Raw genomic sequence first — 144179 nt, forward strand, 5'->3', positions numbered from 1 at the left:
TCCATACTCCTAAAGGGGTAGAAATGGTAAGGGACAATGACCAGAGGGCTCTGAACTCCATCAGGACTCAGAAAGAGGGAAAAAGGACATTTAGAAGTAATAACAAGTGTAGGTTTAACTTAGAAAGGAAGGGAAAATAGGACCATAAAAATGGGCAAATATAGTTATGGAATAACAGTCAACCCATAGTGGCAACTTTGGGATAACTACTGTAGCTTCCAATGGAGGGAATGGGTATACAGAACTCTTGGTGGTATAACAGTGAAGAATTAAACCTGTTATAATTCTGTAAATCAATATTGTCACTAATGAAATTAAAAAAATGGATCTCCCTGTTTTATATCTAGAATCTTGTTTCAATATTAGAAATCCTGGAGCTTCCCCCCCCCCTTACTCATTTCCTAATCACTGCCTGTTGATTATTTCTGAGGTTAAGTTTAACAGAAGGTTCACTGACTTCACCATTCTGACATGTGTTGAAAGGAGTCCTGACAACAAATGCAGCTTTGCCTTGGACAGGTTTTGTAGAGAAACTGACAGTGGCTCATCATGGAAAAATACAGAATACTGTTAAAACCCTCATCTGAGAGCACTGTTTTCTGTCTAAAGAGGAAGCATCACACTGCTTTAGTGAAAAATAATCCTTCGCAGGCTAAATCTCTAGGGAAATGCCACGATAATTAAGGAAAATAAATATCACACACAAGAATGTGTATATCTTTAGTACTTCCCACTGGATCAGAACACAATTGAAATCTTTATTTACTGAATAAACAGAAATCTAGAGGGTAGGGGGAGACAGAGAAGAAGAGAGACAGAGAGACACATGCAGCCCTGCTTCACCACTCATGAAGCTTTCCCCCTACAGGTGAGAACCAGGGACTTGAACCCGGGTTCTTGCAGGCTGTAACATGTGTGTTCAACTAGGTGCGCCACCACTGGGCCCCTACTATTGAAATCTGGATAAATCGTCACAATTTTATTGTTAAGGATTCTTACATAGTTTAGCACAACCTAGTTAAGGTGAATGGGGTTGGAGAACAGATAGGAAAAAGGAATTAAGAAAAATGTTCCCAAACACAACCCAGCTTAAATAAAATTTCATCTTAACAAACTTACTTGTTCCATGAAGTTATTACACATCTGGTAACAAATGGCAATGCTGCATTATGACAAACATAAGCCTTGGTTTACCATAGAATTTGGTTTACTTCTTGGTGTATTTTATGTGGTCTTGGGAACAACTGTAAACCTTCTGAATCCTATCTCATTTAGTAAAATGAGAATATTACAGGATAATTTGAGTATTAAGTGATCATTTAAAAAACATTACACAGCTCTCTGGAAGGTGGTGCAGTGGATAAAGAGGTGGATTTTAAAGCATGAGGTCCTGAGTCTGATGCCTGGCACTGCATGACAGAGTAATTCTCTTTGATTAAATACTTTTTAATCAAAATGCACTACATAAGCACTGCAAGACAAAAGAAAATACTGCTGCAACAATTGTTAGACTATGTTTTTGGAACATTATTTAAAGAATATTTCTCTTTTTATCTTTGCTTGATAGAAACAGCCAGAAATCTAGATGAAGGCAGAGACACCTGCAATACTATTTCACCACTAGAAAAGCTTTTCCCCTGCAGGTGGGGACCAGGGACTTGAACCTGGGTCCTTGTGCACTGTAATGCGTGCACTCAACTAGGTGCCCCACCACCTGCCTCCGAAAGGATATTTCTAAAACTACAGGTAATAAAGCAGCTACTTTAAAAGAAACCCCTAGCCTTGTCACTAATCCTTTTTTCCATTAAGGGTCACTATGTGTATGACTTAATGGCAGTCAAGTAGAAAACTTAAATTTCTCTGATGTAAAAACCAACTATTCTGCTTGCTTATGGGTTTTGTCTTGATGTGAGGAACATAAAAGCAAATGTCTGAATACTTGAAAATAAGCAGACTACATTTCATAATTCATGCAAGGTATATAGCCAATTTTTATTTTTTCAAATACACTGACTTTCGAATATTATCCTAGTAGTTTTTCACTACTTTTGTTTACATTGCAAATGAAACTTTGAAACTGATTTGAACACTGCAAAATTCAGTTGTAGTTTTTTTCTTTTATTTCTGACACCAGGAATCAAACTATGAGTCTCACAAATGTGAAGCATGTGGTCAATCACTGAGCTACATCCCCAGACTGTTAATAAAAAAATCTCACATATCATTCAAGGTAGTTAATCCAGACTTAGCTGTAATTTATTAATCCTGAAGCAGTAAACATAACATATTAGGTAACAGACTATAAAAATTTCAGATACAAATATGAACAATTCAGTATAATTTATACATGACCTTCCAGTTAAAAATGTACCTTAAAATTATGATCAAAGACTTTTTCCCCCTACTGCTGTCTCCTCTAGTAATTATGTGATGTCTGTTGTAGTCTAGAAGAGTAAGGAAAAAATTCATCTCATATTTCATGGTAGGTTTAATCAGTAATTAAAAACAAAACCTTATGTCATCATCTGATATATCCAATTACATGGGAATGATGTAACAAATTTATAAATTTATATATGCATCTGTACAATAAATACCCCAAATTACCAAGCTATTAAACTAATAACTACGGAGATACATTATGACATGAGTTAAACAACTTCCCATTACTTATTAGAATGCAGTCAAGCTTCTAATGGAAATCACATACAAGTGAGGCACTTTTGAGGGTCAAGAAGAGGAAATGACACTACACACTGGCAATGTTCACACACAAAAGAAATCTATGTATATCTTTAATACAAAGGTTTTACAACTAGATTCTTTAAAATTTTTCAAAGCTAGCAATTTAAGGAGCTTTTAAGAGAAAATGGCTAACATTTATCAATGTAACAAAACATGAAAATTTTATAACCACCCGGCTGCTAGGCAAAATAATGCCTTAATAACTTAAAGCCCTTCTTAAATTTTGGCTTACATAAACCAAGTTGTGATTTCCTTTTTTTGACAGTTTGACTCACTGCAAAACACCTTATGGTGCTGTAATTTTAATTATTAGATCAACTTATTTTTTGTGCTACAAAAATGAAAGTTTCTCACGCTTCTCCTTACACATATATATGTGATGCTGGAGGTCAAATTATGCAGAAAAGTGTCATACTTGCTTAATGTATCTTTGGGTTTAATTTAACCCAATCTAAAATAAAACCCAATCTAAAAATACATATTCAAAGTCAAACTACAAGACGCAAAATAAATTCCAACAGAAGAAAACAACTTTAAGTTCTTTTAAATGGGCATTAAAAAACATCTCTGTGGTGTCTAATTTGGGGATGGGAAGTGTAAAGAAAGACCTAAGAAGTAAGATGGCACAATGCACATGAATTTTAAGTATATTTGTATTACCTCAAAGGTTCCTTTTAGGCACTGCTGAATAACCAATGAAAATAGGAGATTTTCAAATTCTTCCATTTAAATTTTGCCCTTGTCCCAGCCATCATTCCAAAAACATACACACACTCTCAACCATTCTCTCTCTCCTGAAGCTGGTATGATAAATACAAGTGATGCTTATTTTTTAAAATTCCCGACTGGTAGTGGGATGAAAAGCAAGAATACCATTTTGGTAATGGCTTTTAAATGTTACAAATAATTGGTTTTATAAAGGACTTAGCACATTAACTTAAATTGTCACTTTCAAAGACCAGTAAATACTTAAAAACAGGATTATATATGAAAAAAGTGCTTTCAATCTCACCAACTAATAAGACACATTGGACAAGAGATAAATTTTACAGCCCCTTTGAGATATTCCTTATCCCTCCCTACCTTCCTTATTTGGATGTTACTGTAACTTAGATAGCCTTTAACTGGTAGCAGTGATGAACCCTTTGCAGGCTTCACTGTCATCTCATGGCTCTGGCCTGTAAACCATCCACTAGGTGGCATTAAAGTTCCATACCTCGTTCCCCTGATCCCCCCGCCCCCTTTCAGAAATCAAGTAATTCCTCTTTTAAGGAAGGGAGAAAAGATCAATTCTGAATACAAGTCATCAGCTTAGGTCAGTGTCATTCTGCTCATCTAGATGACTGCATTTTTAACATTTATTATTATTCGAGCAGTTTTGTTCAGTCATTTTATACTGCCAGATTAAAAACATAAAAGGTTTCCGATTGGCAGTGCCTAGTTGGTATACAGAACAAGAACATTTCTGAACATCTTTACATTTTAAGGGGAAAAAAACAACTTCTCATTTAGTTTCACACAAGGATTCTCGTTTACTTAAGAGAAATTTTCCTACATAGGGGCTTAAGATAACATTAGACTATCAGTTAAGTCTTGTCTTCTAATTTGGAAACTGGGTGTGTCAACCATAAAAAGTAAAATAAAAACCATTTACCACCATAGTTTTTAATGAAGAAATTTGTTTAAAATTATAAAGGAAAAATGGGGATGGGATGGCAAAAATCTTAGCAGCAAAGTGGTTAAACAAACAGAAAATATTAATGCACAGACATTAAAATATTAAAGCATACATGTTGCATATAAAATACAGTACACAGAATCAGGAATTGCACTATACTGACTAGTGCTTAACAGAAGAAATGATTAAATTTGTCCTTTTCAAAAGTATATATACACAGTTCATTTCCACAGCATTTTCCTATAGAACCAGCAAGTTATTTTCTTCAGTTATTCACACTTTGCTAAAACCTGGATTATAAACTCAGCACTTACAAATATGAAAAGTCATTCACAAGGAAAGTCTTGATTTCTATTTCACCAATAAAAAGTAATTTTGAAAGTTAACAGTCTACTCTAGGAAACCAAGTTTAGCTGAAAACTTCAGGGATAAAGATCATCTGTATAGCAGCATCCAAATATATAAACAGTAAAAATAAGACTTAAAATTGCTGCTATAGTGTCATGTTTTGGATTTAGTTCATCCAATTAATTTTTAGTACAAAACTAGAAATAACCTCTTCTTCATAACATCTATAGTTATCAATATATTTTTCTTCTTTTCAATGTGAAATAATAATTCAAGATGATCTATATACATAATGTTGTCAGTTCAAGCTGTCATATAAATATAAATGCTTTTTAAAAAAAAGTATTTTACAGATAGATAGTGTTATATACATGTTCAGTTGATCTGGGGCAAAAGAAAAACTTGAACACAAACTAAAGTGTGATACATAAAGATGAATGGTTACATAAATGATATTTTAAAACCTGTATAGAAAATGAGCTTCAAATGGTAGTGTGATTTTAATTTTTATCTCCTCTAAAACTTCAAGCCATTAAAAACAAAACAAAACAGAACAAAAGGCACACTGCTCAACAATATCCCTCTAAGGGATTGTTCTTAAAGAACCCTTTACTTAGCTTTAATGTAACATTAAAATTAGAAAAAGGGAAGACAATTTGACCCCTAAGTACTTTAAACAATCCACTGGAACATCTGTTCAAGTACTTTGCAAATAAGACATCCACTAACATCATGTTCTGCAAAAGAAATAAATTTAAATGTACAAGGTATTTCACTCTCAATGTTGGATTAACTGTTTTCCTTGGGTCATTTAACACATCACTTTAGCATAAAATAATTTTTGCTTTTGGCAAAATATTTTGCAAATTTTTTAATTTGCAAATTGCAAAATTGCAATGCAACTGAGAAAAGCTATCACTGTTATATGAATAGTAAGCACTGAGGATTAAGGTAGAAAATTAACACAGCTGAACAAATTCTGATTTAGAGCAATGACAAATAGAGATCTCAGGAGGAAACTGTTTTACCCACTATCCAGTTACACAGTTTGCCTTGTAAAATGTTTGTAAATGCAGTATGATTTTTTTTTTTGGAAGGAGGAAACTGAAAGAAAACAGCTTGCTGGTTGAAAACCACAAAAAACAAAACACCCAAACCCCACTTTTTTTATTTACTCAATCATTTTTTATATAAAAATAAGTGTTACGTTCCCATCAGAACATTAGACAATGACATCTGTAGTTAAAAAAACAAATTGGTCACTCAAGGCTATTAGAATATTTTAAAGAATTTTAGATTACCAGAATGAACAGACATAACTCAAGATAAACTGTAGTTAATGGGAAATGATGAAAAGATCAAATCATCATTCACATGAAATGTTAATGATATTAACAAGATGAGTAAAATATTCAAAATATAATGGAATGTGACAGCAGACATGTGTGCATCTACTTCAGAACTAGGAAGGGAAAGAAAGTTTTTAATATGTCGTAATTCGTACCTTACATTTAGTTAAATATAAACATTTGTTATTTATACATAAAACTGCTTTCCGAAAACAACTAATAAATGATTTAGTTGCACTTGTTTTACTTCTGATAATTTCCAAGTGTTAACTTTTCTTAGATTGAAGTCAACTGCCACTAGTGTATTTTAGTTGATGTCCTAATGAATCCGAACTTTAAAAATACCCCACCACCTAATGCATAAATGTACAAAATGCTGAAAACTAATCCCTTTTAGTTGGAATTTTATGCTCACTTTTTATAGCCAATAATCGGAAGTAGTTTCCTTTTTCAAATACTCTTCACAACCTGTAACAAAACATGCCATGCACGCACAAGTGGAAAGGTTAGGCATGGCTAGCATCTATGAAATGCCAAGGACTGACAAGTTCTGCTTCCTCCTCTTGTGGCCCCAATGATACCAGGCAAGATTTTCTAGTGCTTGCCAAAAGCTTCCACAAATCTGAGTTAGCTAATTCCTGGAAACAGAGATTTTAAGCTCATTTTAGTACTGGATCCCTTCATCCAGCAGCTTTATGTTTCCCACCACAGCACCCACATGCCTCACCACACCGATGGCACGTTCTCAATGGGACATAGCAGCACATACATGGAACAATGAAAGACAAAGCTACCAGAGCTAACCATCGTAAGCAAAACTTGTCTTCACTAGTGTCACATGAACAGGGATCAGAAAAATCTCCCTCTGAGTCTGACATACAATGATACAACATGCTCTCTGCACAGAGCATGCAACTAACTTGATATATGCATCGTTTAATAGGGTCTGGAGCGTCTTGACATTTTCCTCTGCCATTTTCTTCATGATTAAACCTTTCTTGGCAGTATACACAGCGAGAACGTTCACCATCTTCTTTTCTTCGTTTTGACTTTTTAAATTTTAATGAGGATGACTGTGTTTTAAATACCACAGAGTCTTTGAGTGAATTTAGCTTAGTCTCATCCCCACAAGAGTACAGATAATCTGTTTTTTTACTGTCTGGCTTAGAAAACTGAGTATTGGAGTCAGTATCATCTCTCTCCAAGTCATTTTTCCACATGTCAGGATGTCTGTAATCTGCATAGCGACGGATTAAAATATCTCGAGGGTTTATTCTGACAATCTCATCCTCATCTTGAAAGCTGACATGTCGGGTTGATTTCAAAGGGACCTAAAAAGGAAAGAAATAAACATTTCAATAAGGGACATCTAAGTTAATTTTATATTATCAACTTGACTGAACAACCGTGCCCAGATATTTGGCTTGATGTTTTGGATTTTAAAGTGAAGCTATCACTTCGTTTAGATTAAGACTTAAATACTCCATGATGTAGATGGATCTCATTTAATTAGTTAAAGAAAAACTAACTACACTCAGAACAAGAAAGAATTCTGCTAACTGGCTGGCTCTGGATTCAGACTACAATTCTTCTCTGGGTTTTAAGCCTCTCAGTCTTACCTGTAGGTTTTGGACATATATTACTACGAAATGAGCCAAATCCTTAAAACAAAGTGTATACAGACACTTGTTCTGTTTCTCTGAAGAAACCCCAATCTGCACAGACTTTGGTGCCAAGTGTTGTTATAACAAATATCCAAAAATGTGAAAATTACTTTGGAACTGAGTAATTAGAAGCTAGAAAGCCTCGAAGAGGCTGCTGACAGAAATATGAACATGTTCTATAAGCCCTCAGATGAAAATTGTGGGGTACCTGGTTAAGCACACACATTACAGTGTTCAAGGACCTAGGTTCAAACCGTTGGTCCCCACCTGCAGGGGGAAAGCTACATGAGTGGTGAAGTAGGGCTGCAGGTGTCTCTCTCTCTCTCTCTACTCTCAATTTCTAGTTGTCTCTATCTAATAAATAAAGATAATTAAAGCCAGATGAAAATTGTAACATCAAGGGCAGGTGGTGGCACACTTGGTTTAGTGCACATGTTAAAATGCACAAGGACCCAGGTTCAAGCTTCCGGTCCCCACCTACAGGGGTAAAGCTTTGCGACTGGTAAGGCAGGGCTGCAGGTATTTCTCTGTCTCTCTTACTCCCTATCACCCCTTTCCCTCTCAATTTCTGCCAACAAATAAAGGTAATGAAACAAAAAAATTTTTTTTTATTGTAACATTATTGGTCACTAAAGAGTTATTGTTATAGGTGTCTTTTTCTAGAGTGGTAAAGAATGTAGGAGAATTGTATTCTAGTGTTCTATGGAACTTGTGAGTGATAGACTTGGATATATAGTGAGGAGACTTCTAAGCTAAGTGCTATAGGTACAGTCAACCTGGTTTCACCTGCTGCTTAAAGATATGAGATTAAAAAAAAAAAAAGGGTTGGGAGATGGCTCAGCCAGTAGAACTACCATGCACTTGGACTGGAGTTAAGAGTCCAAGTGGGGAGAGGAAAAAAAAAATAGCTGGAAATGGTGGAATTGGAATTGCACGCATAAGGTCCAATGAAAACCCTCATGGATTAAAAAATAAAGGAAAGTGTTCATTTTTATGTAAAAAGAAAGGAGAACCTGAAGTGGAAAATTCTCAACTTATTTATATTCCAAAAAGTGAGAAAGTATATTATTAAGAAAATATGAAAGGTGGACAGACAGCACAGAAACTCATGGAAATAATCAACTATTTCAACTAAAATACTGTCAGAGGTTGGACTAAAGGTCTCAAAGCAGGGATAAAAATTAAGAAAATCTGCTGATCTGGTTTATAGGATTTCTAGAACTAGAAAACAGAGCTAAATAGTTAAAAAAGTTGTTTTCCCTTAAGAAAAGGGAACAATGACTTGAAAAGTGAGGCTAATTCCTCAGTGTTGGGCCAGATAGCCCAGTATCTCAGAGATGATGCCATCACCTACAAAGATATTCAGCCACTAACCTCAGAGAGGTCCTGAGAGAGAACATCAAGTCTAAGAGGAAAATTCTTTCTTTCAAACTAAAGGGATTTGTCTTGTTAGGTTTTAGAATTGCTTGGGACTCCCAACTCATTTCTTCTTTCTTTTAGAATGGGGATATCTATTCTATGACTTTCTAAACACTGCACTTCAGAAGCAGATAACCTCTCTTGAGCCACAAGTTTCCCAGTTGGAGAAGCATTAACTTTAGCATTAATTATACCTTCTTTTCCCTATTGTATGTTTAAGATCTACTTATTAATTTATTATGAAAAAGAGAAGAGGAAGAACACTGCTTAGCCCTAGTATTTGTGGTATCAAGGACTGAACCTGGCTGGAACCTTTATGTTGAAAGTTCTATGTTCTACTGCTAAGCAGTCATCCCAGCCCAGAATCTAACTATAAATGCATGTAAGTTCAAAGTGTGACTCAGTCAAATACAGTACTTAAGGCTGGTCCTAACTTAGTTTGACTGGTATCTTGACTAAACAAGGAAATCTAGACACAGAGATAGTAGAGACATGCCTACACAGAGGACTAACCAGGTGAGATATAGGTGGTAACCATTTTTAAAGTCAAGGATAGTCCTCAGAAGAAACCAAATGTACTAATGTATACCTGCCTGCCACCATGATCTTGGATTGCCAATTTCTAAAACTGAGACAAAATAAAATTTTGATACTCAAACCACCCAGCCTGTGGTATTTTATTATTTTAGGAAACCTAATACAGAGAGAGGGAGAGGAAGAGGAAGAGAAAGAAAGAGAACTGTTGATAGTCTGGTTTATAAAAGGGTCTCTGAGCGGCCTAAAAGGTACTACAAAAGATAAAACAGTAGATTCTCAAACATGAAAGCCTGAGTTAGATCTCTGGCACTGCATGTACCATAGCGATGCTCTGGTTCTTGCTTCTCTCTCACAAATCAATAAATCTTTTTTTTTTTTTAAGCCTCTGAAAATGACCTGAAATACCCTCCCACTAGCTATTTTGAGTAGATTATGAAAAGGGAGTTGGGTGGTGGCGCAGTGGGTTAAGCGCACAAGGTGGAAAAGGAAACATTCCAGGCCTGGGCTGAAAGTGAAAGGATAGGTTTTAGTCCTTTACATTAATGATACTTAAGGAAGAGGGGACAAAAATAAGTGATACACAAATCCTCTTGGTTTTATACACTAATAAATATATTGTGACAGTCGCCTAGACTCAAGAAATTAGGACTAGAAACTTTACTTATATATTAGTTATATCCCATATCAGTAGATAAACTAAGACAACTTACCCTATTCTGGGACTTCAGGCTTCCACATTCTTTAGGTAGTTGCCGCTGTGCATATTCTATATTTCTGCCTTGAATGTCCAGGCTTGGATGGCTAAACATTATCTAAAACAGAAAGCAGTTTTTGCTTAAGTGACAAATAGAGCATTTCTCATTTTAAATATGACTATATACATTGTATTCCCAAAACTTTTAAACATACAGGTAGTGAAGTTTTTTCAAAATGGTTTTTAATAAAAAAAAAGTATTGTTATTTAAACTGACACACCCTTCCTTACTATTTAAATTTTAAGAAAGCAGACTTCTGATTTCTAGTTCTACTGTAGGGAGCTTGGAAGCTACCACTTATTCTGCCCTAACAAAAACCAAAAAGATGAAAAGAAAAATAAATCAGAAACTTTTCTTAAAGCCAAAAAAGGGGGGATTCAAGGGGAACCACTGCTACTGTGATTGGGAATACAGAACGAAAGTCATTGTGACTTGTGAGAGCAGAAATTGCAACAGTAGCCAGTGCTGGGGTGGGAAAACCTGGACTATAGTTGATGAATTACTGAATTCTCAGCGTGGACTATGTGCTAAGACATTCCTAAGATTAAGTCATATTCGAACCCCTAAGTTTTCATGAGTTTATATTCAGAAGCTCAGTATCAAAAATCCTTGAATGCAAAGGCCAGGCAGTAGCACACCTGATTTGAGCACACATTATGATGCTGAAGGATTCAGGTTCAAGCCCCTGGTCCCCACCTGCAAGGGGAAGACTTTGCAAGTAGTGAAACAGTACTGCAGGTGTCTTTCTCCCTTGTTTCCCACTTCCTCTCGACTTTTATCTCTACTCAATACATAAATAAAATATTTCTTTAAAAATCTTAGAATGCCTTACATGGAGGAGGGCAAAAGAAAGCATATTAAAATATGTCAGAGCACAAGGTCTAAGCTTAGAATAAACTACTTAACCAGAGGCTGACTCTTTTTTCACTCTCCTAACATAGGAGAAAAACTGAGGCACACTACTGAAGAACATAGCAGAGGGGGTTCAATGGATACTCTATGCCTTGCACTGTTGCTCAAGCCTGCACAGCCCTGATGCCATTGCTGCTGGTGGTTACTTGTGGGCATTAGGGATGGTCCTACCTAGGTCTGCTTGGTTTGCGTACACTGGGCAAATGGAAGAGCAAAACTTGAACTGTCACCAAGTCTGTGAAGCTTTGGCACCATAACTACAACAGGCTGTAGATACTTGATCTGGCTTAGGTCCACTCACTTAAACTTTTATACATGGGGACCTGGTCTAACCAATATTCACTACTAAGACAAGCCAGCACCAATGCTATAGCTATCGCTGGTCACTAAGGACCACAAATCCCTGATATTTCCCGGAGCTGTTCAAATGTGGCATAGAGATGCCACTAGATATCCAGAGCACTCCCAAAGTGCCACCTATGCTCATTTGACATAGCAATGTCAGGCACAGTATGCATGACTAAAAACCTAGTTTTGCTCAGATGCACCTGAGACTGGCACAAAGAGGTTACTAAACAATCACTCCACTGAACTGATGACTGTTTAGGTCTCCTCAGCATACTCGTGCCCTGAGGCACTTGTAATAGAATTCCTTTGTCCTGTCCATGACATTTGAGATTTTGAACTCTTTTGGGCACAATGTGGACCCTTTCTCTTCCTTAGACCTACTTGAACAGAACACACAGATGCTGCTGAGCACTGGCAACTGTGAATCCCTGTCACTATCCACCCTATTCATGTAGACACTTGGTTCAGGCCCTCACATGTAACCATGTATGTCCAAACATATTACAGATCTAAGGAATATGTGGGCTTCACTATTCAAAAGACACAAGGTTCAAATCCCAAGCCCCAACCTGCTGGAAGGCTTCATGAGTGGATAAATAGTGCTGTAGGTATCTTTTTCCCTTAAAAAAAAAAATTAATATTTACTTTCCCTTTTGTGGCCCTTGTTTTTTTAGTTTAAATTTTTAAATATTTATTTATTTTCCCTTTTGTTGCCCTCTTTTTTATTGTTGTTGTAGTTATTACTGTTGTTATTACTGATGTCATCATTGTTAGATAGGACAGACAGAAATGGAGAGAGGAAGGGAAAACTGAAGGGGGAGAGAAAGACAGATACCTGCAGACCTGCTTCACTGCCTGTGAAGCGACTTCCCTGTAGGAAGGGAGCCAGGGACTCGAACCAGAATCCTTAGGCCAGTACTTGCGCTTCGTACCACATGTGCTTAACCTGCTATGCTACCGCCCAACTCCCTCTTTCTTCCTTTCTATCTACCCATTCCTTCTTGATATGTCTCTACCCAAAAACAAATAAATATATAAAAATGGGAAAATCATTGAGTGAAGACTAGCCATGCTCTATTACAGCAAAGTCAAGGACTCTACAGAATAACTATTTAAAAATATTTTTTAAAATTTATTTTGCATAGAGACAGGGAGATACTGAGAAGGAAAGGGGAGAGATACCACCACACTGTTTGACTGCTTGTGAAGCTTCCTCTTGCAGGTGGGGACAGAGGGTTTGAACCTGAATCCTTGCACACTGCAATGTGTGAGCTCAACCAGGTATGCCTTTACCAACCCCCCAATGAAAATAGACTATTCATGGAACTAAAAGCTGATCTTTGAAAAGATCACAATGCATAAGTCTCTAGTCAGGTTGAGACAATATAGAGAACTTTAATTACTAATGCCAGAAATGAAAATAGAGATATCCTATAGGCACTAGAAAGAATACTATGCGATGATTAAGTAAAACTGTGAACAACTCTACACCACAAATTTGATAATCTAGACGAAGGCAACAGATGTCTTAAACAGCATGATTCACATAAGAAATAGTCTGACTAGATCTACAACTATCAGATAAGTTGAATCAATCACTAGTAACTTTGCAAACACAGATAACAGCTCCAGAGCTTCTACTACTAACTTACCAAATATTTAGGGAACAAATTATGCCAATTCTCCCTCCACAAACTAAGACACAAACAATGGAAAATATCTACCTTAATATTAAAACCTGATAAACATTATGAGCCTCCTCCCCCAAATACCCAAAACAGCAACAGCAACAAAACTGCACACAGACTTATATTTCAAATATAACACTGATGCTGAAACTATCCACAAAACAGTAGCAAGCCTGAATCTGACAAGGTACATGTGTACACACACAACATACAACACACACACACACACACACACACCACTACCAGGTGAGATTTATATCCTGGCCTTGCAAGCCTGGTAAAACATTAATGATTAAATGTGTACTGGGAGTCGGGCGGCAGCAAAGCGGGTTAAGCGCACATGGCACAAAGCGCAAGGACCAGAGTATAAGGATGCTGGTTCGCTGGTTCAAGCCTCTGCTCTCCACCTGCAGAGGAGTTGCTTCACAAGCAGTGAAGCAGGTCTGCAGGTGTCTTTCTCTCCTCCTCTCTGTCTTCTGCTCCTCTCTTCATTTTTCTCTGTCCTATCCAACAACGATATCAATAACAACAACAACTACTACAACAATAAAAAGAAAAGTGTACTGCAACAGATGTACCACTATCCAGTCCTTTATTCAACAATAAAAAAAAATTAACTAAGGGTCAGGGAGATATTACAGTGGTATTACAGGTATTACAGATATTACAGGTCTATCAGACCTTCATGCCAAGACTGCAAAGCTTCCAGGTTTAATCGTTCACATCATTGTAAATTAGAGCTAGGCAGGGCTATGGTCTCTTTTTTCCCACCATTAAAAAAATAATAAATCTAGGGCTGGGGAGATAGAATGTTTATGAAAAAGATTCCCATGCCTGAGGTTCTGAAGTCCCTGGCTTAGTCCTCAGTAGCACCATAAACCAGAGTTGACCAATGCTCTGGTTTCGATCTCTTCCTCTATCTATGTATCTATCTATCTTTCACTCTGTGTCTCAATCAGGCCACATCAACAGAATAAAGAAAAAAATAATCACACAATAACTAACACTCATCCATGGTAAAACTCTTTATAAACGAGAAGTAACAGAGAACTTCTCAACTTACAATACATTAATTCAGAACAAAATAATAAACCTGACAACTACCATCATAATTAGTATTAAGAAATTAAAAGCTTGAATGGGGGAGATAGCATAATGGTTATGCAAACATATTTTCATGCCCATGGCTCCAGGTTCAGTCCTTCACACCACCACAAGCCACAGCTGAGCAGTGCTCTGGTAAAAAAATAACACCTTAAAGCTTTGCATCTAAAATCAGTTATAAAGCAAGTCTGTTCTCACAACTGCTTTTCAACACTGTACTAGCATCTGTGACTAGTACAATAAGACAGTAAATGGCATAAAGGATAAAAAGAAATGAAATCATCTTTGGTGACAGATGACACTACCATTACTTTTCTTCAGAAAAATCTAGAAAAAAAATCGACACAATAACTCTTAGAACAAGTTAATTATAGCAACATCTTATCATACAAAGTTAATATACAAAATCCAATAAAGCAAAAGTTGAACTGGAAATTAAAAATATGATTTACATTAGTATGTCCCCAAAATGAAATGCTAAATCTATAAGCCTAACAAAATATGTCTAAGATCTACATGAGCAAAACTACAAAGAACTGCTAACACTATAGTTAAGCCAGTTTCTTCCCAAACTGGCATATAGATTTAGTGAAATCCCAACAAGTTATTTTGCAGATATTGGCAAACTGATTTCAAAGATAACAGAGGCAAAAGCCCAAGAACAGTTTGCAAAATATTAATGAAGAACAAAGTTGAAGTACTGACATTTCCTATTTTGAGACTTGCTATAAAGACTTATCAATCAAGACAGTGCGGTTTTCTAGTTTTTTGTTGTTGCTGCAATAGACAATACTGCCACAAATACCACATACACATATACACACACAAATTCCTGAAAGTAACATTGTTTGATTAGAAATTTGATTCTTTGGTGGTCCAGGAGGTGGCGCAGTGGATAAAGCATTGGAGCAGGAGGTCCCAAATTCAATCCCTGACAGCACATGTACCAGAGTCATATCTGGTTCTTTCCATCTCTCCTGCTATCTTTCTTGTTAATAGATAAATAAAAGTCTTTAAAAAAATTTACACTTCAAAAAGTAATGTTAGAAAATATAGCTAACTCATAGTCTGGGAGGTGGCGCAGTGGATAAAGCATCAGACTCTCAAAGCATGAGGTCCTGAGTTCAATCCCCAGCAGCACATGTACCAGAGTGATGTCTGGTTCTTTTTCTATCTTTTTCATTAATTAATAAATAAAACATTTTTAAAAATTATATATATATCCAACTCAAAGAATCTAATTAGTGGTTTTAGGAACACTTTCCATTCACTTTTTTTCTTAGTTCCAATAATCAGTTATATTTAATTTCCTATTAAATACACAATGAAGCAGAAAAACAACTTTTAGTCTTATTGTAATAGGATAATAATGCATAAATTTGCAAGTTATATAACTATAAGTGTGGATTATGCAAGAACTCAGAAATTAACGAAGAAATTGTAGGAAGGCTTTATGAAAGAAATGGAAGACCAAACCTGGGCATGGGAACACTGTGTGGCTAGGAAGACTCATAACCTGAATTCTCAACACCTTAATTTATTGACTGTTATGTCTGAAAGAAGATTCTAGCCTTTAACAATGTGACAAAATAAAGTTTCTGATTTATAAGCTGGTAGCCAGATTTTATAGAATGGTAAAAGCATCTTATGAGGCCTTATAAGTAACACCTAAATTGACAACTTGTATACAACCCTAGAGTGTTGAACTGAATAAATGATTACATTGTTTTTTTTGATAAGAAAAATGAACAACACTTTTAGTTTTTTCTTGTCACCAAAGTTATCACTGGGGCTCTGTGCCACAATGGATTAATAGTGTATTAATGAGAGAGAGGAAGAAATAGAGAGAAAGAAAGAAAGAAAGAAAGAAAGAAAGAAAGAAAGAAAGAAAGAAAGAAAGACAGAAAGAAGAAACACCACAGTATTGTTCCACTACTTGTGAATCTCCTATGGTGTTTGAACTAGGCATGGTAAATTGTGCATGTGCGCCACAGAATAATTTATACCCTGGTCTTCCAATACATGTTTATTAAATGCACAACTATGGCTATTGCTGCTTGGGGGGGGGGGCTGTAAAATTGTAACTTCTACGAAGCTGGTAGATTCACTTCTTTTAACATAAGCAAATATTTATTATCTATTATTTAACATAAGCAAATACTTATTATCTAGCCATGCAAACACATGCAACACTGTTGCTTCTGTTAAAACAAACTCAGAGGTAGGTAAAATTATCTATTATGAAGAAGTTAGAATTCAGTGTTTAAAATTCCCATTGCCAAATGCTACTATTTCCCCAAGCTTCTTAGCACTGTTCCTACTTTTCTACATAGTGACTGCATCAGCAGACTACCACCAATGTCATTCTGGAGAACAGCTTAATTCTTTTCCCTCCAGTCAATTAATAGAACAATTTAATAGTTTTGCATTACAGTTACCAGGTTCTGCCCCTCCCTTCTCAAACACAGCTACACAGACCTAGTACAGGATATGGATACCTCCACATGAATGAGTTTTTTTCCCCCAATACTCAACAGGGTAGGACATATTTGTATTTGAAAGTACTATGGTCTGGGAGTAGAAAAAGTACTAGACTGTAACAGTGTAACAGTATCTAGACAAGGTATCCTTAGACCTAACTGCTTTATTTTTAGGCTGTCTAGAAATTTATGAGCAAATAGAAAAAATAACCACTGGGAGCAGTGGATTTGTGTGGGTACCAATCCCCAGAGATGACCTTGTTGGCAATGAAAAATTAAAAAAACAAACAAACATGTAAGTAAAAGACAGGGCATTAAAATCTGTGTAGGGGATCGGGCAGCAGCACACCAGATTAAGCACATGTAATACGAAGCTAAAGGATCCCAGTTTGAGGCCCCCTCTCCTCACCTGCGGGAGGCTCACTTTACAAGCAGTGAAGCAGGTCTGCAGGTGTCTATCTCTCTCTCTCCCTCTTTATCTTCCCCTCCTCACTCTATTTCATTTCACTGCCCCAAAAAACATTGAAAAAAATGGCTGCCAGGAACGGTGGATTCACAGTGCAAGCACCAAGGCCCAGTGATAACTTTGGAGGCAAAATAATAAAAAATAAATAATAAATATAAAATAAAATATGATGTGTATAGGAAATTAAATTTCAGGTAAGTAAATACTTAGAAACAGATAAGATGGGGAGTCAGGCGGTAATGCAGTGGGTTAAGCGCAGGTAGCGCAAAGAGCAAGGACTGGCATAAGGATCCCGGTTAGAGCCCCCGGCTCCCCACCTGCAGGAGAGTTGCTTCACAAGCGGTAAAACAGGTCTGCAGTTGTCTATCTTTCTCTCCCCTCTCTGTCTTCCCCTCCTCTCTACATTTCTCTCTGTCCTATCCAACAATAACGACATCAATCATAACTGCAAAAATAAAACAAGAGAATAATAAATAAATATTTTTAAAAATTAAAAAAAATAGATCACATCAAATGTTGATAATCACTAAAGATTAGATGTTGATATTCATGAAGTTGACTATCATAGTTAGTTAAATACATAGGTGGCATAAATAAAATAATGCTTAGGAGCTAAAATAAGCACATTTCTCTTAACTACACTGTTTTAGTTTGTAATGAGGCTTTCTTTGTTCACCAGAGTGCCTACAGGGCTTAAATATGATCTGGCTACTGCACTGTGAATTTAAGTGCCAATGACAAGCTTAAGAGTATGATACAGTTTTTAGGGGAATTATACAATTCTGTTCTCTCCAAAGGCCTGGTCAGGATCTTACTCCACACAAAGGATCCTTGCTGTTATTGTGACTCTTGCTGAGACCAATTTTCTCTGAGTGAACCATGCTTCCTGGAGTGTTAAGAAATTATAATCTTTAATTATTTTTATGAGGAAACTTTCTCTTTCTTCCCCACTGAGACCACACACACAAACACAAAATATAAACAAAAAAAAAATCTAGCTTATTTTACCTAGTATCTTACTGAGTGCACAATCAGTAAAACCATAAATTAGGTAAATTTTTGTAGGTTACTTAAAACTCACTCAAAAGAAAACTAGTGGGCTTAGAATGCTATCTGAAATTAATTTATTTTCTCTAAGATTTAAAGGTTTAATCTCAAGTCAGATCAAACATCGATTCATCAGTATTGCCATAAAAATAAATTAATAAATAAAATGTCTAAGTTGGTGTGTGTATGCAGTCACTTGCTATGCCCATTAACCCTCTAAAACCTGGCCAACTACTGGTCCTAATCTGAGGTAAAAGATGAAGTAATAGACATGCTGATCTGATCTGCTGTGTTCCTTTACCTGTCCACTTACCTAGCTAGCTATCTCTTTCAAGGGCCCCTACAAGACAGCCATGGCATAGACAGAACTGAGCATGCTCTAGTTCTCACCCCCATACGCATACATTAAAAGTACCTAAATTTGTGAATGAAATTTGAACTAGAAATTCAGAAGCTGAGAAAAAGTGATGATAAATACTTTTTAGCCAAAGGTAGAGGTTAAAAAGACAAAATTCCTAAACTTGTGTGGATTAGGAAATCTAAATTATAAGCATCTAAGGAAAAAGAGCATAGAGGACCAGGTGGTGGTGCACCTGATTGAGCACATGTTTTAGAGTGCACAAGGACCCAGGTTTAAGACCCCAGTCCCCACCCGCAGGGGGAAAGCTTTACAAGTGATGAAGCAGTGCTAGAGGTGTCTCTCTTTCTCTCTCTCTCTCTTTAATGTCCCTTACCCTCTTGATTTTTGGTAGTCTCTACCCAATAAATAAAGAGTAAAAAATAGCATGGAAAACAACAAAGCATCCCTTAACAGAACAAAAGTAGTGAGATCAGAGGACAGGTGGTAAAATAAGGTAAGAACAACAACAATTTTCTTTTTCTACACATGGTTATTTGAAACAGTTTGAAAATAAAAATATATATATAAATATATACATCCTGTGAAACTATTCCAGTTTTGTTGTCATTATTCCTGCAACTTTTTATGTAAAATAAGTAATTTATGAAAATAGTTGACAAATAAACCCAAACTGATAGGGAATTTGTGCTCTGGCACAACTACTCTATGCATGACTGATATTAATGCTTAAGTAACTGTGAGAGCAAGCATCTTTAAATTATTGTTATTTACATATGGGAAAGTAGGAAGAAAGCACTAGTTTTTATATATAATTTAAGTGGTATCAGAAAATAGGATCTAGAATTATGTCTTTATATCTAAAAGTTTAAGATACTGTTTCTACCTAAAGAACAGCTTTTCCCAAATGCTTAGTCTGAGTCTAATGAGCAAAGACTTTCAAGATAAAAGGCAGAAAAATGAATTTATATGAAAATGTAAAACTCAAAAAGCTACAACCTATACAAAGTGATAGAAAGCATCTTCTTAAAGATTGCTATGTACGATTGACCATGCAATTCTTCCCATGGTCATGAGCATGACTAAACATATAACCGGAATTTGATACAAAGACAGGTTCTAAGTTTCTAGACAGATTGGAATACAAGCCCTGTCTGAAATAGGCAATGCTGGGCGGAGTGTACAATACTTTATTGGCTCTCTGTTTAATCTGTGCATTTTATAATGTTGGAATGGACAGCTGTATGTATTATATAAACCTTTCCTAAGCTGAGCTAATTAATTAGTCACTTGTAAGAATGTGGAACAGATTCAGATACTAGAGATCTAGAATGGAATGCTACATAGGCTAAAGGTCTAAATCTGGTATCTTGAGAGTACGATACCATATAAATTAATGTCATCATAAAACCTAGACCACAGGGAGTTGGGTGTTGGCACAGCAGGTTAAGCACACACAGCACAAAGCACAAGGACCCGTGTAAAGATCCCAGTTTGAGCCCCCAGCTCCCCACCTGCAAGGGGAGTCGCTTCACAAGGGGTGAAGCAGGTCTGCAGGTATCTCTCTTTCTCTCCCTGTCTCTGTCTTCCCCTCCCCTCTCCATTTCTCTCTGTCCTATCCAACAATGATGACAACAATAACTACAACAATAAGACAAGGGCAACAAAAGGGAATAAATAAATAATCATAAAAAAAAAACCTAGACCACAAAGAAAAAGCAACCACTTATATCTAAAAATAAAGAGGTAAATGGTCATAGAGGGTATGATAATTTATTCTATATACAGAAAAAGTACAGAAAACAATTACATTTTCTTACCTGATTGGCTTGGCTTTGCAAATAGACTTTTCTGGCATTCAAGTCTTCGAAAGGAGATGGTCTTGAGCTTCTATATGGCTCACTGGTAACAACTGTGTCTTGTTGGAAAAGATGACCTTTCACAAGTGAACTGGAAGTATCCTCTTCAGTTGTCTAAGAACAATTTACAACTCATTAGTTGCCAGAATACAAAAAACCAAAATATAGTATTTTAAAATAAAATAAACAAGGCTACATAATGATTTGATGAGAAATATTGACAGCTAGGTAAAATGCTGACATATTTTTTCTGGCTCCTGTGATAATACAGAATGATTCTTAGGTGAATAAGTATTTTTTTTAAAAAATTTTATTTATAAAAAGGAAACATTGACAAAACCATAGGATAAGAGGGGTACAACTTCACACAATTCCCACCACCAGAACTCCGTATCCCATCCCCTTCCCTGATAGCTTTCCTATTCTTTATCCCTCTGGGAGTATGAACCCAAAGTCATTGTGGGATGCAGAAGGTGGAAGGTCTGGCTTCTGTAATTGCTTCCCCACTTAACATGGGCATTGTCTGGTTGACCCATACTCCCAGCCTGTCTCTCTCTTTCCCTAGTAGGATGGGGTTCTGGGGAAGTGGAGCTCCAGGACACATTGGTGGGATTGTCTGTCCAGGGAAGTCTGGTTGGCATCATGGAAGCTGGTGGCTGGAAAGAGAGTTAACATATATAGCCAAACAAATTGTTGACTAATCATGAACCTAAAGGCTAGAATAGTGCAGATGAAAAGTTGGGGGGGGGTGTCTCTGTTTTTGTATAAAGCCAGTAGGCATATTTCAGTTATATTCCAAAGGGCCTGTGACTATACTAGTTTGGCCCCCGCCCCCTGAGCATGAAATCTGAAATGCAGGTGGATCTAGGTTATTGTCTGGGAGATGATATCATGGCTGCATAAAGGACCAGAAAGCTGGATCAGGGAAGAGAGTAGCTCCCAAATATGGGAAAGGTATATAGATATTGTTGATTGTAAACCCTGTGGATTTGATGTAACCTGTGTGGTGAATAAGCATTTTAAAGGTTCAAGCCGGGGCCAAGCAGTGGCACACCGGATTAAGCACACATAGTACAAAGTGTAAGGACTCTGGTTCAAGCCCCCTGACTCCCCACCTACAGGGGAGCCCTCGTTTCACACACAGAGAAGCAGGTATGCAGGTGTCTATTTTTCTCTCTCCCTTTCTATTTTCTCCTCCTCTCTTAATCCAAAAAAAAGGAAAAAAGAAAAATGGCCACAGGAACAGTGGGATCAAAGTGAAGTACAGGCACCAAGCCCCAACAATAACCTAGGAGGTAAAAAAAAAAAAAAAAAAAAAAAGGTTCAAGCCTACATAAACATTCTTTTTCTTAGTAAACCAAAGTTCTTTCTTGTCATTGCCAAGCCTTCACAGTAATGGGCTGTCTTTTTCAGACTGAAAGAGAGGGAAAGGGTTGCTGACCTAGTAGATCACACATATGCACAGACCTGGATTCAAGCTCTTGGTCCCCACTTGCAGAGGGTAAACTTCAAGCACAGTGAAGCAATAAGTTCCTACTCATGACCACAGAATGTGAGCTCAGATATATAGGGATGCAGATGTAACATAGGCTCCTAAGCTGAATATAGGCCCCAGATCAGATCAAATTGATGGGGTTTACAGTCAACAATACTTATATAACTTTCTCTGGGAGCTACTCTCTTCCCTGATCCAGCTTTCTGTTCCTTTTTCTAGCCATGACATCATCTCCCCAGATCCCCAGACAATAACTTGGATCCACCTGCATATCATATGTCAGGCTCAGGAAAAAAAAAAAAAGTATAGTCATGGGCCCTTTGGAATATAACTAAAATAGGCCTACTATCTACAAAACAGAGGAACCCCTCCCCAATTCTTCATCTGCACTATTCCACCCTTTAAATTCATGATTAGTCAATAATTTGTTTGGCTTTTATGTTAACTCTTTTTTCAGCCATCAGGTTCCAGATGCCAGCATGATGCCAACCAGACTTATAAAAATGAGTGAAAAATGAAGCAGTGCCTTAGGTTTCACTTATTCACTCTATCCTCCTCTCCTCTCAATTATCTATTTCTATTTAATAAAGAAAATACTTTTAAAAGACAGAGAGGAAGGAAGGAAGGAAGGAAGGAAGGAAGGAAGGAAGGAAGGAAGGAAGGAAGGAAGGAAGGAAACGGCAACACATTAAAGCTTACTCTAATGCAGTGGGGATTGGAATTTTGATCCCAGGCTGAGGATGGCAAAGCAGCCACACTATCTGCAAGAACTACTATACAGACCCTATTTTCTTCTTTGATTTTTGTTTAGTGTTTCTTCTCAAATAAAGTAGTAAAAGTCACAGAAGGAAACAATATTTTAAACATATGAGGAAGTTTTAGTTCTTGGACAAAATTAATATTAGGACATTAATTTCACTGGAATTTTTTTTCCAATCAGTTACAACAAATAATTACAACAACTAGACTGGCACTGGATTGCCATAGGACTCAGTAAAGTAATATATTATAAAACATCTTGAAAATGAAAATCTTTTAGTTTTTACTCCTTTTTTTCTACCAGACCTTCCCTGAGGCTTTTGTATCTGCATGATTTTATCATTCCCTGCAGACTTTCCTTCCTTGCTAATCCTTTCTTCTGGATAAATGGAGAGGAGAAACAGAAAGAGATGGAGAGACATCAAAGCACTGTTCATGAAGCTTCTCTTTTGCATAGTGTTCTCACCACAGCCAAGGGTCTGAACCTAGGCCTTTGTGCATTCTACCAGGTGAGGTTTCTATCTCCCAGTCCCTGGGACTTAGTCATTTTTATGAGACTGAGACCAGAGCATACCTCTCATGTATTATGGTGGTTAAACCTTAGGGCCACATGCAGGCCTGTTCTCTGGTCTACCACTGAGTCAGCTTTTGGTACATACTGCTTCTCTCAAATTTAAATAAGATTCCAGGGTTATAGTATCAAAAACACATGTGTTTCAACTCACTGCACCCACCACCAAGGCTCCCATCTTTCCTACCCCATCTCAGTTTTAATTCCACCAGTTTTCACTGAATCTAAGACAAAAGTTTGATTTACTTTTGTTGTGCATTTTTTGAGGGAGTGGGTGGGGGAACTGGTTTATTATCTATCATCTATTTCACTTTGCTTAAGTAGCTCCAGTTGCATTCTCTTTATCCTGAACAGTATCACTTTTAACTGCAGAAATGTATCCCATAACTTCTTTACCTAATTATCTGTGAATGGGCACAAGTTAACTCCTTTTTTTTTTATTTTGGCTGTTGTGAATAATGCAGCTATGACAGCAAATATACTCTTCAATTAGTGTTTTTATGTCCTTCAGTCATATGTCTATAAGTGCGTTGTATTTTAAGGTGTTTCCATCTAATACTTAAAAGATTCTCCATAATATTCTCTATGGGAGTTGTTATGTTTATATTTCTTTTTTAAAAAATTTATCTTATTTATTCCATTTTGTTTCTCTTGATTTTTTATTGTTGTAGTTATTACTGATGTCATTGTTGTTGAATAGGTCAGAGAGAAATGGAGAGAGATGGGAAAGACAGAGGCGGGAGAGAAAGACAGACACCTGCAGACCTGCTTCACAGCTTGTGAAGCAACTCCCTTGCAGGTGGGGAGCTGGGGGCTTGAACCAGGATCCTTCCACCGGTCCTTACGCTTTACCAGTTGTGCTAACTCTCGACTCCCTATGTTTACATTTCTATCCACAATGTACCAGAGTTCCTTTTCCTTCACATCCTTGTCAACCTGACAGTTTATTTCCTATCCTTTGACATACTAATTCTCACAGCTGTGAGGCAGTATTTCATTGTGGTTTTAATTTGCATCTCTCTAATAAGTGAAATACATGTGTTCATGTCTAAGGATCACTGGCATGTCTCCACTGCAGAATTATCCAGATCTATTTTATAGGGTTTTGTTGTTGTTGTTCAGGTATATGATTTTTCTCATATATTTTCAATAGCAGTTTTTTGTCAGATGTGTGATGTGCAAATATCTCAATTGCTAGATTTCCATTTTTCCCTTGTAGAAGTTTCTTTTGATGTATGAAAACATGTAAATCTGACATAATCCAGGTTACTTAGTTTGTTTCCCTTTCCAATAGTGTCCAAATATATTATCACTAATGTTAAGATCTTTAAGTGTTTTACCTTTTGTTTCTATATATTAATAATTTATAGTTTCAGATTTATAATCCAAGACATTATTCCATTTTTTAATTATTTTTGGTGTATGGTTAAGTGATGGTTTACTTTCATTTTTCTACACGTGGTTGTTTAATTTTCCTATCACCATTTATTGAAGAGGCTTTTACATTCCTACAGGGCATGGTTTTGGTTCCTTTGTCATAGTTTAGATGTTGTTATAAATGTGGATTTATTCAGAATTATTTTTAATAGTAAAAAATGAAGTAATAACCATAATTTCTGATGAATAAGGAAAGAGCCAACTAAGATGATATCCCTACTCAAAAGTAACTGCTAAACAAATCATTTCAAATTAGCTATATTAATAATATCCATGGTAAAAGTGCTTTGTTTACAAAGTTAATATAAAAAGATGTAGGAGCTAGGTGGTAGCGTACCTTGTTGAAAGCACGTTACAATGTGAAGGACCCAGGTTCCAGCCTCTGATCCCCACCTGTTGAGGGAAAACTTTGCAAGTGGTGAAGCAGTGCTGCAAGTTTATCTCTTTCTCCCTACCCTCTCAATTTCTGGCTGTCTCTATCCAATAAAGTTAATAAATTTTAAATAAAAATGTTCCAAAAGGAAAAAAATGAATGTTTGTCTTTGATGTAATGAGTTACTTTCTGAACTTGTTAATTTTTAGATGGGTGGTATGTTTTTAAATGTAGATATATTCTTTTCCCTAGTCTGGACAAAGGATCAAATCATAATATTTGGGAATGTAATAAAGATAAATGCTATAAAAATAGTTGATTCAACTAATGAATCAATCAGTCATCTATTTTTTTAAAGATCTAAATAAAGTTATTAGTGAGAAAAGAGGATAAATAATAAGAGCATCACTGGCACATTCTGTACTGGCAATCTTAAGCTTAGGAGTTCAATATTTTAACTACTGTTCTATCAGCCAGGTCTCACTCAAATGCTATCAACTTAAATACACATTCCTTTACCCTGTATCTGAAACAATGGACTGAAATAGTCCATTACAGACTTTTGTACCAAGTCCTTCTGGTTTAAAACAAAGTCTCTATGCCAGTAAAATAATTTCCTAAAGAGGCTAAGCATCTGAGTATTTTTTCAAATTCATTTTCTTTTCACCATTCCTATTATCCATGTCTTAATGTAAGCCCTCATTATGTGCTTTATTGTCTTCTTTCAGCATGTTTCTAACTGATTTCCTTATTCCCTGCCTGTGTTGCTATTGTTTTTGCAAACCTGATGGTTAATCTATTCAGAATGTTAAGGATTCTAGTCACCAAAGTTTTGAATAAGGTACATACATATTTTATATGTACCATGTACATATAAAAGGAAACAGAGGAGACTAAGAATTGTCACATGCATCTTTTCTTATTTTTAGAAATATTTTTAATTTATTTTATTTATTACTAGATAGAGACAGTGAGAAATTGAGAGGAAGGAGAAAGTAGAGAGGGAGAGAGACAGAGAGACACTTGCAGCCCTGCTTCACCACTCGTGAAGCTTTCCCCTGCAGTTGGGGACCAGGGCTTGAACCTGGGACCTTGTGCACTGTGTCATGTGTGCGCTTAACCAATTGTGACACCGCCTGGCTCCCAGAAGAACCCTTTCATTTAGGTACATTATTTATGCAAACCACAGGAATGGGATGCCTACCAAGAAGCAGTTATGCACAAGATAAAAGTTCAATTTTACTTCAGGAAAAAGAAAAAGGCATAAGTTGATCTGCATGCAAAAGATACTGTAAAATGTAATAAAAAGATACAAGTGTTGTGATTCTATTTCCTGAATTGATAGGTGGACAGATATATATTCATAGTTTATAAATCCCAGGAAAGAGACACACCAAAGTATGAATAGCACCATATATATACATGGTCTATCTATAACTCTGATCTTGGAATAACTATGGTGGTATACAGAATTTTATTGGTAGGAGTGGTGTGGAATTATATCCCTATTATTGTATAATGTTATAAATCACTATTAAAGCATTAATTAAAAATAGAATAAATGTAGTGCTATATGCCTTTGTTGGGGTCAATGTTTATATTATGAAAAAGTAATTCATCCTGTAATCTTGCTGCCATGAAATAGCACCTACTGGGAGACGGGTGGTAGCGCAGTGGGTTAAGCGCACGGACCGGTTTAAGGATCCTGGCTCCCCACCTGCAGGGGAGTCGTTTCACAAGCATTGAAGCAGGTCTGCAGGTATATACCTTTCTCTCCTCCTCTCTGTCTTCCCCCGCTCTCTCCATTTCTGTCCTATCCAATAACGATGACAACAAAAATAACCACAATAAAATAAGGGCAACAAAAGGGAAAAATAAAATAAATATAATAAATAAAATTAATAAAAAAAGAAGTAACACCTATTATTATTTGCTGTATCTTTCTAGTCTTAATGCATGTTTAAATACTTATACACTATACACAATTTGATTCTATTTTATTCTTGATAAACTACCTATGCAAAGATTTTTTTTATACTTCATAATAAATCATTATTCTCACTATGTCAGTATGTCAAAGTATGCCTTGAGTTTTGAGATGGTTGCAAAGATGAGTGCTTGTGTATGTCCTATTATGTAGGCAGTATTCTTAATTATGGGCATTAAGAATGCTTATAATTTTTTATTAGATATTTTGCAATAAATGTTCTCACAAATCTTGGTGTACTTGTAATGATAAAATATTTCCCATAAAAAGAACTATTGGAATATGTACATATTCATTTATATTACCAAGTTAACGTCTAGCTTATATATCCTCTGAAAACTTCTCAATATTGGGTATATGATAGGGACTATTTCTCATTTGTCTACACCGAACTTTTTCATTTACCAAGCTTAGCTAGTCCAAGAAGAATATTTTTGTTGTTTTCTTTTTTAATAGAACAGTGCTCAGCTCTGGTTTATGGTGGTGTGGTGGATTGAACCTGGGACATTGGAGCCTCAGGCATGAAGGTCTTTTTACATAACTATTATGCTATCTTCCCAGCCCCTATTTTTGTCACTTTCTAAAAAAGATTATCTGCATTACTTTCATGATACAGTAATAAAAATAACTTGATTATGGAAAAATTAATAATAAAAATAACTTATTTGGACATGATTTAAAAGTATTCACCCTTAGTAAAAAAATATACATATATATGTATATATATACTGGATTTATAAATCCTTAAAAAATAATAATTCCTGTGTAATAATAGACACAATTTAGAGTTGGATAGTATATTGCTTTGCCCATATGTGTGCCCTAGATTCAAACCCAGCTTTCACTTCACTGGAGGAAGCTTTGGTAATGAATTCTCTTTTAACATTGTCTCTGAAAAAGTTATGTGTAGCTCAGTAATGAGCTATGCTCTTCCCCCCACCCCCTCCCAAAACCAAAATATGTGCAACGACTATACATGTTTGCATGACTTCTAGCTTTTAAACAATAACCTATGGTAGATTACTAATATTTAATACTTTTACTATTATAGGGTCATCTGTCAACTATTTTACAATAGTAAAGCAGCATAGCATACATACACTATATCTCACCTAATTCTCAGTTTCTGTACTGACACCCAATACAGCCTTCTACCTATCATTCCCAGCACAAAACCACCTGCAGTTCCATCAGTTTTATCCTGAACACAAAAGCATCTTTTTCAGTATTTAATGTACAGTGAAAAAAAGTTTTACTATGAGGCTGGTATAACTAACTATACTCTATGGTTGCTAACAGATTATTTAGCTTTTTTGGTTTTCCCAGTATAATTATAGCAATTTGGGGTGCTAATGTAAAAGGCTGCTAGGAAAAACAAAATAATCCCAGCTAGAGTTCTTCATCAAAGCATAAGGCTAGAAAACAGGAAAAAAGAAGAAGAAAAAAAAACTCTTTTCCCTTTGTCCTTTCTATCTATACTAACTCTGAGGTAGAGAAAAACTCAGTGTTACTTTCTCTGTAATCCTTTTTAATATATGAATCTCAATATATAATCTAGTTGAAAACAAAAAATCACCATTTCCATACTGCTTAAGAGTTTCATTCTTAGAGCTGTATATCAGAAGTCATAGTTAAAAACATGTAACATCAACGCAACGATTGCCACCTCAACATGCTTCAGCTCAGACTGTGTCCAGAGACTTCAGGTGTGGAATGACAACCCTTCAGCTTCATTACTCTGGTGTGACCTTTCCTTTCATAGCATTCTCTAATTCCATCCCAGGTGGATCACTTTCTAACAAAGTCCCAAAATCTAGATATACACCACATTCTATGAGAGAGAGCATATGTTCACACGTATCTATAAACAAGTACAAATATATACCTGAAAGCAGAAGTACACTAGAGTTTGCAGTGAGTACGCCCCCCAACACTTTCTCTCCACTATTCCAACCTTTGGGTCCATGATTGCTCAACAATTTGTTTGGCTTTGTATGTTAAATCTCTTTTCAGCCACCAGGTTCCAGATGCCATCAGGATGCCGGCCAGGTTTCCCTGGACTGAAGACCCCACCAATGTTTTCTGGAGCTCTGCTTCCCCAGAGACCCACCCTACTAGGGAAAGAGAGAGGCAGACTGGGAGTATGGACCAACCAGTCAACGTCCATGTTCAGCGGGGAAGCAATTACAGAAGCCAGATCTTCCACCTTCTGCAACCCACAACGACCCTGGGTCCATACTCCCAGAGGGATAGAGAATGGGAAAGCTATCAGGGGAGGGGAAGGGGATATGGACGTTGGGTGGTGGGAACTGTGTGGAGTTAATTTATCCTTTCTTAAATAAAAAATAAATTAAAAAAAATGTAACGGTTGCATCCTGCAAGAGAATTTTTCATTACAATATTAATATAGTTTAACATAATGGGAAAAGTTTTATATGTTTTGATACATAAATTTTGCATTTTAGCATTAAGTAAGTTTAAAATGCTACTAAAACAATTTATCTTTTACTATTCAAACTCATATACTAACATTATGCAAATTAAAATATGTGAAAGAAAAAAATAGGGGGCCCCGGGGGTGGCACACTCAGTTAAACACACATAGAACTAAGTGCAAGGGCCCATACAAGGACAAAGCAAGGACCCGGGTTCAGGCCCCCAGCTCGCTACCTGCAACGAGAACAGTTCACAAGCAGTGAGCAGGTCTGCAGGTGTCTACCTATCTCTCTCCTTCTCTAATTCCCCCTCCTCTCTCAATTTCTCTGTCCTATCCAATAAAATGGAAAAAAAAAAATGTTGCCAGAAGCCATGGATTATTAGTGAGGCTGAGCCCCAGCAATAACCCTGGAGGTAAAGACAAACAAACAATTCTACAAGTCCAAGAAATTTACTGTTAACATTTTGGTATAACTTATATTAGTAATTCATTTTAGATTTGACCAAGACTATATGCTATTCATTTAGTTACTTTTAACTACTTTAAAGATAATGATAAGCCTATCTTTTAGCTTTAAAATTAGCATTTGTCTATGGGCTTTGTCTAAAAATACCAATAGCATAGAGTATTTTGTAAAACAACTTGAACATTATATGATACACAGTATGGACGGATAAGAAATGCATCGCAATATAAAATGACAAGAACAGCAAAGGGTAACACATTTCTCAAAGTGGATTAGTTGACAGAAAAACTAAGCTACCTTTCTTGTAAAAAAATTTACTTAAATGCATATTAAGTTTTCAGGATTGCTTACTGTATAAAATTAGTTAGTTTTTAGTTCATATTAGTAGCAACACTAACTTTCCAAGTCTTTACACAATCCTTTAACTAGTAAGCTTATTCTAGGATTATATTGTAATTTCACTCTAATAATAATGAATTATGTAAATAAAGTAAATGTTCTATAAAATGCAAATGGTTATTCATAGTTACATGACATTATAAGCAAAAATTTATAACTCATGTAAACTTTAGCCATCATTATCATAACCAAAACTTAAATCATATTAAATTAAAATCAGACCAAAGAGGAGAGGATACATCCTGGTGGCATTAAGTATTTATATACAAAAGGCAAGAATAAAGAAAAACGCAGGTAGAAGTAGCCAAAACATTAACAGCGGTCATCTCTGTTACAGGTATGCATTCCCTGGTCTCTTTGTAATCTTATAACTACCTATATATAAAAATGTATTACTCTCAGTATCAAGAAAGTTTAAATAGGGGGCCAGGTGGAGGCACACCTGGCTTCCTGCACATAGCACTATGCGCCAGGATCTGCACAAGGACTCCTGTTTCAAGCCCCTACTCCCCACCTGAAGCAGGGATGTTTCACAAGCAGTGAAGCAGGTCTTCAGGTTATCATTCATTCTCTATTTGTTCTACTAAATATAAAAAACTAAATAAAATAAAATGGCCCCTGGGAGGAGTAGATTGCTAGTACTGGCAACAGCCCCATTGATAGCCCTAAAGGCAAGGGGAAAAAAAAAAGTTTAAATGATATATGAGATGCTATACAAAAAAGATCATAGGGAATTGTTTCTGTAACCTTGTTAAATGAAACAATCTAGAATACACTAGGATTTTTAGAACTATAGGACAGCATCTAAATAGTGACCATAGCAGTATAAAATACATTTTGCTAAACAAAGCTATCCATTAGTTTTCAGAAAGGTTGTTACTAAATTACTACTTTCTTTAAAAATTAACACACAATTCAGCAGGATTATTACATATGTACATAAAGCAAAATTACTTTCAATAACAGATTCCAACCCTTTTAGTCACTATGGTTCTGAAATGACAGTATCTAATTCTTTAAAAAAAAAGAAAGAAAAGGTCAGTAGGCAAAAGAGGAAATGACAACTTATGACTTCAGATCAACTAGGCCTGTCCTCTGTCCATGAGCATAAACTCTAAGATCTTTCTTTCCCTTTTATAATCTCAAGCCTTTCAAGAGGTTTTGTGGGGTTTGTGAACAACTTATCATACCTAAACAGTAAGAGCTATAAATGTTATAGCTGAGAACTGATTTTTAAAAAGCAGAGTGAAAATTATAAAACAAAAGCTGAAACAAAAACAACCTTAAGTCTTTAAAATAGCCAAAGGAAGAAAATGATTATTTATACCTTACTAATCTCTAGGTTTAACAAAACCTTAATATTGAAGATTTCTCTTTAAAAAATAATCTCGGGCCCAACTATGAATTCAGCACTGTATATCTCCATCTATAGAGGAAGCAATGATGCAGGTGTCTCTCTGTCTCCCCCTTCCCTCTCAATTCATCTCTAGCAAAAATAAAAACTGGGTTATCAGGAAAATCATGACATATTTTTCTATGTAAAAATAAGTCATGACTTTTTAAATTAAAAAAAATCAAAACAAACTACAACAATAAAACAACAAGGGCAACAAAAAGGGAATAAATTAAATAAATATTTTTTTAAAAAATCAAAACAAAGACAATGGTAGGTCCAAGAGGCAACCTATGCAATCTGAATCAAAATTAAAAAACAAGTAAAATAAACATCACGATAAAACAAAGTAAAATTAAAGCCCACTTATAGACTCAAAATTTCCATTTCATTTATATTCAAAGCACTGATTTTCAAAATCATAGTACTTGTGATCTAAATATAATAAAATCACTTCTATTTCTGGGTTACAAAGTAAGAATGACACATGAAAACATCTGCATACTATGAAATGAATGGTACTAAGGCAGATGAATTTCCTTGGCAGTTTTAATCCTGTATACTGTTTTATATTTTTTTCAAATAACACTTTCTAGAAAAATGTGTCTCATACATCTCCTGTTAATATTTCCTTTTTTCTTATGTAGAAAAGCAAGTTAGAACATATAATCAAGCTAAGAATATCTTTAAATAAGGATTCCCTATTTGAATATATTTATAAAATAATAATAAAGTCAAGGAAGATATAATGCCACCTTCTACTGAAAGATGAAATTTAGCTTAAGTTAGATATCATCTAAGAAAATTAGGGTAACCCAGGAGGCAACCCAGTGAATAAAGTAGTGGAAACTCAAGCATGAGATCTTTAGTTTGATCCCAGGCATTGCATATGCTAGAGTGATACTCTGGTTCTCTTTCTCTCCTACCCTCATAATCAAACAAATCTGGTGCAGGTGGGGTTGGGGGGAGAGCACTCAGGACTAGAGATAGCTCAGCAGGTCATTAGCATGCCTTATGCATGCAGTTCAAGTCCTGGCAAATGCCATGACATCAGGGGGCAGCCCTGGAGCTGTGGTGTCTCTGCCTCTTTGTGTCTCTCTGTATACACATATAGGTATGTATACAAAAATAGATATAAATGAAAAAATTACCTGGAGTGATGAAACCATATATGTGTGAGGTTCCAATTCAGGTTAGGGGAAGATTTGGTGGAGGACACGATTAAAGGAGCGCTTCAAATGTTAGATTTTCTTCTATTTATCTTACAGAAAAAAGTAAAACTTCCCTTTCCCCCAATGAATTATTAATTACTACTGTACAAGAAATGGTAACAAAATAGCAGCATTCAGCACCAAACTGTTACTATTTCAGTTTCTGTGAGCAATTTAAGAGCAAAACCTAGATGAATGTTTCTGGTTCATAATTCCTCAAGGAGGCTGCAATGAAGTATTAGTCTTAGCCGCAGTTATCTTAGTATGGGATGGAGGCGTTTCTTCCAAGATAGCTCACCCACATGGGTGTTAGAAAGCTACGTTTCCCTGCAGACTGCTGGCAGAAGATCTTGGTTCCCCAGCACATAAATTTCTTCAAAAAACTATTCATATATTCTTACAGATAGTAGCAGGCTCCTTCCAGAATGAGTGATCCAAGAGAAAGAAAATTTTGAGGTTGGATGATGGCGCATCTGGCTGAGCACACATGTTACAATGCACAAGGACTTCAGTTCAAGCCCCTAGTCCATACCTGCAGAGGGAAAGCTTTGCAAATGGTGAAGCAGGGCTGCAGATGTCTCTCTGTCTCTCTCTCCCTCCCCTGTCCCCTCTTGATTTCTGGCTGTCTCTATCCAATAAAGATTAAAAAAAAAAAAGAAGCAAGATGGGCAACACACATTTCCTTTTGACTTTTTCTTATATTTGACAGAACAGAGAGAAATTAAGAAAAAATGGAAAATTTGGGGGGAAGAGATAAGAGAGAGAGAGAGAGACCTACAGCACTGCCTCACTACGTGTCAAGCCAGGGCTTGAACCCAGGTCCTTAAGCATAGTAAGTGTGCCACCACCTGGTCCCAACAACAAATTTTCTTACAATTTGCTCTCTTTTCCATTGCATCCTACTTGTTAGATGTGTTACTATGAGCAACCCATACTCAAGGATATTATTGAGAAAATTTGACTAGACTAAGTATGAAAAAATGTGAAAGCATTAAATACTAAATACCACTGATTGTCACTCCTGGACAAATTATTTACATTTTTCTCATATGGAAAATACATTCGCCATCCCTAGATTCCCTAGTATTTTTATTCCTTTATATTAACAACTTAAAATCCAGGATGTTCTTAATGAGCCTACACAGACACAAAACTTCTTGCGCAATTCCACGAGCAGTTTCTCTCAGTCTGGAAAATATAAACTAACCCCACACATGCACAATATAATGACAAGACACACAGACTCTTCCCTTGTCTTCTCCTGTTTTAAATGAGAAACAAGAGGGAAGATTCACTAATTGGCACAAAGAAATGATTAAGTCAGGATGAAAAGATGTTAGAAGTTACTTTTGTACCATTTAGGACCTGGGAATAATTATCTATAGCTCTTGGTTCTGTCCTAAGAGATTTGATTCTGTTTTCTGAATCACCTTTCCATTTTATGAAAAGTAGTATATGTTCACATCCATATAACGGCTTTCAGCCTTCTTCACAAATGCAGAATTTTGGTGATTCAAAGGATCACTTTCAGTTCAAGTATGATATCTTGCTAATATAATTTGTTTGAAAAGTTTATGGATCTTCTGTGAATCTTAAGATTCATCTGGTTAGGTAAAAAGTAAAGTCACACATCTAAAATAATGAACTCATCTTTAAATTTCCACTAAAAGGTAACTGTAAACTGCTTATAAGCTCTATATCTTCTGCTTGGTTTTTCTTTTCTTTTTTTTTTTTTTTTGGTTTTCATCAAAACTTCATGCTCCGAGGCTCATTTTTGGTCATGCAAGTGTGTGTGTGCGTGTGCGTGTGCGTGTGCGCGCGCGCATGTATGGGGGAGGGCAAGATAAAGATACCACAGCACTGCAGTTTTCTCCAATGCAGTGGGGGGCTGGGATCATGCCTAGGTTTCATGCAGACAAAGCAAGTATATAATCTGGGTGAGCTATTTTGCTGACTCAAAGTCCAGTGAAAGATTTTCCTGACTGAGGCAAGTTTTAGTTCTTTCTGAGGCTTTTACAGTTAAATCCTTTGTTTTATCTTTAGACAAAACTATTTCTTTTTTAAAATATTTTATTTAAGTATTCCCTTTTATTGCCCTTGTTGTTTTATTGTTGTAGTTATTATTGTCGTTGTTGTTAGATAGGACATAGAGAAATGGAGAGAGGAGGGGACAACAGAGAGGGGGAGAGAAAGATAGACACCTACAGACCTGCTTCACCACTTGTGAAGTGACTCCCCTGCAGGTGGGGAGCTGGGGGCTCGAACCAGGTTCCTTATGCTGGTCCTTGTGCTTTGTGCCATGTGCACTTAATCCGCTGCATTACTGCCTGACTCTTGACAAAGCTATTTCTAAGAGTACACTAGATTTGATCTTTAGCTATACGTAATAGCCTGATCTAGTTGATGTTAGGATAAACTGCCAAGCTTTCTGCCACTACATAACAATAATGCCCCCTTACAGTTTCTTATGTTTGTCTAATCAGTTTAATTTAAGCCCTCAATGGTGGTCTTCCCAACAGTTTAACACCAGAGCTTCCATCTATTGTCCAAGCTCAAAGATATATCTACACATTAAAAGTATGCATTATGGCAATACCCCAGTTATAGATACTAAAAATCTACATTAGTAATTAATACCTCTAAATTTAATGTCTTGAAATACTATTTTATAGTCTTTTTGTATCAGGAGTTCAAGAATATATTAACTAGATATTTCTAGATCATAGTCTCCTTAAGGGTGCAGGTTCAGGACATAAGACATGACTATAATCAATTGAAGGATTGATTATTTGGGGGTAACTGATCTGTTCCCAAGATAGCTAAGTAATGTAGGTGGTTCTTTGCAGATGGGTAACTCTGAAGTGTTGCTTGAGTGTCTGCATGACTTGGCAGAGGCATGCTTCAGAAAAGGTAATCCTAACGTGTCAGAAAGAAGTTGCACAATCTTTTGATTTTCTACCATGCTATTCTTCTAAAGAGATACCTGAAAATTATAATACATATTCAGGAACAGTAGAATTAGATGCCATTGAGAGGAGTGTGGGGAAATTGTGAGGATATGGTTGACCTTGGCAGGACTTGACTTGAGGGGACATCCATCCTCTCATCTTATAAGACTCCCTGTCTCACAAAACACCCTGCATTCCTGATACTATGGCCTGCTCCCTTATTATCTACATAATCATTGTTTTGCCTGAAAGATCCCCACCCATTCCATTTCCTTGATCTATCTTCTTTCTACCATCAAGACCCTCCCTGCCTGCAGGGTATTACTATTAATTCTACCAGTTAAAACCCTTGCAATAGTTGCTAAGCAAGTTTCTACCTTTCCAGCCCCCTTTTGCCTTTCTCCACCCCTTTCCTAGCCATTTCCGTTTCCAACTTGCCACTTCCAGGTCTGCCCTTTAAAAGCCTTGGCTCTCTGATCAATAAAGAATTGAATTGCCTCGCCACCACGTGTCTGTTCCTGAGTCATCTCTCTCGCGTAGCTGAGTGAGTAGCAGCCCAGGCTGGCTCCGGTCGTGTTCTCTCCAGCCCAGAGAGTACGCACCCGGGAAGAGGCATCCCTATGCCAGCCCGGCATAGGAGTATATTTAAATTTGTTATTAATAGTATGCTACAAGACTGTAAAATTACAGTAGATAGTATATAGTTCCCTACCACACCCATTACCAAAATTCTGTATACCCAACCTTCCATCTCCCAATGACAATAGTTTTCACAAGATTTAGAAATAGTTTGCTAGTTTCTTCTCTCTTTTTAATTTATGCAAGTTCATGTGTGTCTGATCTCTAGATTCCAGAGTGAAGCCATCTGATAGTTCTTTCATCTCTTATTTTGCTAAGCATAATCACCTCTAGCTACATCCATTTTGTCCCAAAGAACACAATCTCATCTTTTTGGATTGCAGAGTAGAATTCCATGGAATATAAATCCCATAACTTCTTTAGCCAGTCATCTGGTGAGGTGCATTTAGGCTGCTTCCATTCTTTGGCTATTGTGAATGCAGCAGCTATGAACAGTGGAGTGCATGTCCCTTTGAATTAGTGTTTAAGTGTCCTTTGGATAAATGCTTAAGAGTTGTATTGCTGGACCCATTTTTGTTTAAGCACTGTCCATATAGTCTTTCAAAGAGGCTGTACCAGTGTGCATTCCCATCAGCAGTGTAGCAGAGTTCCTTTTCTCCAGAACCTCTCGAACACCTGTCATTGGCTGCTTTGTTGATGTAAGCCATTCTCTCATGTGTGAGACGGTATCTCAAGTGAAGTTTTGATTTGCATTTCTCTGATGACAACTTAAGTGGAGCACTTCTTCATGTGTCTGTGGGCCACATGTATCTTTTAATTAGAAAACTGTTTAGTTCTTTGGATTACATTTTTATTGGGTTATTTTTGCTTCTTTTGTAGATCTATACCAGTTCTGTATAGGTGCTTGATATTGTTTATTTGATGTGTGATGTATAAATAACTTCTCCCATTTATTTGGATGCCTGGTTATCTTTTGTGTAGATTGTTTTTGATGTGTAGAAGCTTTTTAGTTTCATGTAGTCCCATTTATTTACTCTTGTTTTCATTTCATATGCCCAGGGGGCTGAGTCTCCAAATACATCTTTGATGTGAATGTCTTGCTAAGATATAATGACATTTTCTTCTATAAATTTTAAGTTTCTGGTCTAGTACCTAGATATTTAATCCATTTTGATTTGACCTTGGTATATATTATTAGCTAGTGGTATAGTTTCACTTTTCTACATGTGGCTGTCCAATTTTCCCCACACCATTTGTTGAAGAGATCTTTCCCCCACTGAATGCTTTTGGCCCATGTGTCATATCAGGCTGCTGTGTATGTGTCGGCTCATTTGTAAGCTTTCAATTCTGCTCCACTGACTCAAACCTTAATTTTTTACTCTAGTACCATAGTATTTTGATTATTCTTGCATTGCAGTACATACTGAAGTTGTGGCATGTGATACCCCCATATTTTTCCTATTAAAAGAAGTATTTTAAAAACTGCGACTCTAGGGGCTGGGAAGGTGACTCAGGTAAAGCACATACCTTTCAAGAGAGGCCCTATACTTGATTTGTAATACCAAAGATACAAACAAAAATCAATCAAGTATTTTCATGTCTCTCTCTCATAAAAACAGAAAATAAAACTGGGCCAATGAATTGGCTTAGCAATATATCATACAAGTGAAGCCTTGAATTCAATTCCCAAACTCACTTTAAAAATTGTGGCTAGAGATACAGCTCAGGGATATAACAGAGCAAAGGACTTGAATATCTGAGATATCATGTCCACTCTCCAATGCCATATATGCCAGATTATTTTTATAAGAAAATATAAATCTTTTCTTTCCTTGGTATCACTGTAAGTCAGAACTGAGCAGTACTCTGGTCCTTCTCAATCCTGCTCCACCTCCAAACTGATCCCACCAAAAAAAAAAAAAAAAAGAAAAAAGTAGATCTATTTTAAAAACACCATACTATATACAAAAAAGTCAGAATTAAAACTATACATAAAATTGTTCTTAGAACATTAAATTTAAATAAAAGCCTATTACCAGAGTGGTTTTTTGTATTTTCTATTTCATTATGAAAACAAAACCCAAGCAAATGCATTAATTAGTGACTAAGTGTGAGTGAGAGTCAGTGTGTTTGCAAGTAACCTGCAGACTGAATGCAGTGTAGATACGGTACTATTAAACAGAACTTCAAAGAGCTTACAAAATAATTACTCTTGCTGTTTGTGCTATATATGGATTCTCTTTACTATCCTCTTATTTCTAATATTTCATGATTCTCTCTGCCTTCGTAATAAAGTTTATCATTCCATATTAATATTGATCTTAGTTTTTCATCCTATAATATATCAAAATGGATAACTGTATTTATAAATACTTAGAAATTCCTTTCAAATCAAGCTACTTACCGGCAAGTCATCTTCTGCTCCTTCCTCTTCACTTTTCAATGCTGGGCATCCTAAGAAATAAAGTTAGGCAAAGTTAATTAAGCATAGAATTTAATAAGGGGGCCCAAAGTATGAAATGGAAGGAGGAGGCTCTCTTCAATAAATGGTGCTGGGAAAACTGGGTTATAACATGCAGAAGTGCTAGATGGAATAAAGACTCATCACCCGACCTGTGCTGGATTAGCACAGTCAACGGCCAAGCCTTTCCCGCTACGAGACAAGTTCTCAAGATCTTCCCGCACAGTCATCACTGCCCAGCTATCATTCACATTGGTCTCCAGCTCCCACTGATTCTGTGCTCGGAGAAACTAAGATGGAACTTTCGGAAAGCAAACTGGCGTCTGTTCAGTGATCTTACCAACAAATCTATTCCTGCAATTCCAATTAACTCTATCCCCTCTGAAGATTCCTACAGGCGCTTCCGCCAAGCCATCTTCAAAGCAGCTTCCCAAGCCATTCCTTGTGGGAGACGTGCTAACTATACGCCTTGTCTTGATGCTGAATGCGAGCAACTACTAAAGCAGTATGATGAGTCGGGTGACCCAGATGTGGCTGACCATCTCATTGCCTCCCTGGATGCAGCACGCCAAGCCTGCTGGCAACAACTCACGGAAAGTCTGAACTTCACCCACTCAAGTAGGAAGGCCTGGAAGCTTCTTCACAGACTGGGTGCCGGTAGCCAACCCTCTCCCGTCTCCCATCCTCCCGTATCCCCAAACTCAGTGGCCAGTCACCTAACTCAAGTTGGAAGTGCTAAGATCGACCCAGTCTGGAAAAGAGAAATTTCCCATGAGTGGTCATCCCACTTCCAGTTATCTTGTCCATCTCCAAAAATTTCTCCCTTTACACTGTCTGAACTGGAAGACGCTTTGAAGAGGGTTAAACCGGGAACAGCTGCTGGCTATAACATCACCCCAGAACTCATTCTTAACCTGGGTCCCGCGGCAAAGAAGTGGCTCGCTTCATTCCTGTCCCACATCTTGGAATCTGAGTCTATGCCCAAAGTTTGGCGTCGTGCGAAGATTATAGAGGTTTTGAAACCAAAGAAAGACCCAACACTGGCCGCCAGCTATAGACCAATTTCTCTCCTCTCTGTGTGTTACAAACTCCTTGAGAGGCTGCTTCTGTCACGTATTTCTCATCTTACAGAGAAATTCCTATCACCTGCCCAGGCTGGTTTCCGCCCAGGAAGATCTACCTGCGAACAAGGACTGGCCCTCTCAACTTACACTGAAAATGGATTCCAGAAGAATTTAAAGACGGGTGCTGTCTTTGTTGATCTCACAGCAGCCTATGACACGGTCTGGCACCGTGGTCTCCTAGTCAAGATCTCAAGATGCCTGCCTCCATGGGTGGCCAACACTATATCGTTTCTTCTCCTAAACAGAAGATTCCAGGTACATCTGGGTGACAAGTCTAGCAGATGGAGACTGTCTCAAGTGGCCTCCCCCAGGGCTCTGTTCTGGCTCCTATGCTATTTAATATTTACATCAATGACCTCCCAGAAACTACTTCAAGGAAATTCATCTACGCCGATGACATCTGCTGTGCAACTCAGGCATCAAAGTTCGACATCCTCGAGAAAACACTCACGAAAGACATGACTCTGATATCTGATTACTGTAAAAAATGGCGACTAATTCCTAGCACTGCAAAAACGGTATCATTTGTTTTCCATCTACACCATGCCTCGGCCTCGCGTGAGCTTAATGTGCAGCTTGATGATACGAGAATCCAGCATGAAGCCCAGCCAGTCTATCTTGGCATTACTCTCGATCGCACTCTGTCATTTCACAAACATCTCATAAAAACTGCAGCAAAGGTGGGCGCGAGGAATAACATCATTGCAAGATTGGCCAGCTCCTCATGGGGCACGAGCACTTCCACACTATGATCATCATCTCTGGCATTATGCTATTCCACTGCAGAATACTGTGCCCCAGTATGGTTCCGTAACCCCCATGTCCATTTGGTCGATTCCAAATTATATTCCTCCATGAGGATAATTTCTGGAACCATCCGTTCCACCCCGGTTCCATGGCTGCCAGTTCTTAGCAACATCGCCCCGCCAGATATTCGTCGGGATGCGGCATCATCTAAGTTCATTTCCCACGTCTACGCTCGACCGGTCCTGCCAATATACGCGGATATCTTCGCCCACCCTGTCCAACGCTTGACGTCTCGTCACCCAATCTGGTCCCCTACGCCTACACTGAACTTCTCTGTTCCAGTCTCTTGGAAACAGAGTTGGCAGTCAGCTGAGGTAAAGAACAAACACCTCATCACAGACCCCTGCAAGCGTCAACCCGGCTTTGACCTAGCACATTATGATTGGGCTCTCCTCAATTGCTATCGAACAGGCCATGGCCAGTGCGCCGCTATGCTCCATCGCTGGGGAGCCGAAGACGACCCGAACTGCCCCTGCGGCTACAGACAGACTATGACCCACATAGTCAACAACTGCCACCTCTCCAGATTCAAAGGAGGTCTCGAAACTTTACATCAGGCTCAACCTGATGCTGTTGACTGGCTACGGAAGAAGGGCAAACGCTAGAAGAAAAGAAGAAGAACATGCAGAAGAATGAAATTGAACCACCTTATCTCACCAGAAACAAAAATCAACTCCAAATGCATCAAAGACCTGGATGTCAGACCGGAAACTATTAAATACTTAGAAGAAAACATCGGTGAAACACTTTCCCACCTATACCTCAAGGACATCTTTGATGAAACAAACCCAATTGCAAGGAAGACTAAAGCAGATACAAACCAATGGGACTACATCAAATTGAAAAACTTCTGCACAGCCAAAGAAACTATCACACAAACAAAGAAACCCCTCACAGAATGGGAGAAGATCTTCACATGCCAAACATCAGACAAGAGACTAATCACCTAAATATACAAAGAACTCAGCAAACTTAGCACCAAAAAACCAAATGACCCCATCCAAAAATGGGCAGAGGATATGAACAAGACATTCACTCCAGAGGAGATCCAAAAGGCTAACAAACATAAGAAAAACTACTCCAGGTCGCTGATTGTCAGAGAAATGCAAATAAAGATAACATTGAGATACCATCTCACTCCTGTAAGAATGGCATACATCAAAAATGACAGCAGCAACAAATGTTGGAGAGGCTATGGGGACAGAGGAACCCTTCTGCACTGCTGGTGGGAATGTAAATTGGTCCAGCCTCTCTGGAGAGCAGTCTGGAGAACTCTCACAAGGCTAGACATAGACCTTCCAATTGACCCAGTAATTCCTCTCCTGGGGATATACCCCAAGGATTCCACAAAGCCCAACCAAAAAGATGGGTGTACATCTATGTTTATAGCAGCACAATTCATAATAGCTAAAACCTGGAAGGAACCCAGGTGCCCAACAGCAAATGAGTGGCTGAGAAAGCTGTGGTACATATACACAATGGAATACTATGCAGCTATTAAGAACAATGAGCCCACCTTATCTGACCCATCTTGGACAGACCTAGAAGGAATTATGTGAAGTCAGCTAAGTCAGAAAGATAAAGATGAGTATAGGATGTCCCCACTCATCAACAGAAGTTGAGAAAGAAGAACAGAAAGGGAAACTAAAAGCAGGATCTGATTAAATCGAGAGCAGGGCACCAATGTAAAAATACTTTTGTGAAGGTGAAGGTGGCCATTGGGCTTCCTGGCGCAGCGGTGGGGGGGGGGGGGGGCTAGAGGGGATGGGACACAATCTTTTGGTGATGGGAGTGGTGTTTATGTACATTCCTATTAAAGTGTAAACATATAAACCACTAATTAATGAGAAGGGAAAAATTGATCATATGTCTAGAACTTCTTAAAACACAGACTGAGTCTTTTTAATACATAGGCTGTCTTTGATATGATGACTCTCGTAAGCCTAGACCAGGTAGAACAGAAGCAACTGGCAGCACAGCTATATACAAGATGCTGGGAATTTTACCCCAAACCCTAACAAAGGGACTTTCCAAAGTTAACCTTACCACCAAATAATGTGACGATAACAATAACTATCATTGTCTTCTTGAACCCTAAGACAACAGGAACCTCACATTTTCACTATAGAGCCTATTATTTCCCCCAGTCCTGGAACCTTAGGCTGGGGCCCACTTTTCTGCATGCTGCTCTCAATTCAAATCAAATAATATTGCATCTGCAGATCGCAACCTAATCAACGCAATGAGTGCCACCCCAACATGCTTCACTTCAGACTGTGACCAGAGACTTCAGGTGTGGAATGACAACCCTTCAGCTTCATCACTTGGGTGAGACCATTCCTTTCATAGTATTCTCTAATTCCATTCCAGGTGTTCCACTCCCCAATAAAGTCCCCAAACCTAAATATAGTCCAGGTCCCCTGAGACAGAGCAAAGGTTCACACGTGCCTATAAACTAGGGGAAAATATATACCTGAAAGCAGAAGTACACAAGAGCATGCAGAGAATACCCCCCAACACTTCATCTGCACTATGCCAGTCTTTAGGTCCATGAATATTCAACAATTTTTTTGGCTTTATATGTTAACACTCTTCAGCCACCAGGTTCCAGATGCCAGCCAGCAAGATGCTGACCAGACTTCCCTGGACAGACGACCCCATCAATGTGTACTGGAGCTCTGCTTCCTCAGAGCCCCACCCTACTAGGGATAGAGAGAGGCAGACTGGGAGTATGGATCGACCAGTCAACGCCCATGTTCAGCGGGGAAGCAATTACAGAAGCCGGACCTTCTACCCTCTGCAACCCACAATGACCCTGGATCCACACTCCCAGAGAGATAAAGAATGGGAAGGCTATCAGGGTAGGGGATGGGATATGGAGATCAGGTTATGGGTATTGTGCAGAATTATACCCCTCTTATTCTATGGTTTTGTTAATGTCTCCTTTCTTAAATAAAAAATAATAAAGTTAGGCAAAAGTTAATTAAGCATAGAATTTTGGCTAAGATTTCAATTTATTGACTGAGTATACCATTGTAATACTTCAGAAAACTGATCAGAAAATATATGGGGATCAGGTTTCATGATCATAAAGAGTTTTCTTTAAGTCCAATAAATTAATAAGGTGATCTGGCCTAACAAACTCCTTTGAGTTGATCTTACCCTTGAAAGAAAAGCTAGTGAAGAGATGAGGGGTGAGGAGAAAGCTATCTTTGGAGAGGGTGATTAGCTTATTCTTACGGATTTTTGTTTTAAAAACAAAATGACATTTCATAAAACATTTTTCTGACTCTGAAACCAAATAGCTAAACAAATTCTAATCTTTAAAAGCTATGTAACTGTTTAAAGATTATTTAACAGAGAAATGTTAAATAATGTTAAAGTGAGACAGAAAAAGAAAGCAAAACTTTTTTATCAGTGGTATCAGGGTTCAAACTTAGAGGCTCTTGCATCCAACAAGCTCTTACTTTATAAAGGTTATTTCTACTAATGGAGATAATTTTACTTCTAAATTAGGGGAACAAATCAAGTCTTATGTCATTTCTTTTGTGAAAAAAAATGGATTTCAATCAATAGCATAGAGGCCATTCTCATACATTCTTCCTTTAAAATTCAGATGTTTTAGAGACAACAATCTTAATAGATTAGCAAAATATACAAAGTGATGGATAGCCAATCTTTAATTGAATCTGGTAAAGATAAGAAATCTACTGTAGAATGACTAAAGTCTACATCTATTTTATTAGAAAGTTTATTTTTACCATTAAAAAAACAGAGATATGGCTGTTTTAACATACCAAGTGAAAAATATCTCCAGAATTTTGACCACTCATCTCTTAAGTTCTTATTTTAAAGCATTTGAATTATTCCCAAATTGCTGTTGATGAAATCTTCAATAGTGATACCTTGTACAGATTATGATTTGTCAAATACAGAACAGACACAGAAACCCACTGTTTTAACTTTGCCTACAGTAAGTGATCTTTCAAAGTCAATCACATATCACAATAGCTGACTTGCTTAAACTCTACTAAATATAATTAATAAAAACATTTAAGAAAATAGTCAAGATGACCTACCTTGAGAAATATCCTCTATAGCTCTTCGGATGCCTCTATCAAAAGCCCGAGCATCAGCAGGACTTTGAAAGGTAAGGCCAAACTTCTTGTCATCAATCTTCCAGTGGTGAAATGTTGGAGTGACCTTATTATAAATGAGGTCTTTTTTAAGCATACACTCCAAAACCACCTGCCAAAATTTAAATGTCAAAATTAATGTACATATATTAAATTCAGTTTAATATAGTTCTTGTATTACAGGTGAGAAAAGAGATATATATTTTTATTTTTACTTACTGGGTAGAGAAAACTAGAAATTGAAGTGAGGGGGAGATAGAGAAACAGAGAAAGGCAGAGAGCCAGAGAGACACCTGCAGCACTGCTTCACCACTTGTAAAGCTTTCCCCTGCAGGTAGGGATGAGGGGCTCATACATGGGCTCTTGAGCACTGTAATGTGAACTCAGCCAGGTGAGATATCACTCAACTCCCCCAAAAAGACATATTTTAATAAAAGTATATACGCTATCCTTTATCAAAACAAAGATACTAGGATAGCAATAAAGAGGATTCTGGGAAGATGACAGAAAAAAAGCATCAGTAATATGTCTCCTTAGCTAGACAAAAATTAGTAGAATTTGTCTGATGCAACTATGTTGGCATTTAGAAATATGTTAAAAGTTTGTCTCCTCCATAGAAAGATAAAAGAGTAGATTGAGGTTAATTTCACCCAATTTCAGCATTATCAAAGTAGGAAGTATCCATCTTTCACTCCTAACCTTTGGCTGGAAGTTGTGTAAATTGTTTCAGGAAGTAGCCTTTACAAAGCTTAAGGGAATGAGGATCGGAAAGAAAGAAAGAAAGAAAGAAAGAAAGAAAGAAAGAAAGAAAGAAAGAAAGAAAGAAAGAAAGAAAGAAAGAGAGAGGGGAGGGGGGAGGGAGGGAGGAAGGAAGGAAGGAAGGAAGAAAGGAAGGGAGGGAGGGAAAGAAAAGTAGCCAGCCAACTGTAATTCCTATTATCTGGAATCAGTGCATTGACCTTTTATTATTATCATTTCTGATCACAGAAGTATAAATCAAGAATTGTCCTTATTGTGACCCTTTCCCACAGTTTTTATTTTATTTTATTATTATTTATTATTGGATAAATACAGAGAGAAATTGAGAGGTTGGGGGAGATAGGGAGAGAGACAAACACCTGCACCCCTACTTAATCATTTGTGAAGCTTTCCCCCTGCAGATGGGGACTAGGGGCTTGAACCTGGGTCCTTGTGCACTATAATGTGCACACTTAACCAGGTGTGCCAAGCCTGGCCATGATCCTTTCCTATGTAGTATAAGACCCTCTTTAGAATTATACCAAGAGTATTTGAATGGCAAGTATGTCTATCTTTCCCCGTCTTCCCTTCCTCTCTCCATTTCTCTCTGTCCTATCCAACAACAACAATAATAACCAACAATAAAACAACAAAGGTGACTAAAGGGAATAAATAAATAAATAAAACAAAATAAGAAAACTGAGACATAAGTGGCTGGGTGGTGGCACACCAGATTGAGTGCACATAATAGTAAGAACTGAAGCATATAAACTTTTTTTTTAATGTCAAATTGTCACTTAACACTTAGTGAAACTATGGTATTTATACTTGGGGGGAAGTAATGGGCACATAACTGGTGGTAGGTGTGATGTGATGTAGAACTATACCCATATAATCTTAGGATCTTGCAAACCATTATTAAGTCACTAAAAAAAATTTACAGATATATGTATCATTATGTTTATAGCTGCATTATTCACAGTAGTCATTACTAGACCTAATAGAGGTGGAAGTTAACTAAAATTTCCAGAGACTGACAGCTCAATAAAAAAAAATATATATATATAATATATATATAATATATTATATATATATATATATGACATATATACAATGGAATCCTACTCTGCAATTAAAAACAAATACCGTGCCCTTTGGGAAAAATGGATAGAACCAAAAGTGAACTAAGAGGTGATAGTGAAGTGAAGAAGTGAAGAAAATAAGACGAAAGACAACTACTGGATGATTTTCCTAAGTTGTGAAATGTTGTTGAGCCAGATGTTGTTGAGCGCGGGCCGCGGAGATGAGAGAGAGGGGGTCCGGAGAGAAGAGGAAACACAAATCTTTATTTGTGCTGGCACCTCAGAGTTGGGTGCTAGAGAAGCAGGTTGGGCCATGTGGAGGTAGCGAAAATGGCCGCCTCATGCAGTAACCTTTCCTGCATCTGAACACCGGAGTGAAGCGCTGGCAAGAGAGCAAGGTGCGGAAAACGAAGGGTTTTTATAGGAGTAGCTTTCACTAGAATGGGAAGGGGGAGGAGTAACCATAGCACTCCAGGATAGGATGATAACTCTCATGAGAATGGGAGGGGGGAGGAGTGACCAAAGCACTCCTGATATCGCGGGGATATAGACAATGTCCTGAGGGCATAACATGGCGGAACAGGCACTCCCAGAATGTCCCAACTCTCACGGGAACTAGTAGCCTGAGGGGAAAATATGGCAGATGTGACTGCATTGGCATAATTTCCCAGCAGTGAAATACAGAGAATTAACACAATGAACTAACAAAAGAAATATTAGTTGTTAATCTGTCTCAAAACTTTATGAGAAATGTGATGGTTATTGCTGGGGAGAAATAAAAAAAGATACATCCCCCAATATTCAGTTGGCTAAGGCACCAAACCTCTTTTTCTATAAAAAAAATTCAAATCAGATGCCCTGCTACCACGAAAAGCAGATTGTTTGTGTTTCTTTCACAGGAATCCCAGGAAAAACCATCTGGACCCCTGCACACCCTGACGTCACCCACTAGACAGCACGACTACAGTGGCACACCCCCTGAAACCCTAGATGTCACCTGACGCGATCTGAAGAACCTGATTCACAGACTCCAAGGACAGAACTTTCTTAATGCCTGTCTGCCTTTCCTGCTTCTGCTTTGACTGTCACGTTTTGGTGGTTCCAGCTAGCTCTCTACAGAAAAGCGGAATTCTAGCGGCTGACCTTCCTCATGCAGCGTTTCATTCCCTGCCATTTCTCCCCCTAGTCGCCTACTTTGGACTGAAACTTTTATCGGACTTGCTGGTATACCCTTTGGACACTTTAGACAATTTTACAGCAGCTTCCTTTCCTTCACGCTGCTGGTTTTTCATAGACTGACCCTGAGTAGTTCATAGACTTTGCAGACTGTTGCCTTGACTATACTATGCCAAATAGCCCGTCTGCTTGGCGAGCCATGCCCTCCCGCCTACAGGTCCTGCCCTTGGAGGCAGGAAACGCCCCCTCATTACGAACCCTTGCTCCACCCCCCCCAGACAGGGAACGTTCCTTTGCACACCAATCCTTCCCTTGACATCACACTGGCTTTTACTGCTCCCCTACTTGTCCCTTCCTGTTTTGTTGTATCATTCAGGTTTATGCCCAAAAGGTTTCTGCTCACCCTACACCACTATCACAGATGGAGTCTTTTACAGACATTGACCCATCTTAATGCAATGACTAGATAGAAAGATAGGGAAAGATGTAGAAAAATTGTGAGGAGATGGTGGAGCCAGGCAGAGCTTAACCTATGAGATGAGTCCCTCCGGGTAAGTCTCTCTCTCTACAGAGGGGTTGAGCACGGGGGGGGGGGACACATAATCTCACAAGGTTGGCGGCCATGTAAGTCTTCCCTCCCCCACAAAAACATCCTACATCTTCCCACTTGAGCATGGCATTCCTTAAAAACATTTAAGCCTGCTCCACTCTAAATTTCCTATATTTTAGCCATTAGATATAAGGAAAGGGGGAGATGCTGAGAAATTGTGCAGATGCAGTCCCATCTGCCATGTTGTGCCCTCAGGGCACTGTTGATTCCCCGCGATAGTTGGAGTGCTTTGGTTACTCCTCCCCCTTCCCATTCTCACAAGAGTTATTATCCTACCCTGGAGTGCTATGGTTACTCCTCCCCCTTCCCATTCTCGTGAGAGCTATTCCCATAAAATCCCTTCTTCCACACCTCACTCTCCTGTCCGCCTTTCACTTCAGTGATTAGACGCAGGGAAGGTTGCTGCGCGAGGCAGTCATTTTTGCTACCTCCACATGGCCCAAGCTGCTTCTCTCTCACCCAACTCTGAGGTACCAGCGCAAATAAAGGATTGTGTTCCCCTTTCTGCTCCAAACCTCCTTTTTCTGCATCCCGCCGCAGCAAGTGACATACATATATATTTATTATCTATACATGTTATTGTATGTTAAGATTTTATTTATTAGCACAAGACAGTGAGAAAGAAACAGAACAATACAGGTAGGTCACACATCATCTGGGTGTGTGTGTGTGTGTTTGTTTTACCAGAGCACTGCTCAAATCAGGCTTATGGTACTGTAAGTGATTAAAGCTGGGACTTGGGAGCCTCAGGCCTGACAGTCTTTTTGCATAACCATTATGCTATTGACATGCCCTTCAATATATTTTTTAAAATATCTTAAAAAATACCTACTATGACCACTATGGGATATAACATAAGGGGACTTAAAAGTCAACTTGTTTTGGAATTGAAACACATTTTTAAACAACCAGTGGATCAAAAAAGAAATCATAAGAGAAATCAGAAAACTTTTAAGAGAATGAAAACAAAATCAAAACATACAAAAACTTGTAAAATGCAGTGAAAGCAATGTTATCTGGGAAATGCACAGCTATAAGCACATTAAAAAAGTTCTGAGGCTAGACAGTGGTGCACAGGGTTGTGCACACATTAACAGCAAGCAAAGACTCTGGTTTAAGTCCCAAATCTCCACCTCCAGGTGGGTAGCTTTGCAAGCACTGTAACAGTAATGTAGGGTGTGTGTGTGTGTGTGTGTGTGTGTGTGTACTATAGGGTGTGTCTGTGTGTCCCTACACCCCCTTTCTTATCAATCTGGCTCTCTATCAGAAAACAAAAAAAAATTTTTTTTAATTAAAAAAAGTCTACAGCAGGTTAAATGCAGGTGGTGCAAAGCACAAGGACCTGAGTAAGGATCCCGGTTCAAGTCCCTGGCTCCCTCCTGCAGGGGAGTCGCTTCAAAAGCAGTGAAGCAGTTCTGCAGGTGTCTATCTTTCCCCATCTTCCCCTCCTCTCTCCATTTCTCTCTGTCCTATCTAACAATGACATCAATAAACAACAACAATAACTACAACAATAAAAAAAACAAGGGCAACAAAAGGGAATAAATAAGTATTTAAACAAAATCTTTAAAAAAAGTCTACGGCCATACAACACTGAACACACCCATCTCATCTGGTCTCAGAAGCTAAAAAGTTCTACAATCAACGAGATCATACTGGAGCTTATAGAACTAAAAAAAAAAAACTAAACCCAAACCTAGTAGATGGAAGGAAATGTAGATCACAGCAAGAATAAATATAAAAAGCAACAAACAACTTATAATTAATAAATAATGTATAAAACCCAAAGTTGGCTCTTCAAAAAAAATATAACTGGTAACATTTTAGTTAAATGGGCTAAGGAAAATAAATATGTAAATTACAAATCAGAGACAAAAGTAAAGGTGTTATTACTTTTTCTAGAAATTAAAAGATTAGGTAACACTATAAGCAATAAAATGAAAATCTACATGGACAAATTTCTAAAAATTTAAAACAGGTCAAAACTAATTAAATAAATAAAGGTGGGTTGGGCTGGGAAATAGGTCACTCAGCAGCATGTACATATTAGCTTGTGTGACACCCTGGGTTTGAGCCCCAGAATCATGAGAACACCGTGAACAATATGGGAATGGGATTCTACATGAATAATGGAGCACTGCTAGTGTCTCTCCTGTTCCTCCCTTTCTCAGAAACACAAATAGAAAACTGGACCTGGGAGACAACTCAGCAGTATCACACATGTACAAGGTAACACATGCAAACAGGACTCCTCAAGGGACCAAGATAGCCCAAACAATCTTAAAAAACAATATAACTGAAAGACTTAAGGACCCTGATATAAAAAATAGAGTATAACATTACAGTTAACAAAACAATATGTTGGAGTGGTCATTTCTTGCTTATGACATCAGACACAGGTAATTAAAAAAACACACAAATTAGACTTTATAAAAAACTAAAGTTTTATCCATCAAAAGATAATATCAGAAAAAAGGCAACAAACTTTTTTATCTATTAAGAGACTGATACGCAGAACATAGAAAACTGTTAAAACTCAACAATAACAATAAAATAAAGAACTGAATTAGATGTTTCCCCAAAAATATATATGAATAGCAAATAAACTATATGGAAAGATGTTCAACATCACTATTTAAAATAAAAATGTTTATTAAATCTAAACAGTTACCACTTCACACTCATTAGGATGGCTACTATAAAAAAAATGAGAGATGAGGAAATAGAGGCAGGGAGATTGAATAAGAAAAATGTTGACAAGATATGGACAAAGTGGAACCCTTTTGTGCTGTGGATGGGACTGTTAACTGGTATAGTCACTGTGAAAATCAGAATGGTAATTCCTCCAAAATTAAAAACAGAATTACTAAATGCCCTAGCAATTCTACTTCCTGCACATTAAAAAAATAAGAATTAGAAATGATCTTGAAGAGGTATTTACACTATTGTGTTCTTAGTAACATTTATAATAGTGGCTAAAGCCAGGAAACTACCCAACTATCTACTGATGGGCCAAGGGAAAGGGAAATGTGGTATATTCTAGTAATAGAAGATTAAGTGTAACAAAAGGCACAGAAATCCTGCAATGAACTACAAAACACTGGATGACCTCTGATGCTATCATATTAAATGAAGTCAGTTAGTGTGGGGGGTGGAAGGTATAGGGCTGGGATATTATGACCCCACTTTAAATGACACTGCTGAAACCAGACATTACCAAAGCTATGTACAATTCCCTCTTACATACCAAATTCACAGAGGAATTACTTCTGGGAAAGTGGAGAAGTATGATATTAAAAGTTTAACTTTTCTCTCATAAAAAAGAGCACAGACTATTCAGCTCTGGCATATGGGTGGGGACTGAACCTGGGGACTCAGGCATGCAAATTCTGTGCTTTAACACTGAGCTGTCTTCATGGCCCCTTAAGCCTTTTTAAGCCCAATTTTTCTTATTTCTAAAATAGGAATAGCAATTTTAAATATCTCAGTGCTTTTAAAGAATGAATTTTATTAGAATGAATATTCTATAAATATAAAATATGTAAATAAATGGATGAATATATAAATATATATATATATAGAAAGAAAGAATGAATTTTATAGAATGGTCATGTAAAAAGTTTCACAATATATGGGACAACATACCTTTTTTATTGAGGGTGTTAATGCTTTACAGTACAAATGAGTTTATAATTTATATTGTCACATGAGTATAATTTCAATATGCACCAGGACCCCCAAAGTTCTTTCCCATACCTCCTTCCCCAGAGTTCCTTTCTTCAATAACCAATAAAACATGCCCAACCCACATTTCAGTTTGTGGTCTCCTTCCCTGTCCTGAATTATTAAAGTCCTGCTTGTAAGTGAGATCATTCAGTACTTGGCCTTCTCTTTTTGGCTTATCTCACTTCACATGTTTTCAAGTTACATCGAAGATGATGTACAACCTATCTTTTCCTTTTCCATTTTTTTAAATGATAATGAGCTTACTGAAAAGGAGTCAGAATAACAGAAAATTTCGGCCTTTCATGAAGATTAGCCACAATTAGTTCTAATATCTAACATGTTCATGTACATTTTATTCTAAACAATTCAAGGAGGCCATCCATTTTATCTCTCATTGTTTTAGTGTTTGCATGCATTTCCAAAAATCATTGCTATTCTCTTATGTAACCACAGTACAGCAATCAAATATAAGAAGTTTAAAACAAATTCAATGCCTTTACCTAACCTATAGTTCACATTCCAATTTTTTCCAGTGGGCAAGAAGTAAAGTACCCAATTCACCTTAGATTTTGTTTACTATACATAAAATTAAATGTCTTTTACATAAGAGAAATGTATTCAGTCTTTTTCAATAATGAACAGTTCCTTGCCTATTGATTGTGTCTCAAGGTACTTTAATATACTTTCAATTCTAGCTATATAAGTCAGCTTTTAAAAGTAAACTATATAGCTATAATTTATTACATTAAAAACAGAATACTTCCCCACCTGCAGGGGGAAAGCTTTGCGAGTGGTGAAGCAGTGCTGCAGGTGTCTCTCTTGTCTATCTCCCTCTCTATCACCCCCTTCCCTCTTGATTTCTGGCTGTTCTTATCCACTAAATAAAGATTAAAAAAAAAACTCAAAAAAAAAAAAAAAAAACAGAATACTTACATCATGCACCAGTTATTTTATTAAGATTTCGCACCCCTCCTCAAGCCCCTCCCCCCCAAGTGATGCTCAGACCTACAGGGATACAGAGGTCACATAGGCTCCTAAGCTGAATATAGGCCCCAGATCAGATCAAATCGATAGGGTTTACAAGTCAACAGTATTTGTACACCTTTCCCATATTTGGCAGCTACTCTCTTCTGAATTCACAGCTTTCTAGCCTTTCTTCTAGCCATGATATCATCTCCTCAGACAATAACTTGGATTTTCTACCTGCATATCATGTCAGGCTCAGAGAAAACAAACAAACAAACAAAAACTAGTATAGTCATGGACCCTTGGAATATAACTAAAATAGGCCTGCTATCTATAAAACGGACACCCCCTTATCTTCACCTGCACTAATCCAGCCTTTAGGTTCATTAGTCAACAATTTGTTTGGCTTTATATATTAACTCTTTTTATAGCCACTAGGTTCCAGATGCTATCATGATGCCAACCGGACTTCTCTGCGCAGACAACCCCACCAAGGTGTCCTTGGAGACCTGCTTCCCCACAGCCAAGCTCCACTACGGGGGAAAGAGAGAGACAGGCTAGAGGTATGATCGACTGGTCAATGCCCATGCTCAGCAGGGAAGCAATTACAGAAGCCACACCTTCCACCTTCTATAACCCACAATGACCTTGGGTCCATACTCCCAGAGGGATAAAGAATAAGAAAGCTATCAGGGATGGGGATGGGATACGGAGTTCTGGTGTTGGGAATTGTGTGAAGTTGTAACCCTCTTATCCTGTGGTTTTTGTCAGTGCTTTCTTTTTATAAATAAAAATTTTTAAAAAAAGAGAGAGAAAATGGTGAATTTACCTTCTTCACCTCATCTTGATGGAGCTTGAAGGAGTTATGATAAGTGAGATTAAGTGATAAACAGAAGGATGAATATGTGATAATTGATATGTGGAAAACTGAGAAATATCACGCATGTACAAATTACTGTATTTTACTGTCAACAGTAAAGCATTAATCTCCCAATACAGAAATTAAACAACAATTGGTTCTGCGGATTACTGAACACATTCTGGGAAAATACATATCTGAGAAGAGAACAACTGTAAATTAGAATTGTTTTTATTAATAGAGAACATAAACTGGTTAAATTTTAGTTATTCCTAGAAAATAACACTGAACTTTATTTTAAAATTTTAACTAATAGAATGCTACAAATTTTATGATTACAATATATAGTTCCACATCACAAAATTTCTATATCCCCACTCATAAAGATAACCACATAATTCTCACAAGTCTTAGAAACAGTTTGCTTTCTTTTTTTTTCCCACAAATTCATGTGAATTAGATCTCTAGATTCCAGAGTGAAGCAAACTGAGTTCCATGATAGATGTTTATATCAACTGCTATCAGTTATGTTGGGTACATGTAAATGCTATAATAAAATCTTTTCTCCTTTCTCCCTTCTCCCTTCTGGAAAGTGAGTGATCTATTAAACCATCACCAGCTTTTCGCTGAATGTAATAAACTTTGATAGTACGTTTTATTAACTAATTCTGGAATAAATAACCAAGGTTTTCTGTTGATCTTTTATTTTGCTAAATACAATCACCTCCACTTTATCCCAAAGGATGCAATCTCATCTTTTTTGACTGTAGAGTAGTATTCCATGGAATATATATCCCATAACTTCTTTAGCCAGTCATCTGTTGATGGGTATTTAGGCTGCTTCCACTCTTTGGCTATTCTAATTGCAGCAATATGAGCACAGAGGTGCATATGTCCCTTTGAATTAGTGTTTAAGTGTCCTTTAGAAAAATGCCTAAGAGTGGTATTTCTAGACAATTAAGGTAATTAAATTTTTTAATTTCATTTTTATTTGTCCATGCAGTCTTCCAAAGGGGTTATACCAGTGTGCATTCCCACCAGCAGTGTAGCAGATTTCCTTTTTCTCCACACCTGTTATTTTCTGCTGTGTTGATGTAAGCCATTTTCTCAGATGTGAGATGGGTTTCTTATTGTAGTTTTAATTTTTCACTTCTCTAATACTAAGCGGAGTTTTTCTTCATGTGTCTGTGGGACATATACTGTATATCTTCTTTAGAGGATTGTCATATGTTAAGCAGTTGTATATTTGTGGGCTCATTTTCTGGGCTTTTGATTATGCTCCCTTAACCCAAGTGTCCACTTTTATTCCAGTATTACACTGTCTTAATTACTCTTGCTTTGTAGTATAAACTGAAGTTGGAGAGCATGTTACCTCCACATTTTTCCTTTTTTCTCAGAAGTACTTTTGCAATTCGTGGATTTTTGTGTTTCCATACAAATCTTTGGGAAATTTTCTCAATTTGCTTGAAAAAATGCCATTGGAGTCTTTATGGGAATTGCACTGAAACTATAGATTTGCTTTTGGTAGAATGGCCATTTTATAATGTTTATTCTTCCAATCCAGGAACAAGGAATGTTCTTCCATTTCTGTGGGCCCTTCTCTATTTCTTTAACAATGTCCTATAGTTTTGATGTAAATGTCTTTTACCTTCTTTTTAGGTGTGATTGTAAATGGGATTGAGTCTTTTATTTCCCTTTCCTCAGACTTGTTTGTATAGACAAAGGCTATAGATCTACATGCATTTATTTTGTACCCTGCTACTTTACTGAATTCATTATTTCTAGTTTTTAGATGGAATCTTTGGGGTTCTCTAGGTATGTAATCAGCAATTAGTGGTAGCTTGATTTCTACCTTCCCAATCTGTATACTTCTGATATTTCTTTTTTGTCTGACTGCAGTGGTGAGGACTATGTTGAATAATACTGGAGACAGTGGACATCCGTGGCTGGTTCCTGATTTAAGGAGGAAAGCTCTTAGCTTTTCCCCAGAATATTAGCTGTAGGGTTGTTAGAAACAGTCTTTATTACACTGAAAAATTATCCTTCTATTCCAAATTTCTGGAGGGTCTTGAACATAAATGGATATAACCATGTGATCTTTCTTTTTTGTTGTTGATATGATTGATTACACCGACTTGAGGATGTTGAAACATTTGTTTCCCAGGGATGTATCCTACTTGGTTTTGGTGAATTATTCTCTTTATTCTTGTTGGATTCTGTTACAAATGACATCAATTTTTAAGACCTAAAGCACTCATATAACTTTAAAACAAGCTTTTAGGTAAACAGAAGAAATGGAAAGGATAATGAACTAACTCTGTGACTCACATAAATACCTGCAACAAAGCCATGGAAACATCATGCCAAATATTATCAACAACGTGGCAATATATGCTATCTTTATTTATTGACAGAAAATATTATACTACTTGCATTACCTATTTAATGTGCCTGTGAGGTAGAGTGCATACCTTGCATGTGTGAGATCCTGAGTTTGCTTTCTCTCTAGAAAAAAATATAGCACAAAACCATCCTTCAGGAAAATACTACCATAATAGCAGCTATTTTAGACTTAGGGATAGGCAGATTGGGGGTTGGAGGGAATAGCAATAATCTGCTGTTAGCTTTTTTAAAATCTGCTTTCTAGAACATTCTAAATGACTCAGCAGATATATAAAGCTCAAAGTAATTACTCATCTATGTCACAGAATATATTTGAATACTTTCATTCTGACTTTTAAATAGCATTTCAAAAATGAATGCATTCCTCATATATAGTATACTTTATTTAACTAACAAGGAATGCCATTATTAACTTTAAGTTAAAAGAAAAACCAGGGGTCAGGTCATTCAGTCTAATGCATGTTACAATGTGTAAGGATGTAGGTTCAGTCCCTAATCCCCACATGCAGTGGGGGATTCTTCACAAATGGTGAAGCAGGGCTACAGGTATCTCTCTGTCCCCCCTCTCTACCTCTTCCCCCTGCTCTCTCAATCTCTATCCCTATCCAATACATACATAAAATATTTTTTAAAAGACAAACCAAAAATCAATAGGATTGTAATAACAATACAGAATGTCTGAAAAGACCTTTCTTTATTCAACATATGCTCAAACCTACTTATACCAGGTATTTTCTCAATTTTTTAAGTTTATTTTTACCAAAGCACTACTCAGTTCTGGTTTATTTCTGTGCTAAGGTCACTGAACCTGGGACTTCAGAGCCTTAGGTATGAAAGGTTTTTTTGCATTAACGACTTTGCTATCTCTCCACACCACAATATGTTCTCAATACTAACTCAAAACAAAAATAATATAGATTGGCTAGAATGGTGGTTTTTTTTTTTTTTTTTGACAGCTAAAAACTGAAAATTGAGAGGGCGGGGGAGAATAGATACCTGTCGGGAAATTGTGAGGATGTGGTAGAGCCTGGCAGGGCTTGTCCTGAGGAGTGTGTCCATCCTGTCAGTCTCTCTCTCTACTGAAAGGTTGAGCAAGAAAACACAGGAGTAACCCCAAAGGTTTGCAACCATCTTATCAGACTCCCTGCTTCACAAAGCACCCCACATTCCTGATACTATGGCCATTAGATAAAAAGAAAAGGGGAGATGTTGGAAAATTGTGAGGATGTGGTTGAGCTTAGCAGGGCTAAACTTGAGGGGACATCCATCCTCTCATCTTATCAAACTCCTTGCCTCACAAAACACCCTGCATTCCTGATACTATGACCTGCTCCTTTATTATCTACATAATCATTATTTTGCCTGAAAGATCCCCACCCATTCCATTTCCTTGATCTATCTTCTTTCTACCCTCAAGACCCTCTCCACCTGCACGGTATTACTATTAATTCAACCAGTTAAAACCCTTGCAATAGTTGCTAAGCAGGTTTCTACCTTTCCAGCCCCCTTTTGCCCGAACTCGGATCCTTATGCAGGGCCTTGCGCTTTACACCATATGCGCTTAACTCGCTGCATTACTACACAGCCCCATATGTTTCTAATTATTAACAATTAGGTATGTTTTTCTAGATAATGAATTTGGGAAGTATGTGAATGTCATCAAATCTTCGTGGTAATGATGCTTATAAATTAAGAGAATATGGGTAAATTTTAAAAAGTCAATCTACCCTCTACCTTCATTTCTAGCCCACTAAAAAAGATGGTTTGTATTAAACTGTTAAACAGAATAAATTGAAAATATAAATAGCAACTGTAAAGGCGGTATTAAATGAAAGCAACTTTTAAAAGAATATGTACACATATGCAACTGATGCTGAAGTAATCTGAATTTAGGAGCACACAACTGATTCATTAAGCATGGGGCTAGTTAAAGAAAAATTAGATCTTAAAGCGAGTACTACAACCGTTTTAAATTAACTACAACGGTCTTTAACTGTTTTAAATACCATCTAATAATGTGTATTAGAATTAGAAAATAAAGCACTATTTGAGGCGGGGCTATGAGCAGCAGCAGATCTGTTTCTCTCCTCTCCTCTATCAACTAGGAATACCAAAGGAGACCACCTGGGACCACAACAAGACAGGAACAACTACAGGAACCCACCAAATCACTGGTGAGTGCAACACTTGTGGCTGATGACAGAGAGGAGCATAGGGAGAGACTAAGTGGCTGGTAACAGTCTGGCAGTTATCAGTTGAGTCACCACCTCCAGTCTGTTCCACCAAGAAGGGGATAGCTGAAGGGAGGAGAGGACTCCCCAGAGACTCACCAAGTGCAACTCTGAGTCTGCATTGCTACTGCACTCAGAATCTGGAGCAGCAGCAGGGAGGGACGGACACCAGGGGACAGAGATCTAACCAGGAAACTCAGAAGACCTATACCTTAGTGGCATAGCTGTGGGGCTGTGAAAGTCTCTTTGCATAACCACTGGGCTATCTCTGCCACACCCTGCCTTATCTCTTGGTCAGGAGTCAGTGATTAAGCTAAGAAGCCTACTTATAGTTTAGAAGCCCTCAGGCTCCCATAGCCTACAGAGAAGAAAAAAAAAAGAGGCTTTTAAATCACTGAGCTCCAACTCAGGGATTAAAATACTTTTGAAACAACTGTTAACTTCCACCACTGTGAACCCTTTAACTACCTTACTTAGACACAAGTCAATCCAGGAAATAGTGATCAGTAATTGGAAAAGTACTAAGAGAGGGAATTCACAACATAATATATAAACTGGGTAAACCAACAAGAAGAAATACTGGAGAGACAAACCAGGACAACAGTCCAGCTAAAAGCCCCCCAAAGGGTGAAGCACAAAATAATGAGTTCAACATCCAAACATTAGCTAAGGAAATAATCACAGGAGTGAGTAAAGAGTTTGAAAGAGGGAGCTGGGCGGTAGCGCGTGTTAAGCGCAGGTGGCGCTAAGCACAAGGACCAGCATAAAGATGCCAGTTCGAGCCCCCGGCTCCCCACCTGCAGGGGAGTCGCTTCACAGGCGGTGAAGCAGATCTGCAGGTGTTTGTCTTTCTCTCCTCCTCTCTGTCTTCCCCTCCTCTCTCCATTTCTCTCTGTCATATCCAACAACGACGACATCAACTACAACAATAATAATATAATAAAAAGACAACAAGGGCAACAAAAGGGAAGATAAGTAAATAAAATTACAAAAAAAAGAGTTTGAAAGAATTGTAATCAGATATACTGGAATAACAAATGAGACTCTGGAAGAAAACACTATCTCAAGGTTATTAGAGAGCTGAAAGCTGAAATAGCTGAGCTAAGAACACAACTAGCTGAACAAGCTAAAACAGTATCAGAACAGGGTAACAAAATAGATGAACTCCAGAAAACAGTAAAGGTGAGAGAGAATAGAAACAATGAGGCTGAAGACAGAATTAGTAAGATCGAGGTCAAAATAGAGACAATTAAAAAAGAAGTAAGAGATCTCAAAAAGAGATTAAGAGATGCTGAAAACAACAACAGAGACCTATGGGATGTCTTCAAAAGAAACAATATACGCATTACTGGCTTACCAGAGGAAGAAAGAGAGGGAGAGGAAGAAAGCATTCTTCAGGCCATAATAGCTGAAAACTTCTCTAGTCTACACATCAAAGACATAAAGATTCAAGAAGCCCAGAGGATCCCAAACAGAATTAACCCAGACTTAAAGACACCAAGACACATCATAATTAGAATGAAAAGGAATAAGGATAAAGAAAGGATCCTGAAGGCTGAACAAGAAAAAGAGTCACCTACAGAGGAAAACCCATAAGATTAGCAGTAGACTTCTCCACACAAACACTACAGGCCAGAAGAGAATAGAAAGATATCTATCGAGTGCTCAATGAGAAAGGCTTTCAACCAAGACTACTGTTTCCTGCTAGACTGTCATTCAGACTAGATGGAGTCATAAAAACCTTCTCAGAGAAGCAACAGTTGAAAGAATCAACTATCACCAAGCCTGACCTGACAGAAGTTCTGAATGGTCTCCTATAAACAGTCAGACCATCATAAATAGGACATATATCAGAACACTCTCAAACTCTACAAGAATGGTGTTAAAATATCTTCAATCTTTGATATCAATAAATGTCAATGGCCTGAATTCACCTATTAAAAGACACAGAGTAGGAAGATGGATCAGAAAACACAACCCAACAATCTGCTGTCTACAGGAAACCCACCTAACTCAACAAGACAAAGACAGACTCAAAGTGAAAGGATGGAAAACTATCATACAAGACAATGGCCCACAAAAAAGGGCAGGAACAGTTATTCCCATATCTGACACGATAGACTTTAAAATAGATAAGATTAAAAAAGATAGGAATGGACACTACTTAATGCTCAGAGGATCAGTCAATCAAGAGGACTTAACAATTATTAACATCTATGCACCCAATGAGAAGCCATCTAAATACATCAAATGTCTACTGAAAGAGCTACAGCAATATATTAACAGCAACACAGTCATAGTAGGGGACTTCAACACCCCACTATCTCAACTTGACAGATCATCCAGGAAGAAAATCAATAAAGACATAAGGGAGCTACATGAAGAGATAAACTATAACTATTAGACATTTTCACAATCATTCATCCCAAGAAACTGGAATACACATTTTACTCAAATCCATATGGGTCATTCTCAAGGATAGATCATATGTTAGGCCACAAAGACAGGATCAGCAAATTCAAGAGCACTGAAATCATCCCAAGCATCTTCTCAGACCACAGTAGAAGTAAACTAACATTTAATCAACAAAAGATTAGTAATAGTCCCAAAATGTGGAAGCTCAACAGTACACTTCTTAATAACCTCTGGGTCAAAGAGGAAATCAAGGAAGAAATCAAAATGTTTCAAGACTTCAATGAAAATGAAGCACAAATAAACAGCCTGATTGCACATCTTAAAGACCTAGAAGAAGAACAACAAAGGAACGAACCCTAAAGCAACGAGAAGGTCAGAAATCACTAAAGTTAGGGCAGAAATAAATAACATTGAGAATAAGAAAACCATACAAAAGATCAATGAAAGTAAATGTTGGTTCTTCGAAAGAGTAAACAAAATCGACAAACCTTTAGCCAGACTCACAAAAGAAAAAAAGGGAGAAGACCCAAATAAATTGGATTGTAAATGAAAGAGGAGATATCACAACAGACACCGCATAAATTCAACATATCATGTGAGGCTTCTATGAACAACTATATGCACCAAGCTAGAGAACCTGGAAGAAATGGATGATTTCCTAGATACCTACCAACTTCCAAAACTAAGTAAAGAGGAAGTAGATAACATGAACAGGCCCATCTTAGCTAATGAAATTGAAACAGTTATCAAAAATCTCCCCAAAAATAAAAGTCCTAGACCAGATGGTTTTACAAATGAATTCTACAAAACCTTCAAAGAAGAACTAATACCTCTACTTTTAAAAGTCTTCCAGAGACTGAAGACACTGGAATACTCCCTGCCAGCTTCTATGAAGCCAACATCACTCTGATACCAAAAGCAGATAGGGACACAACCAAAAAAGAAAACTACAGACCAATATCTCTGATGAACACAGATGCTAAAATACTGAACAAAATTCTAGCCAACCGGATACAGCAGTATATTGAAAAGATTGTTCATCATGACCAAGTGGGGTTTATCCCAGGCATGCAAGGTTGGTTTAATATACATAAATCAATCAATGTGATCCACCACATCAACAAAAGCAAGACCAAAAACCACATGGTCATATCAATAGATGCAGAGAAAGCCTTTGACAAAATACAACATCCCCTTATGATCAAAACACTACAAAAAATGGGAATAGATGGAAAATTCATCAAGATAGTGGAGTCTATATATAGCAAACCTACAGCCAACATCATACTCGATGGTGAAAAACTGGAAGCATTTCCACTCAGATCAGGTACTAGACAGGGCTGCCCACTATCACCATTACTATTCAACATAGTGTTGGAAGTTCTTGCCATAGCAATCAGGCAGGAACAAGGAATTAAAGGGATACAGACTGGGAAGAGAAGAAGTCAAACTCTCCCTATTTGCAGATGACATGATAGTATACACAGAAAAACCTAAGGAATCCAGCAAGAAGCTTTTGGAAATCATCAGGCAATACAGTAAGGTGTCAGGCTACAAAATTAACATTCAAAAGTCAGTGGCATTCCTCTATGCAAACACTAAGCTAGAAGAAATTGAAATCCAGAAATCTATTCCTTTTACTATAGCAACTAAAACAATAAAATATCTAGGAGTAAACCTAACCAAAGAAGTGAAAGACTTGTATACTGAAAATTATGAGTCACCACTCAAGGAAATTGAAAAAGACACAAAGAAGTGGAAAGATATTCCATGTTCATGGGTTGGAAGAATTAACATCATCAAAATGAATATACTACCCAGAGCAATATACAAATTTAATGCTATCCCCATCAAGATCCCAAGCACATTTTTAAGAAGAATAGAACAAATGCTATAAATGTTTATCTGGAACCAGAAAATACCTAGAATTGCCAAAACAATCTTAAGAAAAAAGAACAGAACCAGAGGCATCACACTCCCAGATCTCAAATTGTATTATAGGGCCATTGTTATCAAAACTGCTTGGTACTCGAAAATGAATAGACACACTAAGCAGTGGAATAGAATTGAGAGCCCAGAAGTGAGCCCCCACACCTATGGACATTTAATCTTTGACAAAGGGGCCCAGACTATCAAATGAGGAAAGCAAAGTCTCTTCAACAAATGGTGTTGGAAACAATGGGTTGAAACATGCAGAAGAATGAAACTGAACCACTGTATTTCACCAAACACAAAAGTAAATTCCAAGTGGATCAAGGACTTGGATGTTAGACCAGAAACTATCAGATACTTAGAGGAAAATATTAGCAGAACTCTTTTCCGCATAAATTTTAAAGACATCTTCAATGAAACAAATTCAATTACAAAGAAGACTAAGGCAAGTATAAACCTATGGGACTACATCAAATTAAAAAGCTTCTCACAGCAAAAGAAACCACTACCCAAACCAACAGACCCCTCACAGAATGGGAGATCTTTACATGCCATACATCAGACAAAAGTTTAATAACCAAAATATATAAAGAGCTTGCCAAAATCAACAAGACAACAAATAACCCCATCCAAAAATGGGGAAGACATGGACAGAATATTCACCACAGAAGAGATCCAAAAGGCCGAGAAACACATGAAAAAATGCTCCAAGTCTCTGATTGTCAGAGAAATGAAAATAAAGACAACAACGAGATACTACTTCACTCCTGTGAGAATGTTATACATTAGAAAAGGTAACAGCAGCAAATGCTGGAGAGGCTGTGGGGACAGAGGAAGCCTTTTGCACTGCTGGTGGGAATGTCAATTGGTCCAACCTCTGTGGAGAACAGTCTGGAGAACTTTCAGAAGGCTAGAAATGGACCTACCCTATGATCCTGCAATTCCTCTCCTGGGGACATATCCTAAAGAACCCAACATATCCATCCAAAAAGATCTGTGTACACATATGTTTTTGGCAGCACAATTTGTAATAGCCAAAACCTGGAAGCAACCCAGGTGTCTAACAACAGATGAGTGGGTGAGCAAGTTGTGGTATATATACACAATGGAATACTACTCAGCTGTAAAAAATGGTGACTTCGCCGTTTTCAGCCGATCTTGGATGGACCTTGAAAAAGTCATGTTAAGTGAAATAAGTCAGAAACAGAAGGATGAATATGGGATGTTCTCACTCTCAGGCAGAAGTTGAAAAACAAGATCAGAAAAAAAACAAAAACCACAAGTAGAACCTGAAATGGAATTGGCGTATTGCACCAAAGTAAAAGACTCTGGGGTGGGTGGGTGAGTGGGGAGAATACAGGTCCAAGAAGGATTCAGAGGACCTAGTGGGGGTTGTTTTGTTATATGGGAAACTGGGGAATGTTATACATGTACAAACTATTGTGCTTACTGTTGAATGTAAAACATTATATCCCCAATTAAAATAAAAATCAGAAAAAAATTTAAAAAAAAGAAAATAAAGCACTATTTATATAAACTATATAACATATAATGAAAACCATTTTAAACTCCCAAAAAGTAACAATATATAAGTACTTAAATATTTAGACCAATGGCATCAAGCTGCATCCTTCATGATATATGATTACGTTTGAGTTGTAGCATATCATTACTCCAAATACACTGGCTAAATCCAGCTTTAGGAAGTATGATAATGACAGAAGAAAAACACAATTATTTGGAGGCCTTTGATAGAAAGAACAGCCTTATATTTCACTATAAATCTAAACAGATCTAAGTTGACAAAGATATAAAAAACTATAGAAAGAAACGAATTCCAGGATTGGTGGTGGTCCATCAGTTGAGTGCACACTACCTTGTGTGCAAGAACACAAGTTCAAGCCTCCTGTCCCCACCTACATGAGCAGTGAAGCAGTGTTGCAGGTGTTTCCCTTTCTACCTCTTCCTGAACTCTCAATTTATATCTCTATCCAACACATAAATATTTTATTTTCATTTATTTATTTTTTTTTATGAAAGCACTGCTCAGCTCTGACTTGTGGTGGTGCAGAGAAGTGAACCCAGTACTTTGGAAGCTCAGGCATGAGATTCTCCTCTATCCATAGATAAACTATTTTTAAAAGAGTATTAAAAAAAAAAAAAGAATTATTTATCTAATGCTTCTGGAAGTACCACACTCCTCAATTTCAGTTTATTTTATACTACAAAGCAATAGTCATTCAAACAGGGTTGTACTAGAATAAAAATGGACACTTGGATAGATGAAGCAGAATCAAGAGCTCAGATACGGGAGATTTCCAGAGGCATGGTAATGGAGTAGCAGCAGTTGCAGTTTGCTCTCCCCATCAAGTAGGAATAACAAGAGTATCACCTGAGAACACAACAAAATAGGACTAGTATTACTTAGGGAACCCTCCAAGCCATGGGTGAGTGCAAACACGTGTGGCTCATGACAGAGAGGGGCTTAAGGAGAGATTCCTGGGATTAAAGGCCTGTACCTACTCAGGAGCAGCTGATACCAGTCCAGTCCAGCAGTTTGCCAATTGTCACACCACCTCCAGTATGAGTTTTATCAACAAACAGACTGCTCAAGGGGGGAGAAACAGACTGCTCAAGGGGGGAGAAGATCTCCTAAATCTCACCAATTTACAACTGTGGGTCTCCACTGCTGCTGGGCTCCCAGGGGCTGGAACAGTAGCAGAGAAGACATATACTGACATGGGGGGTGAAGGGGGAGAGAGGCAGAGGACTGGCCAGGTGACTCAGGAGAAAATCTACACTCCCATTGGTCCAGAGATGTGGCTATGTTCACACTGTTCTGATAAATTAGGAAAAAGAGTGAATTGATTCCCTTAGAAATCAAGACTTACTCAGAAACAGGGCCACAGAGCACTGCTTGGCTTGGCTCTGGCTGGTGGTGGAGAGGGGGATTGAGTGCAGGACTTTGGGACCCTAGGGTGTGTGAGTTATTTGCAAAACCACTGTGGCATCTAACCCCTATCCTGTTTTACTGGTTAGTCATGAGTGAGTGATTAAGCTAAAAAATCTACTTATAGTTTAAAAAAAAAAAAAAAAACCTTCAGGCTCCCATAGGCTCCCATAGGGAAGATAAATAATGTAAGAGGGTTTAACAGCCACTGTGCTTCAACTCAGGGACTGAGATAACACTGAAACAACTGTTAATTTGTAACTGTGAACTCTTAAATACCTTATACTTAGATACAAGTCAATCCAGGCAAGTGTGATTAGTGGATTGAAAGGTAGTGAGAGACATAACACACTATATACAGTGATTAAACTGAGAAGAAACATTTTGAGAAATGAACCAGGACAAAAGCCCAGATAAAAGTGACAGAAAGGTAGAAGCACATAAGAATGAGGGCAACATCCAAGGGCAACATCCAAGGGCAACATCCAAACACTAATTGATGCAATAGTTACAGGAGTAAGGAAGGCTTTTAAAAGTATTATCAGAAATGGGGAAACAACAAATGAGACTCCGAAAGAAAAACACTAATTATCTCAAGGTAATTAGAGAGCTGAAGAGCTCAGATATGAGCCCACACATATATCCACCTAATAGATGACAAAGGGACCAAAGTCACTCAGTGGAGAAAAGAAAGTTTCCTAAATAAATGGTGCTGGGAAGCCATGTGTAGAAAAGTCAAACTAAGCTATCACTTAGTTTCTATCTCAAGTATCTGGAAAAAAGCGAAGTCCAAAGTAATAAGAAAGAAAATAGTAAAGAGAAACTGATCAGAATTGGGGACACATTATGGGTGGGGCCAAATAAACAAAAAGCAAAATAAAATAGTTACATCTCTAGCAAGAAGGATAAATAATACATGAGTACATAAAACAGCATTTTTTAATAATTGAGATACTAAGTTACACTCATATATTAGCAACTTAGAAGAAATGAACAAATTCTTCAATAGTCAACTACTATCAAAAATCAGTCAGGAGTTGGGCAGTAGCACAAAGGGTTAAGCACAGGTGGTGCAAAGTGCAAGGACCAGTGTAAGGATCCGGGTTCAAGCCCCCAGCTCCCCACCTGCTTCACAAGCAGTGAAGCAGGTCTGCAGGTATCTCTCTTTCTCTCCCTGTCTCTGTCTTCCCCCCCTCTCCATTTCTCTCTGTCCTATCCAACAATGACATCAATAGTAATAACTACAACAATAACATGGGCAACAAAAGGGAATAAATATTTTTTAAAAATCAGTCAAGATAAGATTCATAAAAATTCTAGTTCTGGGAGTCGGGTGGTAGTGCAGTGGGTTAAGTGCACGTGGCATAAAACTCAAGGACCGGCATAAGGAACCCAGTTCAAGCCCCCGGCTCCCCACCTACAGGGGAGTCTCTTCATAGGTGGTGAAGCAGGTCTGCAGGTATCTGTCTTTCTCTCCCCGTCTTCCCCTCCTCTCTCCATTTGTCTCTGTCCTATCCAACAAAGACAACAACAACAATAACTACAACAATAAAACAACAAGGGCAACAAAAGGGAATAAATAAATATTCTTTAAAAATTCTAGTTCACAGCCTCTAAAGAAAGTGAAATTGTACTTTAAAAGTTCCCTTAAAGAAAACACACTGAAAAAAATTCTATCTAATATTTAAAGTGAAACTAACAGCAGTTTTATACATTTTCTTCTAGAAAACAAAAGAGGGCACACTTCTCAACTAATTTTATTATTACCTCAAAATCAGCATCAAAGACAGGACCCCTCAAACAAAAAGCTGTAGACTATTTTTCATAACTTAAATACAAAATACATCAATAAAATAACAAATTCAGTAGCCTACAAAGAGATTACAAACCATAGTCAAATGAGAATCGTTCTAGGCATGCAAGGCTGGTGATGGTAAATAAATCAATCAAATTCAATCATATCAACTGACACTGAATAAGCATTTGACAAATTCATACCCATTCATGATTATAACAATTATATATATATATATATATTTACCATACCATTACTCACAGTATATGAAGTAGCATGACTATATTCTTTTTAAATTCTACATAGTTTACAACAAATATTCATGCAAAACATCTAAAATGTTTTAAATCCAGGCAGGAGTATATAACGTAGTGGTTATGCAAAGAGACTCTCATACCAAGAGGTTCCAAGTCCCAGATTAACTCCCTCATACTATCATAAGCCAAAGGTGATCCATGTTCTGGTATTAAAAAAAAATAATAAATCCCATGTAATTTACAAAATATATTCAAACAAAATGTACAAAAATTAATCACATTCCTATGTACATATTACGTGCACACACTAAAATAACAAATACAACAAACTATAAAATGAAAAAAACTGAAGTATATGCTAATGGTGTATGATGATTTGAAAGTGTTTAGTAGACAATTAGGTGAGAAACTGTACCCATGTGCCAACAACAGTACTGTAAACCATTACCCCTCCCCTCCAAATTAAAATAATGTGTGGTTCTCAATGACATAAAATTATGATTGAAAATAAAAATAAAGATTCAGACCAGTGGGGGAAAATACATAGGATCTATCTGTTATGATATCACAAAATGTTATCTAATGAGGGAGGATTCTTTATTGTTTTATCATCTTTATTTATTTAATTTTTAAAATTATATTTATTTATTTATTAAATAGAGATAGCCAGAAACTGAAAGGGGCAGGGATGGTAAGAGACGGAGAGACACCTGAAGCTTTGCTTCACTACTTATGAAGCTTTCCCCCAGAGGTGAAGACCAGGGGCTTGTGCCCAGGTCCTTGCGCATTGTAATGTGTGCACTCAACCAGGTGTGCCACCACCTGGTCCCAGAAGATTCTTACAATACTTTCATCTTTTCTGTAGCAGCAGATAATGTTGTACACCTAAATATATAACTAAATAAATGAAACTGGAGAAACCTGAACTTGACATCTTTTATCAATCAGTGTGATTATCTTGGTTGTGATGGGTTTTGCAAAATACTACTATTAATGTAAAAGGTTAACAGTATCACATCATGTTATTCCTTACATTAATCGAGTAGTAAACTACAATTATGTCAACATAAACATTTTATAAGAAAATCTATAAAACATTTGCAAAACCAAGTTTCAAAAGAATTAGTATCAAACTCTGGTGTGGACAATGCTTTAGGAACATTTCCTAATCATGGTAAAGGGCATCTTAAAACAACCATAAAACATACTTATATGGGGAGTCAGGCTGTAGCACAGCGGGTTAAGCGCAGGTGGCGCTAAGCTCAAGGACTGGCGTCAGGATCCCGGTTCGAGCCCCCGGCTCCCCACCTGCAGGCAGGTCCCTTCACAAGTGGTGAAGCAGGTCTGCAGGTGTCTTTCTCTCCCCCTCTGTCTTCCCCTCCTCTCTCCATTTCTCTCTGTCCTATCCAACAACAACGACATCAATAATAATTACAACAATAAAACAACAAGGGCAACAAAAGGGAATAAATAAATAAAATAAAATAAATTTTAAAAAATTATATGGGATTTGGGCAGTAGTGCAGTGGTTTAAGCACACATGGCGCAAAGCGCAAGGACCGGCATAAAGATCCTGGTTCGAATCCCCGGCTCCCCACCTGCAGGGGAGTTGCTTCACAGGCGGTAAAGCAGGTCTGCAGGTGTCTGTCTTTTTCTCCCCCATCTTTCCCTCCTCTCTCCATTTCTCTCTGTCCTATCTAACAAGGACATCAATAACAACAACAACAACTACAAGGGCAACAGAAGGGAAAATAATAAATAAATTAAATAAATAAATATTAAAAAGGTACATAACCAACGCTAGAAAAGCCATTAAATTTTCAAAGAAGATATAATTTAATACTATCCTGGAAGTTTAGTGACATATATATATATACACACACACACACACACACACACACACGACCTGCATGAATATTATGTTTAGAGATTTGAGAGAAAAGAAAAATACTATGCAAAGGGTAAAGATTAATGACATGAAGAGTAAACAGATAATAAACTATAAAATGCTGAGAACACCTAAAAATATAATATTCAGATGAAATCAGTAAACAAAACACTGAAATTGAACAGGAAATGGCACAGACTGAATGCATCCTTCTGAAATTTAGGAGCATCCTTCTCAAATTAAGGAAGAAAGCTTTCACAAGAATCCACTTTTTTTTTTCTTGTATTGAGGGTTATCAATGGGCTCAGTGCCTGTACTATCAATCCACTGCTCCTTGAGGCCATTTTTTCCCTTTTGTTGTTGCTGCTGTTACTGCTGTTATTGGGGATAGGACAGAAAGAAATCGAGAAATGAGACGAAGACAGAGAGGAGAAAAAGGCACCTGTAGGCCTGCTTCACCATTTGTGAAGCAAACCCCCCCGCCCCCGTAGGTGCTTGAACCAGGATCCTTATCATGGTCTTTGCACTTCACACCATGTGCGCTTAATCTGCTGCGCTACCACCTGGTCCCCATAAGAATCCATGTTTTGGATCTTAAAACTTCTCATCCCATAGAACAGTGAATAAAAAGAATAAAATCTCTTGTTTAAGTTACTCAGTCCAAAATTTTGTTATGGACGTCAAAGCAAATTAATACAAGAAATCTGTCATACACAAGGCATTCCAATGGCTACTGACTGACTAGAATAATTACCAACCTGCACAGATTACAATTTAGACTCTTAATAAAGCGTAACAGTGAGCAAGTATTTGGAAAGATAATAATGAAATTCAGTAATTTGAATTCAAAGAGCTGACTTTAGCTATTAAGGAGCCACTGGCTTTTTTTCCTCCCTTTTGTTGTTTTTATATTGTTGTTGTTACTGATGTTGTCATTGTTGGATAGGACAGAGAAATGGAGAGAGGAGGGGAAGACAGAGAGGAAGAGAGAAAGATAGACACTTGCAGACCTGCTTCACCGCCTGTGAATCAACTCTCCTGCAGGTGAGGAGCCAGCGTCTCAAACCAGGATCTTTAAGCTAGGTCCTTGCGCTTCATGCCACGTGCGCTTAACCCGCTGCACTGACTCCCACCGCTGGCTTTTATAGGCTTAATGGCAGACGTAATGTAATGGAAAGGATATGAAATATATTACAAACTATAACTCAATTCAGTAAGAGGAAAAGATGCCAAGATAATCCCAGTGAACTTGACAGTTTAAAACGAATAGTTAAAAAAAAAGTGTAGAATGGTCATTTGAGAGCATCTAAAGAAATGTGTTAAAATGGAGTCTTCTAAAAAGAGCAAATCAAGAAAACCAGGAAGATAATATAAAACATATTCTAAGTCTAATTTATAGGAAATAGCTGTTTCCAGAAGAGGATAGAAATACTAACAGGCAGATTTCTTTACATCTTTGATGAGTACTGACAATATTAAATAATTAACCCTATAAAATATCTTCTGGAAGAAACTCAACTTTGTGGTTGTACAGCAAGTCATTATTATCTTTCAATGGACTGGCCCTAAAAGGAACAAGTAACTTTTCAACAACTGAATATAATCACTGCTACCATTTTTTCCAATTTCAATCTTTTCAAGCAAACCTGATTTGCCCAAAAGTGATTTAACTCAAGTTTCTGGTCTTACCATCTGTGAATTGTTAAATAAAAAAGAAACCATTCCTGTCATTAATGTTTCCACAGAATTAACAAGTTGTCCATTTACATTTTCTAGTCCACAAAAAGATAAAAGATGGGGTAGCTGTATGAGGGTAGTGCATTTTCATGAATTTTATATATAAAATTTTGTCAACCATTAGTATACTTAGTGAGGCAACAGCATAGAAGTATCTGTTTAGAGAAGAGAAATGGAAACAAAAGACAAAAGTGACACCAGATTATAAATTATTTTTGTGTTGTAATAAAAGATCAAATTCCCTCTCAAGCAGCTTGGTGGCAGTACACTTTGCACAGGGACTCAGGCTCAAGTCCTTGGTTGTTAGCTGCAGAGGGAAGCTTTATAAGCATTGAAGCAGTACTGCAGGTGTCTCTCTATCTTCATCCCTCCATTTCTCTCTGCTCTATCAAATTAAAGGAAAAAACTGGCCAATAGGAGCTGTGAATTCAGCACTAAGACACCAAGTCACAGCAATAACCCTGGTGGCAGAACAAAGACAAGCAAAAAATAAACAAAATAAATTTGTGTCTCAAAAATTATTGGGAGGCCAAGTGATGGCTTACCTGTTTAAGCGCATATATTACAATGCACAAGGACCCAGGTTCAAGCCCCCAGTCCCCACCTGCAGAGGGGAAGTTTCACAAGTGATGAAGCAGTGCTACAGGTGTCTCTCTGTCTCTTTCCCTCTCTATCTCCCCCTTCCTCTCAATTTCTGAATGTCTCTATCCAATAAATTAAAAATAATTTTAAAAAAATTTTTTTAAATCATTGGACTATCTAAAAGTGAATAAAGTTTTAGAAAACTCACTAGTATGGGAAACAATGTAGAAATGAGAAAAAAATTCATAAAACAGCACCATGAAAAAAGAATATACTAAGTTTTATCTGGGAACTCAGTGGCAGCAATACCAGGTAGGGAACACATATTACCACATGCAAGGACCTGAGCTCACATCTCCAGTCCCCACCTAAGTACTTCAGGTGTCTCTCTGTCTTTCCATTCCCTATTCATTTTTCTGTCTCTAAAAATTAAAATGAAACAATTTATTTAGTTTATTAAATAATCATGGCTACTTACTGGAGCATTTTTTGTTAAATTATTTTGTTATTAATGTTACAACATTGTAGGACTACAATGCATAGTTCCATACCACACCCACCCCCAAAATTCTGTCTCCCTACCCTCTCACCTCCCAAAGATAACCACCATACTTTTCACAAGTCTTAGAAACAGTTTGTTTGCTTCCGTACTTTTAATTCAAATTCATGTGTATCCAATCTCTAGATTCCACAGAGTGAAGCCATCTAGTAATCCTCTTTCATCTCTTTACTTATTTTGCTAAGATAATCACCTTCAGTTACATTCATTTTGTCCTAAAGGACACAATCTCATCTTTTTGGACTGCAGAGTAGTATTCCATGAAATATACATATACCCCATAACTTCTTTAGCCAGTCATCTGCTGATGGGCATTTAGGCTGTTTCCACTCTTTGGTTATTGTTTATTATGTGCTATGAACACAGGGATGTATATGTCCTTTTGAATTAGTGTTTGAGTGTCCCTTGGATAAATGCCTAAGAGTGGTGTTGCTGGATCATAAGATAATTCCATTTTTGTTTAAGAACTGTCCATAAAGTCTTCCAAAAAGGCTGTACCAGTTTGCATTCCCACCAGCAGTGTAGCAGAGTTCTTTTTTCTCCAAAACCTCACCAACACCTATCATTTCCTGATTCATTTTTATATGCCATTCTCTCAGGATTGAGATGGTTATCTCAGTGCAGTTTTGGTTTGCATTTCTCTGATCATAACTGAAGTAAGGCATTTCTTCATATATGTGTGGGCCATGTGTATCTCTTCTTCAGAAAAGTGTTTAGTTCTTTGGCCCACACTTTTATTGGGTTATTGTTGTTGATTTTATACATCTATAACAGTTCTGTATAGATGCTTGGTATCAGTTATGTATCTGATGTGTGATGTGCAAATATCTTCTCCCATTTACTCAGTTACCTGGTTATGCTTGTGTAGATTGCCTTTGATGTATAAAATATCTCTAGTTTTATGTAGGCAAACGCTAGAAGAAGAAGAAGTTTTATGTAGTCCCATTTATTTTATTTTTTTTTTATTAATGTCAACTCCGTTTTTTTTTTTTTTTTTTTTTCTCCTCCAGGGTTATTGTTGGGTTCGGTGCCTGCACCATGAATCCACCGCTCCTGGAGGCCATTCCCCCCCCCCTTTTTTTTTTGCCCTAGTTGCTACAGCCTCTTTGTGGTTATTATTGCCATTGTTGATGTTGCTTTGTTGTTGGATAGAACAGAGAGAAATGGAGAGAGGAGGGGAAGACAGAGAGAGGGGGAGAGAAAGATAGACACCTGCAGACCTGCTTCACCGCCCGTGAAGCGACTCCCCTGCAGGTGGGGAGCCAGGGGCTCGAACCAGGATCCTTACACCGGTCCCTGCGCTTTGCGCCACGTGCGCTTAACCCACTGCGCCACCGCCCGACCCCGTAGTCCCATTTATTTACTCGTTTTCATTTCATATTCCCAGGGGTGTGAGTTTCCAAATACATCTTTGATATGAAGGTCCTGCAGAGATTCACTGATAATTTCTTTAGTTTCTGGTCTAATATCTAGATCTTTAATCCATTTTGATTTGACCTTGGTATATGGTGTTAGGTGGTGGTCTAGTTTCACTTTTCTACATGTGGCTGTCCAATCTTCCCAGCACCATCTGTTGAAGAGACTTTCTTTACACCACTGAATGCTTCTGGCCCCTTTGTCATATACTAGGTGGTTGTATATATTTCTAGGCTTTCAACTCTACTCCACTGATGCAAGTCTCAATTTTTATTCCAGTACTATGCTGTTTGTTTACTATTGTTTTATTGTATAAACAGAAGCTGGGGAGTGTGAACCCTCCATATTTTTCCTTTTTTTCTCAGTAGTGTTGGAAGCACATTTTCATACCTTTCAACAAACCCACAAAAACATTCACAATCTGATACAATTTAACTCCAGAACTTACTTTAAAATATATAATTTATTCTAGTTTAAAAATTCTCAAAATATGAAAACACACTACGAACATATCAAAAGATAACATAAAAATCTACTTGTATTGGAAACATTTACATAAAAGTACCTACTTCTTAGCAAGGTCTTTCTTATCTTAGTATTTTAACCAATTTCCCATAAACTCCCTGTAATTCGATTTGTTTTTCCCCTTAGCTCTGAGAACTGCCAATCATGTTATTTATTTTGCTTGCTTACTTATTTGTCATGAAAATGCAGTCTCTCTAAAGAACCAGAATCTCTGTATCTTTGTTTACTTTTGTATCTCCAGTGCCTAGAAAAGTGTCAAGTTCACATGAAATGTGAGTAATTATCTGTTGCATGAAGAGACTCTCTTTTTAAGAGAGAGCATTCCCTTTTAATGAAGATTAATTAAATAAGTAAAAACTCAGCAATGTGTCTACTGAAACTTGAACAGGAGTGATGTAAATGATTGGTACGGAAAACCAAGTTGAGATAAGAAGAGGAGGGGAGGAGGAGGAGGAAGAAACAGCTAATAAAGAAATCAGAAGAATCTAATGAAAACTGAAGGAACAAAATGAGAAAGACCTTCCCACACTAATTAAGAGATGTTAAACGCCTAGCATTATCAAAGGATGGATTCATATTTAAAAATACACTAATGAGTTTTTTAAAAGTTCAGATATTTAACTGGGTAAAGAACAGAAGTGTTGGGTGTCGGGCGGTAGCTCGGGTTAAGTGCACGTGGCACAAAACGCAAGGACCCGTGTGAGGATCCCAGTTCAGCCCCCAAGTCCCCACCTGCAGGGGGGTCCCTTCACAAGCAGTGAAGCAGGTCTGCAGGTGTCTGTCTTTCTCTCCCCGTCTGTCTTCCCCTCCTCTCTCCATTTCTCTCTGCTCTCTGTCCTATCCAACAATGATGACAACAAGAATAACTACAACAATAAAACAATAAGGGCAACAAAAGGGAATAAATAAATAAATATTTTTTTAAAAGAATAGAAGTGTTAAAAAGTAGGCTTAGTAACCAGGTACTATTGTGAGTCTAGATGACTAATCAGTAGGGAATAAATAGAGAGCTCACTAAGATGGGGAAATAAAAAACGAGGAGGTCCACACATTTCTTTTCTGTGAGGGATCATTTTCATGGTCTTTGTTTCAACACTGTGATAAATACAATGAACAAGTCTGACTATGTCCCTACAAAACTTTACAGACATAGAAATGATTTTCAAATAACTATAAATTAATGATACTTTTGAGTAAACAATTCATTCTATAAAATTTTAAAATTATAGCAAGCAGTATTGTTCATTACCATTTTGTCCCTGAGTCGCTCTCCACGAATAAAAAAGTCAGCACAGCCATTCTCTTCCTGGCGAGGGGCTCTGAAGATAGTAACGCAGCTTAGTCCACTCCCTCCAAGTGGTAACCATCCACCACTTGAGTCATCCCGGGTCATCACCACAGCTCGCACTCGTGCATAACTATTACTAAAACAGATCAAAAATTTAAAATTAGCTTTTCCAAAAGCAAAAGCCATTCAAGTCATCAGTTTTAAGAATTCAGAGACATCAGTTAACGAATGGTATCTAAAATGTCTGCAATTCCCATGACAGACTCACCACAACCAAAGTTCTTTACTTTGCTTCAATACAACACAGACTGCATAATTCTTATGCATCATTTGGATAGTTCAAAATCACTTTGCTTACCATGTCACTCAAGGACCTCACAGGTAAACACTACCAAATTACACAACTGCTCATCAAACTTGTCTGTATATGTTAATCTGCTGCAATATAACCAAGACAAATTATTGCTTTAACTGTGACAACTCAAGTTTCTAATGCTTCTGAGATGTATGTGAAATATTGAAATGAAACACTAAGATAAATATAAGTGCATTCTTACAACTAGAAATCTATTGTAAATCACACGAATCATAAAAACACAAATTCTGTTAAATTGATAAGAACCCTTTTATGACTTTTTGTCAGACTATTGTCTAAAAGAGATTACATTTTATTTCCATTCTGAATCATTTCCAATGTTAACCTCAACTGTTCTTTACATAGAATCTAAGAAATTTATTTCATAATTCATGTTCTAGCTAACTAACATAAGAATTTCAGGTCTACATTTATTTTTATGGAGGGAAGACCAGAATACTTCTCAGTTCTGGCATTTTATGTTGAGAGATACTTCTACCATCCTAAAATAATTCCTAGGACTTTAAAATTACTAGAAAAATACATGAAAGTCCTAGGAATTATTTTAGGATAGTAGAAGTATGTTTCACTTTCTTTTATACAATTCTTTCAGGAATTATTTTGATTTTTATAGACTAAAAATAACTTAATAAAGAATTCATATTTTAAGTATTAAGTCAATGTGAGACTCAGCAAAACATCTGCCAGGAGTCGGGCAGTGACGGGTTAAAAGCACACTTGGCGGAAAGCACAAGGACCCGCCTCTAAGGATCCTGGTTCGAGCCCTGGCTCCCCACTTGCAGGGGAGTCGCTTCACAGGCAGTGAAGCAGGTCTGCAGGTGTCTACCTTTCTCTCCCCCTCTGGCTTCCCCTCCCCTCTCCATTTCTCTGTCCTATCCAACAACGACGACATTAGTAACAACAACAATAAGAACTACAACAATAAAACAAGGGCAACAAAAGGGAATAAATAAATATTAAAAAAATAAAACCATTTGCCATCATAATGTTTGCAATTTAGGAATCTGTTGTATATATTTGCGACTGTTAGTCTCTGAGACAATAGCCATTTATAATAATTTACTCTGACTGTCAAAAACTTAGCAATTTCAATCTTGAATTTCAAGTGTGTAGCTAAAAGGCACTTGTTCCCAGTGATTCATTAAAAAAAAAAAAAAAAAACCAGATCTGACAAATTGGTTCTTGAACATCATTTTCTAAAATACTTCTAACTAAAGCTCTAGTTCTCCCTTTGGTAGCTAATTCTTCTACAAACTGTTTATACAGTAGAAACACTTAAACCTAACCAAGACACAGGTTACTTGAAAAGTTTTCCTAGTGAATAAGAAAATTAAAATCTAAAGGAGAAAGAGGTATTCACAACTTAAACCTTTAGAACCAATCACTCTATATTCTATTAGACAGTATCATCAACCTTCCAGAGTATTCTAAAATTACTTTCTATGTCCTCTGACTTTTAGCATCACTACTGTCCGGGCTTTTTAATTGCAAGTACTGATGCTATGATTTCATATCAGAAGAGAGCTACAAATAAATTTCACTGTTAATAAGGAATCAGAACATGAATGACAGGAAATCAACATCAATATTAAGAGTTCAGGGGCCAGATGATAGATCACATAGTAGAGCACACATTTTACCATGTGAGTAGATCTTCTGGTATTGCATGAGAGTATCAGGCAAAGGGAAGTCATACAAATAGTAGAGCAGTGCTGTGATGTTCTTCCTTCTCTCTTTCTCTTCCCTCACCCTGCCCCCTCTTGCCACCACTGTTTCTATGAGACTGAAAGGGGGGAATCCACTAGAGCAGTGAAATTGTGCACATGAAGATCAAGCTAAGTCCCAGTGACAAAAATAAATAACACTGGAGCTTGTGGTTAGATAAAAATCGTTACAGGGAGTCAGGCAGTAGCACAGCGGGTTAAGCGGGTGTGGTGTGAAGCATAAGGATCCAGCATCAGGATCCTAGTTCAAGCCCCTGGCTCCCCACCTGCAGGGGAGTCGCTTGACAGGCAGTGAAGCATGTCTGCAGGTGTCTTTCTCTCCCTCTCTGTCTTCCCCATCTCTCTCCATTTCTCTCTGTCCTATCCAACAATGACATCAATAACAACAGCAATAATAACTACAACAATAATAAAAAACAAGGGCAACAAAAGGGAAAATAAATATTTAAAAGTTTTAAAAAATCATCATAATAAAACATAGTAAATTTACAAACTTGTAGTGTAGCAAAGACCTAAAGTCTAGAAGACATTAAAAAACCACCACACACAATAAAATTAAAAAATATATATATGAATCACTTAAATATGCTAACATTCCAGAAGAAATACACAAAGTCTATGAATAAAATTCACAGAAGATAACAGTAGATACCATGAAATACATAAGCTTATTTCTTTTCATGTAAGAAATCAACATATATTTTGCCAAGACACTGCAGCACTGGAGTTCCCTCAGTGACACAGTACTTACTCCCTGTTATGCCAGGAGTTGAACCTGAATTGTACATGGTAGCAAGGCACATGAACTACTCAGTAAACTATCTCTTGGCCCACTCATATCTTCCTTTAAATACCTTTCAAGGGTGCTTTTAGAGAAGTAGACAGCAGGGTCAGATGGTGGCACTCCTAGTTAAATACATACCACACAACGTGCAAGGACCCAGGTTCAAGTCCCTGGTCCCCACCTTCAGGAGGAAATCTTCATAAGTGGTCAAGCAAGGCTGCAGGTGTCTCTTTCTCTATCTATCTATCTATTTATCTATCTATCTATCTATCCCCCTCTCAATTTCTCTCTGTCTCTATCCAGTAATATAAAAATTAAATTTAAAAAATTTAAAAAGAAAAGTAGACAGCAGAGGTGATATAAACACCCCCCATGATTCTACAGGTACACAGTTATAAAATGTTAATAACATTTTAGCTTATAGAAGATATTTAGAGAATTCCTCTGAGAATGTCATACTGGTAACAAAAAATTTGTAAATGGCCAGCAACTAATCCTAATTGTGCAATGTGAGATCTCTCAAAGTTCTAGACTTTTCACTTTCAAACACAACATTAAGATGAACTCAATTTTTGCTGAAAATTCACTATTTACAGTACTGTTGCTAAAGAAAAGCTGCATACATTATATTAATTATATTCAATTATCTAGTAATTCCATTAAAAAGGTAAGAGGAGGTGGTAGTAGAAAGCAGCTAGCTACAAAGGATCATCCTCCAAGAGAAGCAGTGAGGGGAGGGGGGAGGAAAAAAATTGTCAATCAAGTTTTCAAGAAACCTGAAAAGCAGGCAAAAGTTTACAGGAAATACTGCATCAAAAAAGTGGCAAACTTGTGTGATAGGACAGCTCTACTTCCCTACCCCTGCCCCAGCAATGATCCTGAACATCAGTGTGATATCTTGGTGCCTGGATATCTAGGGAAAAGAGTAGGCCTCAGTCTCCAAGAATTGTGAAGTTTCAGAGCTATGTGAAGGACTGGCTTTGCACCCCTCAAATGCACTAAGGACACAGCAAATAAACAACCAGCTCTCAGAGGCTAATGTCAAAGTGGAGGCCAACAACAGACATACCAAATGAGGACAACCTGGAGAGACGATTTCTCTAGGGAGTAGCAATCAAAACTGATCTCGAATAGTCTGGGATACAGAAGCCCACATACACATCCAGGAAAGATCTGAGAAGACCTTAAGTTTTTATCTCAGACTGACCTCTAGACTCAGCTCAAGCAATAAGCAAGGGTAAGACAGAGTTATAACAACACTGAAAGAATACTGTTATAGAGATAAACTGAAAAGACTGGGGTTTTCTCTCTTTACTTCCTGGTATTAAAGGAAATCTGTCAAATCATTCAGTGGTCACAGGCTAAGAGAAAAGAGGCAAAGAGGCATAACAGACTACATGTGGCAAAAAATAAGACTTTACAAACGTAGCTTAGAAAAGCAACTAATTAAGAAAACTACAAGTCAGGGGTAGCAACAAAAAAAAAAACCAGGCACATATATGTGTAAGGAACTAGGTTCAAGGCCCCAGTCCTCACCTACATAGGGCAAGCTTCATGAATGGTGAAGCAGTGCAGAGTCTTTCTCTCCCTCGCTCCCTCCTTCCTTTTTTATTTCCCCACTCCCTCTTGATTTCTGTCTCTAGCCAATAAATAAATAAAATAAAAAACATTAGAAAAATGAGTATTTAAAAACAAAAAAAACCCTAAAGAAACAGTCATATTATAAGTAAACTTTCAAATACAAAAATATGAGCATATCTAAGAAATTCTCTGTAACCCCCCCCCCCCGCCCGCGTAGTCCAAAAACTGCTTAACCAATATCTTCATCAGATTCCATAGCTTCCTCCATTGTGATGTAGGCCAGACTCAAACCTGGATTGAATGCATAACAAAGCAGTTCCACTGTTCAGGTGACCTATCTTATGGACTGGACCCAGTATGTCTAAGATGTTCAGAGTTTGTTTTTTTTTTAATTTTGCTTTGGAGTGAAAATTTTTTTTCTCATACAGTATATATATATATATATATTAATTTATTTCTTTATTGGGGAATTAATGTTTTACATTCAACAGTAAATACAATAATTTGTACATGCATAACATTCCCCAGTTTCCCATTTAACAATACAACCCCCACTATATCATTTATCATCCTTCATGGACCTGTATTCTCCCCACCTACCCACCCCAGAGTCTTTCACTTGGGTGCAATATGCCAATTCCATTTCAGGTTCTACTTGTGTTTTCTTTTCTGATCTTGTTTTTCAACTTCTGCCTGAGAGTGAGATCATCCCATATTCATCCTTCTGTTTCTGACTTATTTCACTCAACATGATTTTTTCAAGGTCCATCCAAGATCGGCTGAAAACGGTGAAGTCACCATTTTTTACAGCTGAGTAGTATTCCATTGCTCATACAGTATATTTTTAATGCCAATTTTGTTCCTTTTTCAGATTGAATCTTGGAAGTGCAAACTCTAAGATTATCCTGCTTTATTAAAATTCATCAAATTTATGATTCCACTCCTGTTTCGATGTACTTTTGTTCATAAAACATTTTTTTTTTTTTTTTAACGCAGCAAATGGCTTTATTTGAGAAAGCCGGATTACAAGGGTTTAAGAGTTGGCATTGGGACCCTTCTTCTTTCCAGAGGTGGGCACGACGTTACCAAAGCGACGGTTGTACTGCATCCGCCTCTTGGCCCGGCCGGTCTTCTTCTTCTTTTCCTGTTTGGTCACCTTGGGAGTCTGACCTCTCACTTTCCCAGCACGGGCCAGAAAACCATGGACTTTACCTCCCAGCACGCGGCCGGCCACCTCCAGCGTGCTCAGCGCCTCCACGCCGCACTGGCCCAGCACCACCTCGTCCTCCAGGGGCACGCCCGCCAGCAGCAGGACCTGGTCTTCCGGGGCGATGCCCTCCAACGAGGCCACATGAGCATTGATCTGGGCGACCGTCTCCTGGCCAGTCACCTCGAGGGTGTGGAGCTCCTGGGCGCGAACAAACACCTGCATGTCGGCGACTAGTGCGCAGACCCGGCTGCCGCCGACACGAAAATGGAGTCAAGAAAGAGGAAGGAGTGACTGCGCTCACGTCCTCACCGCCTTCTGCGTCCTACGTCACCTCCATAAAACATGTTGTATCATCACATATACTATCTAAAATATACTTAGTGATGCTATTTAGATTACAGAAATTTCAAGGAAAGCAAAGGATAGGTGGGTGATCCATAAGGAACTCAAGGTTTTCATAATGTGGTATTACATAAGGAAAATCATTCTTCCCATTTTTATCCCTCCTGCCCCCCGTTTCCCCTTTATTCATCTTCCAGCTCTCTTATACAGGTTGTACCTAGTTTCTGGAAAGACTGCAGTCATTCTGAGATCTGATGTGTTCTTGTTTGAATAGCATATAATTGAGAAGTCTTTATCTTTGATATTTTGCTTGGATTATAAGAAGGTACATGGCTAAAATTGTGTCTGGGGTCTTATAATGATGTCAAGGCTTGAGCCTGGGTTGCACACATGGCAAAGCATGCATTTTGCTGGTAAGCTATCTTCTCTAATCCCAGAAATTCCTGATTTTAGTCTTGCTTAGAATTTAATTATTCCAGATAGAATTATATTGCTATTATTGTTACTTCTTTGTTACCAGGTTTATAGCTGGGGCTTGGTACCTGCAAAACTCTGCTGCTCCCAACAACCATTTTTTTCTTTTGATAGAGGATGAGAGACAGAGCTAGACAGAGATAGGAGAGACACCTCAGCATGTAGCTTCACTGCTTGTGAAACTTCCCCCTATAGGTACTTCCCCTTGTGGTGGCCAGGAGCTCACATCCAGGTCCTCACACAAGGTCACATGTATGCTCTACCAGGGCCCCACTGAACAGAGTTTTAATTTTTTTTAATAATCCTTATTTATTTATTTATTTATTTATTGGCTACAGACAGCTAAAAATCAAAAGGGAAGGTGGTGATAGAGAGGCACAGAGAGACACCTGCAACACTGCTTCACCAACTCACAAAGCTTTCCTGCAGGTAGGGACCAGGGGTCTTGAACCTGGGTCCTTATGCATTGTAACATGTACACTCAACCAGGAGCACCACCACCTGGCCACACTGAACAGAATTTATAATGAAACACTTTCAGATAACTAGCTCAAAGAGATGAGTTTTACAGTGTACTGATACTCAACTAGGTAGTTATTCCTAAATGTAGTTACACATCAGAAGTATCTAAAAAATTTTAAAAGTAGGCTTTCTATAGAAATCTGTATTTTTAAAAAGTACTTCAGATTGGATCAGCTAGACAGTTCAAGTAGGAAGGTGCTTGGTCTGCCATACTTTGACCTATGGTTGATCCTGTCTCTGACTGAAAAAAAAAAAAAAAATCATCCTTGAGCAGTGAAGCCTCAGCAACTTCCAAAACCAAACAAGTCTCCACCCCACCCCCAAGCAAACAAACAAAAACTGGTACTCATATGATAACCAACGAGCCAGACTCTAAACTAGAATTCTGTGACCTTGAATCAATAAAGTTTTTATCTACAATAATTTTTTGCCATGACTTTGCACATTTGTGTGGTAGTTATTAAATGATTTATTGAGATTTTTGTTTCCTTATCAATTTCTTTTTTAAATGGTTTGATTTAAAAAGACTAACAAGTTTTTTTCTTACTTTGATTTATCTCTATTGTTGGTGAAATGAATGTTCTATAAGTATTCTATCATTCTGTTTTGCACTCAAATCATAAACTAGCCATCTCTTTTGCAGTTTAAGGAAAGACTATTCTCTTGACTTTTATTATACCCTTTTTGTGCTATGCAAATACTAGTTACAGTTCTTTAAATTACATAAAATTTAATTTTTGGTCAGGGGAAAGCTCAGTGGGTTAAGGACATGCCTTAATAAGCAGGAGTCCCAGGGTTCTATCACATGGAAAACCAAGGACAATAGCAAGAACTCCACAAATGATGAAGCAGTATCTTGCTGTTTCTCCATCTCTCTTCCTAAGAACAGAGAATGTAAATAATTGGGCCAGGGCAGTCGCTCAGTAATACTGTGAATAAATGACTCCCCATTTCCATTCCTTGGTGCCACATAAAAAGTTAACTAAATTACATTCAGTTCCTTACCACATTTTAAGTACTCAAGTAACTAAGCAATCAGTTAGCAGTTACAAATATTGGCTAGCATGCTCAGCACAAACAGAACATTTCTGGCATTATCAAAGAAAGTTCTATTGGACTGACTGCTATAGATTAAAAGGTCTAGTGGCAGCAAGGAAATAAGTTTAGCATATGCATACACACACATAAAGTATCAGCAAAGTAATAACATTTGGAAAGAATTATGACATACAAAAGCTAGTAGTAAAATATTTATTTTCCCATAATTCCTTTATAGTCTGGTGATTTAAAAGGCTGGAGATGCATTAAAGCAGGCACAGCCTTTCCTTGTCCTTGTGACCCAAAGTAAAACTGTGACCAAATCTGAATGTAACACTTAGGCTCATTGTATACTAAATAATGATTTTTATTTATTTTTTTTTAATTTTTTTATTTATAAAAAGGAAACATTGACTAAACCATAGGATAAGAGGGGACAACTTCACACAATTTCTACCACCAAAACTCTGTATCCCATCCCCTCCCCTGATAGCTTTCCTATTCTTTAACCCTCTGGGAGTATAGACCCAAAGTCATTGTGAGATGCAGAAAGTTGAAGGTCTGGCTTCTGTAATTGCTTCCCCACTGAACATGGGCCTAAATAATGTTTCTAACATATGAGTCTATGCAAACTCTTCTAGCTACCTTACCTTCATTAATAAAGCAGTAAGAGAAGCATGCTAAAATAATGGACAGTTCTGTCAGTACCAGTATTTTTTTTTTTTTTACAATAATTAGTCTTGTGTAATTTATTTTCATTTATCATTCGTTAACTTTAAGGTGTTTAGGATTTTCTCTCATCTCCTTAAAGTATCAACATCCTTAGTAATTATTTTTGTTGTAAACAAGAATTAAAAGGTTTCTTTTATTTTTTTTGCCAGGCCTTGTGATACACTATTCAAATTTTCCTAGACTGAGTTTTAACTGTGTAGATGTTGCATAACTTCACCTCATATGGGTTATATAATTTTTAATTTTGTTAACATCACTTACACAGGCCTTAGTTAGCTCTAGAAACCAGAGCCAAACATCGTTCTCTTCCACTTTCTTCTCCTAAGGTTTTGGTATTATCTTTCCTGTCTGGCATCTTCATTTGCCTTTTTTATTGTATACCTTTAAAATTCCTACCTTTTATTTAGCAATGTAACTTATAGATGGGAAAGAGCTGTAATCTTCATTAGCACAGATGCTCAAAGATTTAATGTAACATATTTATATGAATAAATGACGAAACTGTTACTAAAACTAGAAATTCCTTTCCTTGATTTTTTTCTACAGTTTTGCATATTTCCTCTAGAATGTCAATTGGCATAGTTTTATGTTTTCAACAAAGATAACTGACTGTCCATATAAAGTGTATTATCTATCTTAAGTCTTTCCAGAAATAGCAGATTTTATATTTAAACTTATCTTAATATTTTTGGCCTGGTATCTTTAATATAGGTTAAATGCACAGAAGTAACTCCATGATCTACAAAATTGCCTACAATATGATGACACTAATTTTTTACTTCAAAAATTTAGTATTAATCTTTTTTTATCCATCTTTTCCTACTTTTTGATTAAAAACAGCAGTGACAATAGTTACAATACACTTTCATCTCATGTCATAGAAATAACACCCTGGATGTACTACCCCCCCCCACACAAACTGTTTCTCATCAGAGTGTACCTCCACTTAGCAAAATGTTATGTGAGCCATAGGTTATAAATACTCAAACATCTGATGGCTAAAAGCTTTCCATTTTTGCCACAAAAAAGCAGCTGAAAACATTTCATATTGGAAATACAATTATATTAAGTCCCAGCAATAATACTGGTGACAAAATAAAGGAAAAGGAAAGGGATGAAAAGAAACATAAAGAACAAAAATGAAATCACAAGTAAGATTAAAATATGATTTTAAAAATCATTTATAATAACCCACAACAGAAAAATATGAATTTTAATATTGAGAGAATTCAAAGCCAAAAAGAAGACAATTAAAAATTGAAAACAATCCTTTGACAGTTATATTACACCTATGATTTCATCCTAAGAAACTGACTGGAAAAAAATTGATTGAATATTCACCACAAAAATAATAGCTAGGTATACTCACAGTATATTTCCATAAGACATTATAGGCATTGGGAGTCGGGCTGTAGTACAGCGGGCTAAGCGCACGTGGCGCAAAGCACAAAGACCGGCATAAGGATCCCGGTTCGAACCCTGGCTCCCCACCTGCAGGGGAGTCGCTTCACAGGCGGTGAAGCAGGTCTGCAGGTGTCTATCCTTCTCTCCTCCTCTCTGTCTTCCCCTCCCTCTCTCCATTTCTCTCTGTCCTATCCAACAACAACAACAACAACAATAATAACTACAACAATAAAACAAGGGCAACAAGAGGGAAAAATAAATAAAATAAATATTAAAAAAAGACATTATAGGCATTAATGTACACACTAAAACAAGCAGATATATATATATATATACATATATATATATATATATATATATATATATATATATATAGAGAGAGAGAGAGAGAGAGAGAGAGAGCTTGCAGAAATTGAAAAATCGTGTTTGGTTTCTGTTTTTGTCCTCCTTAGTCAGTGGGGCTTTGCCTCTCTCAGTGACCTTTTCAGATAGAAATAGAGAGGCAGAGAGGGGAAAAGAAACCACAGCACTGAAGCTTCCTCTAATACAGTAAGGGTCAGGCTAGAGAGCCTGGGTCATAGGCACGACAAAGTAGTGCACTATCGGGGTGAGCTATTTGCCAGTATTTTGTTTTTTATTAATTTCTCTCTCTAATGTAACTACTGTTCCTTGTCATGTCCTAATCAAAAGTCAGAGCCTGTCCTTGAAGCTGCCATAGCAAAAGAGCCAACATGTTAGCTTGTAAACAACAGAATTTTTTTTTCTCAGTTGCTGGGAAGCCCTAGATCAAGGTGCTTTATTCTTACTACTTTGACCTCACATGGTAAAGGAGTTAAGCAACTATCTCTACAGCCTCTTTTTCATAAAGCTCAGTAGGGCTTATATTTCACACACTTCCCCCCAAAAAGTCCAACCTCCTAACACAATTAATAGTCATTATCTTGGGGCCGGGTAGTGACGCACCTGGTTGGGCAACATGTTACAGTGCACAGGACCCGGTTTTAGCCCCTGGTCCCCACCTGCAGGGGAAAGCTTTGGGAAAGCTCTCCTTCTTCCCTCTCAAATTTCTGGTTGTCTCTATCCAATAAATAAAAATAACACAAAAATTTTTTTAGTCATCATCTCTAAGGTTCAGATTTCCAACAGACAACGTTTGGGAGGATACAGACCACAGCAATCAGTTAAAAGGATTCAGCTCAGTTCCAGTTTCTCCTTGCTACCTAACTAATCATGATAGGTAAACATGGGACAGCTAGTAGTCAGTATATTATACATCAAAATTTTATTTGATGTATCCGAAAGCATAGCACACTATATAGGTGCAGATTCAACAGCAATATAGTCTACATAAAATCAAATAAGTTATTTTTCTTTTTGGTCCACCAAGAAAGTATGTTTGAAGCCAGGCAGTGGTACACCCAGTAAGCACACATATTACCAAGCACAAGGACTCAGGTTCAAGCCCCTACTTCTAACCTTCAGGAGGTCCACTTCATGAGCAGTGAAGCCATCTGTAGGTGTCTCTCTTCCTCTCCTATAAAGACCCCCCCCCCAAAAAAGGGAAAGAAATGTGGCTGAGAACAGCAGATTTGTAGTGCAGCACCAAGTCCCAGTGATAACACTGGTGCCAATAAACAAAAGTATCCAAAGTTAACAGACTATGTCAAGAGTAATGGACATCCAGTTAACATATCTAACTTATCTCATATATTAGTTTAGTTTTAGAAAGAAAAAAAAGTAAAGGTTTAAATCTTCAGTAAGCTGGAACCTTTTTCCCATAAAAGTAGACTGTCAGACAGTATTATACTTCCAAGATAAAATTTAATTTGAACTATTTTACTAACAAGCTCTAGAAATACACATTTTATAACTAAAGAATACTATTAAATATCAAACAAACAAAAATGTACTTAGGTCTGGGTATTTCTTTACCTGATTTTTGTCTTGCCCAACATGAGCTCCTCAACCTCACTCAGAATATGAAAGGAAATGTTCACAATATTGATTTATACCTTTGTTCCCTGCTTAATGGAAATTTCAGGTTTTTAAGTTTTTCTGAAAAGCCTTTTAACAGTTCAAATCTGGATAACTTTTATGTGTCTATCTTCTTGTCTACTTCCTAACTCCCAACATCCCTTACTCTTGATAGGACCATGATTAGAACCTCCATTTTATTACACACCCTATACATCCTTCACTTTAATCTCTAATTTCAAAATTCTTTATTCCAGCTCTTTTATTGTAGAAGCTAACAGATGTCAACATCCATATGCCAGCTCATCACAAATGAACACTAAATACATCAGATCAGATGAGGATTCCTTCCACCTCAAGTCCTGACACCAAACATCCATATTGTGAAGTGTGTGAACACGCACGCACGCGCACACACACACACACTTTACTAACAGTAACATTTTGGCTAAGGCTTCACGCCTGCACAATTAAACCACTCTGGTGAACTTTTTTTTTTTTTACTTCCTTTATTTCCTTTAAGACAGTAAAAAAAAAAAAAGAATGGTGGTGACTGGGGTCTCAAACTCAAGTCCTCACTGAACATCAAGGGTGCATTCTACCAAGTAAGCTATCTCTCCTGAACCCGTTGTTCATTTGACTTTACCAAAACATCTGGTCCCTCAAAACTTAGCTGTCAATTCTATTATTCTGCCTGTAACTTTAATTGTATTTTTAAGTTCAGGTTCTTAATGATGTAAGGCATATAAGTCATGGTATAATTACATCCAATCTAAATCTCAGTTCTGCTTACTACCTTATGAAGCTGTGAACAAGTTACTAAACATGTCTCAACATCAGTTATATCATCTGTAAGTTCTAATGTAATATTTAGCTACATGGAAGTTAAAAGATTTAAATCTAGCAGTGTCTGACAAGCTTACTAAACTCTTTCCTGAAACTTCCTCTAATAATTAGTTTTCCTTAAGTCTTTTCTCTCTTCCTGTCTACTACTGATAACCATCTCATCCAACAAGTTTCAACTGTTATTTTAGGCCTGAATATTTATCTTACTCTTTGTTCTCTCCAGTGGATCACTTCCTTCCTATTTTGTCCTGAATACTCAGGAGATTTTCTTTCTTTTAGTCTCTCATTTCCCTCTCAAAAACAGTTTCTACCATCCATTTCAAATACTTCAATACTCTGTATGTGTCTATCTCTCTCATTAATATTTAAAAAAATCCTTTTTGCCCCTTCCTTCTTGACTTAAGAGTATCATGACAACCCAACTTTAAAATATTTAAGGCATCATATGCTCTTCATACTTTCACCTTTATGTCCAGTCTAGTACTTTTACTAAATGGACATCCTAAATGCCTAACAAATTCACCCACCAGCAATTCTAAATGTGTCTCTCCCAGCATGTTTGTTGTTTTATTACATCTTCCTTATCAATTGAAGTTCATTTTATTTTACTTCCTTCTGACTATTCAAATAAGCTACTCAGCTTTCTAAAAAATTTACTATTAACCCATTACTTAAAATGATTCCCTATTAAGTACATGATAAAGACTTGAGCCCACACTCTTCACTCTCATTTTTACTGGCTTAAGAATTGTACTGAGAAGGGTCTATATTTTCTTCATATACATAACCTGAAAAATTAATGGGAATTCTGTTCAAAATTATTATCACTGGCCAGTTAAATAATCTTCAAAGATGACAAACTACATGGATTTTTCTAGTGTTGATTCATTCATGCCATCTCAAGATAAACCCAGTTTGACTGTGGCTTTGTTTTGTTTTTAGTTCACTGAGCTGAGCCTGATTTGCTACTTGTTGAAAGTTCTCAGCCACTATCTATGAGCACTTTCTCTTCTTTCTGTAATGGCTGGCTTCATGTTGGACTTGTTCATTTTATGCTCAGTCTCTCTTTTTTAAACAGAAACATAGAAGCAAGGGAGAGAGTGAAAGAGACCACAGCAACCAAGCTTCTTTCAGTGCAGCATGAGCCTGGTCACACACATGGCAAAAGCAGCACACTAGCCAAGTGAGCTATTTTGCCCCCTCCCTTGATTTTTCTTAATCTTCCTATTTTATAGGAGGCTCTTAGGCCTCTATAGCAGATTTTAACCACCTGGGTTATAGTCTGGTAAAGCCTGTGACCACCTCTTCAACACTTAAAACGTCTTAAGGCTTAAAATACATAGGATTATAAAATAAACCAGTTACACTGAAATGTCAAAATATTTTTAATCTTGACATAGTAATATATTTCTTTGTTAACATTCAAATATAAGCTCTAGCAATAGCTTAAGAATTATTGGGGGGTGGGGCAGGCAGTGGTGTACCTGGCTAACGCACATAGTACCAAGCTCAAGAACCCAGGTTAGAGGGCCCCCCATCTCACCAGCCCCTCCCCACCCTGCAAAGGGGTCCACTTCAGGAGTGGTGAAGCAAGCCTGCAGGTGTTCCTCTTTCTCTTTCCCTATCTCCCCATCCTCTCTCAACTTCTGTTGGAATGAAAATTAGAAAGAAAAAAAAAAAGGAGGAAAAAAATGACTGCCAGGAGCAGTGGATATGTAGTGCCAGCACCAAGCTCCAGTAATAGCCTTGATAGCAATAAAAAGAATAAAAATAAAAAATTATTATTTTATATTAAGTAATGACACGTGCTATTTTGAGCTATCTTTAACAACTTATCAGTAATTTAACCATAACAAAACACTTTTGATTCCAATTAGAGCTATAGGTTAAGTTTTATCCCTCAAAATTTTTATACCTAGTTCCCCAACACTTCAGCTCTACAGCCTTACTTGCAGATAGAGTTGTTGCAGAAGTAATCGTTAAATGGAGGTGATACTGGAGCAGGATAGGCTCCTAATCCAATATGACTGGTATTCTTCTAAGCAAGGCCAAGTGAAGAGAAAGAGAAAGTTATGTGTTGATGAAAGCAGAAAATCAAATTAGGTAAGCAAAAAATAATCAGTGATGAATTACCAGAAGTAGCTAAGAAGAAAGTTAAGTTTTTCCTCCAGGTTTCAGAGGCCTTGACCTTAACTAGATTTTGAACTTCAGTGAAAATTTTCTCTTGTTTCAAACCATCCAATTTATGATATTGTGTAAAGTCAATACTAGAGAAATAACAGTTATCTCAGAAGTACCTTTAATGCTGCTATCACTTGTTAGTATTTCCTTTAATTATGATGACAAACAAGCTTCAGTAAAAAAATTAGTAAAAACATAAATTCTAAGAACCCTATGTCTAAAGAAACTTAACACCTATCATCCATTACTAATGTTTTAACAATAACAATGAAATGTGTTTAAACAAACATATTTCAAACCATTTGGAGTGCCACAAAGTCATCTCAGAAATTTGTAACACATTCGGTTCTGGACTGTAAAGTGAGATGCAGCTATGGCACCAGACTTTTTTTTTTTTTTAAAGACAGACACACCTGCAGCTCGAACCGGGATCCTTAAGCCGGTCTTGTGCAAAGCACCACCTGCACTTAACCCCTTGTACTACCACCCGACTCCTTGCCCTTGTTGTTTTATTGTTGTGGTTATTACTGTTGTTGTTATTGATGTCCTCGTTGGGCATCAGACTTTTAAATAGAGAATGCTCAATCTAAATATTGAAGAATGAAAAAGTCTTGAGGCCCAAGAGAAGCCACAGTGGGTAAAGTATAACATACTGAAGCACCAAGTCCCAAGTCTAATCCCCAGCATTACATGTTGAAGGGATGCTCTGATTCAACATGTCGAAGGGATGCTCTGATTCAATCGTTCCCTCTCTCCCCCGCATGCATGGTGAGACTAAATGAAGACTTAGCTTTGGCATTTCTTCATCAAAGGCATTATTCATCAAAGTAAAGCATTAAAATGATGTTACCCTGTTAGTACATGTCTCTTAAAACTAAACGGGAATTGGTGTTTAAGTCCAATAGCTTTTTACTCACTGATTCATAGAGGCCATACTTATTTTCTTAGGGACACAACAAAATTCTCCATTTGTGATGTATATATTATCAAAGACTGGCTGATATTAAGCACAAAAAAGACTCAACACAATTTGCTTCTATTTTTTTAAATTTTATCTTGGTTTCTCAAAATGAATGGTTCATCATTCTACCAGCACTCTACTAAAAGTTCTCATTTGCTTAGAGAGGTCAAAAGTAACAGTATTAACCAACTGCCATATATGTATTACAAATCTAATGACTGGCAACATGTTTACCACTGTACATTATTTAGGGTAATTTACACAAGAGGACATAATGATGTTCCATTCAAATCCCTTTGTTTACAAGTGAACAAACAAAGGTACATAAAGGTCACCACACAGCCAAACCACAGAATAATTCGTGACAACTAGGACAAAAACAGATCTTCATTTTATGTCCAGTCATGCTGACATAGTAGATCACTTAGTGCACCTGCTTTGTCTTGCACATAACCCAAACTTGACTCTGGCCCCCACAACACTGAGGGGAGCTTTGATAATGCGGTGCCTTTCATTTCTCCCTTCCCTTCCCTTTCCTATCTGTTGGAAAAAGCCCACAGCAGTGAAGCCCCAATGATGACCAAAAAAAAGTTGGAAAGAGTAAAATAATTTTTTGTATATATATTTTACCCTATTTTTAAACTGGAACTTGAAATTCTGGTTGCCCAGAATCAATCTAAGTTGCTTTACAAAAATATTTTATCAATCTGCACATTCTATTGAGTGAAATGAGAAACAAGATCTAATTCCCACCTTCAAAAAATTTCTTTCAAGAAACAGGCATTTTGAGATAGGCATTTTTCTTTTCTAAAGTACGATTTAGAATAACAAATCAACTTAAAAATTTGTATCTCATCTAATTCCATTCTTTGATTATCTGAGGAAAAACAACAGATTTGAATAAAGGGGATAAGTCTAGTTGAAATGCAATGTTATTCTGATATGTCTACCAGTAGTAGACTAAAATTAAAGTTATACTAGATATAATATTGAAATTTGCTGACAAAACAACTCACCTAAGTAGCATACATGCTTAGCCATACATGCTATCCTGGTTCAATCCTGGTCCCCACAATGGAATGGAGGAAGTATAGTACTGGAACACCTCTCCCTCTTTTCTCTCTTTTCCTCCCTCCCTCCCTCTCTCCATTCATCTCTCTGTCTGAAAAAGTCAGCCCTGAGCAGTAAAAGTTCCAGAGACAACAATAATACAACATAGTAATAAAAATTATGTTCTATTAATCACATGAAAATATTTACAATATACTGTTATGATATACCACTAGGCTATCTATTCTATTATGTGTGTAAGAATACACATAATATATGTATATAGAATTTATCACCATAGTAAAAACACAGTAAACAAAACTGTTTCATCAACAACACAGAAAAGGTTTAAGTCATATCAAATGCTAAGATATGCTATCTATCTTATGTGACAGAACTTCAAATAAATTATAACTATGTATTCATCTCAAAGATTTGTTGTACATTACAGAAATAAACTATTATTCTTACATTTTTTAAAACTAACATTTTAATGCAGTCCCAGTTTCTACTTAAGGTTGAAAACAGACTTTCACTAACCTTCCCCAAGTCTCACATTGCATAAGACAAATTACACACAAAATTCTCCACTAATTCCTGATTAAACATATACTCACAATTAATATGACAACTACCTCTCAACTCTAATTTCACGTAACAGACCGTACTAGGTGATTTCAAAATGAAGTTTCTGGAAGCCATGCCGAATTTTACCACAACGGCTACCCAGAATAGGTTAAGAGTTTCTCAAAATACAGTAATCTTCATTATTTAACATTATAGAAATAAACTATTATTCTGAAATAGAGGGAATTATTTTTAAAACTAAAATTTAGGGAGTTGGGCGGTAACGCAGTGGTTAAGCGCAGGTGGCAAAGCACAAGGACGGGCGTAAGGATTTCGGTTCGAGCCCTAGGCTCCCCACCTGCAGGGGAGTCGCTTCACAGGTGGTGAAGCAGGTCTGCAGGTGTCTTTCTACCTTTCTCTCCCTATCCTCCCCTCCTCTCTCCATTTCTCTCTGTCCTGTATTATATAACAACGACGACATCAATAACAACAATCATAACTACAACAATAAAACATCAAGGGAAACAAAAGAGAAAATATTTTTTTAAAAACTAACACTTTAGGGAGTCAGGCAGTAACGCAGCGGTTAAGCGCAGGTGGCAAAGCACTAGGATCCAGCATAAGGATCCAGGTTCGAGCCCCTCCCCCAGCAGGGGAGTCGCTTCCCAGGTAGTGAAGCAGGTCTGCAGGTGTCTTTTTCCCCCTCCTCTCTCCATTTCTCTGTCCTATCCAATAACTACAACGACAACAAAAAGGGAAAATTAACAAATATTTTTTTAAAAAAACTAACATTTTAATGCAGTCACAGTTTCTACTTAAGGTTGAAAACAGACTTTCACTAACCTTCCCCAAGTCTCACATTGCATAAGACAAATTACACACAAAATTCTCCACTAATTAAGGTTAAAATAAGGTGAGAAAAACATTCAATTCTTAAGAACAGTCTCTACTGTCATTAAATTTCTGTTGTGACTTTTAAGAACAAAGAAAAAATATTTAAAGATGAAAATAAAATCAGATCACAGGGCAATTATAGACTATGCTAAATACAGCCTAAAGTGTATCTGCTACAATCTAGCTCTTCTTTCTAATATACACGACTTAAATAATAGTCACATTACATACTAATGAGACATGTAAAAAATTAGGAAAAAAATTACTCAAAAGATGTTCAAACTTTGTTAGGATAATGCATGTTGGTTCTAATAACTGATAATCAGATGAACTCGATACCTTTTAAAGTACAACACTCAGCAGTCTGTTCCAACGAAGAGTTTTTTGTGTATATAATGTGAAAGATTAATACAAATTATTCCTGTCCTACTAAAACAAAGCACAGGTACTAAGAAATGACTTACCATCAAAGCAGGGTAAATTTGTGAAACCGAATTCTAAAAGACTGATGAGGTAATTTCCAAGTCATCCCACACCAATTTTTATAAGGCATTTTCCCCAGCACCAATTGTCTGGGCGTCCCAAACATTCACATCACTGGGATGAAAACTCTAGCAATACTGTTAACTCATTTTCAGTGTTAACATCTGCATCAAAAATTTGCACTTTCAGTTTGTCCTTGTCAAGTACTGCCAAAATAAATCACTAAGAAACAGCGCGTTTCAGGCAAGACTTTACAATACTCTCACTAGCTAGCGGACTAGGAGTTACTGGGTGTTTTCCTTTAATATGACCTTGAGTCTATGCCCACCTTTGAGATGGCACTTGACATCCAGCCCCAATCTGGCGCCTCTGCAAGCAGCATGAAGCCTTTCCCTCCACAGCACGGTGGCCAGCAGCCTTTCCTCACTCGCGCGCCCAGCAGTCCGGCCGCTGCAGGCTGCGACGCCAACCGGCCGTGTGAATGGACCGCCAGGTATTTATGAATGGAGGCGGTCACGTGGCGCCGGCACCTCCCCGAGCCCGCACTCCCCGCAGCGCCCTGTCAACACTTGCCCCGCCAGGGCCGCGGTCAGGGCGCGGGGCCGCTACTCCCGCTGTCGACAGCGAAGAAGCTGCGGTGCACAGGCTGCCCGGCCTCAGCTCTTTCCCCACGAGAGAGCCTCGCGCCAAGTCCAACGTGATGATGTTTAATTATTATGTTTTTTTTATGAATGAAGCGTGTGCTATGCAAATGAGGGCGATTCACAAAAAAAGCCTAGAACATGGCGGCCCCAGCTCGTGGAGCCTCCCAGGGCGACCGCAGCGCCCCCACCCGCCGCCGGACGCCGGATCCGTCCGGCCTCCACACTAGCCATTTCTATTAAAAAAAAAAAAAATTAGAAGAAAAGGAAAGGCTGCCTTGAGGAATGTGATTTACTTAAAGGAATGCACCCTAGGACCAGTCGGAACTCAGTTAACTCTCAGCATTCCCCTAAAAGAAACAAAGCTTAATTACAAAAAAAAAAAAAAAAAAAAAAGTCATCTTCTGTCCGGAATTCCACCCGTTCTCAGCAGAAATCCTCCCCTCCCTCCCCCACTCCCGAACCCCTTTCCTCCCCGCAGCTGTTCCATTACAACCACTGTAAAAAGCCAAGTATCCGGCCTGCACAGCCCAAATAAACAGAAACCTGTGAATGAAGGCGCCGCCGTGCTCGGCGGCGTAAATATGGTCAATTCCACAGAAACGCTGGGTCTCAGTGATGCGGGCGGAAGAGCATTCCCGGTCCAGCAGTCACCAAGGCGTAACACCACAGCTTCACGTCGCCCACTCCGGGTGTTCTCAGTGCCACCAAATTATCTCTTAAAAAATCTCTCCCTGCTCCCCTTCTTAGAAAAAAAAAATCTCACAGGTCACAAGTTTAAAAGAGAGGGGCGGTGGGAGGCTTAATCGGTATTTCAGAGTCATTGACTCATCGAATTAAGCATTGAAGCAGTTTGCTGCTACAGGAGATGCTCCCACACGCTCCTTGGCAAGATGAAGATTCAACGAGGGAGCTGGCTGGGGGTGCAGCTGCCCCGCGTGCTAAAGTGAGAAAGGCCAGAGCCGAGGTCTCCCCGAACCCTGGGCTCGTTTCTACCCTGCCTGCACCCGTGCACTCGACTGGCGCCCCCACCCCTGCGCGAGCGCACACTCCCCCCCCCAAAGAATGCAACTAGATGTGCGGGGCGGGGGGCGCCGCCGTTCACCAAAACGGCTCCAGAAAGCAAATGAGCGGAGCAGGGCGGGACAGGCCGAGCGCCCCGGCTGCACCTGGCTCCTCGAGGCGAGGAGGGACTTACTCGTTGTCAGCAGCTGCCGTCTCCTCGCTCATCTTTCCCTCACCGCGGTCCGATCCGGAGATGGAGGAGCGACAGCAAGCGCAGAAGCAGCAGCAGCTCCGCTGGGCAGGCGGCGGCCGAGGGGGCGCGGGGGCAGCGGCTCAGGGGCCTCACCATGGTGGACGCCTCACCCAGCGCGGGGCCCCCCCAGCCGGGAACTCCGGCCACCCCCGCAGGGGGGCGGCGGCGACGCCCTCCGCCGTGGCTACCCCGCCGCGAGACCCAAGGAGGCCGGGGGCTCCGGGCTGTGCAGGCGGGTGTGCGTGCGAATGGCCGGGCCGGTCGGGCACCACTCGGGGTCCGCGGGGCGGGGGCCCTCAGGGGTGCGGCGAGCAGGTCGCTGGGCTCCGCTCGCTGGGGGCCGGCGGGGGCGTGCCGAGCCCAGGCTCCGGGCGGCGGCGGCGCGGTCCTGCCCGAGCTCTGCCCACCATCTCCCGCCGCGCCGCCTGCTCAGCCCCCCGCGGCCGGGCGGCCTCGGGCGCGAGCCGGGCCGGGCGAGCGGCCTGGCGGCGGCGGATTCCTCCAGACACGCTCCGGGCGGGAGGAGGGGCGGCGGGCGGGTCGTACAGGAGCGAGCTGCGCCCGCAGGGAAGCAGCTAGAGAGCGGCCGCAGGTCCCCGGCCAGCCAGCGGCGGGCAGCGGCGCGGCGGGCCGGCTCCTCACGCCTGCCGGAGGGGACCAGCGAGGGGAGCGGCGGAAGCGCTCGCGCCGTCCGCTCCTTCCGCCACCGCTGCCGCTCCGAACCGGGGGCGCCCGCGGGAGCTGGACGAGAAGTAGTCCCTGGCGGCTTCTCTTGGACGCCAGCTCCACGCGAGAGCCAGCGCGGGCACGGGGTGAGGCAGCTGAGCGGCGCGCTTGGGCGCTGAGGGTGGGTGAGAAGCGAGGCTCAAAGCGGCGGCCACCGGGACGAATCACTGCAACTCCCAAGTCGTGTGCAGCAGAGCAAGTTTCGGGAAGTAGTCCCCTCCTCCCACCGTTTCCCAAACCGTGGCGGCGGCGCCGAACGGGGGAAGGGAGGAGACGGAGAGGCGGAGGGATACGGTCGGTCCGCGCGGTTGTGCGTGCGCGCGCTCCAAACTCTTGGCACGCCGCGCAGGGGGGAGGGGGTGCGCCGCTCTCTGGGAGCCGCCTGCGGGGCTGCATTGTTACGGCGCGCGGCTCCTTGGACTACGCTGCCGAATATGTGGGCCCTTTGCACCGTTTGGCTGGAATGGCCGTGTGCACGAGGAAGGGACTCACAGGCCGACCTGTCCGCCATGCGTGCGTGCGTGTGTTTGTGTTTTCCTCGCAAAAGAATGGAGCTAGCATGAGTTCGTGCTGAGTTGGTGGGGGTTGGAGGGAGGGGATTGTACAAAGACAGCTCCGCCTGCTGTCCCTCTGCTTGCGTCGCTGCAGTCCCCCAGCTGCATGCATGCGCAGCGGGTGTGTGTGTGTGTGTGTGTGTCAGTCGGAGAGTTTAATGCCCTGAGTTCTTGCTGCGCCGTGGGGTGTGCAGTACTGGGCATTCATCTCCGAAAGCCGAAGTGGTTTGTTAATGGAGAACGACTTCCATTGAAGCCTGAGGTAGGCGTGTTCACTTGAATCTGGCGCAGCCAGCAGCACAGGAAGTAACTCCCGCTGCGAGCGTGGTTGCATAACTCTAGCTCAGGAGATGTTTCGGTGATCAGCACTGACTGCACTGAAAGGAGGTGGAATAGTTCTTGCCTAGGCAACTGTCATGTTTACATTATTGAGAGGACTCTTAATCATTTATCACAGAAGGTTTTAGCACCAGACTTGCTGGGAGTGGCAGACTAGAAGTTAAGCTCCTAGCTCTGCAAATTCTCTTTATCTCTTCTCTACCTAGAAAGCCAAACCTCTACATGATCCGCCCTAAGGAAACCCAATCCCAAACGCTCCTGAGTTTCTGCAGCCTGAGAGTGAAATACTCAAAACAGTTGAGAGGTAGAATAATTCCTGGAGCCGAAACAAGTGCAAGAAGACAGGACAACATCTGCCATTCCTCTGCAGGAAGTTTTAGGATTGCTGTTCTCAAGAATGCGCACTGAGACCAAGTGGTGGTGTGGCAGCTAGCTGAGCACACTTGTAACGTTTTGCAGGAATCTAGGTTCAAACCCTCGTCCCACCCTCTCCTTCTCCCTCTTCCTCTCCCTCTCCTCCCTCTCGCATATCAAATAAAAAGAATAAATTTAAGAACTGCATACTGGCTTTGCATATAATAAGATCAAATTAAATATTTGGCAAATGAATAAAGGTGCTCCACCACTCATCCCCGAAACACATCCCATTGGTTTCTGAGGTTCCTTTATATGACTGCATCCTGTCTCATTGAAGTAATGACTTTACTCAGAGGGACAGTGTTCAGATCTTATAAGTTTGCCAACTAACTGTGTGTTAGTAGTGATCTACTCGCTTGTGGATGCTTGGCAATTCAGTTTTGTTTCAAGTTCCTTCATTTATGTGTTTGCACATTGCAGCTCTGAGCTTTCTCATATATGCAATCCTATTTTTGTTTCCAGGCTGCCTTTTTCATTTAGTTTCTTTTGTGTTTGATTTTCTTACTAGAGTACCCCTCAACTATGGCCTATTGCTGATGCTGGGACTCAGACCTGGGGCCTATAATATACTGGTCCTGTGGCCATCACTGTGTTGTCTCTATAATCCTCTTTTTATTTCAAAGAGACAGGAGAGTCACCTGCATTGCACTGCTCATAGAATTCCTCTGGTGTCATAGTACAGCCCTATGGAGTTGAGGTTCAAATCCTGGGACTTGAGCACGGGAAGGAATGAGCACTGTTTGAACACTCTGTCTGTCTCTCCATCCCTCAAAGAAGAAAAAAAAAGTATAGATTTTATTATTTTGCCACCAGGGTTATTACTGGTGCTCGGTGCCTATATAATTCCACCGTTGTTCCCAGCAGCCAGCCTTTCCCTTTCCTTCCTCTCTTTCTCTTTTGTTTTTATATATTTATTCCCTTTTGTTGCCATTGTTGTTTTATTGTTGTAGTTATTATTGTTGTTACTGATGTCATTGTTGTTGGCTAGGACAGAGAGGAGGGGAAGACAGAGAGGAGGAGAGAAAGATAGACACCTGCAGACCTGCTTTAATGCTTGTGAAGTGACTCCCCTGCAGGTGGGGAGCCCCGGGTTTGAGCCGGGATTCTTATTCTGGTCCTTGCACTTTGCGCCATGTGCGCTTAACCTGCAGCGCTACCGCCAGACTTCCCCTCTCTTTCTCTTTTAGACAAAGGGTGAAAAGGAGAGAGTGGAAGAGAGACACTTGCAGCACTGTTCCACTATTTATGAAGCTTCCCCCCTACAGGTGGGGACAAGGGAGACTTCAGTTTGGTCCTTTCAACACTTGCACTAATGATAAGTGGGTGAACCACCTAGTCTCAGAAATAGAGATCTTGAGAGGGGCCTAGCAGAGAAGTGACAAAAGGAACAATCCTTTCTCCACCTTTCTCCATTCTCAAGCTGCCTGCTTCAACAGTTCCCTGGGGACAGAGAGTGATGAGGAAGAGTAAACCTATGATCAACAGAGTTATTAATGGGACTGATAACTGCCTTTTCAGTGCTATGCCAGCTACTTGGTCCTTCTTGACTCTTGGTTGTCTTCTCCCTGTTTGCAGCATGAAGCTGTCTTGACTAACACTGTGAAATAAGGGTCCCCTCTAGCTTCCTATGGTCATCTGAACACTACTGCATTCCAGCCATTCACATGCATTGTTGTTGCATTGAAAAACTCTGCAGATATTTGTATAAACTGAGGAACCCACAGAGGATCCTGCAGTGATAACACTCTTAAAAAGTACACAAAAATCCACATACGCATTTCCACTTCAAAAAATATTGTTAATCATGCCCCTTAGCAGATTAGTATTAAAATTTTATATCTACAAACTGTGGTTTATGTATGCCTACATCAAAGAAAACTATTAATGGATGATTTTTTTTCTCTTTTGGTAATATAACAAGTCTCTTGGCAAATGTGCAGCTGCCTCTCAACTGAATTACTAAATGGTAACCATGCTTCCAAAGAGTTTCCTTGCCTCTGGCTTGAGTTCATTCTCCCACACCAGGGTTTCCATGTTCTCCCCAACTCAGACAAAGTGTAAAGGATCAGTAGGGCTATTTTATTTTGTTCCCAGAGGATGGCAATTGTTGGTCTGGTAGTATCCGGTGAGTGTGAAATCAGTTTACTTTGAGTGCTATAAACTGCCTTTTACAGGAAGTTTCCACAAGATTACAAGGGAAACGAGCAGTATGCGATTTCCTTTATTCTCAGTGTAATCTTAGCAGGGAGGATGCTTAGTAGGCCCCAGACTACTAAATAAAATACTCCTCCCCCCTCCCATCATTCTTCCAAATGGCTTTGGCATGCTCTTTCTTTGAAGGTTTTATCCCATTACAACAAACATGAAGGGTTGGAATGTCTTACAAAAGATTTCCAGTGCTGTGAGCATGCAGCATAAATTTAGGTACAAAAGAACCCATAGGGGTCCTTAGATTTTATTTTATTTTATTTTATTAAATATGACATCTGGCTTCCCTTTGAATGGCGGTTAGCTAATTGTGTAGTACTGTAAACCTCAAAAACCCTTCAGAAAGCAAACTTCCTACCAAACACCTTGACTCATTACATACTGTTAACAGCTCCAGTGAAGAGATTTAAGAGGCAGAAGTCAGAGAGGTTGGGGGCTCAGAGGTCACACATTAATGAGGACATGGCTAGAGTTCAAATTCAAATCTTCTGCTACAAAAGTGTGTGTGTGTATTCTAGTTAGGTTCTCCAAATGGGCTACTTGGTGAACTTCTTTCTATTTCAAGTTGCTTCTACTGTGAATAATGAACCACACATTAAATAGAAACTGGAATCCCTTGACTGCTATCAATTACCTGGTTGGATCTTAGGTATATAAATGCCCTCATATCATCCATTCTCAGAGTGTCATCTGTAAACCTCTGAAATCTCTTTTGGTTTTTTTTTTGTATTCTTGTTTCTATCAAGGCAAAAATGCTGAAGATAAAGTACCATGAGAACGAAATCTCCAGGCTATTCCTCAACCTTCCACCTATTTAAATATGTTACCCCTTGCAACTGATAAAGCACACAAGATACTATGTTTGAAGATCTTGCTTGAACTCTTGATTTCCACCTGTAATGGGGAAACTTCATGAGTGATGGAGCAGTCAGCAGATATCTCCATCCCCCCCATCTCTCTGTCAATATCATAATAAAAAAAGAAGGGTTACCCCTTTTGCCAACATCAGTCTTCATATCCACTGGAGAATATCTGTTTGCTACCCTACAATAAGCCACTGGATGTTTATACAACTAGCTTGTGCTCAGTGATATATTTTTCGGAAGTTATTCATTGTACAGAAACTTTTGATTTATTTGAGATATTTCCTAATCTATACATACATACTCTAAGAAAACAATTTTTTATATTATATACTTTGCTGTGATTTCAAACTCAGGACTGAAAGCCCAAGGATGTTGATCCTGCTTCTTTTCTTATGCATCCCAATGTAGTTTTCACTGGGGCTTCCATTTTTCTCTTTCTAAATGTATGTGTCAGTTATATATTGGGTTGTCAGAAAAAAGTTGTGGTGACTTTTGTATAGAAAAACAGGAAAAATTGTGACAACTTTTCTAACAATTCACTACTAGATATATTCTGTAGTATATATTCTGAATACCAAAGTAAAGAAACTGGGGCTTTGCTTTCTTAGATCCCTTTTACTTCTCCCCAAATAGTGTACATACCCTATTTTATTCTCTTTTTAATGTAATTGTTTTTATATTTTTTTAATTATTTTTATTTTTTTATATTTTACTTATTATTTAATAAAGAGAGAAATTGAGATGGGTGGGGGAGAAAGACACCTGAAGCCCTGCTTCACTACTCATGAAGCTTTCCCCTGCAGGTGGGGATCAGGGACTCAAACCCGGGTCCTTGTGTATTGTAACATGTGCACTCAATCAGGTACACCACCACCTGGCCCCTAATTTAAGTTCTTTAATATAGAGACAAAGTGAAAGAGACCACGGTATAGAAGCTTTCTCCAGTGCAGTGGGAACTAAGCTTAAACCTGGGATACATACTTGGCAAAGGAGAACACTATCCAACTGAGCTATTTCACCAATACTATATCACATTCTCTTGACATGAGCTGCCAGTTGCCCCCCCCCAAATATGAAAGATCATATGAATATGAGTCTCCATGTGCCATTAAAAACAATAATTTTTAGTGGGGAAATAGCATAATGGTTATGCAAAGAGGCCTGAGGCTCCAAAGTCCCAGGTTCTGAATTGAACTGCACCACCATAAGCCAGAGCTAAGCAATGCTCTGATAAAAAACAAACAATAACAAAAAAACACAAAACTATAACTTTTAAACACACAAAATAATGTTAATTTTACAATTGATATGTAATATATGCCAATATAATGATATAGTTAATGTTAATATGAAGAAACCTTCAGGATTAATCAGTTGCCTCAAATAATATTTATTTAAATAGACAGATTGTATGGTCTTTCTCTAAAGAACAATGCAAAGACATAACTTAAAAGGCAAAAATACTAGCCTACTTTTATTTATTTTAGTCTCCATTTTATTTTACTACAGCACTACTCAGCTCTGGTTTTATGATATTGTTACTTTAGAGCCTCAAGCATGACAGTCTTCTGCATAGCTGTTATGCTATCTTCCCAGCCTTAGTGTGACTTTTTTGTTCATTCTAATATCAAATATATATATATATATATATATATATTCTGTAAAAACTTAGAACCACATCAAAAAGCAGTACAAAATAAAGTGAGAACTCTAAATCTACTTGCCTCGAAGGTACCCACTACTAACAATTTAGAATATTTGAGGGTCTAGTGGTGGATCACCCAGTAGAGTGTACATGCTACCATGTGCAAGCCCCGGGTCCCCACTTGCATGGAGGAAGCTTCAGAAGTAGTGGAGTGGTACTTCAGGATGTCTGTTCTTTTCTTTCTCTCTCTCCTCCCATCTTCCCCTATCAGAAAGAAAGAAAAGGGGGAAGAATTACTGCCAGGACCAGTGATGCCGTGTAGGTACCTAACCCAGCAATAACCCTTGTGACAAAAAAAAAAAAAGAAAAAAGAAATATATATATATGTATATGTAACTTGAGACCCACATCTAAATTATTGCATATACTCACATAATAAAATTTGTTTTACATAATCTATCTCCTTTTTAATGTACAATAATGAGAGCTTATCAGAGAAACTACCTATACCTAATACAGAAATAATTTAGTCCAAGCCTTTCATGAAACAGATGAGATGATGAAAATGAAGCTGAGAACACCAGTTGAGGGCCTGGTTGAGCACACATGTTACAGTGCATAAAGACCCAGGTTCGAGCCTCAGGTCCCCACCTGCAGAGGGAAAGCTTTGCAAGTGGCGAAACAGGGCTGCAGATTTCTCTCTGTCTCTCTATCACTCCCTTCCCACTAGATTTCTGGCTATCTCTATCTAATAAATAATGATGATAAAAAAAAACACCAGTTGACCAAGACTCATGTGAAAGCCAAAGTTGGCTTCCAGGTGCCCTGAGTACATTCCTTTCTTCAACAGACTTATACTTCACTATGTTTCAGAGCTGGTTTCAGGTGTACAAGTTGGTCACAGCAGTCATGAAGTCTTTGTCCTGTTTCTTAGGTCATACAGGTTGTCTTCTGATCACCTTTCAAAATAGTGTTCTTTTCATTCCTCTTTCTGAATATCTTTATTGAAAACTCTCAGAAATGACCTATTCATTCTGCCTCTTTATTTCTTTCTCACATTCTGATTGATAATGAAATCTTTCATTTTTTTATTATTTTATTGAAGGATTATTGGTTTACAATACAGTAGTGCACTTGTTGACACATGAATGCAGTCTTTCATTTCCTCATGGTAGGTGGACATTAGCTTTTATCTTTTTATTTTTCCCCAACCAGGGTTATCACTGAGACTCGGTGCCTCCATGACTACTACTTCTGATGACCTGTTTAAGAGACAGTGAAAGTCAGAGGAGGGGGTAGGGGAGAGAGAGAGGTGAGACACCACCACACTGTTCCACTACTCATGAAGCTTCCACTCTACAGGTCCAGGGGCTGAGAGCTTGAAACCAGGTTCCTACGAATGGTGATGTGTATGCTACATGGGGTGAGCCATCACCTGGATCCCTTTACCATTAAGATTTTAAATCCACAGGAGTGATGGTTTTGATAGACACCCGGTCGCAAAATACACAAATAGCATACAAAATCAAGACATTCAAAAGAATAGGGAATATTTTCACAGGCATCAGGCACATTTTATATGGAAAGGGAAAAGTAAACACCTTCATTTAGTAGTTATCTTGTATATTTTCCATTTTGCCTAAAGGGAGAAAATTTTATAGGTGAAGATTGCAAATGGGCTCCCAACTTTGTGATGACTGAGGTTATACAGTATTCTTTCTCTGTCTCTCTTTTAAACTGCTCAGAGAACTGCTCAGACCTAGCATAGAATGGTGTTGAGATATAAACCTAGCACCTCAGATCCTCAGGCATGAGGATCTGTTTGAATAGCCACTATAGCTCCTTGGTTCAAAGATGGGATCCCAGTGCATGATATGGAGAAAGACTTCAGTGGATGGTGAAAGAGGTATGAAGACAATGTATTATGGGGAGTGAAGAAATTGTACTCATGCCAATCTCACTACTTCTATTCAACATAGGCCTAGAAGTCATTGCCATTGCAATCAGGCAAGAAACAGATATTAAAGGAACCAAATTGGAAAGGATGAAATTAAATTATCATTTATTTATTTAAAGATGATATGCTGTTATATTTACAGGACCCTAAAAATGCTGCCAAAATAAACTGCTAGAAATCAATAAATTCAGTAAAGTGTCAGGTTACAAAATCAATACTCATGAATCTGTGACATTTCTTTATACAAAAGATGGACCAGAGGAAAGGGAACTCAAGGAAACAATCCTATTTACAGTTGAATCCAAAAAGATAAAATATTTAAGAATAAATCTAATAAAGGAGGTAACGAACCTTTTCAAGGGGAGTTGGGTGGTAGCGCAGTGGGTTAAGCGCACATGGTAAAAAGCGCAAGGACTGGTGTAAGGATCCTGGTTTGAGCCCCGGCTCCCCACCTGCAGGGGAGTCACTTCACAGGTGGTGAAGCAGGTCTGCGGGTGTCTGTCATTCCCCTCTCTATCTTCCCCTCCTCTCTCCATTTCTCTCTGTCCTATCCAACAACAATGACATCAATAACAACAATAATAACTACAACAATAAAACAACATGGGCAACAAAAGGGAATAAATAAATAAATATTTAAAAATAGAACCTTTTCAAGGAAAACTATGGCATTGTTAAAAGAAATAGAGGATGATGGCACAAAGAAATGGAAGAGCATCTCTTGTTCAGGGATTGGATGAATAAATATCTTTAAAATGGTAATCCTTCCAAAGAAACCTATAAATTCAGGGCAATCCCTATTAAAATCCCAGTGAAATATCTCAAATTGAACAACTTATCCAAAAATTCATGTGGAATTATTTTAAAAAAGAAAAAACATGAATAGCAGAAAAAGAAAAAAATGGAGCTATCACAATTCCTGACTTCAACTCAATTTAAAAAGCAATAGTGGAACAGTGTGGTATTAGAACAAAAATGGACATATGAAACAAAATAAGCCAGAACTAAACCCACACATGTATAGGCACACTATATATGATGAAGTGGCCAAAGCTACCCAATGGGGAAAAGAAAGTCTCTTTAACAAATGGTGTTGGGTGAATTGGAAAACCATGATCACTTCAGATTGTGTTCAGAGACATCAAGTGTGGACTGTCAACCCTCCAGCTTCATTACTCCAGTGAGACCATTCCTAGCTCATAGGACACCTTAATTTCATTTTGAGTGGTGCACTTCCTAACAAAGCCTCAGAACCTAGATAGGGCTTATGTACACATGTATCCATAAGTTGGGGGAAATATATATACCTTAAAGCAATAGCACACAGTAGTTTGCAGTGAGTCAATAAATCCAGCAAGCAAGTAGAAAGAAACCTAAGAAGATGCCATAAAGTACCTAATCAAATAGTTTTTACTTAGACCTAGACACTCTCCTCATCTACTTCCTATTTCACTTCCCTCAGTCACTCCAAAGCTAACCTTGTCAGACAAAGCAAGGACTGCAAAAGTTGAATAAGGGCAAGAGACTGGCATACTTTAATGATGACTCTTTAGTCACTACGAGGCTACCCCATCACCTGGGGCCCTAGTGAAGGAGTCCTGGGATTCCCACACAGACATGATGGGCCTAGACCTCTAACAGATCCCTCTCTTCACTGCCACTGATTATGTCCATCAGGAACAACAACATAATGGAACCCTTTGTGGGCCCCTACAGGATCTTGCACTCAATGTGAATCAACAATGGTAAGGACTGCCCCATTCTCTGAAGGGAGGGTGGGTAACATACTCTACCACTTGAGGAAGATAGGTCCTGAAATTAGTGCAGCCTGGAATGTTTCTAGCATGACCACAGAATGTGAACTCAGACCTATAGGGATGCAGAGGTTACATAGGCTCCTGTGCTGAATATGGACCCCAGATCAAATCGATGGGGTTTACAGTTAATAATATTTATATACTTTCCCCATATTTGGGAGCTACTCTCTTCTCTGATCCAGCTTTCTAGTCTTTTTTCCGACTATGACACCATCTCCCCTGACAATACCTTTGGTCCATCTGCATGTTAGCTGTCAGACTCAGGCAAAAACTAGTAAAGCCACTTGGAATATACCTAAAATAGACCTACTAGCTTTTTCTTTTATTTTTTTAATATTTATTTTATTTATTCCCTTTGTTGCCCTTGTTGTTTTATTGTTGTAGTTATTGTTGTTGTTGTTGTTGTTGGATAGGACAGAGAGAAATGGAGAGAGGAGGGAAAGACAGAGAGGAGAAGAAAAAGACAGACACCTGCAGACCTGCTTCACCGCCTGTGAAGTGACTCCCCTGCAGGTGGAGAGCTGGGGCTCGAACCGGGATCCTTATGCCAGTCCTTGTGCTTTGCGCCACCTGCGCTTAACCCGCTGCACTACAGCCCGACTCCCACCTACTAGCTTTTTCTAAGATAGAGACCCCCAAATATTCATCTGCAATATTCTTGCCTTTAGGTCCATGACTAGTCAGCAACTTGTTCTGCTTTATACCTTAACTCTTTTCAGCCACAGGTTCCAGATGCTACCATGATGCCAACCGGACTTCCCTGGGCAGATGACCCCACCAATGTGTCCTGGAATCCTGTCTCCCCAGATCCCTGCCCCACAAGGGAAAGAGAGAGACAGACTGGGAGTATGGATCAACCTGCCAATGCCCATGTTCAGCAGGGAAACTATTACACAAGCCAGACCTTCCACCTTCTGTACCCCATAATGCAGCTTTCAAGGGAGAGGATTGGATATGGAGTTCTGGTGGCAGGAATTGTGTGGAATTGTACCCTTCTTATCCTATGGTCTTGTCAATATTTCCATTTTATAAATAAAAAATGTTAAATAAATAATTTAAAAAGAAAAATGAAACTAACCTAAAATCATGCACCAAATTAACTCAAAATGCATCAAGGTCTGGATATTAGACCTGAAATTATAGAATATTTAGAATACATTGGTGAAACATTTCAGGAACCTTAACATTAAAGACTTATTTGGAGACTCCATCCCATGGGCAAGAGAAACAAAAGTAAGAATGAACAAATGGGACTATATCAAATTGAAAAGTTTCTATACATCAGAAGAAAATTTCATAAGGATAACCAGGAAATTCAGCAATTGAGAAAACATATTTTCACACTACACTTCAGACAAGTGATTGATATCAAGCATGTATAAAGAACTCATGCAGCTCAAAAACCAAGCAAACAAAAAACAAACAGCCAATAAAAAAATGGGCAGAAGATATGAATAAACAGTTTCATAAAGAGGAGATATACATGGCCCACAAACATATACAGAAGTGCTCCAATTCATTCATCACCAGATAAATGAAAATTAAAATCACATTGAGATTCGACCTCACACCTGTAAGAAGGCTCCACCCTTTATAGAGAAGATAAATATTTGGGAGGATGTGGAAAGAGGAACTTTGCTACATTGCTGGTGAGAATGCAAATTAGTATAGCTATTATGGAGAACAGTATGGAAAGTCCTTAAACAAATACAATGGAAATAACTTACAATCCAGTAATTCTACTCTTAGGCACTTACCCAAAAGATATAACACTGATTTGAAGGGCTATATGCACTCCCATGTTCATAGTGGCTTAACTCACAATAACAAAAGCTTGGAAACAATCAAAATGCCCTTTGACAGATGACTGGATAAAAACCTTGTGGGACCTATACCCAATGGAGTATTACTTAACAATGGAAAAAGAAAATATTGTGACCTTTGGTCTAAAGTGATGGAATTGTCCTGACTTTCCTGGGCATGTGACTTCACTAATGTATCCTGTAACTTCACCTCACCTAACAAGGGAAAGATAGAAACAGGCTAGGGGTATGGATTGACCTGCCAATGCCCATGTCTAGTAGAGAAGCAATTACAGAAGCCAGAACTTCCACCTTCTGCACCCCCAAAAGAACTTTGGTCTGTATTCCCAGAGGAGGATAAATGATAGGGTAAGATGACCAGAAGACTCTGAACTCTAATTCCATCAGGACCCAGAGAGAGAAGAGATAAAAATGAAGAACATTTGGAAGTAGTAATAGGTGTAGGTGTGACTCAGAAAGAGAAGATGAGACCATCAGAAAAATGGGCAAATATATATAAATATAGATGGATAGTTATAGAAATAATAGTCAACCCATATCTGTGACCTTGGGAGAACTACTATAGCTTCCAATCGAGGGAATGGGGATACAGAGCTCTGGTGGTGGGATAGGTGCAGGATTATACCCCTGTTATAATTTTGTGAATCAATATAAAAGTCACTAAAATAAAAAAAAAAAAACAGGTGCATGAAATTGGAGAAAACTGTTTAGTGAAGGAAATAAGGAAGTAAAGGACTGCTACGGAATGGTTTCATTCATATGCAGAATATAGAGAATTGAACATACGAATGTGAAAGTAAAATGTCAACCTATATCTAAGATGTGGGAGATTTATAGTGGTTATCTCTGGGAGTTGGGATGGGGATGGTGATGGGAGTGTTGAGAAAAAAAGACTATACTGTAAACCATTAACCCCTCAATAAAAAAAATAGTAAAAAAAAAAAAAGTGGGAGTGGAGGCTAGGCAATGTATGGATATCATTTTTAACCCTTACTTTTACATGTCCTTAAAAGGCTTGAAACAGGTGAAACATAAAATCCATTCTAGTTTCAAATGTTCTGTGTTTGTGACAGCAAGGGGTTTCACTCTGCATGCTATAGTGAATAATACTGCATTGTACTATTTGTACATAGTTCTTAAAGGATCTAACTACTTAGTTAAATCAGCCATGTTTCTTTGAAGACAGGATGACTTGGTTTCCTGGTGTTAGCATTATAACTGCTGCATGGTGGTTTTAGAAATACCAACTTAGGTAGCCAAAAAAGATCTTATATGTCTTACATGGATAAATTCCAAATCAATGAAAGAAAAAGGAATGGAAAGGAAAGGCATTTCACTTCTGCTCAGAGAATGCTTTTTGTATGTCTACCTCTTTATTTTAGATCTACTTTAATTTTTTGTTTTACCCGGGCACATAAATCAGTGCATGTTTGGGTTTTGATGATTGGACATTTTTTATCTTGCAGTCCTTAAAAAATTACCTTAAATTCAGCCTTTCTGTACTGCCCTATGTTCCCTTGACTACCAGAGATGGCTTGTTGGAGCCCAGTAGGGACAGCATGTGAAATGTGGCAGTTCCCAGAAGTGGCATCTAGTTCCTATGGCTGGATTCTGGATAGGCATTCCTGGAAGCTAGCACTCAAGAGCACTACTTTTAGCAACAAGAGAAGCTGAGATATGATGCACCAGGAGTCAGGGCACCATGCTGTCTGTATCTTTGAAGTTTCTTGAATGAGCTATGGGATGCAATTGTTTCCTAAACCAATAGCTGATTGCTCATCTTCATGTCACATAGCTGGCAGTTTTCCCATTTAAAATTGACCACAGAGCAAATTCTCTGCATTGTCATTTTGGAAAGGGGCATCAAAAGCCTTAAAAGTACACAAGGGTTCCAATGGTGGCTCACAAGTTGCCATGTGCAATGGTCCAGGTTCAAGCTCCTGGTCCCCACATGCAGAGGGAAGGTTTCATGAGTCATGGAGCAGTGCTGCAGATGTTTCCTTTCTGTCTCTCTCTTCCTCTCTGTTTCTCATCCTCCATCAAAAGGGAAGAAAGGGGGAGAGGATAGCTGCCAGAAATGGTGGAGTCATGCAGGCTCTGAGTCCCAGCAATAACCCCGGTGAGGGAAAAATACACTAAATTCATCTCAGCAGCTTGCCCTCTTAAGCATTTGTCCTGAAACCAGCAGTAGTGTGCTTTCATATTAGTCATATCAAGAAATTAGTGACTTCTTAACCAGTTTATCTCACAAACAACTTCTCTATTATATAAGAACCCATTTAAGTCAAAGCAAGACATTTTTAATGTGTTACTGAGGAATGAAGTGGGGGTCTCAGACTTCCTGACCTAGTTTTTCAAAATTCTATACCTTTAGAGAGACAGATAAAGTGATGTGAGAGATGATGATTCTACTTTTGTCATCTCATCATGAACTAAAAGTATACAGGTACCATTGCCACAGAAATACTTTAGTTGGTACCTATCCTCACTTCCAGAGACAAAAAAAGAGATTTGCTATTCTTAAATTATCTAAATTGAAGACAAGTGTCTGTAGATTTTCTTTTGGAGAGCAGAACTAAGCAAAATAGAATAAAAACAACCCGTCTCCCAAACTGATATTTGTCAGCATTATTTTTCATCATTTCAAATGTTCCTCCTTAAGACTCTTATCATCTAAGTACACCCTTTACCAGGGCCATGTGGTGGCGCACCTGGTTAAGCACACATGTTAGAGTATACAAGGGCCCAGGTTCAATTCCCTGGTTCCCACCTGTAGGAGGGAAGTTTCATGACTGGTGAAGCAGGTCTGTAGGTGTCTCTCTTCCTCTCTTACTTCCCCTGCCCCTCTCAGTTTCTCACTATCTCTATCCAATAGTAAATAAATATATTTTTTAAAAAGAACACCCTTTACCCTCATATTACTCTCCTCCTCCTTCTTCATTTACTCTTACACTTCTTAGTAGGATAACCTAAGAAGCCTTCAGATTAAACTCAATTAGCAAGAGGGAAGGAATTTCCAACTAAGGCCAGAAATCTGTGGGAGGCTGTGTGTCCTGGGAAATAGCCAGCTGCAAAACAAAAGCACAGAAAAGCTGGCTTAATTTGGAGGTGAATATTCTAGGGGAAGAAAGTCTAAGAAAGACTAAAAATTGCAGACTTTTGGGCAAAAATTCTACTTTGCTTATATATGCTGTTGATTCAACGTTTATCTTTTTCTGTTGTCTTTGGGGCTTCACTGCTCCTGGCTTAGTTTTTCATGTACGAAGAAGTGAAATGGACAGAAACAGAGATTGAGAGAGAGAGAGAGATGAGAGACGGAGACTAGGGACCACAGCACCAAAGTTTTCTCCAGTGCAGTAGGGAGTGGGCTTGAACCTGGGTCATGCATATGGCAAAGCAGCACGCTGCCTGGGTAAGCTATTTTGACGGAGCACTTGATTTATTGTCTTTGAAGGTAGTCCTTTGCCTGGTCATCTTTTATTTTCTTTTGTATTCCCTTCAGATTATTTCAATTGTTTCAGACAGTGTTTTGTTGACACTGGTCAGAATAAGAAAGTACAAATAGATATTATGAGCCTGGACCTCTAACAGATCTCTCTCTCCACCATCACTGTTCATCTCCATCAGGAACAACATCGTAAGTTCTCTTGTGGGTCTCTACAGGACCTTGCCCTCAATATAGAACAACAATGGTAGAAACTGCCCCACTCTCCAAAGGAAGGATAGGCCAATATACTCTGCCACTTGAGGAAGAGTAGTCCTGAAATGAGTGCAGCCTAGAATGTTCTTAACTATGACCATGAAATGTGAACTCAGAGAGACAGGGATGCAGAGACTCCACAGGCTCCTGTGCTAAATGCGAATAGACATGGACCTCCAGATCAGATTGGTGGGGTTTACAGTTAATGATAGTTATATAATTTTCACATATTTGGGAGCTACTCTCTTCCCTGATCCAGCTTTCTATTATCATATCCTCAACTCTAATGTCATCTTCCCAGACAAGTTTGAGCCCCTGGTCCCCCTTTGCAGGGGAAAGCTTTGTGAGTGGTGAAGCAGGGCTATAGGTATCTCTCTATCTCTCTCTCTATCTCCCTCTTTCCTCTTGATTTTTGGTTGTCTCTAGCCAATAAATAAATAAAGGTAACATTAAATTAAAAAAAAAAGAACAGTAACAAGTTTGTCTGCTCAAGATAACTCAGTAAATCAATAGCATTGGAGAGGAGTTTAATAAGTATCTATCCATGGTAGCTTCAGTTATTCAGTCTACCCCTCTCTTCCATAAGTGACTAACTATGTATTCAATTTTAATAATATTGAATCAGCTAAACTATATGGATGAACCAAAAATATACTATCAATCAGAGAAAAAGAGGGCTTGTAATAAAAGTCTTACTCCTTTCCAAGTCTTAGAAGAATTTTCATTTTCATTTTTTTTTTTTTTTTGCCTCCAGTGTTATGGCTGGGGCTTCATGCCTGCACTTCGAATCCACTGCGCCTAGAGACCATTTTTCCCCTTTTGTTGCCCTTGTTGTTTACTATTGGTGTTGTCATTATTATTGTTGTTGCTGGATAGGACAGAGAGAAATCGAGTGAGGAGGGGAAGACAGAAGAGGGAGAGAGAAAGATAGACATCTGAAGACCTGCGTCACTGCTTGTGAAGTGACTCCCCCCTGCAAGTGGGAAACCAGATGCTCAAACTGGATCCTTAGGCGGCCTTTGGGCTTTGCGCCATGTGCGCTTAACCCACTGCACTACTGCCTGGCCCCAGAAATTTCATTTTCTAGGTTGAATTATAGATGCACACTAGGAAGGGAAACAGAAAAGTGAAAATAAATACAGATAGATAACCTGTGTAGGGACTGGTACATCTTGTTTTCTAGAATGTTTTTTGACTGTCTTAACTATATTAGTAAAATATCATACAATTTGATAAGTTAAAAAAAATAGAACCATGGGGAGATGAGAGGCTGTAGCTAATAGTTCTATAAATTGCTATTTTCCCAACAAAATCATTTGAGAAAGATAATAAAAGTAGAACTTATTTTCTGTGATACTAAATAACAGTGACTCAAAACTGAGAATTCAGTTTCATTTTATTTTATTATTTTTTTTCTTTTATCCTACCTTATTTTACCACCAGGGTAAAATAAGGGGCTCTATGGTTCCACCACTCTGGGAGGCTCTTTTTTTTTTTTTTTTTTTTTTTAGAGAGAGAAAGAGAGAAGGGAGAGAGGGAGCCAGGTGGTGGCATGCCCTGTTGAATGTACATGTTACCATGCATAAGAATCTAGCTCATGCCCCTGGTCCCCACTTGCAAGGAGAAAAGCTTCACAAGTGGTAAAGTGGTGTTGCTGTCTCTCTCTCTCTCTCTCTCTCTCGCTAAAAATAAATTAAGAGAGAGAAGGGAGAGAGATCTTGGAAGATACAAAGAAAGGAGAGAAATCATAGAATTGATACTCTGTTTGTGAAGCTCCCATTCCCTGTAAGTGCTTCTATGTGGTTACAAGGAATTTAAACCTGGACCCTTGTGCATGGTAACATGTGTGAGCTATGTCTTGGTCCTTAATTCTGTTTTAAAGTCTGAAAAATTACTCAGACTTTTTGGCCTTACCAACTGACAGCCTTGGGGTAAGATGGTACTACCTGCCATGTACCTTTCTGTTCCTCTAAAGGGCTTGTTATCTTCATTCCATTTCAGTTAAATAAATACTTTTATGCATATAACATGTTCACTGTGACTGGGTACTTGAGATTCAAAAGTGAGCAAACCACAGTTGTATCCCTGGAAAACAAAAAAATGTGATTGCAAATGTATTGTCCACAGGGGGATTCTTGTGCTTTTCAGCAATGTCACTGTGCTCATCCACGTCTGCTTAATGTAATCAAGCTGACCATTCCTGCTGTGTCCTAGTTAAACCTGTGTCCAGATGCGTCCTTGAGATTGCTGGTTTACTAGGATAGGTGGGTTTTTATTTTCCATCTTGTGAATGGGATTTGAAATTTATGCCCCAAAGTCAGAAGCATGGGTGAAGCATTTGCTAAGGCTCTGAAAACTACCTTTCTCTGTCACACAAGTAGTTGTTGTAATCGAATTGGCTCTATGCCTAGAGCAGGCTGTGTGACTCAGTGACAGTTGCGATCAGAGCATGGCATTGGAGACAAAGAAGTCACAGATCAGGAAATCACAGTGATGATGGCCAAATGGGATTGGATGGGGGCAGATTTTTTTTTTCTCCTTTAAATATCATTCATCAAAGACATATGTAATCCGGTTCCTCTGGCATGCGACTTAAATAATTTTGTTCCTGGTAGTACTCTGTTCAACACTGATCCTTGACTAAGAAAGAGTTCCTGATATTATAACAACCAGTCAGCATTTCCAGTGATTTTAGATTCATGCTTGCTTAAAGGCATGTATGTCTATTGCCATTAGAATTCAAGCCACATCTTGAAGTCACTTTGAGTTTAACATATACACCAGGTAAATTCAAACAATTTTAGTGAAGCCAAGGTTTATTTTAAGAAGTCTTTTTAAAATTCTTATTATCTTCACACACGCGTGCGCGCACACACACACACACACTTTATTGGAGGGTTAATGGTTTACAGTACAGTTGTTGATACATGGGTACAATTTCTAATATCTCCATGGTAGGTGTCTGTAGGACACTCTTTCCCTCAACCTAGGTTTTTTTGTTTTTTTTTCCACTATCATGCACCAGGACCGCAATGCCTCTTCATCTTATCCTCTTCTTTCCAGGAAAACTCTTAAAGCAGAAATTGACAAGTGTTTTGAAGTTTGCAACATCTATGCTTTCTTAAAAAATGGTCAAGCACTTAACCTTCATATCCATCAGTTCAACTATTGATAGTTTTAAATGTTCTTGAAGATGATAATAGACACATTGATTTGCTCTTTTAAATTTTTTTACTTGTGAGTTAATAATGATTAGATTTTATGCTTTATTATTCTTCCTTACCAAAGGAATTTTGCTTTAGTAATGGCTCATCCTTTGAAGGTGAAAATTTGTATTTTATTCAGGCTTCCATGGTCTGCACTGAGCAATCTTTTCTCTGTGGAAATAAAAATAGTCACCAATGTTATCTGCAGAGGTACCATTCAATGAATATTTACTGAGTACTTCTTATGTTCTCGAGTCTTCAAAAAAAAAAAAAAGATGAACAAAATGGACAAGTACATCTACTCTCTTTAATAAGATTTACATTTTAATGTGCATTGATTATCAAATAAATAAACTTACTGTATAAGCAAATGCAATAGTATGGGAAAATAAGACAGGGGATTGAGCAGAGTGAAAGAGGAGTGCATTGCTGCAAATTTAAACATTAATCAGCACAAGCTTCCTTGTGAAGGTAACATGTCAGCAGAGACTTAAAGGAAGTGAGAGAGCGAGCTGTGTGGTTGTGTGTAGGAGGAACATTTCTAGGAAGAGAGAGCAGCCAGTTCAAGGGTCCTAAGGTCATTGTTTTCACATGGCTCACTGTCTTCTTCATTCAAAGACTGGAGTGTGCTGCTCAGAGGGGGGATATTGTATTACATTTCATGGAATTGGGAAAAAGATACACTTTCCCCCAGTTTCCTATCCAGGGATTATAACCCTATCATGCCTGAGACATCTATAATTTCTATGGCTCAGAAAATGACAGTAACAGGCCTGGATTATATTTTCTGGGTCTCGCCTGTCTCCCTGAACACTTACAGTTAAGGGAAGCAATTTGATTATGGACCTGTGCATTGTAGCATATGTGCTCGACTAGTGTGTGTCACACCCAGCCCCTCTATCATGTATTATGAAGTTGATTATTAGACAGATAAGTACATAATGAATACTAGGTCAAGTACTCAAACTTAGGTGTTCTATCTCTCGGCTCACTAGGATTACTCATGATGATATATTGTTTGAGAAGACTCTAGAAATAGTGCAAGAATTCTGGAGTCTGATGAGACCTAGGACTACATATTATTTCTGTCTCTTAAGTGTCCACACACTGGTTACTTAACCCTTGATCTTAAATATCAATAAAATTTGTACAGATATCTAAGTCACTGTATCACAGTACTACAGTAGCTTTATGTATCTAGAGATGCTGCTGTAACATGCAGAATGTTTAATATCACAAATCATAATATATTTTTGCTAAGTGATCATGAAGTTGAAGGTAATGTATGTGCCTGACTCCTATGGCTGCTACCCCATAAATGGCATTTGTTATGATTTAACTGCTCTCTCTTAGTCTAAGCAGAATTGTAGAGGAGGGAAACTATGTCAGACTCAGAGTACAACTAACATCGCCTTTTCTGTCTGTTGGGGATACAGGTGGCTGTTTGCGACTTGTGCCTGGAATCCTGTGTGACCATTACTAGAGGGGAAACCACTAGGCAGCACATTTCCCTGCTGCATTGCTTATGACTTGGAAAAAATGGAGCCCATTTATTTTACACCAGAGCTTTTGGCAGACACAGACAATAAGCTAATGTCCCAAGGAGAGAGAAACAATTAGTTAATTCATGATAGTATGCTTCTTTAGATAGTGCTAGTAATGTGTTCATTTAAATAATAACAAGCCAAGATGACTAATATTACTAGAGAAAATGATGTTTAAGGATATTTCAAGTTGGTCAGTATAAAACTGAAATTTGGAGACTGTTAAGGTTTACATAGAAAGTTTTGTAATTTAAAAATTATTTATTTAATAAACAGTAAGGGTGTGTGTGTGTGTGTGTGTGTGTGTTTGTGATGTATGTGTGTGTGTGTGTGTGTGTGTGTGTTTAAGAAACACGGCATCACTCTGGCATATGCCATGCCAGGGATTGAATTCGGGACCTCATGCTTGCAAGTCAAGCATTTTATTCAATGTACCACTTCCCAGGCTACAGGATTTTGCAATTTTAAAGACAGAAAATCAAGCCTTGGGGCAAGGAGATAGGTCACTGGGAGATACTATGCTGTACTATGCACAAAGACCTGGATTCAGGCCCCTGGCAAGATTACCCTACAAAGTAAATACTGGAATGTGTGAAACTTCCTAAGAGGTGAGTCTGTGTATCCTTCCCTCTTTCTCTTGGGGGGGTGGGGGGAGGGAGGAGGAGACTGCCAGAAAAGGTGGAATCATGTAGGTAAGAAGCCTCAGTACAAACCCTGGTGGCAAGAAAAGAGAGAAGCAAGGAAGAAAGAAAGACAAGAGAGAGAGAGAAGAGGGGAATCAAGCCTAACAAATTATATACTGGAAAATATAAATATAAAAAAGATTCTAATTAATGAGTACTTAGGTATGATTTAAGTCTATAATGTGTCAGAGTTGGAAGTGATTTTAGAGTTCATTTGTTCATACGCTTCTTTTATTTAGGTGTGGAAGCTGAAATCTACAGAAAGGAAATGCTGTGGTCAGTTTTGTAGGTATCATAAACTACTTCACATCTTTATTTTCCTCTTCATGATGTGATGGGACAGATTGAGAAACACAGTTGACAGGGCTTCTTAAAGCTACAGGCCTTGCTAAAATTAGCTTTGGTTCCTGCTTATGTAATTTTCCTTGTTTTTAATTATTTATGTGAATATATTATTTAGATATGTCTGGAACTGGTGCTTTTAGCACTCAATAAACAGGAATAATTTATGGATTGTGGAGTGCTTCCTGCCCTTGTCTTGCAGAGTATGTTTTTTTGCATTGTTAATTGGTTGTTGTATTTTAGTCTTGTGCAACTTCCTTCCTCAGCAATATTATGATGATAATACATAACTAGCCAGAGAGAGCTGTGTTAGGATCTGATTTTATTTTCATACTCAGATTAAAAATCCAGGTTAATTGTCCTATTAACCAGCTCCCTGTGGGAACTCCATGGCATGACCTAGCAGATCATGTTCCTTAAATGCCGACAGATCACATCAGAAGAGGAAGCAGACTAAAAAGAAGTTGTCTTTGTTTTAAGTTTCTTTTTTTGCCTCTGTTTTAAAAAAAAAATCTAAAAATCCAGCTAGTTGGTGACAAACTCTTTCCTTTACCCACTCATCATCTATTTCCCTTCAATTACCTTGTATTGTCCTTATGTTTCTGGTCAACCTGGCTTGTTGCTGTGGGTCTGGAACTTACTGCTAGAAATGAATCTGGAGGTTTTTGCTTCTTTTCCAACACTGCTTACATATTTATGTTCTCACTAAGCCACATTATGTCATCCAGAAGAAAAACTGAATTGCAGCTATAACATTACCTTTCTGTAGTTTTCATTTTCCATATCAACAGACAGGAAATGCCAGTGCTTTGGTCTCCTTGTCCTTGTGCTCATCTTGTAATGACTTTTTTTTTGTAAACAAAGTTTTGTTTTTTAAAAATGGTGGGACATGTTCCTGCAGCTTCACCAACTACTAAGGTATCATCAGCTTGAATGTTTGTTGTGTAAATGACCTGAGCTTGTGCTTTAAAATCAGTTCAATAAGTCAGTTATTGAATTGTCCCTAAAGAGTCCCCAGAGAAGCAGGAATCTTAAGTTTCTCAGAAACAACTACTAGGAATTAGAAGCTTCTATCTGGGAACTCCTTCACAGACATTGTCAAATGTGGTTTTGTCAGACACTACTCAATTAATAAGCTAGTCCTGAACTTTGTTTTTAGTCAGCTTCTTCTTTTTCATTCTTGTCTCCCTCCTTCTCCCCTCCCCCTCAGAGGTTTTTGTTCACTGGGGTTTTGTCTTCCTTGTCAACATTCTGGCATCTTCCTTCTTATTGCTTAGGTGGCCTTGAGGAGCTCAGAGAATAGCAGCTACCACTGAAATCATGCAGAAATGTCAGGCAAAACAGAAGTGCCCTTGTGTTGAAAGTGCCCTTGTGTTGTGTTTCTGACAACTACAAAACTGAATGACAATTGTTAGAAAGAATCAACACAGCAGGTACCCCAGAGGGCTTCTTTTATGTGCCTCTGAAGTAAGTTTGGAAAAGCATCTAGCTGTTAGGACAAGATATCAGTACTAGATTTGCTCCTGACACTTCCTCATTGTCTCCTTAGCAATTCTTGAAGTAATTCCTAAAGGAGGTTCTTTCTCCCTGAGCCAGGAGTAGATATCTCTCTACTCATAGTTTCTAGAAGAATAAGGATTGAAAGGTATACACATTCTTCAGTGAAAGGAAGACAAATAGTTGAAATTGTTCACTGTCACTCAAAGGCACAAAGTCTTGGACTATGGCCCATGTTTTAGAAGATGTATCTCAGGATCTCTTTTTCTCTTCTTAATGAAGCTACTAGGCAAGAAACTATTTAATCTGAAAGCAAGAAATTATCTTACCTTGGCAATGGGTATTAGACCAAATACACCAATTAGTTGATTTGAAGGACCACTGCTATATTAGCAAAACATTTTTTAGAAGAAAAAGACCATGAAATTTCTCTTTAATTTTCTCAGCATTTGTGTGTGTGTGTGTGTGTATGTGTGTGTGTGTGTGTGTGTGATGATATGGCACCAAATAGTCAATTAGAATAGTAGGCATTAGAATTCATGCATAAAAGATCAGTGCAGGGAAAGGAATGCAGAGCAGGGAGTGCTGCATCTAGCTGAGCTCACACATTAGCATGCACAAGGGTTCAGGCTTGATCCCAACTTTTAGTGGTCGAAGCTTCACTAGTGGTAATGTAGTACTGTAGGTGTCTGTCTTTCCCTGTCTCCCTCTCAATTTCCCTCTGCCCAGTCAGATAAACAAACAAATAAATAAATATAAATAAATGAAATGTTAAAAGGAAAGATCAATGGGCAGCTAACTGAGCATAGAGGAAAAATGTGCAACTCTACAGATCTGAGCTTGTTCACATGGTGGATTCCCTGTGATACTTTAGATGCATGTCAGGAGTGCTGGCAGCAACTCTGAAAGTTTAGGAAATATACCTAGGGAAGTTCCTAATTCTGTAAGAGTCACTGGAACTTCCTTCTCAGGCTATTTGTTCTCATACACTTCAGTGTGTAGGTGCCAGAATGTTCTGGTGCTTTATGGGTCCAACTAGGCAGCTAGGGAACTCCATCCAATCCTGGCTGATTAAGCCAAGTAGGGGGCAGTTAACTGTGCTAAAGGTGAGGTGAGAATTCTGAGAAAGATACCACAAATATCTACAGGTGAACACTCTCATACATTCAGTTGGCTACTGGGGCTAGGCAGTGGCATACCTTGTACAGTGCACACAATACTATGCACAAGGACCTGGGTTCAAGCCCCTGACCCCTACCTGTAGGAGGAAAGCTTAATGAGTAGTTAAGCTGTACACCAGGTGTCATTCTTTCTCTCTTCCTCCCTATCCCCCCCACTCCTCTCAATTTTTGTTTCTACAAAAAACATTACATCAAATTTTTAAATATTTTAAAGTTAAACTGGCTACAAAGTGTATATTTATTAGCCTCCATATTTAAAACATACTAAATTTTGAGTGTTTTAGGGCCAGTAAGATAGCTCATATGTCTAGTCCCCATCACAATGGGGGAATCTTTGACGTTGTGGTATCTTTCCTTCCCCTATTCTGTTTCTCCATTTGAAAAAGTAGGCCTGAGTGGTGAAGTTTTGGCAACAATCAGAACAAAAATTTTTTTGAATGATTTGTATTTTTGTAAAAACTGCAAGAGGGTCAGGAAGATAGTTCAATGGGCAGGGTGTGTGCTTTGTCATGTGTGTGATCCAGGGCAGAAACCTGGCACTATCTGAGTAGTGCTATGGATGAAGTTCCAGTGCTGTAGTGCCTCTTAAAAAAAAGATGCAAAGACTATGGCTAAAAAGAAAGTAAATAATCCTCCATCCATGTGACGCCCTAGCCCACACCTTAAGTAAACACAGGCAAGAATTTCTTGCTTATCTTTTGGGGAATGTTTAATGCACATATATCCAGTGTGTAGAATGGCCTAAACTAAATGAGGGTGAAAAATGTTATTATTATTTAAAAGAGAAAAATGTTATTATTATTTAAACGAGTCATTTTCTGGTTAGAGAGAGAGAGAGAGAGAAAGAGAGAGAGAGAGAGAAAGCTGGGGATTGAACTAGGTACCTCATTCTTCAGGCTACAATGCTTTATCCAAAGCACTGTCTTCTGGGTCATTGCTATTATTGTTGTTGATGTTATTATCATCATTGACAAAGTTAAGATTTCATACATGTACAATTTTATCTCTCCCAAGGTTCTCTTGTTACTCTTATGTGGTATCAGAGCTTGAACCTGGGTTGCATACATGACAAAGCATGTACCCTGCCCAGTGAACTACCTCTCTAGTTGCAAAAGTCTTTAATATGATAATTTTTAAGAATTGACTAGAGAGATGAAGTGAAAGACTACTATGTTCTATCCTATATTGTGCCTGGGCTCAAACCTGGGTTTTCAGAATGCATGGACCAACAATATTTATTTAGTTTTTCACCAGGGTTATTTATTACTGGGGTTCATGTCTGCAGGATAATTCTACTGCTCCTGCCAGCCATACCCTACCCCACCCTTTTATTTTCTTTTTGATAGAAGGTGAGAAACAAAGAGAATAGAGAGGGAGAGAGAGATGGGGTGGTATGGTGGAGTAGGAAAGAAAGCATGCTCCACAACTTGTGAAGCTCCCCTTTCTCCTTCCCTTGAGGGCCAGGGGTTTGAACCCAGGTCATTGCTCATGTGAACTCAGCCAAGTGATTCACCACCTGACTTCCAGTCTTTAATTTTAAACTTCATTAGGACAGGTGGTAGTGCACCTGGTTAAGCGCATGTATTACAATGCATAGAGACCCAGATTCAAGCCCCTATCCCCACCTGCAGGGGGGAAGCTTCAAGAGTGGTGAAGCAGGTCTGCAAGTGTCTCTCTGTCTTTATCTCTCTCTTCATCTCCCTCCCCTCTCAAGTTCTCTTTGTCCTATCCGATAAAAAATAATAAACTTTCTAAAAAGAAACAAAAATAATTTTAAAGTTTATTTAAAATGCCCATCTACTCAAAATCCAAAGATATTTGTTGTTGTTGTTGTTGTTGTCACTAGGGCTTCATTCCTCCAGGACAACTTTTTCAGCTAGACAGAGGCAGAGACAAGAAGACGCCAACACCACTGAAGCAGTAGAGACAGGTTTAACCTGAGTCATGCCCATGACAAAACAAGAGCATTCTCCAAGTAAACTTTCTTGCCTGGCTCACCAAAGTTCCTTTTTAAACTAGATACCAGTTTGAAATTTTCTCTGCTTCCCTGTGCATAGGCCTGACTCTGCCTCAGAATCCTGTGGGGAAAGAGGAGTGTGAGGTGCCATTTTTCATTCTCCTCCATCTTACATTTCCTCTGGAGCCTACTCTGAATCCTACTACCCCTGGTTCATCCATAATTGGGCTACAGAGGTAGGAGGAGAGGACAAAACGTGGGGCTTTGTTCCATAGTTTGTTCCATAGTAGCAAATCAGATACCTTTGCATAGTGCTTTGCATAGTGGGTAGCTCACAAGTGGCTCTTTATTATCCAGGATGGATCTGTGGGGCTTTTATATACTACTCTCTTGTCTTGTTCTCTCACTCAAGCTCTGTGACGGTTGATGTTCTCTTTTTGCTGATCCTTTCACTCCGCTCCTCAAGCACAGGCTTGTTTGTTCCCTACTCTCTTAGAGAGTTTCCAATTGAGTTGCCTTGTCTCCACAGCCAGAACTCTGGTGCAAGATCTTCCCAGGATAGAACTAGTCTGTTAATCTTCCAAAGGAATCACTGAGTCTAAGAGAAAACATGGCTTAAAAAAAAAAGACTGAGTTTCATTATCTTAATTTCTTATGAATACAGCAGAGCATCTTCCCATACATTTACTAACTTTATAAACCTTAAAAGAAATTGCATTCTTTTTGATGGGCAAAGAGTGTGACCAGAGCACCAAACTAGCCACTGTGTGTGGCACTTGGGATCAATCCCGGAGCCTCACACATGCCAGGCATATCCTCTACTGCTGAACCATTTCCCTTGCCCTTCATTTTTTGAATCTTTTTTTTCTGAGTTGTCTGTTTTCGTTGTTCATTTTTGTGACTTTTAATCTTGACTTTTAAGGAATACCTCATATGTTAAGTGTGTTGTCTCTTTCTCAAGTGCAAAATGAAATGTTACTTCCAGTTCTTTGATAGATTGACTTTGTATATCTTTTTTTTCTATAAAGAAGTTTTTGTATTTTATGTAGTAAGTTCATGTGCTTTTTCTCTGTGGCATCTGGGTTTCATGATCTCCTTATGAAGGCTCCAAAATTGTAAAGATATTCATCCATTTTTTTCCCCAGTACTTTTATGGCATAATTTTATTTTTCAATGTCACTGGGTCTTCACTGCTCCAGACTAACCTTTTTCAGATAGAAAGACAGAGACAGAGGTAGAAAGGCAGAGAGAAAGATACCTTGGCACCAATGTTTCCTTCAGTGTGTTGGGGGCTAGGCTTGAACTTGGGTCATGCACTGTCCAAGTGAACTCCCATGCTGACCTGGCACTATTAAAAAAATTAAATTCTTCATCTCTGTAGAATGTACTGTAGGATAAAGTATGAAATATTTACATCTGACAACACAGAATTTCACAGCCTAGATTTCTCTTTTTGTTTTACATCACTGAGCAGAAATCTAAATCATGGTCTAGTAAAGTAGCTTACTTGGATAGTGTACTACTTTGTCATGTGTGGAGACAGGTTCAAGCCCAGCCTCAACTGCACATTGGTCTCTTTCTTTCTTTCAAATTATTTGTTTAATGAAAGATTGATACAGAAAGAAAGAGAGAGAGAGAGAGAGAGAGAATGAGATAGCGAGAGGAAGAGAGAGAGATGGTTTATGGTGGTGCTGGGGATTGAACTTGGGACCTCAGAGCTCTGGCATGAAAAGTCTTTGGCATAACCACTATGCTGCCTCTCCAACCTGTTGTGGTCTATTTCATTCTCTGCTGTAATTATCTTAAAAAACAAACAAACAACAACTAAAACAACTAAATCCTAACTCGTAGCTTTTTTTTTTTTCCCTCCAGGGTTATGGCTGGGGCTCAGTGCTTGCACTATGAATCAACTGCTCCTGGAGGCATTTTTTTTTTTCCATTTTGTTGCCCTTGTAGTTGCCCTTGTTGTAGTTGTTATTGTTGTTATAGCTGTTGTTGTTGGATAGGACAAAGAGAAATCGAGAGAGGAGAGGAAAACAGAGAGGAGGAGAGAAAGATAGATACCTGCAGACCTGTTTCACTACTTGTGAGGCGACCTCCCTTGCAGGCGGGGAGCCAGCGACTCTAACGGGGAGCCTTAAACCGGATCTTGTGCTTCATGCCATGTGCGCTTAACCCACTGTGCTACTGCCCACCCCCAACTCATAGCTTTAAGAACGTAACTTCTCACATAACAAAGCACAAAAAGAAACAACAAAAGCAAAACTTCTTTTTGTCTTTCTATTTATTTATTTTTATTTTTATTTTATATTTATTTTAGTCAAAGCACTGTTTATCTGTGGCTTAAAGTGGTGCCTAGTATTAAACCTGGGACCTCTGAACCTCAGGCTTGAAAGTCCTTTGTGAGGGGCCAGGTGGTGGCGCACCTGGTTGAGCGCACATGTTACAATGTACTAGGTCCCAGGTTCAAACCCCTGGTCCCCACCTGCAGGGGGAAAGCTTCACAAGTGGTGAAGCAGGGCTGCATGTCTCTGTCTCTCTCTCCTTCCCCTTTCAATTTCTGGCTGTCTCTATCCAATAAATAAAGATAATAAGAAAAAAAAAAAGAAAGGAAGTCCTTTGTGCAACCATTATACTATCTCTCAGGCCCAGTAAGATTTTTCTTATTTGTATATTTTAAATTCTTCTCACTGCCCACTTTCTATTATACTTAGATTAGAAATATTGTGGGCGTTGATCTCTTGGCCACAAGAGCTTATTTTCATGGCATTTATAATTATCTTCAAATCCAGTGGTACAAGAGGCAAGAGGAGGGGCTGGGTGGTGGCACATCTAGTTGAGTGCACATATTACAATGCACAAGGACCCAGGTTTTAGTCCCTGGTCCCCAACTGCTGGGGGAGAGCTTTGGGAGTGGTGAAGCAATGCTGCAAGTGTCTCTCTGTCTCTCTCTCCACCTCTCCCTTCCCTCTTGATTTTTGAAAGTCTCTACCCAATAAATAAATAAATAAAGATAATAAAAGAAAAATCAAGAGGCAAGAGGATTCACTCCTTCCCATTTGCACAGTAGATGCCAAGAGAAGGGAGATCGATGGCCCAAGGTCACAATGCAGTTGAGGGTATGGAAATGCTGGGTTCTGAGTGGTTAGTTGCAGTTGTCAGCCAGAATTCAGGGCAGTGCAGAGACAGGTAGAATGCACTTTTCTTGGGATTGCCTCATGCACTAAATTACATAATCCACAGCAGAATCAGCCAGAGTGCTAGAGGCAGGGGAAAACTCAGCCTAGTGAAATGTGTGGACTTTGCTGTGACACAGGAGTGTGGCCTGCTCAGAGAGATCATATATATTTGACACCATGAGTCAGACTTGGGCATCGTTCAAGATGAAGCTTATCCCCTTAATGAAATCGCTGGTTGTTTTGACTTGTTCCTCTCTGCCTGTTCCATGTTGCCTGACAGTGGTTTATGGAGCCCAACCTTGCTGGTCTGAGGATCTTTTCTCCAAAGCTGAATTATGGAGTCCATTATGAAATTCAGAAGATCTGTTTGGAGAGGCAGGACTCCAGTTAGGCTTCTAATTTTTCCATGACTGCTGGCTTTTGAACCCTCTTGAGGGGTGACTGTACACGCTAAGTGTGCATAGCCTGTGCCAGCTTTGTCACCTCACATGAACTCTGGGATTACCTTTTGATTCCAGCCTTGTTTCCCCAGCCTGCCTCTGAGGAAAGGAGGGGTTGCGACTTTGGGAGTAGGGAGAAGAAAAGGGAGGGAAGGTGAAGAGAGTGGGGGAGGATCCAAGGAAAACCTGCCTGGGTCTTAATTACCTGGCAGATTCCTTGACTCAATTTCAGAGGTCACTGGCTGCCTTCCAGAAATGCTGTTTTGCAAAGGGTGTCTGGAATAAGTAGTGAACAGGATTCATTCTTTTCCAGCAACAGGAGTTCAGTATCAAGAAGAGCCCCATGTCCAAAATGGTGGGGAGAAGTTGGAAATGGTCTGTATTACCAGCTGCTATTCCCCCCCCCACCCTTTTTTTTTCTAAATGCAAGTGGCTCTAGGGCTTGGTTCCAGAACCTTGTTATATGGAAAGGCTCTATTTCCTCCTAGGTGCCTGCAGTTTTTCAGTTAGTCTGTGGTTTCTGCGGCCAGCACCGGCCCCACTGGACTTACAGACAGTGATTGTGCTTGTCATAGGAATGGCTCACTCCTTGATGTGCTTTCAAGGGCTGTGTCCTCTGAATCCTGTTGGCAAGAAAACCCTTCTCCACCCTAGCACTTAGTTAATAAATAGGGCTTGAAAAGCAGCCCAAAAGGCATATGTTTGCTGTACTGTTAGGTCCCCTTTCTGAAAGGGAAAAGCTCTTGTGGATGTGATGAACAAAAGGCTCTATTAATTGAGAGCTGGTAATGTGTCTTTGTAGAATAAAGGCAAGCGAGAGCTGGTGTTACAACTCCATTGGTTCCTTTGTAGGATGGAGTCTAATGCTCTGGCTCCAAGCAAAGACATTGGCACTTTGACCCCTCAGTCATCCCTCTTGTCCTGCCCAGTGTACACACAACCATTTGCTAATGTCAACAAGACTTTTGAGTGTGTATCCGGTGGGGTGGAGGCAGAGGGACTAGATCCCAAAGTCAACATCTTCAGAAGGCATTCCAAGATGAACAGGATCAAAGTCCCATTCCTCTCCCATGACTAACAGTAAACAAAGTTGAACATTCAAGACCTAGGTTAAAGATGAAGCAGATTTTAATCTCCCCCCAAGGGTATTCATATAGACATCAGACTAAGACATTTTAGGTTTAATTTGTCCTTAGGCAGCTGATGATAGAATAGGGTCATCAAAGTTAACTTAGAAGGAGGATATCTGGAGGATAGGTGGGGACTCACTCAGTTGAGTTCATGTTATCATGCATAAGGACCAGGGTTCAGACCCCATATTTCTGCTTGTGGTGAGGGTGGGGATGAGGGTTGGGGGTCTCACAAGCAGTGGAACAGTGCTGCAGGTGTCTCTCCTCTATGCTTATGTCACACTCTCCCTCTCTACTTTTTTTTAAAATTTTTATTTATAAAAAGGAAACACTGATAAAAACCAAAGGATAAGTGGAGTACAACTCCATACAATTCCCACCACCAGAACTCTGTATCCCAACCCCTCCCCTGATAGCTTTCCTTTTTTATCCCTTTGGGAGTTTGGATCCAAGGTCATTGTGGGGTGCAAAAGGTGGAAGGTCTGGCTTCTGTAACTGCTTCCCCGATAAACATGGGCATTGGCAGGTTGATCCATACTCCCAGCCTGTTTCTCTCTTTCCCTAGTAGGGCAGGGTCCCTGTCTACTTCTATCTCTCTTGGTTTCTCACACTCTAGAAAAAAAAAAATGGCTACTGGAAATAGAGGAGTTATGCAGGCACCATGTCTCAGTAATAACCCTGGTGGCAAAAAATAAGAGAGGAAGAGAGAGAGAGAGAGAGAGAGAGAGAGAGAGAGAGAGAGAGAGAAGGAGTTTTTAGTATTCAGGAAGGTAAAGAAGAAAAGTTTAGACACCTGGGCAGAACCCTGGTACCAAGGTGTGAAACATATAGAAAGAATAGAATCAGAACACAAAATGAGCATCAAATGAAGTAGAGATATAAGGATGCTTTATGCCTCTGAGGAGACAAAGGGTTGCCTTGACTTTTTCTGCTTGTTTTTCACAGGGTTTGAGTCCATTTACGTTTCCCTCCCTAGCAGTGTCAAAGTGTTCCCCTACCCCATCTTCATCATTATTTGCTGTTTCTATCCTTTCTGATGTGTGACATTTCCACAGGTGTGAAAGACATCTCATTTTCACCTTTATTTGAATTTTTCTGATAATCATGATCAAATGACTCTGAGCATTTTTTCCTGTGTGTTATTCACCTGGCTATCCTGGTTTATCTATTTGTTTGAATGAGTGAAATCACACATTCCTCATCTTTCATTGTCTGGCTGGTTTCATGAATGCCCTCTACCACTGTATATGTTGTTGAAAGTAACCAGATTTCATCTTTTTTTTTTGTAGCTGAAATATTATTTCCTACCATATCTTCTTTATCCATTTCATCAGGCAGCGGGTGCCCTGGGGTTGCACCTAGTTCTTGCAGATCCCTATTTTGAATTCCTACTTTGTTTTGTTCTTTGTTTCTGCTTCTGGGACACACTAAAAGATACTTGTGTCCTGTCTGTTCTGATGCTTTCTCACTTTGGGTAATGTAAATAAATCTTCCTTGAGCTGAATTCTGTGCTGAGCTGTACATCATTGTATTTTACCCAGTCTTCACAACAAACGGCCACTATCTTGAGGCTCATTTCACAAATGAGAAGACTGCATGCAGTTCAGAAAAAACTTGATGAAGGTCACACAAGTGGGAAAAGCAAAGATTCAGATCCTGCTTTGCTTTCCTCCTAAATCCTCATTAACTGGTCCTTTGGCACTTTGGCATGGTTATCCATGCCTATTGCAACTGTACGTCATATTTATGCGGGTGCTTCCCTTGTGTTTTCTATCTTTTTCTCTTTCTTTTTGCCTTCAGGGTTATCATTGGAGCTTGATGCCAGCACTACAAGTTCCTGGTGGCCACCCTCCCCCCCCCCCCCCCCCGAAATAGGACAGAGAGGAATTGAGAGAGGAGGGGAAAATAGAAAGGGAGAGAGAAAGACACCTGAAGACCTGCTTTGCAGCTTGGGTAGCATCCTCCCTGCAGGTGGGAGCCAGGGGCTGGAATGCACATCCTTGAACAGGTCCTTGCACTTAGTACTGTGTGCACTTAACTGGATGAACCACCTCCTGGCCCTTTTTTTTTTCTTCTTCTTTTTTAATAGAGACAGAGTAAGATTCAAACAGACCAAAGAATTGAAATTTCCTTCAATACAGTAGGGGCGAGGCTTGAACGTGGGCCACACACATGGTAAAACAGCACACTATTCAGGTGAGTTATTCTTTTAATTTCTAAGTATCTTCTCTTGGCTTATAGTAAGTGATTAACATCCCATCCCACAGTGTGTCTGCACATGGTCTCTTCTTGGAAAACACACACACACACACACACACACACACACACACCCTCCTTGCTATTGTTTGTGATAAGGATATCAGTTCCATAGGATCAGGCCCTCACCCATATGATCTTACTTTATCTTTATTATATCCCTAACAGGCCTTATTTGCAAGTACAGTTACATCTTGGGTTATGGAACACATAAATGAATTTGGAGTGGAGAGACACACAACGCAGAAAACAACAGTTTCTATCTAGGAATTTGGAATAGTTTGACTCCTGGCCTATCATGCCGAACTCAGACATTGTGTGGTAGGAAAAAAAAATCCCTTTCCTTCATACCAATAAGGTAATATAATGTAAAATTTGAAGAATATGCCAGAATTTGGACTATCATTTAAATCTAACTGCTATACACATGAGGACCTTGAGAAAATACAATTAAAACTTCCTCCCAATTACTGATTTATTTTGGAGCTGAGGGGTAGTAAAGAGTTTGGAGCCTCGAGACAGTTACTGGTAACTGTGGGGCAGCTGGTTTCTGGACAGATATTCTTGCTGAGATACAGTGGTAAGATGTTTAGGTATATAAATAAAAACAGAAATACCTTATATCCAGCAATATCACTCTTACACCTTTATCCAAGGGATATGACAACACTACTTGAAAGGGTCAAATGCACCCCACACACCCCCTTATGTTCATAGCTGCTCTACTCACAATAGCTAAGGGATAGAAGCTATCTAAACTCCTATAGACAGATGACTGGGTTAAAAAAAAAAGTTATGGGATATATATATATATACTGCATAGAATATTGCTCTGAATTTAAAAAAGATGATAGGATGATATCATATACTTTGGAACAAAATGGATGGGATTAAAGGTGATTATGCTTAGTGAAGTAAATAAGGAGGTGAAAGACAATTAATTACCAAATGTTTTGCCCATATTCAGACTATAGGACATTGAAACAAATTAGCTGAAAAAAGGTCACCAAATTGTTACAGACTGTTCTGAGACAATTTGGTGATTATAATTGGTAGAGGGCACAGAACTTTGGCGGTGGGTATAATGTGAGACTATACTCTTGCTATCTTATAATTCTGTAAACCATTATTAAATCATTGATACAATTATATTAAATTAAAATATAAATGTTTGGATGTGTAATAATATGACAGGTATAGAAAATCACACATTACTATTCTGGTCTGCTCAGGAAGCAGCTTTCACATTCAGGCATCCTTTTCAACTTGCAAGTCAGGCTGCTGAATCACACTAACAGCCTACTTCTAAACCCATTGTTCTGCTCTATTTACAGTGAAGCTCAAATCTAGTAGTCCACATAATGATTCCTCCCCCCTGCCTCCCCACCCCCCCTCTTTTTTTTCAGAGCTGGGCTTCTTGCATATAAGATTTCATCTCTCTTGCATCCCTTTTCTATTGAGATGAAGAAACAAAGAGGGAGAAGGAGAGATACCATAGCTCTGAAAATTTCTCTAGTGCCATTGCATCTCATATGTGGTTCTGGGGTTTAAACCCAGGCCAAATCCATAGCAGGAAATGTACCCTAATCCAGAGAATTATCTCTCATGACCTATGTAATGATTCCAGTCACTGAAACTTTCTCTTTCCTTTGCTCAATATGCTATCCTCTGAGTTATAAAAAGACAAAGAAAAAGAAAAAAGAAAAAATCAATAATAGATTAAATCTTATTAGATGAAATATCTTTAGAAAGTTTCTTTTCCTTTTTGAATTCTCTTTCTTACCCTCTTGAATATGTGATATGAACACAAAGCTAAAGTATGTTATTTTTTTTTGTCTCTATGAGCAGGTGGGAGTGGTTTTTTTTTTTTTTTTTTTTTTACCTAAAAGCTCAAGTGTTAATGCCATGAAGAAATTATGACTTGGCATCACAAATGCAGTTAAACTATCATAGATTTCTTCACATAGATATACAGTATGACAGGGAAGTTACAGATGTGAGAAGCCTGTTCTTTTTTAATGAGAGCACAGGGGAAGATTCCAGCTCTTAGATGTTGACCTTTACAACTTCCTCATTGAAAAATGCGAAGTTCTAAACTTACTGTTTGCCGGGGGAGTTTCCTTGTTACCCTGAACAGTTCTTGGCTTATTCATCCAACTAGGGAAACTCTTAACTGGGGCTGCCTCTCAGTCATACTTCTTTCAGGAAGACCTTACCCCTTCACTCAAGAGTGTGTATCCTCGCAGTCCTGGGACATGTGGGAATCACAGGGATGGGGAAAAGTGGGAAAGACAAAGCCCTGTTAAGTCACTATTAAAACTGCCTGTTTAAAACCTGTCTTCACTGAGCTAGTGTCCCAGGGCAGAGATGCCATAGAATCTTTGGGAGGCATAGTTCAGGTATATTGGGTTAAGGCAATTCTCCTGTGCTCTTCCAAACCCAGGAAGTGTAAAATTTTCTATGTATCAACCTATAAACACTTGTGATAGATAATATGTTTATTTTTATTTTTTACTGATTTAATAATGATCGGCAAGACCACAGGATAAGAGGGGTACAATTCCACACAATTCCTACAGCCAGAGTTCCATACCCCATCCCCTCCATTGGGAAGCTTTCCTATTCTCTTTTTTTCCATATCTTTTTATTGATTTAATTATGATAGGCAAGCCCATTGAATAAGAGGGGTACAATTTCATACAATTCCCACCACCTGGATTCTGCATCCCATCCCCTCCATTGGAAGCTTTCCTATTCTTTATCCTTCTGGGAGTATGGACCCAGGATCATTATGGGGTGCAGAAACTGGTAGGTCTAGCTTTTGTAATTGCTTCTCCACTGGACATGGGCATTGGCAGGCTAATCCATACTCCCAGCCTGTTTCTATCTTTCCCGAGTCGGGGAGGCCTCTGGAGAGGTGGAATTCCAGGACATATTGGTGAGGTCATCTGCTCAGGGAAGTCAGGATGGTGTCATGGTAACATCTGCAAATGGTGGCTGAAAACCACTAAGATATAAAGCAGAACAAATTGCTTAATAATCAGGAACTTAACAGTATGAGTAGAGCAGATGAGATTTGGGATCCCCATTTTGGAAAAAACTAGGAAGCCTATTTTAGGTATATTCCAAGGAGTCCATGACTTTACTAATTTTTTGTGAGCCTGAAAGCTAACATACAGGTGAACTTAAAGTACTGTCTGGGAAGATGGTGTCAGAATTGGAAATAGAACCAGAAAGCTGAATCAGGACAGAGAGTAGCTCCCAAATATGGGAAAAGTATATAAATATTGTTAACTGTTACCCCCATCGATCTGATTTGGGGCCCTTATTTAGCATAGGAGCCTGTGCAAACTCTGCATCCCTGTAGGTCTGAGTTCACATTCCATGGTCATAGCAAGGAACATTCTAGGCTGCACTCATTTCAGGACGCATCCTCTTCGTTTGGCAGAATATGTTGACCCAGCCTCCCTTCAGAGAGTGTGAGACAGAACCTCTGCCCCATTGTTGTTCCAAATTGAGGACAAGGTCCCATAGAAGCCCACAAGAAGGCTTATGGTCTTGTTCCTGATGGAGATGACCAGTGATGGTGGAGAAAGGGATTTGTTAGAGGTCTAGGCCTATCATGTCTATGTGGGAAACTATTTTTTTTTTTATTGATTTAATGATGGGTGACAAGATTGTGGGACAAAAGTGATACAATTCCCATCACCAGAGTTCCGTATTCCATCCCTTCCATGTGAAGCTTTCCTAGTCTTTTATTTTTGGTTAAGATTTTACTTATTTTTTAAATCTTTATTTATTTATTTTATTATTGAATATTGGCAGAAATTGAGAGAGTAGAGGGAGATAGAGAGGGAAAGAGACAGAGCAACACCTGCAGCTCCACTTCACCACTCATGAAGCATTCCCCCTGCAGGTAGAGACTAGGGGATTGAACCTGGGTCCTTGCTTATTGTAATGTGTGCACTTAACCAGGTGCTCTACCACCTGGCCCCCAAAGCTTTCCTAGTCTTTATTCTTCTGGAAGTATGGGCCCAGGACCATTATGGGGTGCAGAAACTGGAAGGTCTGGCTTCTGTAATTGTTTCTCTATTGGACAGGTGCATTGGCAGATCAATCTATACTCCCAGCCTGTTTCTATCCAGCCTAGTGGGGGAGGCCTCTGGAGAGGTGGGATTCCAGGACACATTGGTGAGGTAATCTTCCCTGGGAAGTCAGGTTGTAGTCATGGTAGCATCTGCAAATTGGTGGCTGAAAACCACTAAGATATAAAGCAGAACAAATTGTTTAATAATCAGGAACTTAACAGTATGAACAGAGGAGATGAGATTTGGGATCCCAATTTTGGAAAAAGCTAGGAAGTCTATTTTAGGTATATTCCAAGGAGCCTATGACTTTACTAATTTTTTCCTGAGCCTGACAGCTAACATGCAGGTGGGCTAAAAGTATTATCTGGGAAGATGGTGTCAAAGTTGGAAATAAGACTAGAAAGCTGGATCAGGGCAGAGAGTAGCTCCCTAATATGGGAAAAGTATATAAATATTGTTAATTGTAAACCCCATCGATCTGATCTGGGGCATAGACATAGGTCTATTCATATTCACCACAGAAGCCTTTGTAAACTCTGCATCACTGTAGATCTGAGCTTGCATTTCATGGTCATAGCTAAGGAACATTCTAGGATGCACTCATTTCAGGACCCATTTTCCTTGAGTAGCAGAGTATGTTGACCCAACCTCCTTTTGGAGAGTGGGCCAGTCCCTACCATTGTTGTTCTACATTTAGGGCAAAGTCTTGTAGATGCCCGTAAGAGAGCATATGATCTTGTTCCTGATGAAAATGACCAGTGATGGTGGAGAGGGATCTGTTAGAGGTCTAGGCCCATCAGTGATAGATAATCTTATGTGTCAAATTGTCTAAGCCATGGCACTCTGATATTTCCTGCATCACTATTTTAGATGTTTTCATGGATGTGTGGTTTTTCAGAGGATGTTGATATTTAAATCTGTCACTAATGAGTAAAGCAGATTGCCCTTGAGAAGGCCTTTTATTAATTAAAAATTTTTATTAGCTTTATTTATTGGATAGAGATAGCCAGAAATTTAGAGGGAGGAGGTGATAGAGAGGGTGAGAGACAGAGAGACACTTGCAGCTCTGTTTCATCACTTGCAAAGCTTTCCCCCTGCAGGTGGTGACTGGGAGCTCTAACACTGGTCCTTGTGCATTGTAACATGTGCTCAACCAGGTGTGCCACCACCTGGCCACCATGTGCCACCACCCAGCCCCCAAGTTGAAGATCTTAATAGCAAAATGATTGACTTCCCCAGAAAAAGGTAAATTCTACCAGAGGCCTGCTTTTGGATGAATGGCAACTCTTCTTTGGGTCATCAATTGGTCAGACCCTTCCCTGCAGAGTACAGATTTTCCAAGTTCTGTAATGACCTTATCTAATTCCTTAATTTATTTATTGAATAGAGACAGAGAGAAAGGGAAGATAAGAAAGAGAGACACCCACAGCACAGTTTCACTGCTCTTGAAGCTTCCCTCTTGCAGGTGGAGACTGGGGGGCTTGAACCTGAGACCATGCAGTTTGTGACATGCTCTCAACTGGGGGCACCACCACCATTCCTTGATTTAATGATTTAAGATCTCTCTTTCCACATGTATATACATATAATTAATTATTTCAGGAGAATCTTGATTAGTCTAACACTGATCATACTTTAATATTTATTCTTATAGTGTGATTTGATGTATATTGCTAGAAAATTTGTTTGTATTTGTTGCACAACCAACTAGCAATGCGGCTCTTTTTAAGAAATGGCTCCACATGAGACTGATGAGAAATACAGTCACAGGTGAAACCTCAACAATGGATAGTTTAGTCTCCTCACCTTGACTTTCTAAATCCACTATGCTACTCCTATGCTAAAATTACTGCTTTCAAGAAACTGGTCAGAATCAATATTATGGCTTATGAGTAGTGCAGTCACATTATTATTTAAGTGAGGATGCTTAAGGGAGTGGGCAGTAGTGCAGCGGGTTAAGCACACATGGCTCAAAGCACAAGGACCAGTGTAAGGATTCTAGTTTGAGCCCCCAGCTCCCCACCTGCAGGAGGATTGCTTAACAAGCAGTGAAGCAAGTTTGCAGATGTCTTATCTTTCCGTCTCCCTCTCTGTCTTCTCTTCCTCTCTTGATTTCTCTTTGTCCTATCCAACAACAACAGCAATGGCAACAATAACAGTAATAACAAGGACAACAAAATGGAGAAAATGGCCTCCAGGAGCAGATCTGTAGTGCAGGCATTGAGCCCCAGCTATAACCCTAGAGGCAGAGAAAAAATGAAGATACTTAAATATTTTTAAATTTTTACTGAGACAATATTGTTTCACAATATTGTTGTCTCAATGGTAAATTGCAGTTTTCCCAAAATGTACTGGCATACCCCACGCACCACCAAAGTGTCATGTCTCTTCATGATACAGAATTGGGCCCTCAATTGCCTACTAATTTCTTCTACTGTCCTCTGTTAGTATTCAGTTGAAATAGATCAGCTGAAACAGGGCAAAGGCTTATCAGTATCTCACCCTGTCTTTTCCTTGGCTTTGTTTCTTAAATCCCACCTATGAAAGAGATCATCAGATATTTATTTGTCTTTCTTCTTCTGGCTTATTTCAGTTAGAACAATCTCTTCTAGATCCACCCATGCTGTAGATAAAGACAAGCTCTTATTTTCCTTATAGCCAAATCATATTCCATTGTGTATGTAGACCACATATCACTTTTTAATTTTATAGTGATTCAATACTGATTTACAAAATTATAAGACAACAGGGGAATAATTCCATACCTTTCCCACCACCAGAGTCCTATGTCCCCATTTCCTTCATTGGAAATTGTAATAGTTCTCCCAAGGTCAGGGATAAGGGCTGACTATTACTTCACTCTCTCTTTCTATTTGTTTTTGCACATTTTTTTTCTATAGTCTTGCCTTCTCTTCCTTTCTAAGTCACAGTTACACCTATCTCTACTTTTGAATATCTTTCCCTTTTTTCCTTTTCTGACTCAGGGTCCTGCTGGAATTGGGGTTCAAAGCCCTCTAGTCATCTTCCCTCCAATATTTCTCCCCTTCTGGGAGTATGGACGAAATTGTTTTTGGGGTACAGAAGGTGGGAGTTCTGGCTTCTGTAGTTGCTTCTCTGCTAGACATGAATGTTGGCAGGTTGACCAGTTTCTGTCTTTCCCTAGTGGGATAGGGCTTTGAAGAGGTGAGGTTCTGGGACTCATTGGTGAGGTCTTCTGCCCAGGGAGTTCAGGATGGAATCATGATAGCTTCCGCAACTTGGCGGCTGAAAAGCAGTAAGATATGAAGCAGAACACAATGTTTAATAAATAGAAATGGAAAAGGTATGAATAGAGATGATGAAAAATAGGAAAATCAGAGTGGAAAAAAGCTAGGAAGTCTCTTTTAGGTATGTTCCTAGGGGCCTATGACTAGTCATTTTTGCTTGAGTTTGATAGCTAACATAGATTTGGACTAAAAATATTGTCTGGGAAGATGTAGTCAGAGTTGAGAATAGAACTAGAAAGCTAGATTAAGGCAGAACATAGCTCCCAAACTTGAAGAAAATATATAAATACAATTAACTGTTTATTACTGCATCAGTCTGACCTAGGGCCCATATCTATTCATATTTAGCACAGGAACCTGTATAACCTCTGAGTTCCTCTCAAACTGAGCTCATAGTAAATTGTCACAGCTGGCAACTTTCTAGGCTGCACTTATTTCAGGACTAATCTTCTTCAAGTGGCAAGTAGAATGACCAGCCTCTCTTCGAAGAGTAGGGAACTCCCTATCATTGCTGCTTTATAGTGAGGGCAAGGTCTTGGAGAGGCCCTCAGAAGAATTTATGATGACATTTCTGATGGAAGTGACCAGTGATGGTGGAGAGAGAGATCTGTTAGAGGTCTAGGCCCATCATATCTATAGGGAATTCCAAGGATTCCCTGACTAGGACCCCAGGTGATGGGGTGGTCAGGTAGTGACCAAAAAGACTATCATTTAGTGATCCAGTCTCTTGCCCTTATCCAGTTTTTGTAGTCCCTTCTTTATCTGATGAATTTAGACTTTTCCCCTGTTGTTAAAGTGTTGAGTGTCATTTGTTGTATCCAAGCCTATAATAGATTTATGAGGTCTGGCTTCAAGTTGGGGCAGAAATACACCTAGGATTTTAGTGTAGATTAACCTTGAGTTTTATTGCACCTACTTGTTAGATAACTTTAATACAGGTTATCATAGGGATAATAATTATCCTTTAGTCAATCTATCTGTTTATTTTTTCCCCAATATATCTCTTGGCCAATTGTAGACAGTGTTTCTTCTGAAGCTTATCAAGGGATGACAATAATGGTGATGCTGTCAGAAAATATTAGGAGATAAAGATTATTTTGTTTTGTGTAGTTAGTTGAGTAGATATAGTGATTGAGGGAAGTGAAGTAGGGGGTAGGAGAGGATGGTGTCTAGGCCCAAGCAATAAATATTTGATTAGAAAATTTATATACATATTATTTTTATTCATTTACTTCTCATTGGGTGCTTGGATTGATTCCAAACTTTGGCTATAGCATATAGTGCTGTATTGAACATAAATGTACACATATCTCTTTGGGTATTTTGTGCTCTTTAGATATATACTGAGGAAAAAAGTTTCCAGATAATGTAGAAGCTTTATTTTTAATATTTTGAGGCATCTCCATACTGTTTTTCATAGAGGCTAGGCCAATTTATATACCCACCAACAGAGAGAAGTGCTCCTTTGCCTCCATATCTTCATCAGCACTTGTTTCTACCATTGTCAGTGTAGGCCATTCTCACATGTATAAAATGATATCTCCTTGTTTTAATATGCATTTTTCTAATAATCACTGATAATGAGCTTTTCTTTCTTTTTCTTTTTTTTTTCATGTGCCTGATGGCAGTTGTTTTTTGGTAAAGTGTCTGTTCACATCTCTCATTTTTCTACTGGGACTACTAGTATATTTGCTGATGAACTTTGTGAGTTCTTTAAACTCTTATGTCTGACATATGTTGTGTATCTTTTCCTATTCAGTTACTTTAGTGATTAATACTTTTATTATGCAGAAGCTCCTCCATTTGATGCCATCCCATTGATCTATTTTTTATTTTTGTTTCTCTTGCCATCAAATGGGACACTCTCTGAGTTTTAAAGAGAACTCTACTAATAAGTGTCTCAGTTTCTATCAAAGCCTCCTCTAGCTCCACATCATTTAGGGATGCCTCATTGTGTCCCTGAATCTCACTGACAAGCTCTCAGAGCAGCATGTGACTTTCCTTTTTGACACTTAACATTTTGCAATTTGACCTTGCTAATTTTATTTGGGTCACTCTCAGAGTCAAGTTTGCCTCTCTAACAGGCTGTAGGCTTTACCAGGGTAAGGAATCTATCTGTGGCTACAGTGCTATTGTGATTGACAAATATATCCCACTCCACATTTATTAAATATTTTATAAATTAATAAGTGAATTTTGTATCGAGCAGGTGGCTCACCAGGAGAGTGCACTAATTAGGCCTAGGATACCAAGTGGAAGTATCTGCAAGAGGGAAAATTTACAAGTGTTAGGGCAGTTCTGTGGTATCTCTCCTTTGTGGTTTTCCTCTCCTTTTCTGTTGACTTGGTCTCTTTCCCTCTACTTAAAGAAATTTAAAAAAAAAAAAAGAAGAAGAAGAAGAAGAAAGAAAAAGGCCACTGGGAGTGGTAGAGTTCTCTAGGCACTGAGCCCCAGTGACATACCTGGTGGGGAAAAAAAAATCCTTAACACTCAAATCCCTTCAAATACAGTATTTTTTTCACTGATTAGTGATTGAGGAGAATAAGGTTCACATAGCTGCCAAACTGATATTCAGTTCTAGGTGTACTGACTTTGACATTTGTGTACTTCCCAGCCTCAATCTACCTTTGCAGCCTGTAGAAGATAAAGACAAATGATTAAAATAAACAAAAACTACTCTATCGAGTTGCTTTATTGCCCCCAACATTATTTATAAGGATACACTTTGATTCTTGCCACTACTATGAGAAATGAGATAACTGCATGTTTTAAAGTGGAAGCAAACTTAGAATAATGCTCTAGAAATTGAAGTACCTATTTCTGTAGCACCACTGAGCATCAGAGTGAAGCACTTCACTGGAAAGTGAAAATATCATGCAAGCAATTGTCCTTAGTTCCAGATTTTAGAGACTGAAAAAAAATTATGAAAGAGAATCAGACCTAATGCATATCTCAATATTTCACCAGATCTACTACTTTCTTATCTCTTAAACATAATTTTGATAGAACTATGAAGAACCAAAGGAATTTATTTGTGGTTGATTAATGAATGGTAATACTAAAACCCTGTCCTGGCTTTTCAGGTAGATAATCTTATTTCTTTTAAGAAACTCAACAGCTTAAAAACATTGCAACCTCCCTCGGGGATCCCATAATGAGCAGACAGCTCTGAAAAGGAAAAAACTGCAAAAACTGGATCAGAACAGTCTGATGGTACTATCTCCAGAATTACAGACCCACAGGGCAATTTTCCAGCCAAGCCTGATAGACTTGCACAAACAGAGTTGTGTAAGAAATGCTGACACAAGCACAGTAGAGAGAATGGCCGCTCTATTCTATTGCTACAGCTGTCTGAGAAGGAAAAGATTAGCGTGTGTGTGTGTGTGTGTGTGTGTGTGTGTGTGTGTGTGTGTGTGTGTAAGAGACCATTAATCCTTAAACTGCTTCTAAGTGACTTGAAATGACTGAAGCTACCATAGCCTGCCCATGTGTAGTACATGTATGTTCCTTATGAACACGGTCTTTGATCACATTCCTACCAGTTTCACTGGTCTCAGAAAGATCCAAATGAAGTTTTGACATGTTAAGAATGTTTAGGGGAAAAAGAAACAATAACTGGTGGAGACTATACTTCTTTGTTAGCAAAAACAGAAGAAGGGGTATATAGGAACATTAAATTGAAGATTTTTGCTAGAACTTCTATTTTTAAGTATATTTTAAAATTTATTTTAATGAGAGAGATCAGAAAGAAAGAATCAGAGATTGAGTGAGACCAGAGCACTGCTCAGCTTTGGCTTGTGGTGGTGCTGGAGATTGAATCTGGGGTCTCAGAAGGTTAGACATGAAAGTTTTTTTACATAATCATTATGCTATCTCCCCAGCCCATTTTCAGGCAACTTCCATCAGGATGGAGTAAACTAATACGCTATCATTAGATAAGCTGAAGATTATCTTTTAAAAAAATTATTATTGATTTAATAGTGATTGACAAGTCCATTGGATAAGACGGGTACAATTCCATACAGTTCCCACTACCAGAGTTCCATATCCCATCCCCTCCACTGGAAGCTTTACTGTTCTTTATTCCTCTGGGAGCACAGACCCAGTATCATTATGGGGTGCATAAACTAGAAGGTCTGGCTTCTGTAATTACTTCTCTGCTGGACATGGGCATTGGCAGGTCATTCCATAGCCCAAACCTGTTTCTATCTTTTCCTGGTGGGACAGGGCTCTGGAGAGGTGGGGTTTCAGGGACCATTGGTGAGGTCATTTGCCCAGGGAAGTCAGGTTGGTGACATGGCAGTATCTGCAACTTGATGGCTGAAAAGGCATTAAGATATAAAGCAGAACAAATTGTTTAATAATCAGGAACTTAACAGTAAGAATAGAGCAGATGAGACTTGGGGTCTCCATTTTGAAAAAAGCTAGTAGGTCTATTTTAGGTATATTCCAAATGGCCTATGACTTTACTAATTTTTCGTGAGCCTGAAAACTAACATGCAGATGAACTTAAAGTATTGTCTGGGGAGATGGTGTCAGAGTTGGAAATAGGACTAGAAAGTTGGATCAGGGCAGAGAGTAGCTCCCAAATATGGGAAAAGTATATAAATACTTTTAACTGTAATAAAAAATATTGTTAACTGTAAACCCCATCCATTTGATCTGGGACCCATATTTAGCACAGGAGCTTGTGCAGCCTCTGCATCCCTGTAGGTCTGAGTTCACATTCTGTAGTCATAGCTAAGAACATTCTAGCCTGCATTGATTGTGAGACCCCATCTTCCTCCAGTGGCAGAGTATGTTGACCCAACCTCTCTTCGAAGAATGGGGCAATCCCTACCAACATTGAGTGCTCAAGACTATCTTGATGACAAAGAACTTTAGCTTAGAGAAAGTATTTTGTTTGTTTGTTTGTTTATGCCTTCAGGGTTATTGCTGGGGCTCGGTGCCTACACTATGAATCCACTCCTCCTGGAGGTTATTTTTCCCTTTTATTGTCCTTGTTGTTTATCTTTGTTGTTGGTGTTGTTGTTGTTGTTGTTGGATAGGACAGAGAGAAATCGAGAAAGGATGGGAAGACAGACATCTGCAGACTTGCTTCACTGCCCATGAAGCGACACTCCTGCAGGTGGGGAGCCAGGGGATCGATCTGGGATCCTTATGCTGGTCCGTGCGCTTTGCGCCATGTATGCTTAACCTGCTACACTGCCACCCAGCTCCATTTTATTTTTAAAAATATTTTATTTATGATTATTTTTTAATTACCTTTATTTATTTATTGGATAGAGACAGGTAGAAATCGAGAGGAAAGAAGGTGATAGGGAGGGAGAAAGACAGGGAGACACCTGCAGCCCTGCTTCACCACTTGTGAAGCTTTCCCCCTGCAGGTGGGAACCAGGGGATCAAACCTGGGTCTTTGCACATTGTAACATGTGCGCTCAACCAGGTGCGCCACCACCTGGCCCCTATTATTTAAAAAAAAACTTTGTTTACTTTATTTGTTAGAATAGAAAGACACAGAGGGGGGGGGAATAGAGAAGGAGACAGATACAAAGAACCAGCAGCCCTGCTTCACTACTCATGAAACTTTTCCCCTGCAGGTGGGGACCAGCAGCTTGAACTTGGGTCCCTGTGCATGGCAATATGTACAATTAACTAGGTGCACCACCACCCAGCCCCCTTCTTTAATTTTTAATGATTTTAACTGATTGAGTATTTAATTAATGAGAAAGAGAAGTACAGAATCATTCTGGCTTGTGTAATGTTGGGATTGAACTCAGAACCTCATGCTTGAGTGCTTTATCCACTGTGCCACCTTCTAGGTCACCACAAAAACAAACA

At 38.6% G+C, this 144179-nt stretch overlaps 2 protein-coding genes and 1 long non-coding RNA gene across 3 annotated transcripts; all 3 read right to left on the reverse strand.

Moving 5' to 3' along the window:
- Window positions 1-2224: 2224 nt before the first annotated feature.
- On the reverse strand, window positions 2225-98410 carry SPRED1 (sprouty related EVH1 domain containing 1). The gene is made up of 7 exons (XM_060175158.1): window positions 97458-98410; window positions 76437-76611; window positions 45284-45452; window positions 39217-39266; window positions 20719-20871; window positions 10451-10552; window positions 2225-7451 (listed from the first exon to the last, which is right to left on the reverse strand). The coding sequence occupies exons 1-7, from the start codon at window positions 97487-97489 to the stop codon at window positions 6801-6803; spliced, it is 1332 nt and encodes a 443-aa protein (XP_060031141.1). The 5' UTR covers window positions 97490-98410; the 3' UTR covers window positions 2225-6800.
- Window positions 81907-82437, reverse strand: LOC103118709 (ubiquitin-like protein FUBI). Its single transcript, XM_060174140.1, has one exon. It carries the CDS (start codon window positions 82370-82372, stop codon window positions 81974-81976), a length of 399 nt encoding a protein of 132 aa, XP_060030123.1. The 5' UTR covers window positions 82373-82437; the 3' UTR covers window positions 81907-81973.
- Window positions 98411-105378: 6968 nt separating the features above from the next.
- On the reverse strand, window positions 105379-112877 carry LOC132533457 (uncharacterized). Its single transcript, XR_009545350.1, has 2 exons — window positions 112781-112877; window positions 105379-105534 (listed from the first exon to the last, which is right to left on the reverse strand). It is a non-coding gene; the product is annotated as an uncharacterized LOC132533457 (long non-coding RNA).
- Between the last annotated feature and the right edge of the window lie 31302 nt (window positions 112878-144179).

Source organism: Erinaceus europaeus, chromosome 16 (genome assembly GCF_950295315.1).
Source record: "Erinaceus europaeus chromosome 16, mEriEur2.1, whole genome shotgun sequence".
Taxonomy (NCBI): domain Eukaryota; kingdom Metazoa; phylum Chordata; class Mammalia; order Eulipotyphla; family Erinaceidae; genus Erinaceus; species Erinaceus europaeus.

Coding starts and splice junctions, on each gene's coding strand:
- SPRED1 (XM_060175158.1), bottom strand. CDS start 97,489: ATGAGCGAGGAGACGGCAGCTGCTGACAACGA. Junction 45,453..76,436: donor AGCGACTCAGGGACAAAATG/GTAATGAACAAT, acceptor AAATTTTGGCAG/GTGGTTTTGGAGTGTATGCT. Junction 10,553..20,718: donor TGCAAAGCCAAGCCAATCAG/GTAAGAAAATGT, acceptor TTTCTGTTTTAG/ATAATGTTTAGCCATCCAAG.
- LOC103118709 (XM_060174140.1), bottom strand. CDS start 82,372: ATGCAGGTGTTTGTTCGCGCCCAGGAGCTCCACACCCTCGAGGTGACT.